The following is a 142502-nucleotide window of genomic DNA, read 5'->3' on the forward strand; positions in this document are numbered from 1 at the left end:
ACTTGTGTTTACCTGTTTCCCTACCTGTGCTGTTCAGGACCATTTCACAGACGCAAAAAATTACTTTGGGCATCTGAATTACTGAGGAGCTTACTGGGAGGAATTTCTAATTTTTTGTAAGTGCATAAAGAGTGTTTTTTCTTTTCTGTTTGAGTGAATAATGTTTGCCATACACTTATACTGTAAAACAGTGTTTAAGTGCTGACATTTTAAAAATAAAATTGTACCATCATGTGCCTTGACTCTCACAGCACAAAAAATGTTTGTGTCCAACTGCTCACTTAAACCTGAAAATCAGATTAAAAAATTTTATTGTGCTATACAAGATTCTTAAAATTCGACTGTGGCAAAGAAGCAAGTTACAACCAAGGTAAAAGTGAATTTCTGTGCAAATGTTGGTGAAAATATTCAAATAGGAAACAACCAATAATCCCCCAGTAAAATGGTAGAGATAAAACTGGGAGTATTCAGCAATATTAAGGGATGAAATATGTTCCAAGGATGCTGTAATTTTTTTGAATCAACATTATAAGTCCGGAAAATAGAGTTAAGGTTTTACTGAAAGAAAATTCTAAACAAACTGACTTCTGTAAATATTTGAACACCCAAACACCTGAGCACAATGTCACTGTGAAATAAAGAATTATGATTAATTCACAGATTACTTATAGTCCTACCTGAGGTGACATTTGGCTTTACACATGTATGCAGTGTTTTCCATTTTTTACCCCTTATGGTAGGCTAATTTCAATATGTTGTTCCAGATCTTACTTTTATGTGAGACAGTAAAGTGCAAACCCTCTAAGTTTAGGATTCTTTATTCTGAAGAAACTGCAGATGACCCAGGTGAACAGTAGGTTTATTTAAAATAAAGGAATAGCATCTCAGTCTAAAGTAAAACGAGGGTCAATTTTATGGCTCTAATACCACTAATTAGACCCAACAGAAGTGTAATGGGGTGTTATTATCTCTATGCATTTAAAACCCTACATTATAAACCATTAAACTTCAAGGGCCAGATTCACTTATATATTTAAAGTCAGTGGAAAATATGATCCTTAACGCACTTACTCCCACTGAACTAGCCAGGAACAGCCATGGGAATGACACATCAGGCAGCTGCCCATGAAGTCCACCAAAGCCCCACAGAAGTCCTGCAATGAATTTAAATAAGATTCATTTTAATAAAGAGCATCTCTTTTATGAGGAGAACCTGTGGGAGCAGGGCCTGTTTAGTCTAGAGAAGGCTGAGATCTCATCCATACATATAAATATCTCCCAGGAGGATGCCAAGAGGATGGTGCCAGACTCCTCAGTGGTGTCCAGCAGCAGGACAAGGAGCAACAGGTGTAAACTAAAACACGAGAAGTTTCACCCCTACACAAGGAAGAACTTATTTCCATGGAGGCTGGCAGAGCTCTGGAACAGCGGCCCAGGGAGGGTGTGCAGTCTCCCTGTCTGGAGACATTCCAGACCCATCTGAACACGTTCGTTCCTGTGTCACCTGCTCTGGGTGACCTTGCCTGGGCAGGAGGATGGACTGAGCGATCTCAGGAGGTCACTGAGCGATCTCCGGAGGTCACTGAGCGATCTCCAGCGGTCACTCCAACCCCGACCCTTCCGTCACTCCCGCCGGCTGTCACCGCTCAGGGCGGCCCGGGGGGGCTCTGCCTCTCAGGCGCCTCGGGCCCTCCCTCAGGGGCAGGAGGATGGACTGAGCGATCTCCGGAGGTCACTGACCGATCTCCGGAGGCCACTCCAACCCCGACCATTCCGTGCCTCCCGCCGGCTGTCACCGCTCAGGGGCTCTGCCCCTCAGGCCGTCCCTCAGGGGCAGCCCCGCCCCTGCTCCCCGCGGCTGCCGGGGGCCGCAGGCCGGGACCCCCCTCCCCGTCCCCGGGCCGCGCTTGCCCTCCATTCCCCGCCGCATTCCCCCTTTTCCGGGTTCCCCGGCGGCGGCGCTCCCCGGAAGCGGTAATGCCTGCCCGGTGATCCAGGAAGCGGATGAGCCTCTCCCGCCCGCCTTCCCCTCCGGAGCGGCGCTGCGGGGACGCGGGGAAGGGGTTGGGGGGAGGCGGGGGGGGCAGCGGCGGCACCACCCCCGCTCCGGCCCGGCCTGTCCGTCCCGTGCCAGCCCCCCGGCGGTGTTTCCATGGCGCCGGGCGGGCGGCGGAGCCGGGGCTGACGACCCCGCCCGCTCATGGACCCCGCCGAGGAGGAGGAGGGCAGGGAGAAGCCCCCCGTGATCTACACCATGGAGAACAAGCCCATCGTGACCTGTGAGTGTCCCCGCCGCCGCTGCTGGCGGGGCTGGGGGTCCGGCCGGTGCCCCCGGCGGGCCCGGGGGGAGGCAGGAGCCGGTGCCTGGTTCTGGGGGGCTCCCGCAGCTTCGGGTGGGGACAGGGCGCCTGCAAAAGGGATCTGATGGCGGGGTTTGGCTCCTCGCTTCTCCCCCCCCTTTCTGATGGCAGTGGGCAAACTTGGGGTTGTTTCTGTAGTAAATAACAAGGCGAATGCTGTGCTCAGAGGTGTTTAGGGGAAGAGGGTGAAATGTGAGAATAAATGGTGAACCCCAAACTTCCGGGCAGCGAGCTTTGTGTGGCTTTGCTGGTGCTAAGAGAAGTTGCGAGGAGGCATCCTCTGCGGCGATCCCACTGATGCCTGCCCACTGACATTACACTTTAATCTTAAACTGCTTTGGTTCCATCCCTCAGAGGGCTTAGTTAACCAAAACGGGATCTCCTGCTTCCAGCTCTGAATTAGTTCTTTCAGGTGTCAGAGACAGGCAGGTGGTCCTGATGTAAAACGTGATCCCTCCTGCTCTTACAGGTATAGAGGGGTGCACTCAGAGTTCGCTTAAAACAAGCGCGTGGGCTAGGCTGGGCCTGAGGAAGCATTTCTTTAACATGAGAGGGGTCAAGCACTGGAAGAGGCTCCTTAGAGAAGTGTCTCAGTCTGTCCCAAGTCTGTCAGTGTCTAGGAGATATTTGGACAGTGCCCTTAACATGCTGTGACTTTTGGTCGCCCTGAAGTGGTCATGTAGTTGGACCAGATGATCCTGGTAGGTTCCTATCAACTAGAATAGTCTCTTTTATTCTAACTATATCCATAATGTTGTTAATAAAAAGGTAAAGGGGATGAGATCAGCATAGAGAATTCTGCTTTTTCTTTTTTAACAAAAGGTAGCCAGTGGCTGGTCTTAGTCAGAAGTATCTCTACTGATGATGTAACAAAATACATATTTGCACTTTATCACTAGAATGCTGGGAATGCTTTATTTGCCTGTGAAATAGAAACTTATTTCACAGTTCTGTGTTGTCTTATTATGGAGTAAGCATTTATTGGTGATTAAGGTCTTAGACCTTACTTAGAAAAAGTATCCAACTCTAACCTTGTAGCTGTATAATTGTGGAACTCTGTGTGTATATATTTTGTCCAGACTATTTTATAAATGTGCTTTTTTTTCCTGTCTTAAACTTTTTTTCCTTTTTTTGAATGCAGTTCATAAGCTGAAGTGAACAGGATCTGTACTGAATCTTCTCTACTCACCTATTTCAAGAATTTTCAAATTCACTTTAGATTTAAAGTCAGAAAAAATGTGCATATCAGAAACATCTGGAGGTTATAGTTTGCTGGTGTTAATGCTACTGTTCAGGCTGTGGGGGCTTGCCTTTTAGATTTTCTGGCTTTATTTGTATTCAGCATTGGAGAGTCTCCACGTGTGTGGCAGGGGGACTGGGTGGTGCAGGTCAGTCTTCACTGTTCCTGTATGATTTAAGTAACATTTTAGTCTGTTGAAGTACACAAAGTTTTGCCCCATGGTAAAACCTTGGGTTTTTTGTTAGTGGGTGCTGAAAAGAATTCTGGTCTCTTTGTACAACGGAATTTTCAAACTTCCAAACATGAAATTTAACCAGATTTCAATCAAGCCCAGTTGCCTGATATTGAAAACCATATTAATTTTGGGTGGTGAGTGAGCATACATTATGGTTGTAAAATGTTTTGTTCTTATCCCCATCCAGTATGGTAGCAGCAGACTTAAAAATAAGTGAGCATTATGTGTCACTTGTATGCCTCACTCCTGGACTGAGGAAATAATTTCTATTGCCCTGGACAAGCACAACAGTAATATCTTTACTGGTATGGACTGGAGGGGCTTGGTCTGAGACAGCTTAATTCAGGAGTTAATTCAGCAAAAGTGCTCAGAAATCACCTCTCTGGTGAATGTAGTAAGGGTGACTTGCTACATTTTAAACCAAAACGTTTGATTTCAATGGGGAATGCATTTTACTGTAACTGATTTAGTTTGTCTTCTTCTCTCTTCAGAGGAGTGGAGTGCTTAGAGACTCTAATATTTCAAATAAGTGCATTCACTAATAATGACTATCTTGAAGGGAAGCTCCTCTAAGGATTTTATTGCTAAAGATTTACAGAGAGGTGAGGCTTGGCCTTCCAGGGAAAGGATTGACTAGGTGTGGGTTTGTTAAAAAACACATTGAAAGGCATGGTATTAGATACTGCTCAACAAACACAGTTTATCTTTGTCTGTGGTTCCTCTTTCAGGCAGTTGGAGTTGTCTGGGATAAGTGTCCCACCCGGTGTGTTTTTATTGTGTCCCACCCAGGAGGGGCACGTGGGGTCAAAACAGACCTGTGAGAGGATGGCTGGGTTCTGATTATGTGGAGTAAGAGTGAAGGTTAAATGAGGGTGCTTTTCAGAACACAAGTATTTCCTTTTGCTACAACATTCAGATTGATCTCTGTCAGGTAAACTTTTGCATCGTGAAATAACTCCTCTTAACTCTTAGGGTTTCTTCTTAATAAGAGAGAACTGAAGAGGGAGTTTTGTTCCTAGTGAAACTTCTTTGCAACACTCTGCATACCAGAGTTGTTTTGTAAACTAATGTTTTTACCTGCTTGAAATAAATTTGACAGTGCTCTGAAAGGAATGCTTCTTTGGTCAAGTATGCTTTCAAATCTCTGAGTTAGTCTGTATTGTAACAGTAGTTATTTGCAATATTGGCACAACCCTGAATGCAGCACTCTGTGTACAGACTTTGGTCTATGGAAAAAAATGGCAGGCTCCACGTGTCTTGGACATCCGCTGCAAATGCAGTTTTTGTCAGCACTTCTTTCATGTTAGTGCTGTAATTTGATTATTTTGCCCTCAGAAGCTGTCTTTAAGTGAATTAGCCTTGTTTTTATTGTGCTTGCATCACTGGAAACACCTGTAGTTTTAACAGAGAGTTTTTAGATTCACAGAATTTGGCAAGGCATGACGAACTTCTGGAGAGCCTTTCTCTAGGCATACAGACAACCATATTTTCCAAGCGTGGGAAAAGTAGTGTATTCACAGAAAGCTGCTGTTCCTTTATGTGTTTCCCTTTTCTCAGTATGGCAGCACCCCTGAGTGTTAAATCACTCTTGTCAGGTAGGACTGAGTGCCATGATGACTCAATTCCAAATTAATTTGAGCCATATTTTTTACACTGTCAGTCTTAGTAGATTGCAAAGCCGCTGGGGAGTTTCTCTGTCCCGCTGTGGTTCTGCTCTCTCTGGCAGGTTACTTTGTAAACTCTCAACTCATTTGTACCAGTTTATCTGCATTGCTGCCAGACCTGGTAAGCTAACAAAGTGTTTTGAGTCATCTTACAGCTTTCTCACTGCTGTAGAAGAATTATTTTTAGCTTCATTAATTTTTTTTTGGTTTTTTTTTTGCAGAGGCAAGTTGAGTGTTTGCATCAAACATCTTGAACTTGAGTAGTTTCTGTAAAATGTTGACTTTACAAAATCTCTAAGCCGGTGCAGCTTGCTTTCCTAGGAAACCCAAACAATGTTGTTTCCTTCTCAGGAATCCTATTTGAAAGTTTGAGAAAGTCTTTGGAGCTTCAATATAATGTTGTTGCACATATATATCAGCCAAAGAACTCATCCTTAGGTAGCTGATTTGCACTTAAATTATTAGCTCTATCCATATGAAGAGGAGGCTGGCGACTTAAGGCAGATCTGCAAAATGAAGTAATTATTAGGTTTTTCAGAGCTTTCCTAGCGAGCTGCTCTTCTGTAATTATCTTCATACAGTTGTGGAATATTCCATTATCAGCTAGTCTGTTTATATTGTCTTCTGTGTGTTGATATTGTGTGTTTGCATGTTTGCTTTCACTGTCAATAATCTGTTTTAGCGCAATGGACTTTATATATGTAGTCTTTGGAGAGAATCCTGTGCATCATTTTTATCTGGTCCATGTTCAGAATGTGCTGTGATACAGCATCAGAAAAACCATCAGCAAATGCTTTTGTAGGCCCAAGAAGAGAAAATATTTGCAATTATCTACAGCAGGAACAGAAAGATTAATAAAAGTAAGGGGTGGGGAGGGAAAGGGAAGAATTTTGCATCTTTTTGGGGTGAAAATAAACACTTGCAGTTAAGAATATTGTTCTGGGACTAGAGGAGCTTGATTCAAAAGTTCTTCTGTTACTAGTGGATATATGTAATAAAAAATGTGGCAGCAAGAAGCGAGATGTAGCCCAAGTGATTAGAGTGATTTGCTGCTAGTGAGACCATTTAACAGCTATATCCTATAAATTCATTTTCCCTGTTCTCAACCAGAACTCCTGCGTGCATTGTAAGTCATCACTGTTGTGTAGCTGATACATTATTCTGTGCTTAAATATTTGATTACATTTGTCATGAGAAGAAGTGGCATATACTTGTTAGTTCTAACCTGTTTTACAGATTCAGAAGTACAGAAGTGGAGTTTTGCTAAAAGGATTTTCTTCTAGTGAGTCAGCTATGGTTTTTATATAGCAATTTAGCTGTGTTCTGTTTTGGTTTTTAGACCTCTTTTGAATATGAATTTGAGTTAGGAGAGAGGAGGACCTTTAAAAGATGTAAATATAAAAACCTCACCAAAACTTCAGGTAGATCCACTTATTACAGGCTAGTGATTTAAGAAAAAAGATTCACAGTAGAACTTTTTACTAGTGGAAAAGTAAGTAGGGTCAGAAAGATTAGCTGTGAGTGATGCTTAGAGATAAAACCCAAACAAAACTACACCAAAGTGTAGTCTTGGCTCTGCTTTCTTTTAAAGGTATTCAGAGCCTTTTATCTCAGTTGACTGGGCTTGTCATTGGTATCAAAGGAAAATATTTGTCTTCTTTAGTCATCTGACCTCAGGAGTTTTTGTTTTAAACTGCCTGTGTAGTTAGTGGGTTAGGATGATTTCCTCTAGAGGAAAAAAAAAATTACAGTGGTATATTTAGATACTATAGTGACAGAACCTCTAAACATCTAAGAAGTTTGGAAGCTGTTAGGAAAAAATATATGATTAGGGATTTTGGTGGTTTTAAGCAGGCATGAACCTAAAAAATGTCAATATTTTATGGTTCTTTGGTATTAGACAGCTGTTACAAAGAGTGTGTGTCCCCCTTGATTAGGTGGTCATTCTGGTTTTCACTGTTCCTGCACAAATTTAGAGTAGGACGAGTGTCCTAGATAGGGAAAGAGGGAAGGGAGGAAGGCTGCACTGATTTGATCTACCAAAATGTCAGGAAGAAAGACAAGGAGGAAAGAATCACAGAATTGTTTGGATTGGAAAAGACTTTAAAGATTGTCCTGTTCCAAACCCCTGCCATGAGCAGGGACATCTTCCACTCTCCCAGGCTGCTCCAAGCCCCATCCAGCCTGACCTTGAGCACTCCCAGGGATGGGGCAGGACAGCTTCTCAGGGCACCCTGTGCCAGGGCCTGCCCACCCTCACATGGAAGAATTTTCTCCTGATGTCTAAATCTACCCTCTTTCAGCTTAAAGCCGCTGCCCCTTGTTCTGTCGCTCCAGGCCCTTGTACAAAGTCCCTCACCAGCTCTCTTGGAGGCCCTTTAGGCGCTGGAAGGGGCTCTAAGGTCTCTTCTCCAGGCTGAACAAGACCCTCTCTCCAGCCCCTCTCCATTGCAGAGGTGCCCCAGCCCTCTGAGCATCTTTGTGTCCCTCTTCTGGTCCCACTCCAACTGGTTTATGTCGCTCTCATGTTGGGGACCCCAGGGCTGGAGGCAGCTCTGCAGGTGGGGTCTCACCTGAGTGGGGCAGAGGGGCAGAATCCCCCCCTCCCCTGCTGCCCACGGTGCTTTGGATGCAGCCCAGGACAGTTTGGGCTTTCTGGGCTGTCAGTGCACATGGCCTGGCCATGTTGAGCTCCTCCTCAGCCAAAACCCCCAATTCCTTCTCCTCAGGGCTGCTCTCAATCCATTCTCCACCCACAGCAGTGAAGTGTTTAGATAAGCACCAAAGGCCCTGCCCTTTGAACTTTGTCATGTAGAAAGAAAGGAAACATGTGCTTTGTTCTTCTCTTTCTCGTGGGGTATTTCTTTTTAACGTGTATCTCTTTAACATTACTGCTTTCAATTGTTGTGTGTCACCACTTCATGTGCAGAAGTGGTATCTGTACTTGGAGTGGTATCACTGAAAGAGTCTCTGTGTTCTTTCTGTATTTGTGGGGTGTCTGTTGACATCCAGGTGGGGAATAGATTCAGACATACATGGTTTAAAAGCTCTAATGTTACTCCCTAGTTATCATCTCTGTGGGATATTTGGTCTTATTTGCCTGTAGGTTCTGAAAGATGAAAACCCTTCTCTAGAAGGCTTCTTGATTTTAATTATGATAGGATTCCAGAATTACTTTTCCTTCCCATATATGCATATCCTTCCTTGTCCCTTTGAGTTGTGTCTGATAATCATTTACACTCTGGCCCCATTACTGACAGCCATAGAATGGTTTGGCTTGGGTCTTAGTGTTGAGACCAGTCCACTGAAATGAATTTGCTGTGATATGATTGAGTCATTAACTTTTAAATTTTTTTTTCTTTTTCCAAAACACCTCAAACAAAACAGCCTTCTTACCAACTCACAAAAAAATTAAAAAAAAAGACAAAAAGTCCTACAACAAAATCTTTGAAGCAATTCTCAGATTTCTGTGCAGACTTTTTGGGTTTGCTCTAAGTTTGAATTCCAGGCTTACTTGGGGTTTTTGGAATGTTTCATTCTAAATTCATAGAATTCGGTCAGATACAATCAAAAACTCCTGTAGTGGTTTTGTTTGTATTTTCTTCTTTATTTCTTCTTTAATTTCCATATTTTTTAAAAATATTTTGGCAAATAGATCATAGATACACCAACTACTGAGGCATCAGATGAATATATATGTAGAGAAGAGAATGAGACTTCTGCCATGCTTGAAGTCTCTTGAGCTGTAGGAATCCTGCTCAACAGCACTCCAGAAACAATGATCTTTTGGGACTTTCTGTTCTGTTATTTGTGCAGGGTATGCTCTTGTCTCCCTCCCTGCAGCCCAGTAGCACCCAGTTCACAATTTATTGTGCATCTGACAGCCCTTACAATTCCTTGCTAAACTTACTGGTATCAGTGCTGGTCCTGTGTCAGTGCTGTGCTGGTGTTGCCTGCTGATAACTTCATTTTAGTGTTCTTGGCTTGATCAGCTCGAACATGCTGATTGCAGTAGATACAGGGTCCAGTTGAGCAGAACATGAAATGTTGCAGCCCTTTGGGTGTTGGAAATACGTGGTAGCAGCTTTGGTCTGTGTTCAAAGACAGCCAATGTATTTCACATTGAAGGTCTGTTCTCACTTTTCTTCTAATCCTAGAGGGCTGTGTTGCCTTGATCATAAAACACATTCTTCTGTGTATTTGATATACCCTCAAAACCAATGCAGGAGGAAAAGCTGACTGGTTTTAAAATGAATATACCTGTTTTAAGTTGATAATGTGATGTGTCTGTCTGAATAGCAGGGTGCTTACACATTATCCTTTAGTTCCTCTGTATTCAGTAGCAGTCCTTTTTACTTAAGATGTTGAATTCTAGAATATTTTTGTGGCATACATTGAATTTTTAGGTGCAGTGTAGAAAAATTACTTTGCTATACTCCAGAGATAAAATATGTGGCTTGTTCTTTCCAGCAGATTTGGAGCTCACAGACTCTCATTTTGATGTGGTCATTGTGCTGCTGCTAAGTCACTAAGCCATGTTTCACTCTCTGTGGGCAGTAATGAGTTGCAAATCAATAGACTGTTCTCAGCTTGGCTCACAGACGTGTAGCTTGGTATAAAACAGCATTAACACTGTGACTAACACTTGCTTCAGCATTCATTCAGGGCATTTGTTTGTGGTCTTAAATAGCATGTGGTATGGTACACAATTCAGATGGCATGAAGGTGAAGGATCAAGCATAAAGTACTTTTCTGGAGAAACAGGGCTAAAGTACTAATTGTTTTTGTTCTGTTTTTTTAGCTATTTTAGGAAATTGCATTGTTGTATAATAGCTAATGTGGTCAGGCATCAGAAGAGCTGGTTTTGCTTGTTCTTAAACTTTAATTTTTTAATATACTTTATTGTGTGGTGATAGAATTCTGCTAGCGCTAGTAATCAAAATACTATATGGGAGAATAATTATATATATAAATAAATAAGAAAATTAAGGAGAGTGTACTGGAAAAGTATTTCTAAGATGAGCTAAAGAATGCTAAAGGAAGGTGGAGGCAATGCCTGGCTTTGTGCCTGGATGTGGGACTGGGGGAATTGAAGGGAGACAAAAGGATGTCAGGTACTTCTGCAGCTTCCAGTTCCACAGGAAGGTGAGAAGATCTTCCTGTTCTGGTGTGCAGAATGATTGTGAAAAGGAAAACCACCAGGAAATAGCAGAATTGCCTATAAGGCTGTTAAAATCTTCATTAATGTCTTGTCCTTGTCATATCCTCCCTGAACCTAAGAGAATTTAAGAATTATTGTTGAAAGGTTACTGGTAATATGTTTTTTTTCATGTGGTAAACAGTGCATTGTGTTCTGACTTGTATCTAAGTAGCTCCTGCAGTGGTGTTGTATTTAATGTGGCTGTTTGGGACCTGAACTATGTTAACAGAGACCTCATGTTTCTGTAGAACAGCTTGGTAGTCAGGGAGGTGTTTTGTAGTAACAACAGTCCCAGAAAATGAGGAGAGAGCAATCATATCCAGTAAAACACAGAACATGTGCTAAACCAAATTTTCTCAGCATAGGCCCAGCTACAGAATGATGGGAACCAGTCTCTACCCAGTCTTCTGGTTTGGGAAGCTTAAATTCTGGAATATTTTTAAATATACTCTTTTTTTTTAACTGATGACTCCAGCTAAGGAGCTGTTTGTTTTATTTTTGGAGTTGGACCAGCTTTATGACTCTTTCTTTGGTATATGGATTATGTAGCTCTGTGGAAAATGACAATAGGAAGTTTGTAACAGTGTCTGCTTAAAAGTGTTGTATTAGGTCTTGAGAGTGATTTAAAAAACTGTAGTTCAGTGCTGGACTCCAGTTTCCATGTAGCAGACAAAATTAAATGTTCTTGATAGCAGCAGACCATAAGTAGAATAACATATTAATATACATTCTATAATTTGCACATGCTAATATATTAATGCCTTTCATTTTCAGGTGCTGGAGATCAGAATTTATTTACTTCCTTGTATCCTACACTTTCTCAGCAGCTTCCTAGAGAACCCATGGAATGGAGGAGGTAAACTTATATTTTATTCTGTGATTCTGTTTCCATGTCTGGTTTTCACCTGGGTAAATGTGTATTTGCTGTGTTCTGAGGAGCTCTTACCATAAATTGAGTTGAACAGAGCAACTGACTTGAAGAAATTGGAGAAATTAGATAATCAAAGTGAATGTTGTGCACTTCAGGATGATCTTTTCAACCCTTCAACATTGCCTAAAGAAAAATGGTAGTAATGCTGTGTTTCTCTTCCTGATTTTGTGGTTTGTGGGTTTGTCTTGGTGTGCTTTGATGTACTTGGGCTGCTGTGTTCTTTGTGTGGTATGCTTTCTTCTCAGTGAGTATATAGGTAGAACTCACATGGAATTAGATGTGTTTCCCTTCAGAAATACATTTAATATATTTGAATGTTTTGTGATAGGAAAAAATTTTGGGGGAATTCTCTTATTTAGTATTTTCTACTTGTCCTAGAGATACAGAAAATCTTTTACTCAAAGAAAGCTGAAGGGCTTCTAGCTGCTGTTCTTCAAAAAGGAGAACAGCATTTTATCTCATTTCAAGCAATACCAACTGCAGTGAGTGTAGTTTGTGGGTTTCCAGTGCCAGAGTATTTCAGTTTATTTCTCTTCCCCACAACACATGTTCATTTTTCTATTCTGTCCACTAATTTCAGTTTTTAAACTCTGTAGGTCTTACGGCCGTGCTCCGAAGATGATTCACCTGGAATCCAACTTTGTTCAGTTTAAAGAGGAGCTACTACCCAAAGAGGGGAATAAAGCCCTTTTGACTTTTCCCTTCCTTCATATTTATTGGACAGAATGTTGTGTAAGTACTCGGAAAAACTCAAATTTAAAAATGAAATTGTTCACATAAGCATGAAAAACAAATGAAAATAACAGACAGCACAAGCAGAAAGTCAAAACAATGAAGTCTGGGTTACATGAGCATGCATACCTGATATATTGCTGGAAACAAAACTTAGCTTGAGCACTTCTTGCCAGAAGCAGTATCTGTTTGTAATGTTACTTGACACTAAGAGGACAGGCATTTGAATAAGCTGTTTTCAGTACTTTGTGACAAAACCCCCAGGATCTTACAGTGACACTGCAGTGGCACAGTGCACTTTGTAACACAGAAATGTGGCCAGGGTAGTTCAGTTATGATCTGTTGGTGCACTGAAATCTAAAGATACACTTTTTTTTCTTTAGTTTCATCTTCTGTGTCTGTGAGGTACTAGTGGATGTCAGCAATTTAACTGGGTTAAATTTGGAATGTCTTAATCCTGTTTATCTCCAGTTCACTGCCTTTTGGTTTGCCTTTGTTGTGAATTAATTATCCACTTAAAGGACACAGGTGACATCTGATCTGTGACCAGTCAAAAAGAATCCAGAACAGTGTTAAGAATTATCTGTATTTATCTGTGTAATACCAACCCAGAACCAAAATAAGCTTTTAAACAGGTCTGAGATTTGAGCAGTGCAGAAGGTGGAAATATCACACTTCTGTTACTATGTGAGAATAAAACAGTTCAGCTTTGTAATTTCAAGCATGTTTTTATTGTAAAGCTCCAGAAGGTGTAAAATAAAGAGCTTAAATGATGTTTAAAAATCTTAATTTCAGTCATCTAAAGAATGATAATCTACCAAATACTATATTTGCTATTAACTAAAATATTGGTAATGAATTAAGTTAAAATACTAGAATTTTACTATGCTTTATCTAATTTGATTTTTTTCAGTAAGTGAACTTACTGTCACTAATTCCATTTGATATGTCTTTCTGTTTGCCTTCTTTTGGAACAAAACTTGCCTTTTGAAATTGTTCAGAATGTCTGTTTGATTTGATGATTCACCACTTCTCATCCCAGGACACGGAAGTGTACAAAACCACAGTCAAGGATGACATCACCAAGTGGCAGAACGTTCTCAAAGCTCACAGCTCAGTGGACTGGCTGATTGTGGTGGTTGAGAGTGATGCCAAGAAAAAGAACAAAACCAACATCCTTCCCCGAACCTCTATAGTAGATAAAATAAGGAATGACTTCTGTAACAAGCAAAGTGACAGGTGAGCATTCTTGGGCTTGTAAAGATTTTCATCTTTTGACCAGTGTGCTGATTTATAAACTCAGTTCCATATACAAAACATTCCTTGCTCATTTAAAGACTTCCCTTGATGTCCAGCATTCACACTGGTGCCTCTGTAAGATTTGTGCTTTGAAGGAGGCTGGCACAAAGAATAAAGGGAGAAATTTTATTTTCAGTTTTCCTGGGTTTGTGTCAGCTTTGAAATGTGTGTCAAAGAGATTTCAAGTATCTCCTCCTGGCTTAGAGAGGTTTAAGGGGAACAGTGTGATGTTAATCAGCTTTTAGACCTTCAGGGTTTCTTGTTTGCTTAGGTGCTTGCAAAAGTCTTACCAGAGTGGCAGGTAGTGGGAGTGAGGTGAGTAGGGAATATGATAGGGCTGATTTTTTGCCATTGTACTTTCTGCTGTTCACTTAATCACCTTTCCACTCTGAGATAATTGACATAAGGCCAATTTCTTCAGATGTTTTTATTCTAAGGAAATAGTAATGAATGTATGAAACTGTTCTTGCTTTCATTAAAGCCAACAAAATAGGATTTTCTAATCAGAAATAGTGTTTTATTTGGATGAGGGATTTTCTTATCTTTTGGATGTTAATGAATTGTGATAGAAAAACTGAGGAAGGAAGATGCTCTGAAAAAGTTGATTTATTTGTAAATTAATAGGATCTGTTTATTTTCTGAGAAAAGCAGAGGAAGTTTTAGCACATAGGATTGAGATATTTCAAGAATCTATTATGGATTATTATTTCAAGTGAGTTAGGAAAGGCTGACTTTATGTGAACTGATAGATCCTCATTTGTATTTTGTAGAATCTTTACCAGAAGTAGCTATATTTGCTGTTCTGCTGATTTGTATTGCTAGGCAGACTTTTCTTTTCTAGGTTAGCTACAGCATTACTTATATTTAAGTAGCTAGAATAATGTGTCCATTATTTGCTCAAAAAAAAAAAGAAAGCTTTAGAGTACTCAATCTGGGTAAAACACTTAACTCTTCTCATAAACTATATCACATGACAAAGTTTTTTAAAAGCTACCAAGCCTCAACCAAAAAAAAAACCCCAAACAAACCCAAAACCCCAACATAGCTGCCTCCAAACAAACATAACCTTTATCTTCTTTTTTTTTTCCTTTGATTAATATGGAATGAAAAACTAACTATTCTTCATTCTGAATTTGTCAGGAATGCAGAGTACTCAGCTGGGCATTTATATGTGAATGGTGTGTTTTCCTCCTCAAATAGAATTTTGTCAATCTCTTTACAGATGTGTGGTACTTTCTGACCCTTTGAAAGACTCTTCCCGTTCTCAGGAATCTTGGAATGCCTTCCTGACCAAACTCAGGACATTGCTTCTCATGTCCTTTACCAAAAACTTAGGCAAGTTTGAAGATGACATGAGAACTCTGAGAGAGAAAAGGACTGAGCCAGGGTGGAGCTTCTGCGAGTATTTCATGGTCCAGGTAAAGGTCTCTTGATACTGAAGAAAATACTTGACTCCTAGTTTTAAAAATGGTGCTTTCTTGCTGTGGTTGGATTTCTTGTCCTTTTAATGTTCTGATCATTCTTTGAGGGCTGTGGCAGGAATTATGGAGACTGGTTTAAAAGTAGCATTTTTGGATCCTGTTTGCAGCAGATTTGAGTTACCTTTTAATACAGTTAATGCAGTAATACAGTTTCCTGCTGTTAAAAAAGCAAAATCTCTTTGGGCTTGTTGAAATTTTCTGAACCTCAATTGAAGCAAACAAATTGCATCTAGAAAGTGTTTTAGTAGTTGATCTTGAATTTGAGGTAAATGTCCCATTACTGTGCATACACACTCAAACTCACAATTGGTATTTAATATGAATGCTGCTGCTTTCTTTGTTCAGATTGTTATCAGTATTTATGGAGGTGATGTTTAGAAAAAGTGTCTGTTTTGAAGTAATCCATATAGACAGTGCCATGAATTCTCTTTTTTATGTAGTTATAAATACAATTTTGTTTTAACTGGTTTAGAGAAAAGCAAGAACCTCTTGTTTGATAAAATTAAAGGTCTTGATTCCTTTAGAGTTCTCTGGTCCCTGTACAATGCTGATCTTTACTCCACTGCATCCTCTTGTCTCCTTTGACTGCATGTGCTATCTTTTGCATAGGATATATCTTATTTTGAGGCCTTTTCTATTTAGCAGTTTGGCTTTGTGTACAAAAAACCCTTTTATGATGCACTGCAGTTGATGCCTTCATGGTGTAAACTGAGAGGAAATCATCAGTACTATTATGGGAGATGAGTCTTCAGCATTTATTCATTTATTTATTTAAATTCAAACTTTTTATAGATCTATGAGCAATATCTTGTAGAGAATCAGGGTCTGGATACACATCAGAATTTACTGGCAGAGCTGTATGATTTATACTTCTTTTTGTAGACTTCCCTGTATTGGGAAGAAATCTGCTCCAATGGCAGGTTTTTCTTATATGTGTGAAATAAAAATTAAAAAAAGTAGTTCTTGGAGCTCTGTGGATGAATGAGGACAGGCTGTAATACCAGACATGAATAATGTCAATAACATGTTCCCTGTATTGCTTGTGTGCCAAAAGGAAGAGCTGGCCTTTGTCTTTGAGATGCTGCAGCAGTTTGAGGATGCCCTGGTGCAGTATGATGAGCTGGATGCCTTGTTCTCTCAGTACGTTGTCAACTTTGGGGCTGGTGGTAAGTGTCTGAAAATGTGAAATAAATGTTGAGTGCATGAATTCCTTCACTGTGCTGACCAGCCCTGTGCTTTGGGCAGTCCCAGGGAGGCTGCACCAGGCAGTTTGTGCTCTTGTTTTATGCTGTGTGCAAACACAAATCTCCATCAGTTACAGTCTTAACAAAATTTTGTTTCTTGTCTTGTGAGGCTTAGAAGCAATTTTTAATGAAAACCTGTGTTTTGCTCTAATAGGATGATTGTTACAACCAGAGCCCTGAACTATGAAATGACACAAGTATTGATCTGGCTGAGATACAGCTGCTGTTTTTACAGCTCACTGCTAGGTTTTTCAGTAAAGAGCTTCCTGGAAAAGTGCATTCAGTGTTGCCTCAAATTACACAAGATGTTTGGTAATCACTGCAAAACTTAATAGAAATAAGTGCTTAATCTGCACTACAGAAGATTTAGCTTCATTTTGGAGAAAATATACTGTGCAAGAAGTATCATATAGCTTTAAACTGTTTTAATGAGCTAAAGCACATGCTGTTATATAACAGCTTTAATCAGATATGTTTTATGAATCTGGTGAAAATATAGTGCAGGAGTAATTGCAGTGTAATAGATTTGTGCTGACTGAATCCAATGCAATACCTAGAAGTGGGGGCACATCCATCCATGATGGTTGAGTAAGAAATACTTTAGCAAATAAAGCTTGTTTGTTTTGAACTTCAGGTAGGCTTAATTGCTAGTAAATAAATTAGAAATTGGTTGCCACTATACTGATAACAAACATCCAATGAAGACAAAATGCCTATGGGAAATGAATGTGAAATTCAGTTATTTTACCTTGCTGTGGAAGTTCTGGTGGTTTTTTGGATTGCTTTTTAAAGCTAAGACAATAAGTCATTTATCCACGTGATAAATTTGGGAAGGACTAAGGCAGCTCACAGCCTCTGGAGGGAGGATGAAGAGGTTTTCCTAGAAAGCAGTGCTTGATTCTTGGATATTAACTTTGTCTACTTAGATGGTGCAAACTGGCTGACGTTTTTTTGCCAGCCAGTGAGGAGCTGGAATGGTTTAATTCTGAGGAAGCCAATAGACATGGAGAAGAGAGAGCTGATCCAGAACCAGGAGGCCACGCTGCTGGACCTGCGCAGTTACCTGTTCTCCCGGCAGTGCACCTTGTTAATCTTCCTGCAGAGGCCATGGGAGGTGTCCCAGAGGGCACTGGAGCTTCTTCACAACTGTGTGCAGGAGCTCAAGCTGTTGGAAGTGAGTCAGTGTTATCTGTTCCATTATGTGAATTATTTCATCCAGTGATGATCTGTGGCATTCACATTCTCTGAAAAAATCCCTTCACCCGGGATTTTTCTCCTGGGAAGCTGAGAAGCCTCAGAGAAAAGGAAAACAATTCTTATCTCATTTGCTTCTCCTGTGTTGTGCTCATGTGGAATGTGTTTGGAGATTGTTTACCCACAGGTGATTGTTTCATTGGATTCTGGTGTGAGTTGTTTTGACTCTTTGGCCAATCAGGGCCAAGCTGTGTTGGGACTCTGGAAAGAGGCACGAGTTTTCATTATTATCTTTTTAGCATTCAGTGAGTATCCTTTCTGTATTCCTTAGTATAGTATAGTATTCTTTAATATAATACAGTATCATAAATAATAAATTAGCCTTCTGAGAACATAGAGTCAGATTCATCATTCCTGCCTTTGTTGGGGCAATTCCCAGCAAATACAATCATGATCTAATGAGATCTCTCAAGTTTAGCTGTTTAGCATTCAGTAAGGGCTGGCTGGGAGTTATCAAAATGATGCTGTGAGAGCAATTGTGCTGCAGCTGATTGTGTCATCATGAGGATGTTTTTGGGAAGAAATTTGGAGACATCACATCTGGGAGCCAAATCTGTTTAGTTGAAGTGTTTTAGTCTTCACCTGGAAAGTTATTCTCTAAACTGGTAGTCATTTGCCTGCTTCTTTCATGGATTTGTTACCAATCTGTTGAACTGTAGCTCCCATAATTTAAATCTATAGCAGTGTTGTATTGAAGGAAATAAGGCAGAGTGGTTATTATGCTGTTATGCAGGCTAATCCTCTGTAACAAAAAGAAGAGATTATTTCTGAATATGACTTTGTGGCTTACCCATGTCCTCATCCCATGGGTGCCCTGTTAGTTTTATCTGTGCCATTATAACAGCAGCTGCTAACTTTTGCCTGTCTGACATCGTGGTAGTAAGTTCCATCTGTTCATCTGCATTTAAAAACTGCAAATCTGCTTCAGATGCTTTGCTGGCACCTTCATGTGTTCTCAAACTAATGTGTAATTCCCTCAGATAGTATTATTTGTGTGTGCATTTTGTGTTTTTTTTCTTTTTATTTCCAAAGTGTAGCCTTCTAGATCTCTGAAGGCACTTCCTACAATTCCCCTTTTGCTGCACCCCAGGTCTGTCCTGTGCCCCCATTGTTTGGAGTTTTCCTCTGCACTGTCTCTCATTTTTGCTGTTCCAGTCTTGCTATGGTGATCCAAGCTGAATGCAGTGTTCTGACTGTGAGACAGTGACACTTAATTGTGCACAGCTTGTACTTATCCCTCTTGTGATCCGTTTTCTTAATGCAGGCAAACCTCTTAACATGGCTTGACACCACTGAACACACAGCAGAAATCTAAACTACTCTCTTCTTAGGATCTCTGTATTCCTGAAAATTCCTTCAGAATTCAGATCTTTATTATTTCTTCAAATTCATTGTGCTCATTCTTTGGACTTTCCTGTCCTATTAGTCACTTAGTTTATTATGGGTTTTAGGACTTTTATAGTCTTTCTAAAAGGAACATTTTTGCATTATTATGAACAGGATTTTGAAACACCATTATTGTGTTTATGTTCCATGTCTTTAGTTATGCTCATCTTTCTCTTAATTCTTGAAAATATTTTAGTATCAGACTCTCGTCTTTCTCTGTCTTCTTCTGTGTTCCTTTGTTTGTTTTCATCTCCATTTTTTAATTTATTGTCCATGATAGATGTCTTATCCTTCAATGAATAAGCTTATTTTTGTGAAGGAATCTTAGAGACTAATTTGTTTTCTCCAGGTTTTTAACACTTCTTTATACTTTTCATTTCAGTCTCAGTTAGAACTGATGTCTCCTTAGGAAAGTAGTAGTCTATTTCCAGAAATTTTTCCTAACTCTGTTTTCCTTAAGCTGGGTTTTCAGACTCTTGGAATTTTTCCAAGACCTATTAGTCTTCCTTTCCTTCTCTTTCATCTTGATGAATGTATCAGAACTAGTTAATATGTTTCATGAACTAATACATATAAATTATTCAGGAGGCAGCAAGAGTTGGGCCGTGCTTTGTGTATTCTAAGAGTAAACTCTTCTAAGAGGTTTTGCTGTGTTGTATCAAGAAAAGTACTTTTGCTGAAGTATTTTCTCATCTGATGATGGTTTATTTCCCAGTTAATTTTATCTGTTCATCTCCAGGTCTCAGTTCCTCCTGGAGCTTTGGATTGCTGGGTATTTTTGAGTTGCTTGGAAGTCTTACAAAGAATAGAAGGCTGCTGTGATAGGGCTCAAATAGATGCAAATGTTTCCCACACAGTTGGCCTGTGGAGCTATGCCACAGAGAAGGTGAGTGAATGATGTGTTGGGGTAGTGGTATTACAATGTTGAAATACAATATTTGTTTCCCTGGAAGAGATTTTGTCCTTTTGATTGTGGAATTTAATACTGGGCTCTGTACATTGTCTTGAGTCTAGTCTAGATGAGATATCCATGTTTCAAATTCCACTTACTCTGTTCCTATGAAAGAGGTGATGTTTGAGATTGCTACTGCTTTCCACTGCTGAAAAACATTTTAGAAAGAAGGTAAACTCCAGAAACTATTGAAATAGTCTGCTGTGGTATCTGTGGATGTTTTTGAAGACCAACATCTTTTGAAGACTCACCCTTTTGTTTGCATAGCCTGTAGAATATTTGCTCTTTATTTTAATTATAGTTTGCTCATGTTTCAGTAGACTTAATAATCCTCTAATTGAGCCCTTGAGGTCCTTGTTTTATTACAAAAGCAAGGAAATGAAATTTCACCTTGAAGAGTTATTGCTAAAAAAATGAGTGGGGTGGAGATCAGAATAAAGGAAGTAAAGAATTGTTTAAAATGGCAATTGGTGCATCAGATTCTTCCCATACTCCTTACATGATTCTAGGGAAAGTAAGCTCCAACATGAGCTAGAAATGTTCTTCCCTTCCATCATTTTTCTAACAAAAAGGGTAAAGGGAAGAATTTTAGGACAATGAGTTAGCAGTAAGGTGGAACTGACTGAATGAACAAATTTAGCCACTAGTGACAAAATTAAGTGGAGTTTAAAATAAAAAAAAAAGGTTAATGTCCGCCCCCATTTTTTATGTGACAAGCTGAGACCTTTATTCCTTTGCAGGCTTACCTCTGTAGTTGATTGAGTTTTCTAAGTAAATTAACCAAATGGCCAATAGATAAGAGCTTCTTTAAGACAATATTCTGGGTGCTGAGCCACCAGCTGCTGTCTAGAAGGGGTTTTATGGTAGTTAACACAGTTAACTGTGCTAATCTCTTTTTCGGGAAGGTTTTCACCTGAATACAGTACTTCAGGTGAATTTGCAAGCTGCCTAATCTCTGTACTGCAGACTTGCCTGCTTTTCTTGATTATGCAGTTCTCAAAAATACAGACACAGCTATTAGAAATAATCTTTGGTCATAACTTCTGAACATCTCGAGCTTTGTTTGTATTCGTGTTGAAACCCAAAAGGATTTATTCAGATTAGGTGTTGTGAATGTAGGGATCTGTGTGTGTAAGCACATGTTCCAATATTTGAGTCAGTAACTTATATGCAATTTAATTCCTTAATAAGTTACTTTATACTTTGAGAATAACAGTTAATTTTGAGATCCTACAAGCAGCATAATATGAAAGCAATGAAAATGGAACAATGTAATAGAACAAGAGGAGTTTGATATTGATTTTACAGCCTATTGAAAGCAAGCATCTGCCTTCTCTTACAGTTAAAATCTCTGGGTTACCTGTGTGGACTTGTGTCAGAGAAGGGACCCAATTCAGAAGACCTTAACAGGACTGTGGATCTGTTAGCAGGGCTGGGAGCAGAACGCCCTGAAACAGGTACTGCCAGGAGTGCTGGAATTCCTTCAGTAGCTGACCTTGTCTGAAATGCATAGCATAGAAATACATCAGTAATACAAATTTTTAAGTATCCCTACATATACACACACATGGATAGAACTTCATCTCTTGCAAGTTCTTTTAATGCCTATTTAGTATTTCAAACCACCAGTGCATCTCCTTAATGTTGCAAGTATAAGTTTTTCCATCGATGCTCCACTTATCAGCATTTAGGTGATTGGTCTTGAACAGCACTGGATTTGAATTAAGGTCTTAATGCTTTCAGAAAAGTATTTAAAATAAAATTATTGGAAAAACAAATGGAGCATCCTTGTTTGTGTGTGCAGATAGATAGCCTGCACCTGGAGCTGCAAGGTGATACTAGTTTTTAATTTTCACTCCACTTTCTACTGGAGAAAAAGCAGGGAAGGGATGTGGAGGATGCTGTTCTCAGAAAGTGTTTGCAAGTAACACCTCTTGTCGTGCTTTTTTCCAAAGCCAATGCATCACAGAGCCCTTACAAGAAACTCAAAGAGGCCTTATCATCTGTAGAAGCTTTTGAAAAACACTACTTAGTAAGTATGAGTCTCAGTTATTTATATTAGTTTTGTATGTGTTTGCACTGTAGATTAAATTGGGCCATAGTTTTCAAACCTGAGAAGATACATTGAGAACATAAATTTGTATTTCCATGTTTTGGTATCAAAGGTTATTTCTTGCACACTGAACACAACAAGGCTGATTTGTTTAACAGCTGGAACCCTGTAGGGCCCCCAAGTTTCAAATATTTGCAGTAACTTTAATATTTACAGTTATGAGCTGGAGGTTATTATCTGTGGGTATGTATACTTAGATATTAAAAAAGCCAGTGTCATGGCTGTCATGTTCTGCTATCCCAAACTCAGAATTAACTGACTCTTTCCCAGAAGAATATTGATGTGTGAATTCAGCTTCCGTTTAAATGGTCTGGGCTTGCATTTTGCAATGAGTATTACATGATTAAAGTTATACTGTTGACTTTTTAAAAAATATATATATATAAACTGTGGGACATCAGTGGATAATAGGGTTGTACCTGGCATAGATTGATGCACAATGAGGATTTTAATATTGTGCATCTTTGTTTTCTGACAGCTCCCCAACTGAGGAGCCATTGTAATGATTTCAGTTTTTTTTGTTTTACTTGGTTTTTTTTTCCTTAAATAATTTTCCTTTAAAATATCTCATATTTGCATATGGCCAATAACGTTTTCTGGAGAAAACTTGAAGGAAAATGGAATACTTTTTCTGAAACATGAAAACTATGTGATACTCAATTTTACAAGGTTTTATCAAAAGAAAAAATCTCAAAACATTTTGTCTGAAGATACTAGGCTTCACTTTTATTCATCATTTATTTATAGGACTAGTTGTGTGGCTGGATCGGAATTAAAATCTTGAGAGTTGCCAGCTTCTCTTACCTATTCAGTTCCAACTTGCACCTGAATATCTCTGCTAAGCTCCGCAGTAACTTCGTAAATTCAAGAAACTAAGTGGGATCTGAGTGTTTGCCAGAGGAATTGCCATTTCTCTTTGTATTAATGGCTGCACTTTAATGCCATGGAAATTCAGCTATCAGATAGACTCTAAAAGATGGTTTTCTGTGTAGTTGTCATGTAAATATATACATTTTATGTATACCCATATTTAATCTTGTCCTGTATTCAGTGGACAAGAATTAGTTAAAACTTACTGACACACCTAAGATAATTTATTTGCATTTAAAAAAAAATCTTCTCAGTTTGAAGCAATTTCCCTTTATCCTGTCAAATGTGATGTATTTTTTATATTTTTACATATCTGGCCCGAGTTTATTATGGACTTCTGAAAGAATTTGGATGGTTGAACACTGTGTGTGTTGTAACTGCTAATTTTGTGAGAAAGGTTTGCTGCTGTTATTAAAGCTTTGGGCAAGGGGAGGAAGGTGACACCTGGACACTGTGGCTGCATTGGAGATTAAAGCCTAAAGATGAGGGATAAACTTCAATTTGGGAAGGCAAACAAAATTCCTTTAAGGCATTCCTCTTGTGAAAATAATTATTCTGACTGTAAGTTAGCATTCACAGATGTGGCATATGACCAGCTGCAGGAGCAGTGAAGGTAACCTGTTACAAACTTCTTTGTATTTTGTGCTCAGGGCAAATGTGACTCATTCTGGGCATTTTGTTGCAGTAACTTAGTCTCTGGCTATGAGTTTGTGTGAAATAACCATACAGCTGCCAAAAATACATAAAGCTCATAATGGTTTATTTTCTTTTATACAGGATCTGTCCCATGCCACCATTGAAATGTACACAAATATTGGAAGAATTCGCTCAGCTAAACTTGTGGGAAAGGATTTGGCAGAGTTTTATATGTAAATGACTCTTTAAAATGTCCTAAATGCATTGCCTTTGAAAAGGTTGAGAATTATCCCTGAGGAAGATATGCTATAATTAAACAGGAATTTTAAAAGTATTTTTTAAATGTAAACAAACCCTATTTCATGCTGTATTTCAGGGGGGAAAAAAAGAAAACTAGCAATCTCTTTTATCAAACCTTAATTCTCACCTCATGATTTTGTACTCTTACCTATATCTGTTCTGTAGCTTGATCCTTTCTTCTTCTGGGGAGAAAAGCTGGGAAAGATAACTGTAAACTTTGAAACAAGTTAGAGACCTCCTTAGGAAGCAGGCTATAGTAAATGCAGTTGTTACCTTAACTACATATATGAGCTGCATCTATCTAAAAAAAGCCGGGAAACATGTCTTTGGAGAGTAATCCATTTCATGTTTGAGGTTATCATTGCAAAGTGATTGTTTCCCCTCCTGTGAAAGAGTGATTTGATTCCTGATTTCCACTTTCTGTTTGTTTGTTTGTTTGTTTTTATCCCTGCTGTTCAAATCCACCGAGAAAACCTCCTGCATTTTTCAATGTCTTTTTTTTTTTCTTATTTAGAAGAATTTGGGAGTCATAAGTGGGTTTTTTTGGACAATATGTTGGGGCATTCTTCCCACCAATATTCACTTAAGCAGTCTGATCTCCACATTGCAGCAGATTCTCCCAAATTAACTTAAATTTTCACCAGAGGGCGTATTGTTAGGTTTAAAGACTGCCATGGAACTGCTGTGTGGTAATAAAATTTTCATTGTAGTATTCTTCTGCTTTAAAATTTTTGAGAAAGTAAATTTTTAGTTAACTGTCAGAAGCTTTGGGTGGCTTTTGTTTCATTTGTGGGAGGTTCCTTCACCTCATTTGCTCTGACTTGGGATAGATATGCATATGGAATAAATGACATTAATTGCAGTTCTACTTGCTGAAGTGAATGGCAATAAGGAAGGTCCATATGTTGATCTGTTACCAGAAAATTCAAGATCATAACGGTACACTGCAGTTTGTCCTGCATTTACTTGCAGTGTTCCTCCCCCATCAGCACTTTGAGAAAGGATGCAGAGAGTTTTCCTGGCTGCAAAGGTTCTTACATTGCTCTGTGCTCATTTTTTCATTTTCCAAGGAGGAAGAAGGGTCCCCAGAAGGCAGAGGTGTATCTTCAAGGAGCACTGAAAACCTACCTTGCTGAGGGCTGGGCTCTGCTGGTCACACACACGAGGAAGCAGCTGGCTGAGTGTCAGAAGCAGCTTGGGCAGATAGAAAAGTATCCTCTAAGGCAGAGCCAGAACAATGAAGACAGGAAAAATGATGCTTGGGATTATTTTTCTGACATATCTCTAACTTTTATTTAACAGTAAAGACTGCCAGACATTCTGAGTCTGAGCTGAGTCACCTGAGTTATTTGATACCATAGAGTGTATTTTGGGGGTTGTTGCTGATTTTTTGTTGGTGCGTGTGCTTTTAGAACAAGACACTTTATACATGTCAGCCTCCTTTGCAAATTTATTATTAAATAAAACAATGAAAGCTTTTCTAGATTTGAGCTGCAGTATTTACAAAATATTCTCACATCACTTTTAAACACTTAAATTTTTCTGCTTCATTGCAAGTGCTGATAAAAAATCTGAGCCAGTAATATTGCATTCTTAGCTAAACATTCAAGTGATCATTTATATTTCCAGCACTTAAAATTTTAAAGAATGTCTTGTGACTTAGTTATGGTAAGTGGTGCTGTAACAGCTGGCAGGTTCTCAGACAGATAAATTGGAATAAAATAGAATACTCGAGATAATTCTAAATGTTGGCCAGTGTGATGCAAGACACTGTGTCTTTAACTTGCACACTGCATGGATTATTGTCTAATAATGAATTTTCTATGCTCATGAATCTTTTTAGATGAGGCAAGATTGCGCTGGTTAATTATGGATTGTATTTTTAGTAGGCCTGCTACAGAAATATTGAGATTCTACAATACTCCCAGATGATGGTAAATCTTCCATTTTTTCATTTCTAATGGAAAAGTGCAGAGATGATAACAGCAGGTCTTGTCTTTAAAGCTCAGAAAAGCAGTACTTGAATGTCTTGTTTTCAGTCAAATTTGTAATTGTTGTGGGTTTCTATCTCCTGTTTCCTTAACTTCATCAGTTATCTCCAAACAAGCAGCCTTTTAGCTGGTGATAATCACTTAACAGAAGAGGAACGCAAAAGATTTTGCCAAGAAATACTTGATTTTACCAATCAGCAAGCAGAGAACCAAGGTGAGTCTGGCTCTTGAAAACTTCAGCTACTCCAATCTGGTTGTTCCCTCAAGGTAGATGGGGAGGCTTTTTCTGATTGGCTTAATTATTTTGTGTATCATTTCTGAACTTGTGTTTCTTAACTTGTAATTTTTGAACTTGTGATTTATAAATGTTTAAAGCATTTATAAATTTACACTAAATAAGAATAGTGAAAGATGGAAAGGGTAATTAACATTTTCATTCTGAATACTGCAAAGTCTTTGTTTTCCTTCAGTTATGTTTCTCTGCTTTAACAGCCCATAATTTATTGTGTGTTGAGTTTTTTCAATTCCTAACCTATCTTTGTCTCTCAGTGCTGGCATGCAAGTGGCAGTTCTGTGATGTTACATCCTGAATTTTGATGTTAGATCTGTGCCCATCCACTTGCAGTTTATTATTTTGTCCATCCTGTTTCCTCTCTCTTCTTCATGCTACTTCAGTAATATCTTCTTATCAGATCTTAATCATAATTCAAATTCATATGGAATACTTCCTATAGATCTGAACACTGCTTATTTTATATGCAGAATTATTTTATATGAAGAAATATGCAGAATTTTTTTTCTTAATGATTTGATGTACCATAAGTAATACGTTACTTTAGACTTGATTCTTAATTAATTTTAGGTACTGCTGTAGGGTTGTTTTTGGAATGTAGAAAGGAGAATGAAAAGCCCTTGCACAGCAGAGCTGCTGGCTCAAGGCACCAGCCTGATTATTAGTTTCTTAAACGTGTGCAAGCTCTGGTCACTTAATGCTACTGTGTTCTGTAGTAGTGAAATGTTCAACTTCTGCTTGGACAATCTCTCTTAATTCAGTTGTTTTTAATAGCCTGGAAATGGAAATTGTAGTCTAAGTAAAACAAATCTCAGCTTCTTTTCACTCTCTTGCAAGATAAAAAATTGGAAGGCAGTGATTTGTTGAGAAATAATTCATTGTTGAAAAGTTGTTGATCCATTTAATTCTAGGGACTAAATTTTTAAGAGAAAAATTTTGCTCATCTCCAGCAGCACTGGAGAATAATAAAATCCCTGATTTTATCTTTGCAGGTCAAAAGGTTATATTGCCTATGCACTCCTTTGCCCAGCTGAAAACTCTGCATTTTGACCCTCCAAATGCTGTTGTCCACGTGGGTGGAAAGTTGTCCATCGAGTTGACTTTGCTGAGCCAAATGCCCATCCCTGTCCAGGTGGACCAGGTCGCCATCCACGTTCACTTCAGCATCGAGAAGAACAGCTACAGGAAAACAGCCGAGTGGCTCACCAAGCACAAAACTTCCAACGGTGTCATCAGCTTCCCAAGTGAAATTACAGGCTTGCCTTTGTCCAGTAACAGCCTGCCAGCCCTGGAGCTGGCTGAAATGTATGAGAGGAGCCCCTCGGACAACTCCTTGAACACAGCAGGAATCATCTGCAAGAACGCGCACATGCTGCTGCGGCGCCAGGAGAGCAGCAGCTCCCTGGATGTGCCCTCAGGGCTCACTTTGGAGGATGGGGCTCATGTTCTGAAGTGCAACAACTTGACTCTGGAACCAGGGGACAATAAAATAACCTTCAATATTCAGGTATGTTTTTGTAGCTGGGTGATTGTAGCACTCATGATAGACAAACTAGAAGTGCTGGCTGAGGAAGAGTGTTGTGCTGGGGAGTGGTGCCTGTTATTGTATATACAAGTATTGCTTCCTGTTACACTTGGATCATCCATTCCCCTTTCAGCTTTTTGTTGCTCTCCACCATCATTTCGCTTGAAAGGATGCTGTTGTGTTTATGCTAAAACATACAGATGACTCTTCTACTTGAAATCATTTGAGTCAGCCTTCCTAAACCTATTTTAAACATCTTGACTATTGCTGCCAAAAATTGAACTGATAAATTCATATACAATATTATGTACTGCTCATGAAGTCTGCCTGTGCTGTTGAGGTTATTCAGAATAACATCTAAAAGCTTTGATGTGAATTCTTTTTCCAGACATTCAGTAAGTGATTGTGTGGTTAAATTTGGTTGACAGCCTTTTCTCCTCTGCAGAGGGTGGTAGAATAATTTTTCTCTTGGGGGATGTGGTAAACCTATCTGCAAGAAGTTGAGATCAGCTACAAGTATTTGAATTTAGAAGATGTTAGAATTAAAATTGTCCTCATTAGTCATCATCTAAGTTAACTAACTTATTAGTTACTAGTTATCATCTGTGGAATGGCAATGCTGTCTTTTGAACTGCCTACTGAACTAATTTCTGAGGTTTCTTAGCCTTTCAAAGGATTGGGACAGGTTAATGGGATTTGGACCAGAGGCCTTGGTGGAAATGCCATATTCTGTTAAATGAGTTCACATGTATGTAAAAGTGGATTTCAGATGAAGAGAGCTGTTAGGGACTGCACTGAGCTGGCATTTGGGGTTAGTGGGATCAGGATGCAATTGGGAACACCAGGAGAAGAGATGGATGAAAAGCTAGATAGAGCTCTGCTTTGGATTTGTCTGGTTCTGCTGTCAATCTGGTGGCCACTGGAGGATGGACAGCCTTACTTTTATAACTTTGCTATTTTCCCAACCTTCCTTTCAAGAAAAGAACTTTGCTTGGGAAGACTGCTCAGTGTGAATACCACAATATAGTTGTTTAAGGCATGATTTACCTGTCCTTAAAGGGAAAATCTGAGCATGTTATAATTTTAACAGTGTATTATTAGATAAAACAATGAAAGCTTCTCTAGATTTGAGATGCAGTATTTACAAAATATTTACTAAAAATCCATTATCATTGTAGTAATGCACTGTGTCACTTCTGCTGGATTACACAGCTGGCCAGGGGATAGAAACTGCTGCCAACTTGTTTTCTGAATTTTCTTAAAGTAATGCTTAATTGCACCACTTCTGCAGGAAGAGGAATGACTGTGCTTCTATGATCCAGAGGGAGTTTGATCGTTTCTGTAGACCTTACACTGATGATTAACATTATTTATGCTGACAGCAATCTTCCAATTTTTTCCAAGCCTTAAAAGAGATGAGAAAGCATTGTCTAAATTCTTTATACCAATATTCCCCTCCCATGCTAAGATTTAAACTATGTGTATATTTTGTATTATTTTACTCATGCTTTTCTGGTTTTTTAGGGCTAAAATGTAGTGACTTTAATGTCAGAATGCATAATACTGAATTTCAGTCTGGATTTGCCATGTAAATAACTGCATGAGGTTTCACTGTTGAGTTGGTACAGCTTTTCTCCATAACTTGTAGACTTATTTAATTCTACCCAGCATTGTTATTTATGTATTACACTTGGAAAGTGGCACATGAAAAACAGAAAACATTTCCCATTCCCTAGCAGTCCCTAAGAGAAAATAGAATTAAGAATAAATATACTAGAAGGTGATACAGATTTGCTTTTGTTTTTAATCTTATCAAGAAACATCCAGAATCCCATTACTCAGGGTATGGGAAGAGTTGGAAATTAAATATGTATGTGTTACTTTCTTGTAAACATTGACTCAGGGTGTATGGTGGGGAGTGTGTGAAATCAATAGCTGGAGCTGAAAGCTGTGCCTTAGATAAATGCTGTGGGATTTTATAATTGTTTTTATGAATTAGCCAAATAAGCACAGGTGTTGTTTAGGTACTTAATAGTGTTTTTTCATGTATGTTGCACTTTGGGGGGGAACCAACCAACAAACAAGGCAAAACACACCCCAAAGTAACAAATTGACAGCATAGCTACTATATTAGTTATCCTGATTATTAGTACTGGTTAATTATGATGTTTTCTCTTGAATCAGACAGCATTCTGGAGCTTCTGTCTTAGTAGGGCAAAAGGTGCTCCTTTGTGTAAAGCTTGTCATTTACTCAGAAAACTGAGTTTTCTGAAATCTGCAATTTTAACTTACAAACCCAAAGTACATGATAAAAATGAGATGGAAACTTGCTGTTCTTTAGCAGAGGGCTTGTTCTAGAAGTATTTTCTTATACTTAAAAAAAAAATTCAAATGTTTTTCTTTCAAGGCCAAAGAACCTGGGACATACACGCTCAGGCAGCTGTGCACTTCAGTGGGAAAGGTGCAGTTTGTCCTTCTTCACATCTACCCCATCGTGCAGTACGATGTGTACTCCCAGGAGCCCCAGCTCAAAGTGGAGCCCATGACTGGTAGGTGCAGTGGCTGTGCTGAAGCTGCTTTGATGATTCCTGTTGTGCTCCTGTGGGACTAAAGAAAGTGTTTCATGGCTTCAGTATTACTCAGTTTGCCTTACTCTGCCTTGTGAGTTTAAAATCCAACCTTGCTTTTTAAATTATCCATCATCATGTTCTGCCAGTGATGGCTGGTTTAGAACAACTGATTCCAGTGCTTGGCTCTGGACACATAGTGTCACTTTTGAACCTTGATTTGAACATGCATTGGCACTGAAATATCAGGTGGGATTTGAGCTGCTGCACTGACTAGAAGTGAATATTTACATTTGTAATTTACCAAGCTCCTTTCTGGTTGTGATCACAGGATCAGTTGGGCTGGAAAAGACCTCTGGGATGAGTCCAGCCTATGGCCAAACACCACCTTGTCACCCAGACCATGGCACTGAGTGCCACATCCAGTCTTCCCTTTAAACACCTCCTGGGACAGTGACCACCTCCCTGGGCAGCCCATTCCAATGTGTATTCTCCCTTTCTGTGAAGAAATTCCTCCAAACTTAATGCTAGAGTCCCTTTGATATTTACAAGAAATAAGTAAGAAATGGGATTCTCTACTAGAGAGGATATAAACTTATTAAAAATGAATACTGAGTGCATCCATTGGTTTCAGGAACAGTGGAACACTAGTTGTTGTAGTGTTTATTAGAGTGTATAAATGGAAGATAATAGTGATTTGTTTTCAGTCTATTGAGTGTGGCAGCTGAGGAATTAATATGAATTTTGTGCTGGCTTTCCAGGTTGCAATGTGTGCTAAGGAAAGACAGGCATATTGGGCATATATCAAATTAGGGAAACTGATAGCTGTGATTCTGTGTGCACACTGACATTCCTGTTGTGCTGATCATGTAAATACAGCACGTGGGTGTGACTGGAATCACAGGTGTGAAAATACAGAACTGTCTGCAACCTGGAGAACTTTAAAAGCTTAGCAAATTCGTTTGGGTTATTGTATTTCACTGAAATCTGTGCTAGAGAGACAGCTCATCTAACCTATTCAAGTGGGTTTGGGCTCTCAGGTTGAAATGTGGTTTCCCCACAAGTTGTATCTGAGCTGGGTTTAATGTGTCCCATAACACCAAAACCCCACACTTGTAAGTTACCCAACTGTGTGACCAACTGTCTGCTAACAAGGCTTAGTGCATTGTCACCACGTGCTGGAATCTGTTAACAATTCCTGCTCTGTCCTCCAGAGAGCCTTTTGGCTGGCATTCCCCAGAAGGTGAAGTTCACAGTGACCACTGGTCACTACAGCATGAAGAGCGGGGACACTCTGCAGCTGAGCAACGCCGATGCCATGCCCATCCTGTACCACCCCGAGAGCAAGGCTGTCATCTACTCCAACACCAGGGGTAAGCCAGGAACTGGAAAGAATCATCTTTAAAAGGCTCACAAGTCCAGTCATCCTGAAGCTTAATACTTACAGCATTAAGAACACTGATACTGCTTGTCAATAGTCATTATTAAGAACAATTTTAGGGATTTACAACTGAGTACTTCAGTCTCAAATTTTCCCCCTCAGAGTAGTAGTATGAACTTTGACAAACACAACTGGACAATTTTACTTCCATTGATGAAATCCAGAAGGCATGTGAAACTGCTGCATATGTGTCCAAGGTTGCTTGAAGTGAGATTATGAGGCTTAACAAGGTGCTTTCAGTTTGTAAAAACTTGACTAAGTGTTATATGATGGGCTAAAGTTGCTCTTTAGCTGGTTTGAAGTTTGTTGTTAAATTGCCCTCTCAGTTCTTTCCTGAACATTATGAGTCTTTTATTACCTGGAATGTGGTGGTTAACTTCCTGCAGTTAAAGAAGGATAGAGCATTACTCCTGGGAAGTTAAATATTTAACATGTGCCAGATTATAGCTGATTTGAAGAGGTTACTGTGGAGTTTTTTAACATGGTTTCTCATTGCTGTTTTTGCAAACATTTCTGAGAAGTGGTTATGGCACCACCATATTTTTCTATTATTTTCTTTTTGTCCCATTTTGCACATCTATAGAAAAGATCTCAGAGTCATCATTAAGGATTCAGTCTTCTGAGAAGATCACAAGCATCAGCTTGCCAGTGGCCCCTGCTTACCATGTGATTGAATTTGAACTAGAAGTCATGTATTTGCCATCAGCCACAGAATCTGCAGTGGAGAAGGAAAATACTACAAATAAAGAAAATCACAGAAAAAACAAAGAGAAGCAGAAACAGGACAACTGCATGGCTACTGTTGATCAAAAAGTAAGATGCAGTTTAACTTTTTTATTATGAAATGTATTTGATTGCAGGGGTAAACACTTCACAAAATAGAATGGTGGTGAGGGGAACTTGCTTGTTTGGAACTTATTTTCCTTCAAAAAGCATATATGCAAAAATCATACTGAATATTAAAATGTTAAGAAATTGTAAATATAAGCAGAAATATACACTGTTATTAATAAATTATCAACTGTTCCCTTGGCTAGTAATCTAACTTCTAGTGTTTTAACACAATTTATGAAGTTTTATAAAGTTTTAACACAGTTTATAAAGACATAAACTGTGTCTTTGTAAAAGGTAGCATGGAGGTCTTTTAATTCCAGCTTCTGATTCATGGGATAGATGAAGTCAAGTGTGCTGCTTCAGATTAAAACAAATATACATTAAATGCATTTTTTAAAATATTATGAGCTTGTATTTAATATATTGAATTATTATAAAGACATTAAAATAATAGATCTTACAGCAGTTTATTTGATACTGACCTTTACCAGGGATAAACGTATCAGAGATGCCATTGGTGTCCTTTTTTTTTTTTTATTCCCCTTCCTTTTTTTATAGTTTTAGAACTGGGTATGTCTGTTCCTAGAGGAAAAGCTGCTTTGGGATTTCATATCCCACTCACAGGCAAACAAAAACCTGTTCTTTTTTCAGATTAGATTTTACATACTGATTTTTAAAAAATGTTCATTTCTTCCCCTCCTGTATGCATTAGATATAGACACTTAATGAGAAAAGTTTAACTCAAAAAGGAAAAGAAAAGCAAAATCATTGTGCCAAAGACCATTGCAAATAAGAACTGTGTTCCATTTTTTCCTGTAGGTGACCATTGATTGTCCTTGGTCGATTTACTCCACTATTATTGCATTAACATTCTGCATACCCTTCAATGCCAAGCATTCCTTGTTGTCAGCTGGCAAACGGTAATGTACTCATTATTTATTTATTGTTTCTTTCTTATTACAAAGTATGGAGCTGTATGAGGTTTCATAAGTCTTATTTATAGCAGTTTTTTTTTTTTTAATATATATAAGTTGGGCTTTTACTGTCTTCCCCCTGGAAGCTTGTGCATTTCCTTTCACGTTCTTTCATGACAATAAAACAAATTTGTGGTTTTGGAAATAAAACCACAGGATGAACCCAGTTATCCTGTTTGTGTGTGGTTCTTTGGTTTTGTTTACTATGAAAGAGGATGTTTTACAGCCTTGTTTTATGGACATGGACTCTTCCAATGTAACTCCTCAGTTTTTATTGAAAAAACTCTGTGTTGCATTTTTCAGGAAATATGTGCAAGTCTGTGTACAGAATTTGTCAGAACTCTGTTTCCAGCTTTCAGACTACAGCCTAAAAAATTCTGCTGAGTGTACAGATTTGCAGCTGGTACCTCTCAACCCTGCATCTCAACAGGTAAGATTCACTTGCAGGTTTATTCAATTTATTCATCTTATGGTTGCAGTTTGTCATCGGGTTTTAGGAAAAAAAATCAGGCTGAGACAGTTTTCCAACTAAATACAGCTGTAAACCAGTTCAGTTGCAGAGCAGTTTCTTACCACAGAATTATGGAATGGTTTCGGTTGGAAGGGGATTTGAAGATGAGCAAGTTTCAATCCCCTGCCCTGGGCAGGGACACCTTCCACTAGAACAGGATGCTCAGAGCCCCATCCAACCTGGCCTTGAACACTTTCAGGGATTGGGTATCCACAAATTCCCTGGGCAACCTTGAAGTTTTTTTCAGCCTTGTCTGAACATATTAAATTATTAATTCTTAGTGCCTAGAAAAAGTATGTAAGAACATATTAATAATTTTATTAAATTTGACTCTTGATTAAAATATTTTAAAATATGAAATTGAACTTCACTGAATTTGAAGTGTTTCCTCCTGAAACATTTGATTCTGACAGTGAAATGGATCCTTTCACTTAAAAAGATGTGCATTGTGAAAAAGATTCACTGTTAGTAATTTTGTTCCGTATTTCCCTAATGATTTATTGAGTTTCTTTCTGTAAACTGCACCAATGTCAGAACAGACAAACATATTCATGTGTGCATTTCCTCTGCTTTCTCAGAGGAAGGAAGCAGCTAACACTCTAAACATTCTCTTTCAGGTCATGTACAGTAAGCAATCAATATTCTTTGTATGGGAATTGAAGTGGACAAAAGAGCTTCCTCTCTCCTTGCAGTGCCTGTTTTCAGTCAGCTTTTGTCCAGCTACCTCTGAAGAACAGTCTCTTATCTTGAAGCCGTTCACTTACGAATTCCAAGTGGAAAATTTTTTTGTAAGTACTCCCCTAAGTTATAGGGTAGCATATCTTAACTGAGTATGGTTTCCTAAGAAGTGAAAATGAAAACTCAAGAAATATATTAGAAAAATTCTGTTTATATCATTGATAACCTACTTAGAATCATTGGAAAGTCAGTTTGTGAGTGACAGAGCTGCAGCCTGATGTGATGTAGTGGAATCATATCCTTGCCACAGAAATGTGGTCAGAGCTGTAACACTTGTGCTTAATTGTGTTCTATTTTTTACTGTTTTCACCTTCCTGGGTTGGTGCCATGGAGATTGTCTGCAGCTTACTGAGCTTTTTCCCTGCTGGCTTAAGATTGTGCTCTCCAAAGCAAATTGTAATTTCCAAAATATCTTTGCTACTGAAAGCATCTGAGTAGTTTTTTGCAGTGCTTGAGATTAGCTCCTCTAATGAAATATTTAGGGTTTTCTAGGCCATTATCTGAAATATTCTTCTTCCTCTTTATGGACAAACTTTTTATTCCTTTGATCAGCTAGGAAGCTCATAGGCTAGGTAGAATTCCTTTAATAGGAAGTTTTATCAACATTATTTAATCTCATCTCTAAACTCAGTGTTCCCCTTTGTGATGCTTGGGTAAAAAGCAGCATCATGAGAAGACTCTCATTGTTTAAATCCTTTTGTCTGTTTTCAGTGTTTTCTACCTGCTTGTTGCAAACTGGCATTGAACAACATTTCAGGTGTTTGTTTGCCTACTGCCACGTAACAAGCATTTTTGGCACCTCTATCAGCATCTTTCTGGAGTTTTTAAGACATCTACCTGTGTGAAACAGTGGGGTTTTCTGGTAGAAATTTGATTTTGTAGGAATTAAAAATCAGTTCTTTGATGTGGGCGCTGTTATTCCAGGGACTATGACAGGAAGAGGGATTAAGTAGTTCTGTATTACTCAGAATCTGAGTGATGTGTCTGTAAAGGGAGGGGCTAAGAAACTGATAAAAATTGTTTTAATAGTAAGATTGGTGTCCGTTTAAGAGCATTGAAAGGCTGTGTTAAAGTACAGAAGTGAAGGAAAAAAATATATTTTCACTGCTGCTATCAAAAATAGATTGAATCAAATTTGATTTGTTCTAGTGGGAGGTGTCCTTGCCCATGGCAGGTGGGTTGGAACCAGACGATCTTTAAGGTCCCTACTGTTGCACAGCATTCCAGGATTCCATGTTCTATGATTTTATCAAACTGAGCAAGACAATGAAGTGGACATTACTTATAAGTGATTCTTGCATTCAGATTTAACAGGATGTGTCTGTTCTGTGTAAAGTTGGTGCTGTACCCATTGTCCAGTTCAATTTAAACACAAATAAAACACCTCTTTCTCCTTGATAACAGCACTGTTTTCTTCCTGACAGACATTGTACCATGTGAAAACTGAAATCTTCCCACCCTTGGATGCAGAGTACTGTAAAACAGGCTCACTCTGCTCCTTAGAGGTGTCCATCACCCGGCTTGTTGAGCTCTCTGAGGTTGACAGAGATGAAGCATTAACAGAATCAGATGGATATTGCACAACAAAACTTATGTATGAAGGTAAGACTATTTTTCTTAAGCTTTTTAATAAATTTCCCCCTAATTTTTTCTTGACAATAACATTTGCCAGACTTGCTGTGGCATAAATTCCTTTATTGTGGGTACTGCTGCTTAGTAAATCAGTTTTCATTTTGCAAGACTGGGAATATTTTATTTTCCCCTCATTAATCTGCCTTCCAGTGGAGTAGAAATGTTCTTCAGACTGGATGGATACATGCTTGAGGCCCAACTGTGATCCCTTCTGTGTAAGGCTGTTTTCTTACCTTGCACAGCTCTTCACACATAAAAGCTGGTGGGCTTTTAGATGTTGCTAAAATGCAAATTTTCAAAGTGCTCTAAAACTGTCCTGAGGGTTCTCCATTTTTCACAGAAGAACTTCATAGTGTTTTCTCTTTATTCTTGCAGTTGTTGACAACAGTAGTAACTGGGCAGTCTGTGGAAAAAGCTCTGGAGTGATTTCTATGCCTGTAGCACCTCGAGCAACTCACAAAGTGCACATGGAAGTGATGCCACTGTTTGCTGGGCATCTGCCTTTCCCTGATGTCAGATTGTTTAAATACCTCCCTCACCATTCTGCTCACTCCATGCAGCTTGATGCTGGTAAGGCCATTTTGACCGCATGGCTACTTACAGAGCACTTACTCTGCTTTTCCTGTGTTCTTGTGTAAAGAGAAAGGCAAAGCAAGAAATAGACTGACAATGTATGGACCAGGTTCTCACAGGTGTCTTTGTTACCTTCACTCACAGTCCTAAATTGAAACTTGCTCTAATGGGAACTTTGAATTTGGGTTGCCACCTAAATCTCTGAGGAGGAATAATAAATGCATTGTTCTCTTATGTTTCCTTTAAAGATTAGTATGCAAATCAGTTGTCACTGGATTTATAATCAAGTGAAAACTGTTTGATAACCCTCTAATCCTGCAGTTCCATTTTCTCTAAATTGTGTGTGTCTTCATTAGCTTTGGGATTCTTTCCCCAGTTTTCAAGGGACTGAATGTGAAATAAAAAAACTGCTGAAAATGTGGGCCATTCAGTTAGATGCAGAGTTTAAAATACCACAGCCATATAGAGTATTTCTCTGTACTGAGTAGTCCCAGAGCTACAGTGAAAATTCACTCATAGAAGCAACACAGCTTTAGTTGGTGGAGCAGCCAGTGTGCATCCTTCTAGCTTGTGACAGGTGTGAGGTCGTGCTATTGAAATTTTCCTTCTAAACCAGTATAATTCACTCTGTTACATCTGGAGCTGGCCAAAAGTGTGCACAGACTGTTACCTCAGCAGAGATGATCAGTAACTCTGAACATGTGTTGAGCTGACTGTCAGAGCTCTGAAATGACCTTTTAGACTTAATTGGTAGAATAAAACTCTATTTTTTCATTTTGTTTTCAAACAGATAGCTGGATTGAAAACGATAACCTGTCTGTGGACAAGAATGTGGATGAGCACGCTGACAGCAGCAGCATCAGGAGCAGGGGGAGCCTGCATTCCACAGCCAGCGGGGAGCACAAGGGTCTGCCCATGCCCCGGCTCCAGCCCTTCTCCCCGGGCCAGGTCTTCAACAGCAGCACAGGGATGCAAATCCTGGTCATTCCCAGCAAGGACGACCACGTTCTGGAGGTCAACGTCACGTGACAGCTCGGAGTGGACACCAGGAACCCCTTAGGAACTGGATTTGAAAGCACTTTATGGGATAATGACCTGCTCAGTCCTCGTTGCAACATTAACTCCAAGGAGACCCGTGGCACCCGGCGTGTACTGGCCATGGAAGCAGCAGACAATTGTATCAATTTCAATGTACAGTGAGGCTTGTGTCAGCTAGTTTATATTGCCACTTTAGTATGTTTTGTGTCAGCTATTGGGTTTTCTTCCTGCAGTCACATCCCTGCATCACAACAACCAACACAGGGCAACAAAAAGCAAAAAATCCAAATCTTTGGACCACTTCTTTATTTTTGTTGGGCAGCTGAGAGTTTTGTTTCATGCTTCCTACATATTTTAGAATGTAGAGTTGGATGATGTAATTATCCAAATCTTGAATTTTTATGTAATAATTTACAGGCTTTTCCACACATGTGCCAGAAACATAACAGAGCATACAACAACACATTCACTGGTGTAACAGTTGCTTTTCTGGTTTGCTTTTATTTTCTTTGTTTGATCATTGTTAATTCCTGCCATTGCAATTTTATATTAAACTTCCATCATTTGCATACTTAGATGCATGGAAGAGCTACTGCTATAAACAATCTTAACTGAACAAAATTCCTTAATTTTCTGAGGCTTTCTCCTTCACAGAGTAGACACTGTGATGTCACATATTATATGATTTTTTTTTGGGGGTGGGCTTTGGGTTATCCTCTTGCATATTTCTTACCAAAGAAAGATATTGATAGAATTTAATAATAAATTATTTGGCTTATTGAGTTCCCAGATTAATTTCTTTTATTACCATTTCCAAGTGGCTTGGTTTGCTGCCCCAATTGTTAAGTTGGGGCAAAAATTTCAGTATGATGTGATACTTGAACAGTCAACCTTTCATCATAAAGGCTTAGTGTAATTATTACTGATTAGAGGCCAGACTTGTGCATTCATGATGAAAGAAGGAGGTTGGTTTGATACAGGAAAGCTTGCAGATGTAGAATAATCGTGAAGCAAAGTTAAAACATGTAACTTAAAGAATTTCATTATTTATATCTGAAATGTAAATACAAAAAATGTAAAAAAAAAAAGTGTAATTTTTGTGAATGTTGCAAATTCACCTGTGACTGGAAAAATTACAACTTCTTCTGATGTCCTGCTTCTGATATTGAAACTTGTGCATTTAATGTGAGAATGACCTTTTCTACTTGCAGATCTATAATGGTGCGTTGTCAACAGACTCCACAGAGGAAACAGTCCCATGTCAAACACTTGTCAGCAAAACTGAAGTGAGGAGCTGCTCATTAGACAAACTCATTATTTTCTTTTCTTCTGCTAAATTACAAAGGGGAAATAAAAAACAAACCCTCTTTCCAAAAAGAATCACAAATAAGTTGAATAGGCACCCTGCACTGGTCTAAACATTTTACTTTAATTTTATTTTTTATTTAAAAATTCTAATTAGATGTATAAAGTAGACCTGCTAGCTGAAAATGTTCTTATTATGCATCTTCTTTCTGTGAAGGAATGCCCTTTCTCTGTGGAAATCATACCATTTTATTCTGGATAAAACCCAAAGCATCATTTAGTGCGAATGACTGCTGGGATTCTCTGACTGGAAAAGGTAACAAGTTAGTGACTTTGACACTGCAGGTATTATTAATTCCATTTTCATGGTTTGCTATTAAATCATTTTTCACATTGTTCTGTAATATACTGTTAGATTAAACACATTGTACTAAGATTGTTTAATGAAATTGTAAGCGTTACAGTTCTAAATATACATGTTTTAAAAAGAAATCAACTTCTCTGCTGCTGTGAGTTCTGTTTGGTCTGGAGGAGTGATTGCTTCATCTGTTTTAACCAAAGTTGCTTTTGTCTGCAAAAATCAGATTTGTTACCTGGTGTGCAATTACACACTTGAGGGAGACATTGATTATTTATTTATTTCAGAGTTGCAGCCTCTGGAGCCTCCACAGTATTCCACAAACCCAGCACACCCCTCCAGACTTTTCCTGCTGTTATTTATACACAGAAATTCAGTGTTGGCAACCTCCCAGGTACAGCCTCTCTATTATGAATGGTTAATAATTTCCACACAAATTGTGTAACCCCAGCTGATTTCTTTGCATCCTCCGGGGAGGAGTCTTCACTTGGGCAGGGTCTTTTTGCCCTGTAGGTCTGACTTTTAGTATTATAATAATGAGTTGTTTGTAATAATTATAATAATAATATTATTATTATAAATAATAATATAATCAGTTATGGGATACCTGGACCTCAGTCTTTTGCCAAGCTAGCAACATATACATAAGACATATATTAATATCTTGATTTACTGCATCCTTAATGCTCATTAGTTCCAGGATATCCATAACTAAGGGACACTGCTCCCTGTACCACCAATTAATTCTCCTTCCTTGCTGATTAGGCTTGGAAGTATACAAAGATCAACCATCAAAGAACATCCTGACTTAAGTTAATTTTGACATATTCCACATTTTGCAACACTAACACCTGTGAGTGATTATCCAAGGACCCAGCTGAAGGAGCATAGACAGTAAGGATTTAATGGATTACTAAGCCTCAAACACCAAAAACCATTCAAATGGGAAATATGAAGGTAGAGCAGCATCTTTCTGGTGCCAGTTTTGCTGTCAGGTCCATGATGGCCACACAAGCCCCAATGTGGGTGCAGAAGTGGAGTCATGGAGCAGGCAAGACCAAGAGAGGGGGATTGAGACCACCAAGGATCCCAAAGCAGCCTGTGACACCTTCTGGAACTCTCCCTCAGCTGGTGCTGCGTGCCCCAATCTTGTGTCAGAAATGAAGAATTCCCTTCCTGGGGAGGGATCTGGGTGTTGCAATGCTAATCTGACTGTACATAACCCAAGGAACTTTGTTTTGTGGGCCCCCATCCCCAAAGGATCAAGACTGTGACCATCTCTCTGACCAAGGGACATCGAAATGCCAACACTCAAATCTAGAGTGTCAAGTGAACAATACTCAAGTAGAGTGTTCATCACTTGATCCACAAGTGCTGTTATGTTTCCACTATCTACTCTTACCCATTCCTTCCCTTTCTTTCTTTTCCATATGTATTTTCTTCGTGATAGTTTTACACTTTTATTGAAAAGAATCAAACTGAATGCCAACATCCCTTCCACTGCAATAAAACTTTAAAATAAACCTCTCACACCTATATACACCGGGCATTCAGTGTTGTTGCACTCTAATTTCAGAATCTCAGAACAGTCAGGGTTGGAGTGACCTCTGGAGATCACCCAGTCCAACTCCTGCCAAGGCAGGGTCACCCAGAGCACTGACACAGAGCACATCCAGGTGGGCCTGGAATGTCTCCAGAAAGGGAGACTCCACACCCTCCCTGGGCAGCTGTCCCAGAGCTCTGCCACCCTCAACATAAAGAAATTCTTCCCCATGTTGAGTTGAAACTGCTTGTGTTTTATTTTACAGCCACTGCTCCTCATTCTGATGCTGGCCACCACTGAAAAGAGCCTGGCACCATCCTCTGACACCCACCTTGGGTACACTGATACGGATTGATGAGCTCTCTCCGCCCTCTCTTCTCCAGAATAAACAGGCCCAGCTTTCACAGTCACTCCAAGGCATTTATATTAAAATGTATAAATACCGTAATATATTTACTAAAAAGAGCTCCCCTGGTTCGTGGCGGGGGCTGGGGACGGCCCAGAGCGACTGAGGGCAGCGGGCCCATGGCAGGGGAAGGGCACACAGGGCGGTGCCACAGGCCGTGGCAGCCCGTCCCTTTCCCTTTCTCTTTCTCCTCCCTCTCTCCTCCCTTTCTCCTCCCAGTCCCTCCCTCTCTCCTCCCTTCCTTTCCTTTCCCTGGTTCCCGCCCCTAGGTGCCGCAGTTCCGCGGCCGCCCTCCGCACGTGTGGCCGCCATGCGCTTCGCGTACCGGGTGAGCGCGGGCCGGGGGGCAGCCCCCGACTCCCAGCACCATCTCCCCATCATCTCCCCGCGATCCCCATCTCCGCAGCCCCTCTAACCCTGCCCTTTCCTGCCCCCGCAGTTCTCCGGCCTGCTGGGCACCGTGTACCGCCGCGGCAACCTCAGCTTCACCCGCGATGGCAACTCCCTGCTCAGCCCCGTCGGCAACAGGATCTCCCTGTTCGACCTCAAGAAGTGAGAGCGGCGAGGGGCGGGGAGGGCCTGGCACTGCCAGTGCGGGGGTTTCGGCGGGAATAAAGCTCTGAGGGCGTTTTGGAGCCCGATCCATGGGGCTGTCCAGGATGCTCGGCCTGCTAAAATATCCTGGAAAGCGTCTGCTTTAGCATTAAGAGGTAGAAGGCTGCCTAGTGGAATATCTGTCACGGTGTTGTGCGGGTAGACCCGTGTGGAGAATAGCAGAGGAATTACGTTAAGGTGTATTTTAGAGAAAAAATTAAAGGGAAGAAATAGATTTGTGTTTGATTTAGTTGTATGGTCTCTTTGTGTGCTTCTGTCTTGTATATAACAAAAATTAGAGCATCAGCAGCCTTTCCTGTGTGTCAGAGTTGCGATCGATGCTCCCTGTGCCTGCGTTCCAGTCAGGAGCCTGGAATTACAATTCTGTTATGCAGAATTACAGACCATCCTGGAGCCTGGAATTACAATTCTGTTATGCAGAATTACAGACCATCCTGGAGCCTGGAATTACAATTCTGTTATGCAGAATTACAGACCATCCTGGAGCCTGGAATTATAATTCTGTTATGCAGAATTACAGACCATTCTGGAGCCTGGAATTATAATTCTGTTATGCAGAATTACAGACCATCCTGGAGCCTGGAAGGATGGTCGAGTCCAGCTCCTGGCCCTGCACAGAACAACCCACCTACTTGGTGCTCATGGGATTGTGACAGCTGAACAAAGTTGTCGGGATTTTACATTAAATTTTGACTGTGGCCTTAAGAAAGGTATCAAACCACATTTCACTGACACTGATGTTCTTCCTGCATTCCTGTCCTCATTTTACTGTTCGGTGTTTTTGTTGCAGTAACAAGTGTGAGACGTTGCCCTTGGCTACACGGCTCAATATTGTGTGCGTGGGGCTCTCTCCAGATGGAAGCCTTGCCATTCTAATTGATGAAGGTACTTGCACAGACACTTGTTTTGTAAAAGAATTCAGTAAAAATACGGCCTTTTGGGGAGGAAATCTGTATTAGGTGTTAGGTGTTCAACCTTAACACAAAATTGGAAGTGGTATGCTTTAGAAATGGCATTATAATTTTTCTGTTTACAAATAACTTGTTAACAGAATTTGGATACTGTCTCATAATTTGGACTGTATTTTCTGTATTTTCTTAATTTTAATAATATTAAGCACACTTGAAAAGCTTTCCCCCCTCCTCTTTAAGAAAAGAAGGTTTGCTAGGATTATGATTTCTTTGGGAACTCAGTTATTCTCATGATCCTTTTTTCTGCCCTTACAGAGGGAGCTGCCTTGCTTGTGAGTTTGATTGGGAAATGTGTGATACATCAGTTTTATTTCCACAAGCCAGTTCACAGTGTCAGCTTTTCCCCTGATGGCAAGTAAGTAAAGAGTGCATGCTTCAGAACAAAACAGCAGGAATTGCCCCATAAACTAGTTGTGATTATGAAGACATGCTAACCAATCTGGGAATGTTTCCTGTTCCTGAGTGAGGGGAGATTTTGAGCTGATCAGGGTCACTTTGTAAAATTGAGAGGGGGATGAAAAGAAGGAAAGCAAAGCCTTGGAAATAGAATATCCTGGTTTGAGTGTTTGAACTTTTCCTTCTGTTTTGGGGCTTTGAGAATAAGAATTTCATTATTCAATTGCAGTGATTTTTTACTGAAGGTTTTCTCTTTTATAATGCTTAAGTTGGGGGATAATATCAATCTGCAGCTACTTTGTTTTTCCTTCAAAAGCAATCCATTTTTATTGTTTCAGTAGTGCAGGAGCCTCTTATTGTATTGGTTCATTGTATTGCAGTCTGTACTGAACAGTTGTTTGCTTTATCAGCTTTGTGTGCAATTACGTCTTTTCCCCCCCCTTACACCAGGAAATTTGTGGTTACAAAAGACAATCTTGCTTACCTGTACCATGCTCCTGGGAAGAAGAGAGAATTTAATGCATTTGTTCTGGACAAAACCTACTATGGCCCATATGATGAAACAACTTGTATTGACTGGACTGATGATTCCAAGTGAGTTGTTAAACTGAAGCACTGTTTACCTGCACATGTTGATATTTCAATGCACGTTGCATTTCCTCTGAAGTATTGTACTAGCTTTAAAAATTTTGTCTTTAATTTAAAAATACAATTAGGCAGACCAGAAAGTATAAAAAATGGGAATCAAGAGTGGATTCTTACTTGAAAATGCATAATAATTCATAAAAGGAACATATCTTAGGAATGTGAGCAGGGTTGACCTTTTGAATGTGTTTTAGCCCCTTCTACCTCTGCTACAGTCACCAAGCACAGTTTACAACACTTGTTTGTAAAATTAAAGTGGTAATTGGTGGATTTGAGCTCAGAACATTCTCCACCCAAGGAAGAGTTTTGCAGTCCAGTGTTCTAATTTTCTTTTCTATTTTTCTTTTGCAGGTGCTTTGCAGTGGGGAGCAAGGATATGTCTACGTGGGTGTTTGGAGCAGAACGATGGGCAAACCTGATCTACTACTCTCTTGGAGGCCATAAGGATGTCATAGTTGCCTGCTTTTTTGAAGAGAACAGCCTAGATGTATGTAAAATCACACAACACACCTGAATTGTAATATTAAAATAGTGGAAACAGAACCTTCTCTGTAGGGGACTAGTTTGACAATATCTCAGAATTTAGAAAATACAGAAGTGTCTCTTGATTGCTCTGCCATAATTATGTGTTTGAATTTGCTCACCCAAAACATTATAGCTTTAAATGTGAAAAAATTGTTTAGTTTACCTGTAATGCTGACTGGTTATCAAGTTGCCTTTGGCCTTTGGAAAATTCTTCTGAGGGCAGGCAAATAATTCACCAGTTCTCAGGACAAGTAAAACTCCCAATTCAAAGCACCTTGGATTCTATCCTAAGAATAGAATGCACGCTTGCTGTCCCTTCTGCAGGTCCATATTCATATTTTTGCAGAGCACAGAGCATGGATATTGGACAGTAATAATTTGTGTTTGTATTCTAGCTGTACACAATTAGCCAGGATGCAGCTCTGTGTGTGTGGCAGTGTGACACTGAGCTGGATGGTTTGAAGCCCATGCCCCCTAAAGATGCAGCAAAGGAAAAGAAGGCAGCAGAAGATGATGAAGAGCTGCTTGAAGAGCGCAAGGGTGAAGAAATTCATGGGAAAGCTGATCCAAGTGAAGAAGAGACTAGAAATAAAGTTAAATATTCACGTGTTGCAAAGTAAGTGGTTTTCAGTTATCAAAAATCAAAGTAGCGATGGGGATTTATTGTACTGGGCTTTTTTTTCATCTGTTATAACTTACTCAAAGCAGTATAAAACTGTCTAGGATTTAGAAATTTACTGCACATCCCATTTTAAATAGTTCTGGTAGAACTCCTGTCTGTCTTACCCTGATTATATGATGGGCACTACCTTTCACCTTCAGAATAACAAGTGTAATTTTAACAATATAAGAAATACTGGCTCGTGGTGTGCTGTTGTTTGGAACTCAGAAATTGTAAATGGGATCTTTACTACAGTACCCTCTCTAGGTCTTGAGGCTTTGGTTTCTTGCCTGAAAGGGTTGGTTGACTTCAGGAAATGACATAAAGGTGGCTCATCAGCCTCTTTGGTGAGTTGCTTGGAGATGCAGCTCTTACAACATCTGTTCTTCAGCATTCACCTTTTTTCTTGTTTCTTGGGTGCCAGGTATTTTTTCAATAAAGAGGGAGATTTTAATAACCTGACAGCTGCAGCCTATCACAAGAAAACACATCTTTTAGTCACTGGTTTTGCCTCTGGAGTCTTTCACCTCCACGAGCTTCCAGATTTCAATCTGATCCACTCCTTGAGGTGAGCCATGGGGTTGTCACTATATTTGGTTTGATTTTTGTGGGGGAAGGGAACAGGTTTTTTTGCTAGGGTTTCATGTTTGTTTGACTGAGAACACATCATGTTAAGCAGTGAAGGATGAATAAAAAAGAGCACAAAAATCTTAAAACATGATTGTAGTTTCTGGAAAGGCAGAATCATAAATTTATGTAATAAATACCATATAATTCCACTCCTTATTCTGGAAAAATGAGGTCTGAATAAGGAAACTTCTCAGGAGTTCCTGGTTGTTTGCTAGACTTCATTAACTCTGTCCATTTTAATATTTTCACTTTCTTTGTAGAAAATATTAGCTGGAAAGTTCTGCATATGTAAAATTATCTGTAAATTGTGTCTAAGTTGAGAAATCAAATCAGATTCTTTTCCATAACTGTAAACAATTTCCATGTACAAAAAGGCCCCTATTTTATTTTCTTAAACTTGGGGAGTTTTACTCTGTTGGCAAGTACATTTTTGGGTTGCAGGTACTCTGCCTTCATTCTGAATAAGGAATGTTTGATGGTTTGGAGTGGAACAAAGGAATGAACTTTGTGGTTTTTGATGTTACAGTGGCACAGAAGTTCAGTAAAACAATCAAACAACTTGCTTGAACAGTTCTAATAAATATTAGACTTGAAGTTTTATCACACAAGTTTGTTTATTGGTTAATTCTCTTACCTCAGTATTTCAGACCAAAGGATAGCTTCTATTTCTATCAACTGCACTGGTGACTGGATTGCCTTTGGATGTTCAGGTTTGTCAGATTTTTGTGGTCTGTATTAATGGGAAAAATAAGGAATGTGGTGGACATGAGGCCCAAATTCCTCTTGCTAGTTTGGACTCCAAATGTTAAATAATTGATAGTCTCATATCTGTGGAGTCTAGGTATAGTAAAGGAAATATCACAAATTAATCTCTCACAGAATTCTGATGATTCAGGAAAATATTTTACTGATACAGGAAAAAACACTTCTTATGTTTTATATATTTCCTATATTTTATATAGGAAGGCTTTTAACAGAGTTAGGGAGAGCCCAGGTCCCTTGTAGTTAATTTCTGCTTTTGCCACATGTTGCCCACAGCATTTTACTAACCTGCCTGGATGTTCCAGGATTCCCACCCTGTCCATAGTGGTTTGCACAAACCCCAAAATTTTCCTCTTATATGCAGCCCTGCTTTTCTTTCCAGCTCATTTATCAACTGGTTGATAGCATTGCTGTTGTACTATTGAAAACATTATTCCAACAGCTTGTGGAGGAAATTTTTGGGGAAATTGCCTTGAAGTTATAAAAGGAAAAAGCTCTTATTAGGACTGAAAGATGCAGAATTCAACCTATCTGCATTAACCTTTGGGGTTTTTTTGGGGTTTTTTTTGACATTGCTTGCCCCTGTGTGTTTTGTGGCTTGCATTTGCAGGGTCATTGTGTTGGTGGCTGTGGTTAATCCTGCTGTGCTTACAGGTCTGGGTCAGCTCCTGGTGTGGGAGTGGCAGAGCGAGTCCTACGTGCTGAAGCAGCAGGGCCATTTCAACAGCATGGTTTCCTTGGCATATTCTCCAGATGGACAGTACATAGTAACTGGAGGGGAGGATGGCAAAGTAAGTGAGGCAATATTGCTGGAATGTGAACTTTTAATAATGTACTAAGCAGCTTGACTTTCCATTTTATGTAGAAAGCTCTGTTACTGTAATTGGTACATATTTTTCTTACTATAAAGTCATAAATATTTTCTTCTCTCTTTCCTTTAATGTTTTGATTTTTCTCTCTAGAGTATATATATTTTGCTTTGTTACTACCTGTGGCTACAAATTGCATCACTTATGCTTTCTAGCAGGTGATTTTTAAATTATTACAGGTCCAGTCACCATAAATGCAAAAGTAACAAATTCATCAATGTTAATTTATTTATGGTCCCATAATATCTTGGGATGAATGAACTTCAGCCACCCAACTTCTTACCCTTTAAATAATTGTTTTTTGATATGAAGTTAATTTCAAATTATTTATGCAAGTGCAATTTTTTTGTTTAAATGTGCTATTCCAGAAGTTTGTTATTTAAAAGAAAAATTAACTTCTCATGGATGACTTGCATTGAAATGCTAGGCTGTGTGTACAGGTGCTTTTATTTTAAAAGGTGTTTTGCCACAATGTCTTGGCGTGTAAATGGGACAACAGTAGTAGCTGATGTCCTGTCAAATCTTTTAAATGGCAGAAAAAGATCTGCCACTTCATGGTTTCTGCCATTGCGGATGAAAATTGGCCAAAGTTGAGAAGTCTCAAACTGCAGAAGGCTAAATGCATAAATTTTTTGTTCAGGGAAAAAAACCCCCAAAACAATTGAAATATCATCTCAGTTGTAACTTCTGTAATGACTTTAGAGTTGGTTGTGAATTTGACACCTGTCTTATTTGACAGTATAAGCTTGGAAGCTCAAGATACTCACCAAGTGTTACTTTCCTTTTTTAACTTTGTTTCAACTTTGTTTGTGTCTGTCTCCACTTAGATTTTTATGTTGCAAATGTGTCTTAAGAGGTTTAATGATAATCTCTGGCCTCTTGAGTGCTATTACTGATAGTCTTTCATGCTGTTGCAGAGTTCTGTAATTAGGGTTTCTTTACTCTGCTGCTGTCTTACCCTTATTTTCTCTCTTTACTGATGATGGTGATTCTAAGAAGTCTTTTCTTGTCTGTCCTGCAGGTGAAAGTGTGGAACACTTCAAGCAGCTTTTGTTTTGTCACCTTTACAGAACATAACAGTGGTGTAACTGCTGTAACTTTCACTTCCACTGGTTATGTTGTCCTGAGCGCTTCCCTGGATGGAACAGTGCGTGCCTTTGATCTGCACAGGTGACTCTTTGCATGAAAGCTTTTGTGTCTCATTTAGTCCTCAGCTTTCACACTCACCCCAAAATACAGCAAATTGCTGATTGCTTGTTTGAAGTCTCATAAAGGTGAGCAGCACTGCCTTACTGGTTTTTGGTTCAGCCTTTGATTTAAATTTAGATAGTTATTAGGAATGCTCTTACTCCGTCCAATATCTGTGAAGAAAATTCTGGAAGAAGTTTCCTCAGAGAAGCTGGAAATCCAGGAAAATCATTGTCTGGCTTTACTCAAATGGGGAGATGGCACTTTCCATAGTATAATACAGCTGTGCACAGAACTGGGTGTGTAAACAAGCCCATGTTTCTAAAAAATGGACACATGCTATTTAATAGAAGAAAGCTCCTCAGAGTATTTTTGTCTCCTATTTCTGCAGAGTTTTTCATACTTCTTTTGGATCTTGCAATCATGCTGAGGCAACATATTTAATTTTATAAAAACAATATTTTTTCTGTACATAGCTTAGAAGTCTTTACAAAACAAATGAACTCCTTTTGTAAATAAACTTGTTAAACACACATTTAAATCTACATAAAATGTTCTCATAATTTCTTTTCACCTCCTCAACAGGTACCGGAATTTCCGTACCTTTACCTCTCCACGACCAAGTCAGTTCTCCTGTTTAGCTGTGGACTCCAGTGGTGAGATTGTGGCAGCTGGTTCCCAGGATTCCTTTGAAATATTCATCTGGTCAATGCAGAGTGGGAGGCTGCTGGATGTAAGGACCCAGAGTGTTGGGAGGGCTTGAATTTAACTTTGTGTGGAGTATGGTGATATTCAGCAACTTTGAGATTTATGTTCAAAAACTGGAGCTCCACTATGTTGCTCTCAGCATTTTTTAAGTTTTATTTATTGCATGGAGCTCACCCTGAATTTGTGTGGGAAATAGTTGTTAAAATTTTTGAGTAATGAGCTCTTTCTAGTGATGACCTAACACCAGTGTTGCTGAGCTAACACATGGGCAGGAGAATCTTTCCCTCCTTATTCAGAGATGTTCTTTTCCACATATTTTCTGCAGGTAATGAAGAAATTGTAGTTTTTGTATTAAGACTGATACAGATTTCATGAAGGGTTTTGCTGGAGCAGGGGAGGGGCATGATTTTTCAATTATTGTTTCAATTCTTAAGCATTCCTGTACATCTTGTACAAGTAGAAGAGCTCAGTGCTTCACATATTTAATTTGGCACAGCCATGGAATACAGATCACTTCAGTAACTCAGGATATACTTGACTGGATCTCCAGAGTTTTGAGTTTAGTTTCTTTCCTTGATATTTTTTTTGGAGAAGCAGAAACTCCCTGAAATGAAAATCTCTGTTACTCTTATTCTCAGTTTTTAATTTTTGTTTTTATTCTGAAGTTCTGTCAGCTGCAGGAGATACTAAATTTTCAGAGCAATGACTTGTTTTTCACAATTGGTCTGATTGTTTTGAAAGGAGGGAGGAAATTGGCACACTGCATCCCTAAAGTGTGTGCATAGGAGTGGTAGTAGATGCCTATATAGTGGTAGCACTTCAGGGAATTTTTTTAAAACTTGTGCAAATAAAAAGTTGAGAATCACTGGTGTGTATTGCGCCCTGTGTCCAAAAGTGATCTCAAATGTGTGTGGACAAGTCAGGCATGGTTTATTGGCTGTATCTGGAGTTTACTGAATGCAGACTACACAGATTTCAGTTTCTTACACCTAATTCCAGGTTATTTTTTTCTTCTCTTTTTAGGTCTTAGCAGGTCATGAGGGTCCCATCAGCAGCTTGTCCTTTAATCCAATGAAGTGTGTTCTAGCCAGTGCCTCTTGGGATAAGACTGTAAAATTATGGGATATGTTGGACAGCTGGAGAACTAAGGAGACATTCATAATAAACTCAGATGGTAATTTTTGTTTCATTTCTCATCTTTTATCAAATATAAAAATAATGTGTAAAATATGTTAATAACAACAGAACATGTCAAATACAGGGAGACTCATTCATGGAAATGGAGATCAAAAGTTCAGATACTTTACTCTTGTGCTTGGTTAACAGTGCAATAAATACTTTAATTCTAGCTTAGCGTTATAATTAGCGTTATAATTAACAACATATAATTGTATGTCGTCCACAGGAAAAAGTACAGTCATACTTTTTACTCTTAAACTTTTACTCTTTTTACTCTTAATTTTTTTCTAATAGCTGAGGTAAGATCCTAGAAAAATTCGGGTATTTTTTTCGAAAAGCATCTGAGTACATTTTTAACTATTATGAAATTCTTTGCAGTTCTTGTTGTTGCCTTCCGTCCCGATGGCAAGGAGCTGGCAGTTGCTGCTTTGAACGGCCAGATAACATTTTGGGATCATGACAATGCAGTGCAGACTGGCTCCATTGAGGGCAGGCATGATCTCCAGATGGGGAGGAAGGAGCTGGATAAAATAACTGCCAAGCAGGCAGCCAAGGGCAAGTACGTCCAGGGGGCTGCAGTGACAAGAGGGTGCCATGCTGTGTTGTTTTTCCATTTGTTTTCTACATGAAGATTGCAGAGTGCATCTGCTGTTCAGATATTCCTGATTCTGATGCTGGATTTTAAAAGCCTGCCTGACATGTAGATGCCTCCCTTTTGTAGCTGGCTGTGTTCTCTCCCTGGTCAGCATCATTCTGAGCACATGTTTTTTCTCATCTTTATTATGTTGGGTTGCCAACATAATATTGAGCTTCTCAGGCTAAGGTGTTAATTTGCTGTGGGTTAGGTTCTTAGTAGATACCTTTCTACAGAAATACTGGTGTACAACCATTAGTATGTAGAAACTATTACATTTTTTAAAGAAGGTAATTAAAGTATGGGGTTTATTACCTGTTGTTATGCATTTGAAGTAATGTTTAAAAGCGAATTGAATTTGTGTGCTGTCAAAAAGTATCTTAGAGAAATGTTTTATTCTTCTCTTTTCCCCCTTTTTGTTCCATATTGCTTCCACTCAAAATAAATAAAAAAATAAAACAAAACAAAAACTTTTTGGAAAAAAGTTTTAGAAAAAAGCACTATTTTTTGCTGGTGAGCTCTCAACCATGTTTTTCAAACATGCCATGGCATTGGTTTTTCTCTAGCTCTTCTGGCTGTTTTTAGTGTCATGCATGATGTAGTTGAGAGCTCATTGACTGAGCTGTGACTCAGATTCAGAAGTATGGAAGTATTTCATAAAGCTGTTGGAGTTCTAAATTGTCCGTGATTCATAGTAAAGCACCAAATGCTTTGTAGTAAATGTGTGTGTGAAGTACATACTTTGTGAATGAAGATGTGCACTTTTTCCATGGAGTGGTTATTTGCTGAGTCTTCACATTGTACTCGTGTCTTTTAGCTCAGATGTGAAAGTAAAATTAAACTGCTTTCTCTTTTTCTTTACCAGATCTTTTACAACTCTGTGCTACTCAGCAGATGGTCAATCTATTCTGGCAGGTGGATTGTCAAAATTTGTCTGTATATATAATGTCAAGGAACAGATTCTTATGAAAAAATTCGAAATTTCATGCAACCATTCTTTAGATGCAATGGAGGTATGTGAGCACAGGAGTCTTTTTTGAATTTCCTCACCCCCACAAGACTTTGGTTTTGATATAATATCTCATTAAGAGTGATTCATTAATGTTTTTTTTAAAGAATGGGTTTATTTTGGTGCAGGAGAGGGGGAAGGAAATATCCTCTTGGAACAGAATGAATTCCTGAAACTCTTTCCAGCTTTGTAGTGTGCTTGTGTTGAATGGGCAGAACTCTCAAGCATACTAAGTTAGTTGGCACTAGACTTAAAGTGGAAGTGAAAATTTAAATTACCAACATTTTGTACTAAGCTAACTTCTGGGTGTCAGTTTGTGTTAGCAGAGAAATTAAGGACTTTTTTTGTGGACACAGAACAGCATCACTGTCCTTTATAAACTCTGTTTCTGAATATTGCCAAATGCCAAATTGAATTCCTTCAAAAGTGAAGTGAATGATGAAAAACGTGAGAAGGAAAAAAATTCCAGTAATCCTTTTCACCATCCCCTTACCAGGAAGAATGATTATTGTTCATGTCAGGCTGTATCTTACTGGGGTTCCAAGTATCCTTCTTTGTCAGCAGTGGTCTATGAGCTGGTGTAGCTCAACATCTGCCTTGAAAGAAAGTGAACAAGCAGAAACAGAATCCTGGAGGGGATGGATATTTAGAAAGGGGGACCAGAGAGGTCCCTAAAATCTCGCTTCCATTGTGAAGTCCCTAAAATCTCTTTTGCAGTGTTCTGGCCACACAGCCCTTGCATTAGCACAGAGGAGCAAACCTGCAGGGCAGAAAGAGTAGGGCTGCAGCTGAGGAAGCAAACTGCATCTCTGGAGTAGAACAAAGTTATAATAATGTGAAAGGACAGTCTAAACTGAGCTCTGCAGTTTGAGAAGAGATTCAGTGCAGTGAATGGAACTTGCATGTTTTTCAGGAGTACTTAGATCGGAGAAAAATGACTGAATTTGGCAGCATGGCTCTGATTGATGAAGGCGGTGGAGGTGATGAAGGTGTTGCCATCCCTCTTCCTGGAGTAAAAAGAGGTATGGCTTTGGATTTTCTCTCTTTGTTTCTGCTTTTATGTGCATCAGAACTTTTGACACAGGTAAGAAGGGTTTGACTTGTTTAGCTCAGTTTTAAGATCAGGACTACAAAATTTGGGCCCACCACTTAAGCTGTGATCTCTTGGACATGACCTGTGCCTTCCTTACCCAGTCTTTAATTCTGCCAGCTTTTACCATGCTGCACATTATTTAATGGTAACATCATAGTCAGAGTTGGTAACTAGACTGTGAACTTGTGATGAATCTGTTAAATCACTTCTAAATTTCTCTTCTAGGTGACATGAGCTACCGACACTTTAAACCAGAAATAAGGGTGACTTGTGTGCGATTTTGTCCTACAGGTTAGTACCAACAGTTAATTTAGGATTTTTTTTTTAATTCCATGTAAAACATGTGAAAGAATAGAGTACTGGAGGATTATCATTACTCTTCTGTTTCCATTCTGGAACACCCCTCTTTGTTGTTTATTATTATTATTTCTCTTCTAGGACGAAGCTGGGCAGCCACCACCACAGAGGGCCTCCTGCTCTATTCACTGGACTCTGGGCTAATTTTTGATCCTTTTGAGCTGGATATTGATGTCACACCCAGCAATATCCGAAAAACACTGAGTCAGAAGGAATACACTATGGCTATTGTCATGGCCTTCAAGCTGAATGAAAAGAAATTAATTCAGGAGGTGATAGAGGCTGTCCCTAGCAGTGAAGGTGAGTGGAACTGGCATGAAAGTGGGCTGAGCTGGCTGTAAACAGACATGTGTGAGCCATGAGTTGAGGTGTAAAGGCAGACTTTTTAGTGTTAATTTATGTTTTAATTTTACCCATCTACTTCATGCTCATTTAGTGACTTCTCAGCATGGAATTTGATCAGGCCTAGAGGTGCAGGCAGAGTTTTTGGATGTCATTTCTCGGAAGCAGCTGGTGTTGGAGGGGCACATCAAGTTTAACCTTGTTAGCACTGTGCCTGTGTGATGAAGACCATTAACCAGTAGCAAGGTTGTAATCAGCAGTTTGAGGAAAGTGATGAATCTTGTCTGTTGAGCACTTGTGGCACCACATCAGGAGTACTGTGCCTGGTTCTGGGACTGACAGCACAAGAAAAGACATTGATACTCCAGAACATCTGGTGGAGAGCTTGGAAAATGATTGGAAGGCCAGAGTACAACTGAGGAGAGGCTGTTGTAATTCACTGCTAACAGGATGATTGTGTGCCTATTTCTTAATCAAAAGCTGTTTTTGAGAGTGGGTTAAATATAATGAGGTCATTTAGTTATAGATGAGATTATTTTGGATGCTTCTAAATAGTGTTTCTTTGTGCTGTGCTGTTGCTAACAGCATTCAGACACTTCCTGTGGGGCAGGTGACTTTGCTGTCTTTTCAAGTATCAGTGCCTCTGATTGTTGTGCATAACTGGTTCCACTGAATACAGAAATTTGGGTGAGGTCAGAAGCAGCAACAATATAAGTCTGTTCCTTTAGAAAAGAGGAGAAAAGGGTGAAGTAAAAATTCTGAAGGAGAGCTGCTGGGGAGAGTACTCTGCTAGGAGGAAGAACTTGGAGAGGGAGGAGTTAATTTCTTGCTTTTAAATACAGTAGTGTTTGGAAGGTTCATTTGTCCCCTGAGAGGTTGTGGTACTGTACCCTGAAATACAGCACTAAATACCCACCACTTGCCAAAATGCTGCTTTTTTCTTCCCCCAATGCTTTCCTGTGGTCTCCTTCGTGTTATTCCAAATTGTAACCCAACTCTGTTGAATGTTTATGGGGTTTTATTTTCCTTTTTGCACAGTTGATGTTGTCTGCTCATCACTGCCAGACCTGTATGTGGAGAAGTTACTGGAGTTCCTGGCCTCTGCTTTTGAGACCTCTTGTCACTTGGAGTTCTATCTTATTTGGGCTCATAAGTTGCTTATGCTGCATGGACAGAAGCTGAAAACAAGGTGAGATCCCGTGAAAGTCAAAATGCTGACAAGGATATTAAAATTAAAAACCTGTCAGTTTAAGGCTTTTACTTAACATTACTGATATTCTAGATAATGCATGCACTACAATTAGAACACTTCAGTTTTACAAGCTCTGTATGGTAAAAGTTACAGTTTGGACTTGATCTTAAAGGTCTAAAAAGATTCTAAAAAGTGTGTGTGACAGAAGTGGAATATGTTACTGGATTTGTGAAGATACATTGCAGAAACATTTTTCAAATAAAACAGGTAAAACTGCTTGAATTGCTTAGACAATAACTGCACAATGATTTCAAGAGTGATAACAAGATTTGGCAGTTGTGTTTTTAAACATTTATGCATCTTAAATGTAACTGAAAGGTGATGTGCAGGTATTGATTGCAGTTTTACAGATCTAGCTTGTGACTGTAGCTGGTAGTACTCTGCCTTGCTACAGAGTACTTCAGAACTACACAGGCCTGGTCTGTGAATTATATTCAGCCCCCCCCTAAATATGGAACTTTAGACTTCTAGGAATGAAACCAGGCAAATTTGCAAATTTAAAATGGGCTGAGAGGAAATCTGAGAAGGAGTCCTGCAATTTAAAAAACAGTGCATTGTGTAACTCTTCCCTTGCTTCAACATGGATATTAATGTTTTAGTTACTGAAATGACTGGAACAAAATCTCTCCTTTTGTTCCTGCTAAAGTAGAAGAGGACAATTTAAAACAAACTCCCCATTGTTTAGAAAATCTTGTAGTATCTGAAAGGTACTGTCATTGCTGCAGCAAGCAGAATTTGCTCTTCAAGATGCAGCTGGACATTGGAAAAAATATTTCTCACAATATATTACTTGTATTGAGTGTAATCATTGTGGGCAGAGTCAAAAGCAGAGAGTTTTTGTTTCTTTAGGATTATCTTAAAAAGTTGGCATTGAAGTTGTATGCTTGTTAGAATCTTGAGAGTATAGAAAAGTTCTATTTCCATATGTACACATGAACTGCACTGCAAATTGCATGTTTTCTCCATCCAAGGTCAGTGAAGCTGCTCCCTGTGATTCAGTTCCTCCAGAAGAGCATCCAGCGTCACTTTGAAGATGTTTCAAAACTGTATGTATTGTTACACTTGAAAGTCCAAATCAAAAACCTGGAGTGATTGGGGGGATGACAGTGTGCTGGTAAAGCTTTTGAGACAGCCTTCTTTTAGAGTTGTTTTTATTTTAGAAGGGAAAAAAACGTTTTCCTATTTATTTTTACAGCTGTGAATGGAACATTTACAACATCAAATACGCCTTGGCCATTTCCCAGCAGCGGGGCATGAAACGTGCAGCAGAGGAAACACCAGGAGATGAAGAGGAATTGGATTCTGACAGTGATTATCTTATGCAAGAAGCTCATAAGGATAATTTGAGTTCCTAATTACTCCTTGTGAGAGGGAGAAAACCTCAGACAGTATTTTATGCAGTGGTATTCACTGAGAATGAGTGGCCCTCATAGTGGCATCAGTTCCTAACAGTGTGATGGAGTTCCCTGGGAAGTAGTGATGGAAATGTAGGATATGCCATGGATGGCACTTGGCCTATTTCCTGTACCATTTGGCTGTAAACTTGACAGCACTGATTTCTTGATTAACTGATTTATTTTTATTTTTTTTAATAATTCTGATTTCAAGTAAGAAAACAAAAAACTGTTCTTAGGGAAATTAGAAGTATGACTGGAAGAAGTTTATTCTTTATTAAAAATGCCTTGCACATTAAGTATTGTGAATTTTATAGTGCAGGCTTATCCTAGACTGAGTCTGAATTTTAAAAAGGGTAGAAAAAAATTCTTAATTGGAAATGGTACTGGTCTCAACTTGTTTTAAATGTTGTTTTATTTGGATTTAATATGTACATATTTGTGGAACACTCTTTTCTTAGTTCTGTAACCTCCAAACCTGATGAGATTTCAATAATGAGGAGAAATGAGGACCCATAGCAGCAGCTATTGGAGAAAATTTATGGGGCTTTAGAGCTTGTGTCAAGGTTTGCTTGACAGCCTTGAGATACTGTAGTGAAAATTTGTTTGGACATTACCAACTCACTAATGTAACTTAAACTGTAAGAGAATGTGTTACAAATGTCATGGCTTGTTGGATTTTTTTGAGATTTTTTTTGACATTTTTTATTTTTTTGATGAAAGCCCTTTTGTGTCTTTTTTTTTTAATGTTGTTTATTAACACATTAAAACCTGAAACTTTTGATTCCCTCTGTTTTTGTGAATTGATGGGAGAACTGACTAGGCACAGTGGGGACCTGAATACAAGGAATTGGGTTTATCCTTGTAATACTTTCAAGCCACATGCTGTAAAGGGCTTTTAATGAAGATACTACAAATATTACCAATGATCCAGAATTTATTTTCTCAGTGTATTCTGCTCTTCTGGATTTGTTTTATGGGGCTTTAAATATTAAAGGTAACTGCAATGAGGTCTTCCCTCAGTCCAGGCTGAACAGACCAAGTGCTCTCCACACAGCTTCTCCTTAAGGCCTTCACCATCTTCACTGCCCTACTCTGGACACTCTCTGATAGTTTAATACCTTTCTTTTCAACCTTTCATTCCCCATTCTGTCCGTATATCCAGGATTGTCCCATCCCAGGAGCAGAATCTAGCACTTTTCCAATGTTCATACAGATGGTGATTGCCCATCTCTCTGATTTAGCAAGGTCTCTCTGCAGGCCCTCCGAGCCCTCAAGGGACCCAACAACTCCTCCCAGCTTTGTACCGTCTGCCAACTTGTTCATTTTTCCCCTGTAACATCCTCACCGTTATCTTTTCACCCTCAGTTCCCTTCCCACCGCTGCCATTCCCGATAAATGAGGGTCGGGACGGGAAGAAGGGCCCGCGGCTCCCGGCCCTGAGGCGGCCCCTCCCCGCCGCCAGGGGGCGCCGCCGCCGGCGCCGCCAAGGGCGCAGAGGCCTCCGGGCGCGTACATCCCGGTTCCCGTGGGCCTCGCCAGCTCCTTTCCCGGCTCCTCCGCTCCCGATTCCCGGCTCCTCCGCTGCCGCTGCCCCCGCCCTCAGCCATGCTGACCTCCCGAGGCCCGGCCCTGTGCACGGCGCTGCGGCGAGCAGCGCCCGGCGGCCTCGCTTCCTTCCACTCCTCCGCTCGGCGCTGCCGCGGCGCCCGCGTCGCTGTGGTGAGTAATGGAGGAGCGCGGGGGCCGGGGCAGCGCTGAAGAGACGCGTTTGTCTGTCTGTCTGTCTGTTTGTTTGTTGTTTGTTTGTTTTTCCACTGTCTGGCTCTCCACAGCCACCCTCGGCCCTGCAGCCGGGGTCGCTCCGGCAGTAGGGCCGGTGCAGGGGAGGGCTCGGCGGGGCGGCGGCCTGGGAAAGCCTCGCCTGGTGGCTGCGACCGCTGAAAACCCTGGAGAGACGCTGAATTTGAGAAGAAAAAGCTGCTTGCAGCTCAGAAACTTGGAGGAAGCCAGACCAGGAGAGGGAAACATGTAAAAATTGGCGTTTGTATAGTTGTTGTTGGCCTGGAATTGATTTGGGAACCACAGAATGCCAAGCTGGATCAGGCGTGAAGGGAGCACGGTGGTCACCAGGTGCAGCAGGGCCAGCCCAGAGCACTGGTGCACGGTTGTATCCAGACGGTTCTGTAATATCTTCAGTGAGGGGCACTCCATAGCCTCCTTGTTGTGAAAAACGCCAATCACTTGTTTTTAAAATTTTAAAAGTTTAATCGTAATAAAATGGTTATAGAAATAGTAATATAGTTAGAGTAATAACAATTTAAATAGTTGAGATTAGGACAATACGAGACAATAAAACCAAAGAGTTGCGGACAGTCTGGGTACCTTTTTCTGGGCAAAATAAGCCAGAAGAAGGACACACATTAACAGAGGATTAAGACTTAAAAGCAATAACCTGTTACATGTTTATACACCTCATACATGATGCATAAATTCCATTCAAACACAGGATTCTGTCTGGTCAGGGTCAGCTTCCTCCTCTGAATCCTAACGGCATCTCAGGGCTGGGTGAGGCAGGAAGAATTTCGTTTCTTCTGATAATGGGGCAATAAATTCTTTTTCTCTAAACGATTTAGGTGTCCTGTGGCTGCTATCTCACTGCAAGTCCCTTTTTTAAAAAAGTATCTTACATAGCATGTTTTCTATTTTAACATTATGTTATAACCTAAAACTATGTTTAACACACTAATTAAGAAAGTTAATACAGCATAACTTTCTAACATAACACACATAATATTCATTTTCATATTTGTGAAAAGCCAATCATAAAATACACATTTTTCACGCTTGTCAATCTGTCCCAGTGCTCAGTCACTGCACAGGAAAGAAATTCTTCCTCGTGTTCAGGTGGAACTTCCTTTGCATTAGTTTATGCCCATTCCTCTTGTCCCATTGCTGGGCACCTCCAAGCAGAGCCTGGCCCATCCTCTGACACCCCCCATTTAGATATTTGTACACATTAATGAAGTCTCAGTCATCTCCTCTTGAAGCTGAACAGCTTCCTCAGCCTTTCCTTGTAAGAGAGATTCCTTACTCATCCTCACTGCCCTCCACTGAACCCACTCCAGGAGCTCCGTGAATCCTTTGTACTGAGGAACCCAGGAGGATTTGACTTGAAATAGTTTTTAGTGTTGCTGGGTGAGGTACTGGCAGTGAACATATTTAAACTGGGTTATGCTTTTTGGCAGGAAGGGGGTAAAACACGTTAAAAACACAGAAGAAAGCAAGGAGGTGGAGGTGGCTACAGATTGCCAGAGGAAAATCTAGGCTGTAGATGTTGTCCCAAAAGGGATAAACAGTTTTGGAACTCAGTGGACAGTCCCTGAAGCTTGAGTTTTGCATAGTCTAGACAGCATTAAACATAAAAGAATAAGAAGGCACTACCTGCATAAAGAAATCTGTTTGGGGCAGAATTGGTTTGCGAAAGGGCAGGATTCTGGTCCAAATGGCTAAAAAGTAACCCAACAACAATGCTGTCATTTTAGCAAGTCACAGCTTTTTAAATAGACCTGGGAAAACAAATGTGATTTTTGACATTAGTGATGTAAATTTTTGACTGTGGTAAAAGACAGATCTATTATCAAGCAGGTACTGAAATAACATAAGAGTTTATATTTAGAAGACTTTACAATAAAAATGTTACAGTATTTTGGTTTCACTGAGTTTCAAAAAAATTTTAGAAGTGCTGCTCACAGAGCATAAGCCTAGCACAGTTGCTTGTCTCTTTATTCAGTCTAAATTAAATGAAAGAAAAGACAAAAAGTTACAAAGCAAAAGGCAGCTCTTAAATATCAGAACAGGATTAACATGGAGAGAAGAACATTCATGTATCTTGCTTGTTTTGTGAAGTGATGGTGATATTTGGTGAAGTTCTGCCCACAATAGCAGACATGTGGGTATTGTGACCAGAAAGTCCCTTCAAGTCTAACATTACTAGATAAGATTTTTTCAGTTGTGTTTCCTTTCAGTTGTGAGTTTCTGTTCATGTGTCTGTGTTTAAAAACTCTCAAGCTTCAAAAAATAAAAAAAACCCCAAAAAACAACAACTGAGGGAAACCAGGAAGGAAGAGATTAAAGTAAAACAAAAAGTTAATAAAAAGAGAAACGGGAATTGACTTCCTAACAGGATTTTTTTCCTTTCAGAACAAAGAACCAAACAAAAAGCCCCAAAAGAGTTCATCTATATACTTCTAGGATCTAGATAAACCTTTGGATTATTTTGGTTTTGTTTCATTCTTAAAATGGCTTTTTTTTTAAAAAAAGTTTTTTATCCTTCTACTTTGTCAGACTCTCCACCCACACAAGGGTAGCTGACTGCTTTGTGCTTTTTGTTCCTGGTGTGTATAAACAAATTAAAAGTATTATTTCCACATAGTTAAAGAGAAGTATGGCTAATATGGCATAACTGTATTACTGCATTAAAAGTGATTTAGCTGTTGATCTCTGATGCAGATGCTCATTTAAAATACAGCAGGTAAAATAGTTTATTTTAGGTGTCACCTGAGAGTGCATTTCTGTCCCTCTTCCAGTGGATGTGCACCTGGATGAGGAAATGTTTCACATGGATGTGGACACTACCTAAGAAAGATGATTGACACTCAGAACAACCCACTGTGTGCACAATAAAAACATTCCTAAGGGTAACATATCAGTTTATTGACTGTGGTATAAATGTATCAGCCAGGAAATAAATAGTGGTTATTTCTGAACCCTGTGATGGGTTGCTATAAATAGGAAATGCCATTTCTGCAGGGTGTCAGGTGGTGACACCAGTACTAACAGCATGCTGTTCATTGGCATTGTAAGAGCTTGCTTTTAAATTGTTGTTTGTTAACTGTTTTTTAAAATCTTACCTTGTGAAAGATCCTGTGGGGAGTTTTGTGTCACCTGTTAATTTCTCACTAAATTCTCTGTTGTTTCTCACAATACTCTGTTAATTTCTCACTAAATACTCTGTTATTTCTCACTGCAGGTCCTGTCTGGCTGTGGCGTCTATGATGGCACAGAAATCCACGAGGCATCAGCGTAAGTTGCATTTTGGGACTGCGGGCGCCTCCACAAAAGTCTCCATTACATTGCAGCAATTTGTTGAATCTAGTTTTGCTGTCTCTGGCTGTCAGAATTGCCCTGAGAGATGACTGATGAAGCTTTCTCACATTTTCCTCACAGCCTAATTGTGAGCTCAGGCTGCATTCTTGTAGAACTCAGTGATTGTCCAAAGATGCAGCTCTGTGCATGTGATGCCAGGACAGTGAGTCTGAGAGAGACTCTCTTCAGAAACAGGAATTCAGAGCTCCAGACTCAATCTCAAGAGGGTCGAACACAGACTAGATTTCAGAACTACTTGATTTTCTGTTCCTGGGGCTAAATCTAACAGCTGAATTGTTAATGCTTAAGTGGAATTAACTCTTACTGTGAATTAATAAGAGATGTGTCACCTAGACCTGGATTAAATGTTAATGACTATGTTAATTGTGGGGTTCTTCCATAACACCTGGGGACTTGGAGGAAGGAAGTTTTTGTTGTTCCTGGTTGCCTGCTTTGGTAGGATGTGTGTTTTTCCTCATCTTTCAAAGTCAGTTGGTGGAATATTTGTGGCAGGTTTAGGGGTCAGATAAAGCCTCTCCCTTAAAGTTTTCTGCATGTTGTATCTCCATGTTTGCAGAGTCCTGGTTCACCTGAGCCGTGGGGGAGCTGAGGTTCAGATGTATGCTCCAGATGTCCCTCAGATGCATGTCATTGACCACAGTAAAGGACAGCCAGCTGAAGCTGAGTCAAGGTAAGTCTGTGATGTGTTGGGCTCTCTTCAGATGTAGCAGCCTGTAATGGCTCTTGTAGCATTTGGCTGAATGCCTTCAGTAGCTTTATGCCAGCTGTGGTGGTTTTCTTGGAGAGAAGATACTACAAGAGTGTTCTGGACCTGATTACATACAGTCTGTCAGTGCCTGTGTTTCCCAGCAGTAGCATTTCAGAACCTTCAATAGCTTCACTTACTACATACCAGTGTTCTTGCATCCTCCCTTCCTCACCCTCCTCTTCCTCTGCAAAACTTTATTTACTCTGTTCTGTGTGCAAATGCTTAATTGATCACATTGTTTTATTTCTGGTTCTTCAAGGAATGTTTTAGTGGAATCTGCCCGAATTGCTCGTGGTAAAATCACAAGCCTGGCTAAGCTCACTACAGCAGACCACGATGCTGTGATATTCCCTGGTGGATTCGGAGCTGCCAAAAACTTGTGAGTGCCAACTAAACATCAGATTTACTAAATATTCATAATTAACTATGCATAATCAGCCTGGCAAAGAGAAGGCTTTGGGGTGGTGTAATTGCAGCCTTTCAGTACCTGAAGGAAACGTGCAGAAAAGATGACTTTGTACAAGGGTCTGGTGTGATGGTCCAAGGGGGAATGGCTTCAAACTGAAAGAGAGTGGGTTTAGATGAGATACTAAGCAGCAGCTGCTTGCTGTGAGGATGGTGAGGCACTGGAACTGTTTGTCCAGAGAAGCTGTGGATGCCCCGTGCCTGGCAGTGTTCAAAGCCAGGTTGGATGGAGCTCAGAGCAACCTGGCCTAGAGAGAGTTGTCCCTGCTTATGGCAGAGGGGTTGGAATGATATGATCTTTAAGGTCCCTTCCAGCACAAACCATTCTGTGAATCAAGATTCACACAATAAAATCCATAAATAGCCTTATTTACTACAAATGTATCTCCTAATTAATAAGGATAACTCCTTTCAAAGTCTTGTTTTAAATTCTCTGAACAATGTTGATGAGAACTCAAGAGTTTAGAGGATGCATAGGAAGTCCTTTTTCCTCCCCCTAATGGTGTTTCTTTTTGGGTCTGAGGGAAGTGAAGGTAAAACTTTAATGGTTTCAGGTGCTTGTAGTGTTATTATTCTGTTTCTTCCTCTCTGCCTACCAAAAAATCCCTTTTTGCTTTATAATTATAAAACAACAGCTGACTCAGAAATAAAGGAAACAAAAAGTGTTAGCCATGTGGAATACTGGTTATCTTGCTATTGAGATCCTTTTTTGTTTGCTTGGAGAAACATGAATCCTACTTCCCTTTTCTTCTTACGTATTTTTCTTCTTTGATAAGATTGCTGTTCAACTCAGTAATCCTAGAAAGCTGATTTGATGATTCTCATTTTAAGATGTTTTTATTAAGTAAGGGACTTTCTGGCAGACCAAAGCCTTACAAAAGAGATATTGTGGTTAAAGCATTGGTGGTCATCTACAGAGTTTTTAACCAATTTTTCAGTAGCTGTTAAGTTTGGTATGACCCTTTGGAGCCAGTTTCACAGCAGGTAGGCAAATACCTCTGTTTGTAGGTTTATACTGAGCTTTGTGTAAGTTTCTTGTTGTGACAGATCTACCTTTGCTGTTGATGGGAAGGACTGCAAGGTGAACAGAGAAGTTGAGCGAGTCCTGAAAGACTTTCACAAAGCAGGCAAACCTATTGGGTACGTATGTGAGTTGGATGGCATTTGTTTGGAAGTGTGAGCATGGAGACAACCTGTGTCTTGTTGAAATGTGCAGCTGTTGTTGTTAGAACTGGGAAAAGGATCTTCTGTTTTGTATCATTTGCAGCCTATTTTTTATATTTGTTTTTCAAGATTTGTGTATGTTGGTGTTTGTCAAAGGAGAAGCTGGGGAAATGCTGAGAGGAAGTTGCTTTGTGCTGTATCTCAGATTTTCAAGGCTGTGTTCATTTGAATCTTTTCAGTTGTGAGCAAGTTCTGAATAGTGGTGTTGTAGAATTGCTCTTACAGTTCCTTCTGTTGCAGCCTGTGCTGCATTTCCCCAGTGCTGGCAGCAAAGGTGCTCTCTGGTGCTGAGGTAACTGTGGGCCACGAGGAAGAGGAAGGGGGCAAGTGGCCTTATGCTGGGACTGCAGGAGCCATCAAAGAGCTGGGAGCAAAACACTGTGTGAAAGAAGTAACCATATCCTTTCCTGGTAATTTCCATGTTGGGAGACAGTTTAGAAATGTGGCATTAAAGGAATGAACACATGTAAAATTTATGCTTTTCCACATAGATTTGCTTGGGAATGTGCAATGGGTAGCAGATAGCAGTGGTGCAGTGCAGGATTAGAAGCTCTTCTGTACACAGCTGTGTAAGTACTGCTGTGTAACTACACACTGGGAGTTAGAAGTTGTTCTCAGTCAGCTCCCTTGGGCATCCAGTAATACACCAAGTGCTGAATGAATTTGCACATAAAACTGGTGTGGGTTACATCTGGTCAGTTCTCTTTGAGATTTTTATTTTATTGAAGTTTAGTGCTGCAGACTGTACTTAGAGTAATTTTACTACCATCAGTAAATTTTGTAGGCTTTCTGGTGTTCTTCGGTGTTTCTACAGGTTTCTCATGCAGCATTTGTATTTCTGGCAAAAATACCTTGTCATAGCTTGGATTATAAGTTGCAGCTGTCTTTACTGCTGGATGGTATAGCATATTTGGAGGAAGTTTTATTAGGATAGTGAAGCTGTGAAGTTTTCATTTTGCAGGCAGCATCTGCAAGTGCTGTGTTTTCCTTAACTCCTTTTTACGAAGCTCATGTGGATACAAAAAATAAGGTGGTGACCACCCCAGCATTTATGTGTGAAACAGCATTACACCATATCTTTGATGGCATTGGGGCAATGGTAAAGAATGTGCTAAAATTAACTGGCAAATAAAAGCAGAAATGTTTAAATTTAGGTTGTGGTATCAAACATATCATGGACCAATGGAGATCTTTGCACCTGCTTGTCCTGCTCACACTCTAGTGAATGCTGATACAAAGCTGACTGATTCCCAGCTGCAGGATTTTCCATGCCTTTTTGAGAGAGGGGCGTTGCAGAGGACAAGGAGCCTGGGCTGAGACACAAGGATTTTCTTGAGCTTTTCCATCTGGAGAGAGCTGACTGGATGTGTTCTGAAACAAGGCTTTCCCAGCACACCAACGTCAAACCAGTTTTAAGGGGGGAAAAAGAGACTCAAGGCCCTTTCAGAAGCTGAGGGCAGATGTGTTGTAGGGATTTGGCACATGGCAGCATATCTAGTGGATGAAGAATGGCAATAGAGGAATGAATGCATGGTTCAAGGTGTCCAAGCTCAGGCCTGTGTCTGGGAACTAACAGCCAGGGTCATCTGTTGAGGGAAAAGACATCTTCCACATCTTAATTTAACTCGGTATTAATGAAAAGATTTTGTTTAAATTTCGAAGAATCCCACTTTCACAAAGTCATTCTGAACACCAATAGCAGCAGGACACAACTGCCACAACAGCAGCACTTTGAAAAACTCATCCATTGGCCCATTGTAGTTTTAAAAGGTCTTGAAATAAAGAAGAAAATAATATCCGCTGATGTGACGCACAACTCCTAAGGACAGCACCCCTGTTAAAGCAGTTGTATGACAAGTAGTGAATAATTGAAAGAACAATTGAAAAAACAATCCTCAAAATATACTAACTTCCTCTGCTTTAGGGCAATAAAGCTTTCTCCAAAGAAGTATTATCGAATGTCTGGAATAATGATGTATAAATAAATTAATTTCTGCCTTTATCTTATCCTGGTCCTTTCACTTTTGTTTGGGAGCTGCCTTTGATAACTTACACTGGTTGGGACATTTGAGCAGTTCTTCTGCTTTTCAGTCCACCAATTTTGTATATTTTTTCCATATAGAATCCAGCAGAATCTTCTCCACCTCTTCCAAATTTGTTGTCACCTTTCTATTGAGCAGGACACAGCATTTCTCAAATTCAAACAAACAAAAAAGCAAAATGACACCCGTTAGCTTGGATTACAGTTTCTCTTCCATGAGAGAGACTTGCTGAAGTGAACCCATATTTTCAAGGGAGAATTGTATGTTTCATAAATGAATCTACAAGCCTTAGACTGAGTTGGTGTATGGCAAATGCCATTTGTGTCTGAACACTTGCCAGGGGTGTGGAGTGGCATTTTTTTATTGGGGAAAGTGAAACGAAGCTTGAGAGTGAGTGTTGGGCATGTTCAGCTTCCTCAGTCAGGGTTCAGAAAATAAGCATTTTTGCTTCTGGGGCCTCCTAATGATCAATTTTTTGTCACTAAAAGAAAAAAAATCACATCTGGATTTAGGGGATTTGGATTTGTACTTCAGTGCTGGCACTGTTTTCTTGGGGGATTTCAGAGATTGCCTGAGCAGATCACCAACTCCAGTAAGGTTAGAAAGGAATCATACACAGACACCAAGTCCTTGTGGAAGTAGGAATGGTTCATAGAGTGAATTTTGGACATTTCTCTGAAACCTTTTTTGCTTATGCATCAGATTATTCATGAAATTTTCAGTATCAAGTTGGTAAGAAATAGAATTTAAAACACTGCCCCTATATAATTCAGTGCCAAAACACCCCTTCGTGAGCTCTGCTTGTACAAAGTGGATATTTTTAGGATCAATTTTAGTGGATATTTTAGGATCAATATGGAGAAGCTTAGCAGAGGACAGGAGGTCATTGTTCATATAAAATGCAATAACATTTTAAAGTGCATGTGTCTCCCACATGTGCAGGAGGTTTAAAAGAAACTCGGTAACAGAAAATCACACAACAGAAATGGTATTGAAGTCCCCAGGGTGGAAGAACAGCTGTTGTGCCTGTGTTAACAGCACCTCCCTCTTCTGCAAAAACTCAACTCTGGGTTAAACCTTCCCATGAGCTCCCCCCCCCACAGCAGGGCTGAGGGCTGCTGGAATTTAAGGTTTCTCATATCTACAGTTCCTAGTAAGTGACGCTGTGGTGGCACAAAGCTTCCTTAGATGCTGAATCTTCAGACTCAGGTGCCCTAAGAAAAAAGATGATCTTTCGAAGAAATTGCTGTAGCTAGCAGTGAGCAGCTGTGGGAAGTTGGTGGTTGGATCACCCAGATGGTGCCTCTTTACAGTTCTCAGCTCTCTTTACCCTTCTTTTTAAATTTCTCTGAATTTAGAGACAATGGGGTTTTCTAAGGGAGAAAGAATCATGCACCAGAATTGCCTTTCATTTTTTAAATTCTCTCTGATTTCCCAGTAATGTGCTGACCAGAAACCTCCAATACACACAGTTTTCAAGGATTTGGTGGTGTGGGTTTTTTTGGTTGTGTTTGTTTGTTAAGTGTTTTTTGTTTTGGTTTTCATTTTTGTTATCAGAAGAAAGTTGTTTAACTTTGGTGGAAGATGTAGGATTGTCATCTTGGCCTTCAGCCTGTGTAAATTTGGAGGGAAATTCCATGTGCATGTAGAGATTATTATTACAGATTTGTCTGCAAAACTGGGATTTTCCTTTCCTTCAGTGGGGCGGATTGGAGCTGGTGAGGGGTTTGCTGCTTTCAGCCAAGTAGACAGGAGTTTATGATTAATATGTTTTGCTGAATGCTACCAGAAATAAGTGAAAGAGGCTTCTTGAAGCCTATACCAGGAGTCATGCAATACCTGGCTTATGGATTCCTGATGTTTCCTATCTTTGGGAAGCATTTAAGAACTTTGTGCTGCTGAAAAGGAGTTGTAATAATTGTGTTCCAGCTCGAGTAGCTTTTCTAGTGCTTGCAGGATTAACTTGCAGGGGTGGGAGGAGCTGCTGCCTCTCAGCTGTGATTCTGTTTGTCCCCTTTTGCCTCATTGAAGGTTACACACAAACCCCATTTTGTGAAAGGTTTCTCTGCTGGTGGTTCACAGATTTGGCAGCAGTGCTTTTCTCTTCTAAAAGCAGAAATGAGAGTCGGGGTTTGAGAAGCCCGTTTTGTTTTTTACCCTTTGGTTTGTGGCTGCAAGAGACACTTTTTTAGGGGAATAAAAATCCAGCAGAGGGCACTTGGTGAACAACGTTCTGTGCAGGGTTCCACTTAGCCAGGGACGATATTCCAGCTGTGTGACAGCTGGAACGTGGGACAGTTCTGTAGGGCAGGTTTTTTGGACATTTTGGATCCATATGGAGAATAAAACAAATATTTCTTCCTCCTAACTTCACAATAATAGATAGAACATCCAATTCCATTGCAATGAATGCATTTGTCCTGTGTTGTTAAGATTAATTTCTTCAGCACAGTTATTTATCCCCCTGAAAATATAGTAGCAAATAAAAATCAGTTAAGCTCTAGCCTCTTCCTGTGATATAGATATCTTGGGAAAAAAATGAAGAGAAGTGTAGTATAAAGTCATAAAGGTACACAGTGAGGTTTGGAGATTTTTTATAGGGATGGGTTTTTTTGTTTTCTTTTGTTTTCTTGTTCAGGTTTTATTTAAACGCTAGTGGTGTTATGGCCAACGTGACTGAAAATGAAGGTTTATCAGGAAGGACTTTTTATCAGGCCTAGAGATATCCCTGGAAGGAAACACACTGTTTCTTGAAGTGTCTGTGGCTTTGCAAGCCAGCAGTACTTTTTATATGTGAATATGCACTTATAATTTTTTTTTCAGAGTGGGAACTTAGATAATCCTCCACCTGCAAATAATTAAGAGTTGAGTCTTTTGTTTGACCTGATTTTGAGTCTTTTGAGTCTTTTGTTTGACCTGATTTTCTTCCTGTGGCTTGAGGGGAAGCTTCCTTATTGACTGGGTGAGCCTTGGCCCTCAGGAGAATTAGGGAGCTGATATTTTCTCCAGAGTGATTCCAGTGGTGGCCAACATCTCTGCAGAAAGAGAGAGAGAGGGGAAGGGGCTAAACTGGGACTATTCCAAAAGCTGAAACAGAAGTTGCAGTGAGGATTGCAGCACCAATAGCCACGCGATTTCCTGCTGCATATTTAAAAATAATCACCCTCCTTGCTTGTTTTCAGTATTTTTCAGTACTCTGCTCAACTTCTGGGTGTCATGCTATGGAATGAATGCCCTCAGGCTTAGCTGAATTAATGGTGAAAATTCCAGTCTAGTGGAAGGTGTCCCTGACTATGGCAGGGGGTTGGAAATGGATGATTTTTAAGGCCCCTTCCAACGCAAAACATTATAAGACTTTATGATTCTGCATCAAATGTGTCCCCATTAATTTCTTGCTGATGTTCTCTATGGGCCATTTCTCCCACATCACATGAAACTAAAGGGAGCTGACAGAGGAAAGCATTAACCAGTTAATCTGGCCTTGCTATAAACTTAGAAAAACATGATAAAACTAACTCCTGGTTGTCTCTTACCAGTGTCACTGCCAAATATTGAAAAAAAGATTAATTGGCTTTTACAGCCATTCTTTGGCAATAATAATGTCCAAAGACCTCTTAAAATTTTCTTTAATGTAACATATTGTCAGCCATATGCTCCTGCCATATGGAATATGTAGGTGTGGGCCACCAAGGTGTAGTGCCAAGTGAGAGAAGTGGAGATTGCCCCTTAAATGTGTGAATTGTTTTTGTGCTCCTTAATTTTCAAAGCGATCCGTCTCATTCCCAATGAAGCTCTGGAAGACACAAGAACAGTGTGCTCCTCACATTCTGCACAGTGAGGGAACTTGCAGGACAGACACCTCCTGTGCCATCACCCACAAAGAAAGGACAACTCAAGGTCAGCTGGTCACTCAAACCTTCACTTGCAGGAAATTGGAATGGTGGTTGTAGATAAGCACTGGGAATGGCATGAAGTACAGCTCTGGGAAAATATAATAAACAGGGACGATTAAACATCCCAAGTGCTGCTGCAAATCTTGAGTCATAAGAAAGGAGAGTTGTAAACAACATTTAGAGGTCACCCAGGATCTTCTGTAGTCACACAGCTCGCACTTGTCAGTGGAGGTGCTCACACAGCACAGAGCAGCACACAGCAATAATTAAATTTAAAAACAGATGGAGGATACAACAAAGAAATAAATGTCATTTTCTCAACAATAGCACAGTATGTGGACTCAATTATAAAAAGTTTGTGCCACGTGAAGCATTTAAAAAAACATGGAAGCATCAGAATCTTACTCATATCATGACTTTACAAATCAGTTTTAATGGGCTTGATTTACAGATGATAATCTATTAACACCAATTATTTTCAGTAACTTTTCAGAGCAGCCATAAAAATTGAGTTCTACAATATTTTTGGGTAAAGTTGGTAGAAATTAAATAGTATATAATCCAGCTCATATATTTATACTGGGCCTATTACTAACACCTCTTAGTTCCATATGCATTACAATGGATGTGTCTGTGTTCTTGTGCAGTTCTTACAAGGGTTTTATTTTCAAAATATACTCTGAGAATGAATACACTAGTCCATTTACATGATTGGACTTCTAATATTTTTTCAGTTTATGACCAAGAAATTATGATGCTGATAGAATAAATGCCCAATACTGTGTAAAGCAGTAGCTAGGAAGTTTCTCCTGCTTTTGGCACAAAACAAAACCAAAACAAAGTGAGGAATCTTGACTCGGGTTTCTGATCTGTCAACAATGGCAGCTGGAAAAAATTGCACTGCTTCAGCTTTCTCCCCCTAAACCAGGGTTGACTCTTTTCCATCACTGCACAGGTGTTGGGGAGCTCCCTGAATTTATAGAAATACTTTGAGCTGCCTGCATCAAAAAGGCTTTTTCTGGCTGGTCACTGGGAAAATGAGATTTCTGCATTAGTGTCTTCTGTGCTTTAAGCAATTGGGAACTTTGCCTCCCTTCTGCGCCATAAAGGGATTCCTGTAAAAGACTCTGGTTTGGGGCTGAAACTGCAGGGTTGCTTTAGCCATGCAGGTGTTACTGAAATGGATTTTCTTGTGTTTTAGTTTTCTTCTCCTTTGTTGGAGGGTACTGTGAAAAAAAGGCAGCACAAGTCCTCGTTTTATTCCAGCAATAAAGGTGCATCTGGGCTGGAGCACAAGAAGGACCCTATGCTACCACTCTGGATTCCTTAAATGCAATTTTAAGACTATTTGCATATTTGCTTTTGCAATTTACAGAACCTATTTACATAACAGTTTACATTACAAAACCTATTAATATTACATCTTCAGTGACCTATCAGTACCTGATAGGTCCTTGCAGCTCAGTTCTTGCTGCTGCCCTTGCACCACTCCTGCCCTGGCTTGGTCTCTCTTTCTCATCTCTGGCCAAGAAGCCCACAATTTTAGCAGGCAATTTTGGCAGGCAAAAAAGATTGCCTTCAGTAAGTGTAATAATTTGGAAAATGCCATGGACCTCCTTCTCCTCTCCCCCCTCATCTTCATTTGTTTGCTCCAGATCCTCATTCTTAAAATTCTTGCTATTAAGGAAACAGGAACTGCTTGGCCTGTGTTCTTATGCCATACCCTGAGAGTATCTTGTGTGGTGATACATTTCTGATAGTCCTTTCTTCTCAAAGGGTGAGATAGAAAAAGAATTTAGAAAAAAAGAAGAGAAAAAGTGATTAAAAACTAAGTGTAGGAATATTTTTGTTCTTGTTGGGGTTTTTTATTTTGTTTGTTTTTTGCCGTTTCAACTTTCTTTTGTGACTTTTGTCAAATACTCAAAAAGTATGGAAACACCTTTTTAATTCCATGTAAAAGTGGAGAAAAATGCTGTTCTTAGTATAGGCTAAACCAGCATTCACACAGTGCCTGTTGATCTAGAGGGGATGAAAGGCAGAGCTGTGTGACTGATGTGGGGAGGGGAAAGGGAGGAATTGGGGGAGAGGAAGAGGTTTTAGATGTCTTATGTACAGTGTAACTGGAAGGCACCTGGGATGAGATATAAACCCAAAATCTCGCCATAGTTTAGAAGAGAAAGGCTAAGAGAAGAGGTTTGAGGAAAATGCTAAAGGGAAAGGAGAACAGAAGGGAAAGGAGGGAAGGATATTGTTAAAGGAAGAAGACGCCCAAGTTCCAAAAAAAATTCATCTGCATTGGCTCAAAAAAAAATTAATCTCAAAAAAAAAAAATCCATCTGCATTGGCTAAAAGATGTGACCTTGTCTTTTTGGATGTGGCCATCAGTGCTATGATTAAGGAATTTTATAATTCCAGTCTGGATTGTTGCTACATACAGCACTATGTGGGAATGCAATTAGCAGAGCTTGAGCAAATTATTCCAGGATGTGCTGTTTCGACATCCCTTTGCCTTGTGACACCCTTTGCAAAGAGGAAAGTTTGCTTCTAAAATGCACTGGCTCCTGGTTTGTTTTCAAGTGTGACACAAAACATGGAGTTTAGTTTATAAATTACATATGGTTTGAAGTCCTTGCTCCTAACAGAGTGTTTTTTTCTTCTGGCAGCCCTCTTGACAGAGGCACTGCTGGAAAGGGAATTTGTCTCTAGTCCTTCTCTGTCTGGACACGTGTCCTCACACACAGCTGGCACCAAAATGTTGAGATTGTCTAACTGAACTGCCACCCCTGGGTAGATCTAAAAGATATGTAGATGTGGCTCTGAGGGATCTGGTTTAATGGTGGACTTGGCAGTGCTGAGTTAATTGTTGGACTCAATGATCTTATCCAGCCTCAGCTATTCTGGGATTCTACAATTCCTGAGAAATGCTGGGCTGCTTAAGTGGCTATCAGATTTTTAGAGGACATGGAGTCCTTGAGATGAGGCAAGCAGTCCAGACTTTTAGGGACAACAAAACCACACAGATGTTACCTTTTAAACCTTCTAATTGGAGAGGAGCCTCATTGCTCTCATCAGGGTTTTTGATTTTAGTTCAGGTTTTTATTTGTAATCAAATTATGTCTTGAAAAATACACAAACTCTGAGACAAACGTGTGGAGGATGGGACACAAAAAGACAGTCACGGTATGTACAATTATTACAATCAAATCTCTCTGTGCGGTTGGACCCCAGCTGTTCCCCTGAGCTGCTCTGTACTCAGGGCAGCCAAATATCAGCTGAGCTTCACTGCAGCACCAGCACGGGCCATGTTGTGGGGTTTTGTTCCTCTTCCCCACCACGGGGAAAGAGCCTTTAGTTAAGAAATTCAAAGGTAACTCCACGTCCATTTTCAGCTCTGATTTATTCTGCCCCTTCCTTGCAAAAACAATCTTGTCTCTCCATCAGAAAAAAGTAGGTGCAACTGTTCCAAGCCAGAGTGACTTTTTGTGCATCCTTGTGAATCATTCCCCGTGCCCGAGGGCTCAGCGTGTTCAGTCTCTGCTGGTTCAGTCTCAGCTCTGTTCTCTGGATGCTTTTTGGTTGTGAAACAGGGTAGTTGCAGTTCTGACCTGAAAAAAACTTCTGCCCTTCCTTGACATTGTATGCAGGATCCTTTGGACCCAAGTTTTACATAGGACACCTCTGCTACCTGAATTGATTGTTTCTAGAGATAAACCCATTTAGTTGGCACAGGTATCGGTTACAAGTATTCTGATGAGTTTTAAAATATTTTTTCCCCTCCAAAGGTACTGTTTTTAAAGAAGTAACATTGTCACAGTAATGATTTCTCATTGCACAGTTCCAGCTTAAGAATCCAGCTTTGCCATATTTCATGACAGAAAAAGATAATACTGAATTCAGCCTTCTGAATTTTTTGGCACATTTAGCTGTGGATAGTAATACATCACTTCCTTCCTCTATATGGATATTTTATGAACTTCTACCTCCTATCTCGGTCTGCTTCACCCTTCTGCTGAAGAAATTCTACATTTCTTGCGGAAAAAAAAGGGTTCTTACTCATAGCCCATGACGCTTAGGAGTGAAAACAGAAGCTGAAGTTCCACATAATCAAGTTTCACAAGTTTTCCATCCTCACATTTCAGACAATGGGAGTGTTTTCCTACTTCCAGTTTTTGTCTGACACAGAGAGTAGTTACTCCCACTCCTCCTTTCAGTTGTCTTGAAGGACAGCAGATGAAAGGCAAAACATCTCACTGGGATCAACTAAAATCTGATCCTGGAGTTTTGTGAGCCTTTTCTCCTGTCATTAAAGCACACCCACACAATCCAAAATAAATTGTATACCCTGGCAGCACTAAAACTGGACTCCAAGAAACAAATGCAAAAGCAGACTTGCCACTTCAGAGCTTTGCTGCCCTTGGTTTTGTGGAACACCAGAATGTGGGACGTAAACACCTAATAATGCTTGGTCTGTTCTCAGCTCTTGGAGCAGGTGTCACACTGACCCCACAGACCTGTCCTGCCCAGAAAGGTCCTCTGGTGAGGAGAACTTCCTAAAGACAAGGGGATTCCCCTGTTACAAGTGCCAAAGCCCCAGGGGGACCAGGAGGAGGAAAGAGAGGGGAAGCACAGCCAGACTCGGCACAGCCACGGGGCTTCCGGACGGAATCTGATTCTGCTCTGAAAATTGGAAAAGAGAAAGTCAGCATAAGTGATGGCTTGACAAAAAAAATATATTATAAGTTGGCATGACACATTTTACATGAATGGATGGATGGAGGATTGTTTTTAAAACAATGCTTTTTGCCTCATTTTCATAATTTTTTTTGTCTCTGTACGGAGTCCAGACAAAAAGGTCTCAAGGTACTGGGACAAATAAATTTTTCTTTTTCACAGAAAAGGTCCAGAAACTCGGGAACAATGATTGCAGCTTTTCTGGATGACTGAGAATCTTTGTTTAAAATCCTGACAGAAAAGCAACAACCAGCCAGGTGTTTACTGGGAGCTGTCCCTGCCCATGGCAGGGGGGTGGGAACTGTGGGATCTCTGAGATGCCTGCCAGCCCAAGCCACTCTGTGATTTTAGGATGAAAATACACTTTCATTCTTCCTACTCAGGGCCTGAGGGAGATGTTTTGATTAAGAGTCCATAAATAATGGTAATAAATATTAAAAAATCTAGGTCACACACACTTTAGGTGGTAGCAGCACTGTGGGCCACTCTTGGTACAAAACCCACAACGTGGACAAAAGGCACAAATTACCCTTGGCACAGGTGGTACCTTCAACCTGTGCTGGATGTAGTACACAATTAAAAAGAGATTTTCAACCCCTGACTTAAAAATAAGAGAATTTTTTCCTGTAAGTGTTCCAAGTCCTTCTCTGTGAAGAACAGGCTGTATATTGGTTTTTATATACTGAGGGCTGTTCCTATTGCTGTGGGATCAGCTGTCAGTATCTCACTGGAGTTAATTTATCTCTAGCCAGGGTGCTTCCCCCCTGTTCCTGGAAGGAGTTTGGGATATTAATGTGCAGAAAGCAATTAAACATCAGGTAATCCTCAGTAATGCTTTGAAATAAATGTAAGGTTATAACAAGCCTCCTGGCCTTTTGTGTCTTCTCCCAGCCCAGGCCCTTTCATTTTCCCAGAAAAAGTGTTAAACTAGTAGTTGGGAAAAATAACCCATGCAGCAAACAAACAGATATGTAGCCATAGTGAAACAGATGAAAATTGTTTCTGCTTGACGTAAAAATAGTATTTGTTGATCTGGTTGACTGTGAAATGTGAGAACTGTTTCTGTATATAATGCCTTTGTTCCCAGAAAGTCGTTTTTTAATTTTCCTAAGTCTCTTCTGAAATAACAGCTAATATAAAACAGATTGCCTTTCTCTCTTGCTTAAGAAATTGCTGAAAAGATATAAAAAATGGGGGAGCTGTGGCTGATGATTTTCTTTAAAAGAAGTTGACAACAGGAAATATATTTTCCCTTTTTGCAAAAAATTACACTTAAAAAGTTAGGCTTTTGTTCTTTCCTCATCCCCAAGTCCCTCAAAATCCTGCAGTACAAGAACCACCAGGTGTCAAAGGTGTGTGTTTCAGTTTGTACTCCAAAAGCGAAACACTCCCCTTTTGTTTCAATGATTTGTTTTCTTCCTCAATGAAAATGCCTTTTAATTACTAGAAATAGTTTATATTCAGGGGTAGTTGTCAGGAAGGTTTTGGCTGAGCCAAACAACTATCTCATTTAAATACAACCCACTTACACTTGGTTTTGAGAATCTTCCACTGCTTCTGCATTAAGAAGTTTGACCCTCAATAATTTCAGATTTCTTGTGGAAGGTAACAGCTGGAGATATTCTAATTCCTGTTCTATTTGCTTTTATAAGGTAATGGGAAAGCACATTATACCATCTTGAATTTAACTTCATGTTTTTTAAAGACCTTCAGGCCAGCTAGACTACCTAGCTTATGTCTAAAAATGAATATTTCCTGTATTTTTTCAAGTTGTTTTTTGCTTGTCAGGCACAAGAACTGTTTGGGTTGGGTTTTTTTTCTTCTGTGTGATCATGAGATAAAACACTGGAACATTTCTCTTTCTTAGTTTCTATTTGAGTTTATGGCAGCCTTATCTGTCTATAATGTCATAGTGTGCCTGAACTTATCACATTAAATGTAATATAATAATTACTATGTAAAGGATCATATCTTCCAGCCCCACTGAGTCAAATAAAAACTGCTGCTGCTGATTTTATAGGACAAAGTGTTATAGGTTTAATGCCAATTTAAGATTTTGTAGCGCTAATAAGAATCATTCGACTTGCAAGGAAGAGTTTTAGGGAAGAAGTCACTGACAATGGTATCTAGAACACTCCAGAAGTGTTTACAAATGACCTTTGTGGAGTTACTTCTCTGTAGTGAATAAAGCTAGATAATAACATCTGCACTATATTGCAATATTGCCTTTGGATGAAATCTACCTTAATTTCCCCGAAGAGCTTATGTGGAGTCATGTGTCATGTGTTTGTTTTTAATATTTATTACCAAAAGGTAATAAATATTTTTTTTTGTTTTTAATATTTATTACCAAAAGGACCCCCCAGATCTCTTGACCTGGTACCTGGTAGTGTAACTTTAGAACTACCTGAGAGGAAGCGGTAGGTAGGTGAGGTTGGTCTCTTCTGCCATATCTCAAATGAAAGGATGAGAGGAAACGGCTTTAAATTGTGTCAGGGGACATTCAGATGAGATATTAGAAAAAAAAATTCACAGAGAGAGTGGTTAGAGGCATTGGAATACGTTGCCCAGGGAGGGGGTGCAATCCCTGTCTCTGGAACTGCTCAAGAGGCCCCTGGATGTGGCACCTGGTTTGGGGTGGATGATGGTGGGGCTGGATGACCTTGCAGGTGTCTCATAGCCTGGATGACCCTGTGGTTTATTCACAGCAAGGTAATTTACAAAGGCCTTAACTCCCAGAATGGAGTGGCTTCTGTGTCCCTTGCTTTTTAGTGGTTTTTGTGATGCCCATATGGGTGAGTGTCTTTATGGACTCGAGACTCCTTCTCCCTGAAGCCCAGGTCTGTCTCAGTGCTGGAGATGTTTTTCCCTGTCTGGGACAGCTTAGGGAGGGAGAGCAAGCACCCCAAGTTTATTGGACTTTCTCTATGCAGCACATTTCACCAATCTTGCCAATACAAAATAAAGCACAGGATAATCACCCAGACACTTGCAAGTTAAGGAGTGTTGCCTTACCAGAAGGGGAAGGTGGCTCCTCAATCCTAGGTGCAGCTGGGAAAAAACCCCACAATAATCAAGATTAATTGTTTGAACCTAGAACTTTTTTTCTGATAATTGATCTAAGGGTTAATGTTATTTTTCCCCACATTTGTCAAACAAACTGGAAGTTTAAGAATGATCACAGAATAATATCAAAGACACCTTACTGCTCCCAAAATTTAGATGACTGAAACATTTTGATTCTGCATTTTCAAAACATCTTTTTTTTTTTCATTTTGAAAACTGTAAAACATTTCACTTCAAAAGTTTTTGAACAGATGTTATTTCACTTTACATTTTGAAAACATTTTTCTCTCGAGAATTATGTGCATTAAAAGAAAGATATTAAAAGGTTTATATTATTTGAAAACATTTTTTTTTCTATTTTAAGAATAAGTAAATCTATATGGTTGAACATAATGAAAGTTTCCAGCTGATTTATTCAAGCAAGACACCTTAAAAATGTATGATTTGTTTTGATGTGTATTCCTTATTTTTTTTAATTTTCTTTTTCAGTTGATCGGCTGGTCAAACTCAATGCCTCATCCTTCTGGTCACTATGCTTGTAGGTAGCTCAAACAGATTTGGCATTATTCAAACATGTGTTATGGTCTCACTCATTTTCCTAAGGAGGAAGAATAACAATTCTTGTTGCATCTGTCCAGCCATGCCACCAGACCCACATCTTCCAGCTGCAAGGGAAAAGGAAAGCAGCAACTGGCTGTCATTCCTCTGAAAGGGTCTGTGACCTGCACCTTGGATCCAATTGCCAGGGTTAAACTTCTGCTTCACAGACCCATGTGCAAACAGTGAAATTAACTCTGCTGCTCCTCAGGGCCAAAGTGGATCAAGGATAGTACAAACCCATAAATAACCAGATGCTTAAATTTGGGAACATTATTACTTAATGTCTCCTCAAAGGGAGGATGAAGAGGCAAGTGCCTTGCCTTTAGGAGTCCTGAAGTGCTGAAGCTTAACAAAGAGGATTTATCTTTTCTTTCTCACGTATTCTTCCAACAAAAGCAAGGAACAGAATGAAACTGAGTGAAAAATAGCTTTAAAAATTGAAGTAATCCCTCTCAATGGCTGCATATGGCTTATCAACAAGAAATGGTGCCCTCAACTCACTCCTCTGTACTAAAAAAAATGTATCTTACCTGATACATTGAGTTTAATTGTAGATTTCTTTGTTTGGTGGCTCTCAGTCTGTCTGTAGATGCAGGAATATTCAGCATCATCCCCTAATTGGACATTGGAGATCTTTAAGGAAAAGTTGCCATGCTTCATCTGGTCCAGAAAAAGACTGGTTCTGTCATGGAACTTTTCATCCTGGCCCTCCAGTGAATCCTGCCCATTCTGAAAGAAGTGCACCAGCTGCTTGGTGCCAATCTGCCAGTAGAGCATTGACTTGGAAAGGGCCAGCTCTCCAGGAGGGGTGGTGGTGCAAGGCAGAACCACAGTTTCTCCAACAAATGCATGGCACGTGGTGTCCAGCTGACCTGGAACAAAGCCCAGACAGTTGCATCAGCATGCAGCAGAGACAGGGGCACCACGTTTCCTATAACTTGGTTTCACCACATCATTATTGCCACTCTCCCTCCCAGATTCTCCTGTTTCCAGCCAGGAGGGCCATGTGTGCTCAGAGCCCAGCCAGCTGTGCAGCAGTGTGGAAACCCAGGGCACCAGGAATATTTCTGTGTCTGCTCTGGGGTGCCCTGACCCCCAGGGCAGCACTGACTTTGACCCTCATTCATGGAGAAAGTTTCCCAGACTTCAAGATAGACTGGAATCCACAAAAGTGTGAAATAGATGATAGAGAGCAGTGTAGATGTATCACTGGGTGAGAAATTGAGGTTTTGGGGTTTTTAGTGTGTTGTGGATGGAAGCAAGATGGAGAGCACAGGGTGTTGTCCTGGGTTTCTTCTTCATGCTTCTTCTCCCTTCTTCCCCGTGGGTTTGGGTGGCATTTTGTAATTGGGCAGAAAAGTCCCCATTGCAGCTCTTTGGGATCAGTTATTGGGTTAAAGGGGAAAATAATCCAGGTGTCACTTCTTAATTGGATAGTTTAGTCTTAAAAGACCTTGTACCTTGTACCTTGTTGGCCACTTTGTGCCTTCTAATGAAAAGCTGCAGAATTCACAGCAGTGAGACTGTTTTACTGATAAGAAATAATAAACACCTGAGTCTGAACATGAAACACCATCTCAAGTGCCTTCAATGCAGACCCAGAGAAACCCACAACTGGAACCCTCACACAGCAGGACAGATGTTGATATGTGCAAGTTGCCTCCACTTTGGAAGTGTGGCTTTTGCTTGAGCTTGTTTCCCCTTAGCTGGTGATTTTTCTCCCAGCTTTTGGCAATCTCAGTCTTTGGGGTTAGGTGTCTGATTTGACTTTAATTGATAGGTCAGGTCACAAGAGGAAAAGGGGATGCAGGGATGTGGGGGAGGGCAGATGTGATGAAACAAGGTCTAGTTTTGTAGGAAGTCTGGCTGAAAAAAAGGAGAAGTGTGAAAACAGTGCTAGACCAGGAGAAAAATCCTGGATGAGTTTGGTCTCCCACAACTCCCATTATTTGGCTACCAGATCACAATTCCCAACTTCTAAGCCATGTGCTGGGGCCTCCCATTCCCCCTTCCCCTGCAAAATCTTGCAGAGGGTCTGACAGAAAAGAGCTTTTTTCTGCAGGTCTGGCTTGGTGCACTCTTGCTGATCCCTGTCTGGTGGTCTCACACTCTTTGGTGTTAATTTCCAGCAGCCAGAAAGAAGAGTCTGTCATTCCCACTTCAGATAAATGGTTTTTCCAAGACCTTGGGGAGACTTGGTGGATGTCCCTGACATCAGGCAGACGTGTTACCAACCTTCCCAACCAATTCTAGCACATGCAAGAGCCAGGATGAAGGTATCCTGCAGGTGGGCAAACAGGGGCACAGGCAGGGCAGGCAGACAGCTGCACCCCACTGACACACACTGTTCATTTAATAACTTTGGTGCCACTTATTTCTATAAATCCTTCCAAGTGAGCTGAAAGCATACTAAAACTTGCAAAAATTGGTGAGTCTGCCACTTTCAGGTAGGACAATTCCTATCAGATTGTAGTGCCACATTTTCTAGGGTAGACTGGGTAAAAAAGAAGGTTTTTATGTATTTATAAAGCATGAACAATTGGTATTTCCAGCACAGAATGTGGGCTGAAATTTGCACTCTGACCAAACTTGTTGCATAACATAATATTAAAAATTAAATGCAGATTAATTAATTTTGATGAAAAGTTTATTCCCAGCATGGAGCAGAACAAAAGCAGTGTGTCTGTGACTGCACCAAAAAGAAAAGCTAAAATTCACTGTGAAACAACTCAATCTGCTTCCATGGCCAAAGTTTTGTGAAGCATAAGGGGCAAGTAATTGGACTCAATATTGAAATAAATATTCTTGGTTGCAGTGGGGTCACCCCTGTGTTCCTGGCTTGCATCAGCTCTCTGCATATGTCAGGCTAAAGACCAAAGAGAGTCCCAGTTTCCCCTTGAAGGCAGTGACATCGGCCATGGCTCAGCTTGTCACCTGCTCGGGCCTCTGTTTCCATATCAATCAGCCTTTTTTGGTGTCACACTGTGTTTATCCGGGCATGAAAGCAGAAGGAAAAGCACAATCCAGACAGCTGAAACTGGGAGCCAAGTAAATGTCTTCAGTAATAACTCTATCACCACACATCTGCTTTTCTTTGGTATGCAGAGTTTACAGCTGAAAATCCCAGCCCAGTTTGCCCAACAATGTCAGCTTTTAGCTGACAAAAACACACATCCCAAGACTTTTTTCTGGTTAGTGGTGGAAGGAGAATCCCCTTGTTGTGCAGAGAGCTGAGCCATCTGGTCGTTATGCTTTGGCCATGACAAAAAATTCTTCACAGGGTGATTAGACCTGAGAACAGGCTGCCCAGGGAGGTGCTGGAATCACCACCCCTGGAGGTATTTAAGGAAAGAATGGACGTGGCACTCAGTGCCATGATCGGGTTGACAAGGTGGTGTTTGGTCACAGGTTGGGCTTGATGATCTCAGAGGTCTTTTCCAACCTAACTGATTCTGTGATTCTGCAATTTTCAGAATGCATCAGTTGCTGGCCAGGATTTGCTTCTCAAAGGGCACTTGAACTACAACAGAGCTCAGCCTCCCCTGTCCTGTGCCCTTCCTGCCCCAGCATGTGTCACCCTGCAATCAGTGACACACCCAGGCTGGGCCATCAGCTGTCCCCAGCACATCCCAAGGGGCCACTGCTGGATGAAGGAGGGGATGGAGCAGCCTGAACCCCCTCCCTGAGCTGTTGGGGCCTGGGAAAATGTTGGTGGATGCTGTGAATTTAAAACTTTCTGTGCTGAAAGGCACAGACCCTCAAGAGAACACTGCATTTGACCTGAGGCCATGGAAATAATAATTCCAAAATGGAATTATAATACTGGGATAATGGGTGTGGAGTTTGAATAGAAGTGTGCAATATCACAGAGTGGAAAACTTAAGAGTTTAAGGGTTTAGAATATAGTAATATATCTTGTGGTGTTTACTGGGGTCCCCAGGACAAGGTGAGAGATGAGAAATCTGACTCCATGTTCTCAGAAGGCTGATATATTATATTATATTATATTATATTATATTATATTATATTATATTATATTATATTATATTATATTATATTTATTATATTATATTATATTATATTATATTATATTGAAAGGATACATCAGAAGACTTAACAAGAATGAATAATATTCATAACTGACTCTGCAGAGTCCGACACAGCTGATGGTGATTGCTCATTAAGTTAAAACAATTCACAGGAAACCAATCAAACATTCACCTGTTGGTAAACAATGTCCAGGCCACACTCCAAAGCAGCAAACACAGGAGAAGCAATCAGATAATTATTATTTACATTTTTCTCTGAGGCTTCTCAGCTTTGCAGGAGAAGAAGTCCTGGCAAAGGGATTTTTCAGAAAATATGACAGTGACAGTATAGAAAGCTAAGTTGGAGGTTTTAGGGCAGAGGCTGGTCCTTCTTCTTCACCTTCTGCACGGGTTTGGGTGGTATTTTGTAATTGGACGGAAAAGTCTGCATTGTGGGACATGAGTGATTAGTTATGGGGTTAAAAGGAAAAATAATTTAGGTGTAATTTCTTAATGGGACAGTTTTTCCTTAAAAGACCTTGTAGAGAGATAGATATGGGGCCATTTAGTAGCTTGTTAGTAGGATGCCGTAGAACTTGTAAGATTGTAATATAGATAAGAAATAATAAACATTTGAGCCAGAGCACGAAATACTATCTCTAGCACTGTCATCCTGATCCTGACAGGGAAAGGCCGTGCTCAGCAGTGTCCCCAGGGCAGGGCCATGTGTGAAAGCAGATTGTGGTTCTGGCTGCCCCTGCCCATGGCCAGGAAACCACAGGGGGAAAGGAGAGTGCCTGAGGCTGCTGCAGGGGGTTGAAGGCAGGGGAAGAAAGGGAAGAAAGGAGCCTCCAGAGGAGGAGGGAGAGAGACTTTCCTGGTGGGAAAGGTCCTTCTGCAGGGTGCTGTGAGGAAGGAGAGTGCTTGCAATGCGTGGTGTTGCACTTGGATGAAGGGAAGATGATGAACAGAGCTTGTAGCTCCATTCAGAAAAATGAACAATAAGGATTTTCCTAATGAGGAAAGGAGGGAGGAAGTGTGTGGGTCGCACCTTCTGGCTGTGGACAGCTGTACGTTTGATACTGGTTTTGGAAGTGCGCCTGTTTCCTCTTGATTCTTTTTCTGAAGGCGGAGGACAGCAGTATTTAAACGTATCTGAGCTGAGCCATACCCATTCCCTCTCCTCCATGACATGCTGTAACACTCGTGAGGACCCTAAAAACACCCACAGGGTTCAGCCCACCCTTCCTCCCTGCTTCCAGCTGCTAAAATCAGGGCAGAAGGAGGCAGACAAGGAGGCACTGCTGAAGCTGGCTGGGATGAGAGCAGGTGACTGAAATCTGCTGTAAGGAGTTATTTAATCAGCCCACAGCTGCAAGAGGTCTTTTGTAGATGGGGAGAACAGACTTTTTGGGGGCAAGTCAAGTATAAGTCCTTATAGAAGCCAGTCTTGAGAAGAAGAGTAAAGTCCTGCTGAAGGCTGGTAGTGCTGGTAAAGCTTCCCACTGAGGCTGTTGCTACAGCAAGAAATGTAGAAGCAGGGAGCTTCCTGGCCAGAAAACTGAAGTAGTTGTGGTGGCAGCTGCTGCTGAGGTGTGTAAATCAGGATTAAGAGTGCTCATTTTACCTACCAAGTAAGCTTTGCATATGGAAGGGACAGTTCTCCATCTTGGAGAAGATGAATGTTGCCACACAGCTTTCACTTGCAGTTGTGAGGCTTGAATGGAAAGTGGGATGAGTTTATTTTGTGGGTATTTTATTTTTAATCATGTGTTTAAATATTGCTGAAATGTTTTAAGCCTGTTAAGATGAAGTTGAATGTGACAATTTAGCCAACCTGTAAGATTCCTGTAATGAGAAAACATTCCTGCTTCAGCAATCAAAGTGTGGTGCAGGGAAGCTCATGACAATTGGGTTTTTTTTTGTTCCCCCCTTGTTTTCCAGGTGAAGTGTAGCATCCTTAACCACCACAGTGTCTGGCAAATGTGAGGCTTTTCTGGGCAAACAGAGGAGTCCTGACCACACACAGAGGTCTTACTACTGCTGTCTTTGAACATCAATAAGGAAACTGCACCTTGTATAAAGTTCTCTCAACAACATGTACTGGTTTATCCTTTTCATAGAGAAGATGGTATCTAATTTATGTAATGTCAGAAAGTCAACTCTGCTAGAGCTGAGCAGATGCAAGATGGTTTGGGGTTGTAAAGGATGAGATTCCAAGTAATGTTTAATATTATTAAAATGGTGGGGTACTTCTAAGGATGTGGCAGGATAAACTTTATAGGTAAAGGTTTATGGGTCTGAAACACCTTAAATTTGAAAACCACTTCTTTTGGATACAGAAGCTTATCTGAGGGTTATGACCTGTACTCTCAAACCTTGGATTGTGATGAAATATATGCAAAGCAATGCATTCGTTTGTTCTGTTTTGCTCCAAGGTTCTGCTTGCAGCTTGTGTGTTTGCATGTAAATGCCTCTGCAAATCCCTGGGTGTGCACTATGGAATATTTACCTCTGGGCAGAGAAGCAAGCAGTAAGCAGGCAACCATCCAGAGAGCAGTCTCCCTAATGAGAAGGAGAGAGAAGAGAGAAAGGTCAAATGCCTTGTTAGAATGCTAGAGCAGAGATCAAAGACCTTTCCTCTGGCGTAATTTATGCCATCTTTCCCAGCTCCCTCCTCTGTGAAGGTAATTTGGATATGAAGCTGGATGGGTTAGAAACCCTGGCTTGTTTTGCCATCCAGTCTTGGCGTGGGTTTTATCTGCTGCCTGTAGAACTGAGGCTTCTCAGTGTTCATGATGGACAAGGCTTCATTTGCCAGCACCAGACCTGTACTTCCCTCTTGCCCTCACATACAGACAATGTTATTGCATCTATATAGTCACAGTTTGATCTTGAGATTATTTTCTGTTGGTAATTAAATGAAATTCCTTCTGCTCCCAAACTTCAGCTCCTTCACAGCCCAAGGAAAAGCATAACTTACCATTTCATTTTTGTGCCTCCCAGCCCTTGGGAATCTGTCAGGAGCTTCACCGGACACTTCAGCTGCCACTTGTGTTTCTGCAAAAGAGTGAAAGGCTCTTAATTTTTGTTAGAAGTGTTCCTTGTCAAAGAGAATAGGTTATTTACTGATGCCTCATTTGCTGTTTTCTTTCACTTTGTGTATGTAAATCACAGGGTGTTATATAATTTCTGGGTATATATAATTTACAGTCTGTGTATGCGGATTCACTGTGTGGTTTTCAGTTTTTGGTTTTTTTTTGCACACACTCTTGCAATACCAAGAATGTATTTTCCTGTGTGGGACGGATGTGAGTCACAGTCCCTGCACTGACTAGCCCTCAGCTCTCAGCCCAGTGAAGAGATTTTTGTTCTGCAGCCAGCTGAGAGTAGAAAGTGGAGAAATCTGATGGGTGTTGTATTTATCAGGAGGGGTAGGTACCATCCTACAAACTGCTAAATACCACCAAAGCTGCACATCTCCCAACAAAACAATGAGCCTGTAAGGAAAATGAAGAGAAAGGAGTTTCTTTGAGGAGGCTTTAAAATCAGGTACTTTCTCAGGAAAAAATCCAAAATGGAGCAGGAGTGGAGATGGGAACGAATGTGGAGTTTGGGCTTCCTTTTGCCATCCTCATAGGATCTCATGGATTAAGGAGTACAAATATAAGAGTGATTGTTCCTCTCTGTATGCTCAGACATGATGCTGATGGTGGAAGCAATGGTTTATCCAGGATTCTCTTCCCACTGAGGAAGCTCTGTGTGGGGAAGGTGCTGCTGCTGTTCTTCTGGCTGTTGCTCCTGCCACAGTGTGGCTTTCTCGGGAGAGCAAGACCTGGATTTGTGTTCTTCCCTCTCTCCTCATGGCCAAGCCCTGCTCATGAATTGTTCAGCGGCCCCTTCTTGGGGCAAACCATCTGCCATCCTTGGCTTCTTTGCCATTAACTGTGTGTCCTGCCTGTCTCTGCTGGACCCCTCTGGTTGCCTCCCTCCCCACTGAGGAGGTTAATGTTTTGGGCAAGGGTATACATTTATGGGAGCTTATTCCATATTTGTTTCCTTCCTGCCTACCTGTTGTCAGTGAAACTGAGGCACTGATGGCTGCTCCTATCACAGAATCACTGAGGCTGGAAAAGGCCTCTGAGATAGAATAACCTTTGTCAGCCAGAACAGAGTGCCCAGTCCAGTTCTTGAACACCTGCAGGGCTGCTGACTCCACCACCTCCCTGTGCAGCCCACTCCAATGCTTAACCACCCTTCCTGTGAGAAATTCTTCCTGATGTCCAGCCTCAACCTCCCCAGGTGCGGTTTGGGGCTGTATCTTCTCATCATGGTTGCCTGTGACAAGAGTTGGGTTTATCTGCCCTCTCAGCTTTGTGCAGAATGTTCCATTCCACATAAAGCTGCCAAAATACCAGGAGCAAACTTGTTCTGCTGGAGCAGGGTTCCCCAGCAGCCTCTCCTGTCAGGGAGCAGTGAGGTCTGGCCATGCTGAGGGTGTCTGGCCAAGCAGCTCCTGCTCTGTGGTACTGTGGCCATGTCCCCTCTTTCTGTACATACAGGTGGTCCCTTATGATAATCTCCTTATTCAAAAACAGCTAAACATTTTGGCATATGTGGCCAGCTAACAGGCCTTTTAAAAGGTACAGTGGTAGCAGACAGGAATGACCCGCAAGGCAGAGCTCCTGAAAGTTGTATTATTCTTCTGGAAGGTCAGTAACTTTCTGTCAGTTTTGATTCTGACTCCAGGAAAACCAGGGTGGCTCCTGGAAGTTGTATTATTCTTCTGGAAGTTCAGTAACTTTCTGTCAGTTTTGATTCTGACTCCAGGAAAACCAGGGTGGCTCCTGGAAGTTGTATTATTCTTCTGGAGCATCAGTCGTTTTCTGTCAGTTTTGATTCTGACCCCGGGAAGAGCAGGGTGGTTGTTCCAGCAGAGCTGGTTTGTTTGCGTCCCTGTCTTTGGATGGCTTCCTCCCACCGAGTCCCTGTGGAGTTTCTGCTTCTCAGAAATGCCTCTTTGGAAGTTTTGGATTGAGGAGTGACTGAGATCTGAATCAAGACACCAAATTTTGTCTGAATTGTGTATGCTGAGCTCTCTTGCCATCCACGTGCTGGAGTCACTTCCCTACTGGAGTTAAGCTTGTGCATAAAGAGAGCAATGCGGGTCTTTTTTAAGGAAGCAGAATCAAACCACAGGAATGCTTCAGATGGTCTAGCTGGGGCACCTGACCCTTCATTTAGCTTAATTCAGTGCTGTTTAGTTGAAATAACATTTCTTTCTGGTTTGAGATGACTTAACTTGATGCTCCTACTACCCCAAAGGAGAGATCTGTTCCTGTCTGTTCAGCTGAGCTGGTGTAAGATGTTTCATGCACCATGTGGATAAGCACTTAAAACAGCTTCTATTTCATATTTCATTTTTCTTATTTTCCATTTCTGGTTTAAATGAAAGGGAAGTTTGGAAACGAACAGTTTTTTCCGTTGTAATTTTTTCAAATTTAAAATTTGACCCATTTATTGATCATTTAAATCAGCTGGAGGAATTACTTAGGACTTTTTCCAGAGGTTAAAATAATTAACAGAGTAAGGCTTTGCAATGAATAGTCACTTCATGAAGAATTCAAATGCTAAGTAGTAACTCTTTAATATGCTAAGCTACCTGAAATAACATTAGGCATTGGGTGCAATTAAGATATATTATTAAATTGTAAAATGTATGATTAACTTGTAAAGCATATGTTTAAATTGTAAAATTATGATCTTCTTGACAATCTTTGTCACCCAGCTTTTGTGTCATTTGTGCAAGGCCATGTATTGAGCACGCTAGCTCAGCCTGCATTAAAATTAAATTAATCAAGAAGTGAAGTAACCAAATGTTCCCAGTAGAACAGCAAGGCTTTGTGTCCCAAAACAAATGGATTCCAATTGTCCCTTTCCAGTGCAGGAGGGATGGGGTGAAAAAGGATCTAAATGCTGCTGCTGGAGGCTTAATGCTGTTGGAGCACTGAAACTCTTCCTGTGTGGTGACCTCAGAGTGTGCCACTGATATCAAAGTGGTTGTGAACTAAGTGGGCAGGACAAACTGAAGGAACTGCTTTGCTTTTTCAGCTCTTCCACCTCACCTGGCACCATCCAGCCCTGGGCACTGGATGAATGGTTGTGCAAGGTGGAGCAGACACCAGCTGGAGAAGGCAGCAGCAGTTCTGAAAGGATTAGCCAAAATCACCCAGCAGATGAATGAAGGCTGCTGCCAAGGTGGAAACTTCTCGTTGTGCACCTGGCAAGGCTTGGTAGCTTGGTAGCTTAGTCATTGGTAATTTTTTCTAGCATGTTTTTTATTCCCCTCCCTCCCTTGCATACCTTTGGCTTTTGAGAACACATTTATGCAAAGTGACTCTTGTTACTGGTGCTTGTAGGAGGGTTGGGGAGGCACCTTTCTCCATGGCTTTGTGAAATCCTGAGTGTACCCTGAGCTGAAAAATGCCACCTTGCTGATCCTTACCCACATCAAGGCAATTTTCCGTCGCTTCTTTAAATGCTCTCCTCTCATGTAACCACAGTAACAGTCCTATTACATTTAGGTAAAAGCCATTAGTTAATAGAAAGCTAATGAGTGAGTTTGCAAGTGGAAATTACGGTCTGGTTTCTTAGAGAAAGTTTTATGATGCAACAGCCTGTACCGAAACTGGGTAATTACTTCTGGTCTCATCTGAAAGCAACCTATAAACAACATGAGGCATCATTTACAGGCCTGCCCTGTCCTTGAACTAATTACAGGAATTTAAGACATCTTGGGGAGGGATACATGCTGATACATAGTCAAAAGCAACAGTGGCTTCCTCTTCAAGGATTCTAGGTTCTGAAGTTGCCCTAATTTGAAAGCAATCTTCTGGAAGTTTGGGTGGTGGCAGCGAGTGTTTTGTAGCCATGCTTGTGGCTCAAGGCAGTGGGAAGGAAGGAGTGTCCTGTGCTTCCTTGGGGTACTGCCTGGGGCTTCAGGCCGCAAAATGTGCTGTGGTGGCAGCTGGGTCTTTGATTGGGATCCTTATCTTCAGGTGCCCTGCTGTGGGTGCCTGGGCTGGTTTTCATGTTTGTTTGTTTTAGCAGATGTAATTCTCCGAATTTCCCTCATCTGCTGTGCACTGGGGTTTTGTGCACTCTGTGCTGCAGTCACACCAGCCCAGCTGTGGAGGTGGTGGGTGGGGTGCTGCCTTTGGGCTTTCCTGTGTTTCCCCATGCTGCTGGAATTTCCCACTGCCTGTTTAAGGCTTGTTGTGGGCCACAAACAGGCTCTGGGGACTGAAAGGTTAGCAAAGGCATTTCTGACCTGAAAAGATTTTCCTTCTGGGAACAATGAATGAATGAGTGATGGTGCATGGTTTGCTCCTGGTGGAAAGCTGTAGAATCAAAGAATCATTAAAGTTGGAAAAGCCCTTTAAGATCATCAAGTCCAACTGTCAACCCAGCACCACTGCTGTGTTCACCACTAAACCATGCCCTCGAGTGCCACCTCTACACATTTTCTGACCACTTCCACAGACAGTGACTCCATCATTTCCCTGGGCAGTGTGTTCCAGTGCTTTACAACCCCAAAATTTTTTTCCTGATATCTAATCTAAACCTCCTCTGGTGCAACTTGAGGCCACTTTTGGTCCTGTCACTTGTTGTCTGGGAGAAGAGGCTGACTCCCACCTGGCTACAGCCTGCTTCAAATAATTGTAGAGAGTGATAAGGGCTTTCCCTTCTGTTCTTCAGGCTGAACATCCTCAGCTGCTCCTCACCAGACTTGTGCTCCAGACCCTTTCCCACCCCTGCTGCCCCTTGTTTGCTCCACTGTACCACATACAGGTCCTGCAGCAGGAACTTGGAGCCTCCCTGACTTTTAAATAAACAGCTTTGGTAAAGAGGAATTTATCTCTGCGTATGGAAATAAAATGCATAGGGAAAATAGGGATTTCAGTTTATAATGGATCAGTTTCCAGAATTCAAACATAAATAAACATCTTCCCAAGGGTCTGAAGGAAAACAGCAAAACTCTAGAGGTGTCTGGCAAAAAACAGACTGTATATGACCTCTCACACTTAGCAGGCTGGAAGCCTTGGGAAACTAGACTGTGTTCTTGATTTCAGAACAGCCATTCTAAATAGCTCTCAGACTAAGCTGAAGTAGTCTGTGGCTTTGTAAAATGGGAAGAGTTTGGTGGCTCAGGGGACTGATGCTAAAAGTGGCACGTTTCGTTTCAAGTTTCAGGGGGAAGGAAGCACGCTCTTGGTATGGAAGTGAACAGAATTCAACCCTGAGCAAATGAAGGTCTACAGTCTTGTGGCTGTTTGGTGGTTTCATGTTAAGTCTGGTCTGACTGAATTCTCAGACAGTCAAGATCCATGGCATCCCTATTTCCAGCTGTTATTTCTGAGAAATGTTGTGTCTGCCATCTGCTCGATCGCCTTGTGTGAAGGCAAATCCAAGAATGAGGAGGATTTTTGTGCTCATTCCAGAGGGATGTTGTATCTCTGCTGCCTTTGGGTGTGGGAACCCAGAACATCCCTCTGTCTGTTCAGGATGGCCAGGACCCCTGCCAGGGGACTCAGAAGCCCTGGCACAGAGCCCAAAACACCTGTGGGTTTGATTATGACCCGTGGAGCAAATTACCAACCTTATATGAAGACCAGCAAGTCACAACAGTTTAGGTAGAATAATAGTGAAGTTATCACGGGGTGGAAAAGTAGATTTTGGGGTTTTTGGTATGGGGGTTCAGGGGGCAAGATGGAGGGAACTGGGTGTGTCCAGCCTTTCTCCTTCTTCTTCTTGGCCTCCACCTTCTGCTGTGATATTGGCGCTTTTAGATTGGTTTAGAGTAGAAGCTCACTGTCTAACACAGGTGACAGGTATTGGAAAGTAATTGTAAACATTGTACACGTAGTTTTTAGTATAAAGACATAACACCGCCCTGGGGGCAGGCACAGTGCCTGGACTGTCCTGCTGGATGGACCTCGGCTGGACAGGAGAAAATTTTTTATAGATAAAGAACAATAAACAACCTTGAGACTGAGAAACTAAGAGCTCTGACTCCTTCTTCAAGTTCCGGGCTGGGAAAAGAGACTTTCTAACGTATCTTGGGGTCACTCTGACCAGCTAAAGATCCTGACATTTGGGGTCAGTGTTAGGCAGCTTGGCATGACATCTGTCTGTAATCTGCAGTAGAGGGCCCTCATCCCATTCTCTTAAGACATGCTTTATTCTCTGTGTGAGATAACTTCTGAGCATTTAGCTTTTCAGGAGAATGCTGCTGCTGCATGGCAGGGCAGTGCCTTCCATTTGCTTTCTTCCTGTTGCAAAGACTCTCAGCATAGGGAGGCATTTCTTCCCTCTAAATCCCTAGCAAGTGTTCCCAGCCCCACCTATCCCTGTCTTGTGTGACCTAAGCCCTCCTGGGACTGAGTTCTGCAGATCTGACACTGTGACATCTCAGGAAGCACAGCCTAAGCAGTATGAATGTGTGTGTATATATATATATATATGTATATATATGTATGTGTATATATATCCCCTCCTTGACCCTTGTGCTCATGGGTAAGATTTATTCCTTGTGACTGGTGGTCTGTGGTGGTATCATGGCCTTTGATGAAGCTTCTGGAATGAGACAAAAAAAGCCATGGTTCCTGTTTGTAAAGTCCTTCTGACAGCTCCCACAAAAGTTCTTCTTTTTCTCAATTCCTTTTTGCCTTTCTGAGAGTTTCCACTGCTCTTTATGTCCCAGTTCCAACAAAATATATTTTTTTCCTCTTTTGGTGAATAAATTATTCCTCTCAAGAATAAAGATCCCTTCTTTCAAGAGACTACAGTTATGTGAAAAAGGCATAGGTGTGTGAGGCTTTACCTTTTAGGAAATTGTAGCCTTAAAGAAATAGTCCTCAAGTGACAATGCAGAAAGAGACAAGGATTCATTCAGCTGAATCTATGTTATGTATTTTTTTCTTATTTTGGAGGCAGTTCCTGCCTGAACATCTGCTTCTAGTACTCTCTGTATAATGGTTTGTTTTAGTGTTAACCTACAGAGGTATTGAAGGCTAGAATGTTGACATGGAAATAAAGATTTAATTTCTTTTTCTTTCATTGGGGTCTTTTTTTCCTCTAGCACCTGCTCGAACTAACCCTTAAATCAGTGATATTGCCTGACTCTGGAGTACTCAACAACCAAGCAGCTAAGCTGATCCTTAGATTAAATTATGTAAAGAGTCTTGGAAGCATTTTTAATTTAACTGATATCAGTGAAAATGTTTGGATTAATACAATACTGACCAACACTAATACTTCTAAAGTGGCTGATCTGGAGATGTAAAAATAAGACCTGGTTTTGAAGAGTGATGATCCACTCTGGGTTACTAACATCACTTTGGAGCAGAGCACTCAACTTCTGTGCAAGTGTGCCATAATCTCTGAAATGATTACTGAGCCTTACTGACTGGATGTGTGTGAGGTTCTTGCTAGATACAAACTGGGGAGAAACTTATTGGAATAAGAGAGAAGATGGGTGAAATAGAAATACCTCACTACTCTTCCTCAATCCTTCCACACATGAATTATGTATTAATTATGTCACATGGTAGGAATTCCTGAATACGCCTCCTCATAAGACTGATACAGGCAAGAAAGACCAAAATGGATTGAAATATGTGGGAAGTTCTTGCATAGTATGGGTGTTGTTGGCTGGTATTTTGCCTTGCTTTTTCTCATGGCCTTTCCCTCCCATTGTAGTTACTACTTGCCTGAAAGGGCTTTGTGCCACCTGGATTAGAGATTCCCTAAGTGAAATAATTCTGTCTCATTAAAAATGAGGATGGAAGCCTAATCCTGATGTTAGTCTGTTACTTGCAGAAACCTCCCTACACTGAAATGTCTCCACTTAGTTTAAATTTCTGCAAATAGTTTACAGCTCCAATATTCAATTCAATGGGCTGAGCTCCTCTGCTTGCATGGAAATCACACAATTATTTGAGCTCTTCCTTTGTTACTAAGCTCCTACAGAAGGACAAGGTACATGCCCAGATGAGTACAAGGCTGGTTCAGGCTTCTTGGAAAAACAGAGTCAAGAGGATATTGCCGCCTGAAATGATGGAAAGGGCAAGAAAAACTCAGAGAGGATGTAACTGGACAATAATTGAGTTACTGAACACTAAGTAAGAGCCCAAGGTCAGGATGGATGAGGCTCTGAGCAACCCAATCCTAGTGGAAGATGTTCCTGCCCATGGAGAGGGGATGGAATGAGATGATCTTAAAGATCCCTTTAAAACCCAGACCATCCTGTGAACAGTATTGAGCTGTTAGGATTGTAAAGCTCCAAAATGATCCATTTTAAAAGTGTGGGTTTTTTTCCCTGTCCAGTCTGCAGCTATCTTTCACACAGAGCCAGGATTATAAAGCCCCTTTGGTAAATGTTATCAGCCCAAGGAAGGAAAGAGGAAAACTCCCTCCCTTGGAAGTTTTGTATCCAGCTAGTGGATATAGCCTAATCAAAAGGGAGAGGGAGAAAGGGAAATTCTGGGGGAATTTCTTAGGAAGCAGAAGAGAAACTATTTCAGGCTCAAGAGACTGCTTTGAGCTGACAGAATAGTCAATAAAATGCCTTTATTACTTTTGTTTGATGCCTTATATAGGAGGAAGTGTAACACACAAATGCCAGAGAATTTCTATTCTCCAAAATGACTTTCCAGCCCAATACTGTGAGAGCAGGGAAAATCCTGACATACAGATGTTTGTTTTTGCTAGCAAGAAGCTCTCCAGGATTGCCAGTTTCTTTTCCTTATTGTGATTCTTCTCTTCCCTTAGCTATTTTTATTTTATAATATCTCAAAAAGAGGTTCTTTCTGCAAGATGTGGTTGTTAGTGATACATATAACAATCCCACCAAGCCTCAGTAGTCAATTTATTTTTTACCTCTATCAGACCTGTTAGGACAATATATCTCATCCCTGACTTGTAATGCCAAAATAATTGTAATTATATTTCCTATCAGACAAGAAGAGGAAGAAACTTGGACCAAGTTCAGAAAATGTTTTTGTTCTACAGGAGGGAGTTAAGTATTCATCACCAAATTGATGAGCCTGACAGGTAAATGAGGCTAATTAGCAGCCTATGCACTGGATGTGGAAATGCTGTGTATGGTGGGTCTGAAAATGGAAGTTCAGGGTGCCAGGGTGAGAGGAGAGAAAGAAACTGAAATTAATCAAGGCAGGTGTAACTTTTGTTGGCTCTTCCCTGGAGGATAACGTTCACTTTATGGGGACTGAGGCGACAGAGTCCCTTGCTGAAAGTTTGTACACCTGGAAGATAAACCCTGAGAACAGCTCCTCTGAGCAACTGAAACCACCTGAGTCACAGCCAGTGTTTTTCAGCTACTTAATGCAGTTGTTTGAACATGTTTATGAGCAACTGTTCATCACAAAGTTTTTATAGACCTGGAACAAATCCTGGGCCAATCAATGATAATAATTAGCTCACTGATGTCAGAGCTAAGGAACCAAAAGCAGCTGGTCTCTGCCTGAGCTGGTCTCTCGAAGAGCATTGCTCTCTTAAAGTAAAAATGAAGGTGTCTGGGTTTTATTTGAGTTCTTGTAAACAGACCTGCAACTGCAGTTTGTGAGAATTTTTCAAGGAGAGAGGAGCTGTTTATAAAGAACTTTTCCCAAGTGGTTCATAGCATGTACCCAGTACCTCTGGCGTGCTGCTGAATTATCTCTGATACTTCTGCAGGTTCCAATGTCACCTTTTTTATGCAAGAAAAAAACCAGATGTCTTTAAATAATTAAGAAATGGAAAAGCTTTTCCCTTCTCCAGGAGCCCAACTTGGCTTTTTCCATAGATGCCCATTGTTAAGCACAAAGTATTAATGGAATATTTTGTACTAGTAAAAAGATGGACTCCTAGTGGTTCAAGGGCTCTTGAACCAATGACAAAAATAAGACTGAGAGTTGCCAAATATTGCAGGCTTAAACCTGACCCCATCTTCCCCATGGAATTGCTTTCCCAACCCCTGCTTTTTGAAAATATTTATGAAGCTGAAGGCTACACAATCTTTTAAACCTAGCTGATCTGGTGTTGGAGCAGAAAGCTTCCAGTTGTGTGGCTGTGTTACAACCATGGTAATATTAATGTCCAATTAACTTCTGTTTGTCAGAGATTTGAGCAGGATCCTAAGCACAGGCCCTTAAAAATGCTTGTAAGCACTTCATGCTTCTTTTGCTAATCTGCAAATAATTGTTCCAAGTGCAGAACAGTCATACAGAGATATTTTGCCCAGGTGCTGAAGAACTCTAGACTTTTGGCTTCACAGTTGAAGTGGATGTATTTTTTTGTCTGAAGAAAATGTCTGTAACAGTCAATTTGTATAAATAGTAGAAGGGAAAGTGGGGCTCATAAGCACTTTCCTGCAGGCCCCATGCTCTGGAATGTTTCCTCAATATTCTTAAAGCTTTCAGATCTTTTTAATGCCTGGTTCAGATTTAGTTCAGCCAAATGATTTTCTATCTGGAGCACCCATCTCTCAAGCATTGTGTAAGCATGATCAGATCTTGTCTCATTCTTGTCCCACCAGCAAAAGAGCAATTTCTCTTATTAGTGCAATAGCATTAATAGCATTTTTTTACCCCTGACTGTAATCACAGCCACACTGGGAGGTGCTGGCTGCTTTTCAAAGTAAAAGGCTTGGGATTTGGAAGCAAAGCAAGGAACTCCTCCTTTCCTTTGAACCTCTCTGAAAGACCACTTGTGTTTGCTTCCTACTGATGCCTTTCTGCTCAGAACCATGGCATGAGAATGAGGTGGCATCTCCCCTCCTACCCTCTTCTGACAACAGTGCCCTGTTCTTCCCATGGCTGTGTGCATGTAAATTAATTTTCATATTACCTGCTCTCTCCTTTAGGACCAGCTGAAAATTGTTTCATTATTGTAATCTGTGCATGTGTCTTGGTGGGGAAGGGCTAAAAGTGCTACTTTTGCTTTTTCTGCAGTGGTTCAGTGCCTTGGTTTTCCTGTTGGAGACTGTAGGACTTCAGCAGGATTTTTTTTGTGAATGATCTTTTAAATTAAAGCCATACTTAGTTGAAGTGTTTCTCTTCTAGAATTGGAAGATGACCAACAGCTCTGGTTTTAAAAATCCAAACCAGCTCCTCCCATTCCAGCTCTCCCCTTTCCCCCAGTGGACAGTAAAAGGTCTCTTCCCCCAGGAGAAAGCAAAGGAACAGTGTAAGATGGAAGCCACAATGTCTTATGCTGTCACCTTTCTTATTGCAATTTCTTTCTGTGTCTTCCCTTTCCTATTGCAAATCAGCTCTTGCAAGCCTTTATCTGGGAGAACTAGGAGAGAGAATAGAAAATCCAGCTACAGCAGCATTACAGATGGTTTTACAAAGGATGAATTTAGAACTGGGAGATAGCAGCAGCTGACATAGAAATGTTTTGCATTGGGTGTTGCATTCCCTGATAGGCTGTGTTGAGGGAAGGCAAACTGTTCTTCCATAACTGCTGTGAGAAAAGTGCATAGAAAGGGCAGATGAATTCTGGTATGGGTTCTCTGATGTCTCCTGATGTTAATGCTTTTGCCCTCTAACACAAATTCCCTGGACTCAAGAGCTGACTTTACAGAACTGTCTTAGTTTTGTCTTTTCTCTTGCCTTGAGAAGATAATCTCTGGAGTTTTTAATTTTTTTTTGCAGGATTTGTTAAAGGGCTGTAAGGGATATTGGGGGAAAGAGGGAGGAATTGAGCAGGTGTTTTGCTTGATCCCAGAAACCTTACACTTCTTAAGAAACCAGGTTGTGGACTGTTAATTACATCTTTGTGCAATTGGCTGGTGCTGATCTTTGAGGTGGGATAGAGTGGGAAAAGTTAAGCCAGTCCTTGAACTTAACAACTGAAGATCACAACCCAATATGTAAATTTATTATAGCTTCCAAGAACTAGGGGATGATATAATCCTAAAAGTTACTGACTTTTTAAAAAGCTTTTAGTTTGCTCTTCTAGGGTAAAGTGGTTCAGTGAGAAGGGAGCTCTGGTAATGAACTGTCTTATTGCTTCAGAGGATGCTTATTTTTGTTGTAGCCACATAACCCTCTCACCAGTGAGTATGTTTAATGCCAGAGAGTCCTGAAAGTAGGGCACAGCTGAAAGCAGGCTGGAGAATGAATATCTGAAATCAGCCAGATGGTATCAGGCTAATAAATTCTGCCCAGATGTTTTGTGTTGCAATAGCATCTGGTGGTCACTTGGAAGTGGGTAGTAGGGTCATCCTGGTGGGCCACAGGGTCATTCTGTGGGTTGTGCTGGAGGTCCCTTTAGATATGGCCCTGGGCCCAAACAAATTACCTTACAGTGAGTCACTGGATCAGCTGTGTGAGATTGTTTTCTAAAGGAAACTTGCTGGCTATGCAGCTGCATCTACAGCAGGGGAGCAGCACATGGGTTGCTGCTGTCTTGTCTTTTTTGCAGTCTAGAGTGCACCAAATGAAATCTTTCTCAGCATCAGAGATGTCAAACAACATCTCTTTTAGATGCTTGTGCTGTTTGGAGCATGTTGGTAAGCAATGACTTGAAAAGAAAGAGCAGCAGTTTGTGCAGAGCCACCAGGTTTCATGCTGTGAAAGATCAGCCTGACCTCTTTGTGGTTCTACACTTTCAATGTAGGAAATCCCCCTGTGAAAGTTTTAGGTGAACTTTGTTTTGCAGTCTATTTTCAACTAGCCCTGAAGTGGAAGTTGAGGGTGTGAAATGCACGACCCACCTAAGGCTTGAAAATTCAGCAGAGCATTGCACTGCGCCACAGCTGGGTCTTTAGGACTTGCCTTCCCCCAAATGACTGAGTTCTTTCCTTTCCAAAACAGCAACATTTACCTTCAGAGGTCTTGACAGTGCTCTGCCTGAGGCACTGCTTGTGTGACATCTCCTGCTCCCAACACTCATCCTTACTTCCCTTGAACTTGTGCTCTTTCCTTTCCACTGATCAACCCCTTGTGAAATATCTTCTGATGCTATCTCACACCAGATGTTCTTTCCCCCTAGGATGATCCAGTACCTGCTTCTGCATTGGCAGGAACAGGCTGTAGCTCCACAGTTGTGATCTGGTATCTCTGGGTAGCTGCAGGAGCTGTTTCAGTGCCACAGACACAAATCTCCTCTGCCACAGTAGCCTGTGGCACATCTGCTTTGGTACCCCCTGACCTCTTGGCTGGAGTTTTGCACAAGTCATAAGGTTTTGCATCACCTAGATAACAACTGTTCTTTGGAAATCCAGGAAAAAGTGGGTTGGAGCACTACAGTGATGGTGTCTGTGCCGTGATTTTGGAAACACTGCTAAATACTTGTATTATACAGCAGCTAATTTCTGGTTGGATGCATGGTGTGCTTTGGAGCATAAAGGGCAGAAAGATGCACTGGTTGTTCTAGCCATGCCAAAAATCCAGAGGGTGTGTGAGTGGAAATCTCTAATATCACCTAAGAACCCTGAATCCTTGGATATCTTCTCCTGGAATACCAGAGAAGCAGTGTCATTCATGAGGCCATCCATAACTGAGTAGGAGGTTATGGCTGTGTAATGTCAGGGCCAGCCTTCTCAAATGTTTGTCTGCTCACATTTCCTGGAGTCATGACAAAAACATTGAGTGTCCAAGCTGTGATAACTTTTAAACTCTTTACTTTTAAGCTCCTCTGATATTCTCTGCTTTAGTGATCTCCTAAGGTGCAAGTGGACCTAAATCAGAGACAGGATCTCAGCTTTCTCTCCTATCATTCTCATTGAGAACTGTAAACACCAGTGGATAGCCCTGTTCTCTGAGAAAGCAAGATGTGCAAAGTATCAGCTGAAGGAATTCTGTTCCTTCACATTCACTTCACATTCTGCACTTTTTTTGTACACAGAATGAGATATATGTGAGATCATTGTTTATATCTGGGTTTCTCTAGTTAAGAATGCCTGCTGCACTTTCCTTAGCAAGAACTACCTTCCTTTATTCTGTTCTTGCACAAAATGTTTAAAATCTTAGGCCAAATACTTAATTATTTATCCACATGCAGAATAGAGGCAGGACAATGTCTGGCTGGGCTCTTTTGGCATCTCGTAGTATGCTGTGGATATTTTGTTTGGATGGAAGGGATGTCCTTATTTGCATGTCTTAAATTACTTTTCAGTGTTTTTCCAATACGCTGAAAGTGTATGAGAGTCAAACTCTCATAAAACACAATATTATTCCATGCACAGCTGTTGCTACCAAAGTAAACAATTGCTTTTTCTGCTTTGCCATCAGATTCTGGGGAAGTAGGCACTTCTGGGAGATGTCTAACAAAGCTGTAGCCTGGAGGATTTTTGTCATTGCAATGCGCTAGGCAGATGTAGCAACTGAGTGGGTCTTCCTATGGGTGGGAAGAGATGTTTTCCCTGATGTTTTCCACAGCTGGAGTGTCTGAATTAGCATCGCCTCTTGCTATCAGCTTTTCATGAAAACCCATTTTTTCGATGAGCCCAAAGCTTGAGTTCTGAGTATTTGTGGTAAGAGATGGCCAGACTTGGGCCTTTAGAAATGACTAAACTTGAGGTGAAAACTGCACAGGAACTTTAGATTTGGAAAGGCAGGACTCCAAATTGTCTTTGCTTATTGGTAAAAAGAGCTGATGCATTCAATGGGAACTTGAGTTGATTGATCCTTGACAGGAATGTGACAATTCCCTACTTCTTACCCAAACTGCATCTCATAACTTCAGCTGGGGCAGTGGGGAGGAGTATTGGGTGGGACTTCTGCGCAACCTACTGCAACCCTAACTCTGGAGGGAAAAGGATGTGATGTCCTCAGATGGGAAAGTACCAAGTGCTAATTGATTAGCTATGGCATTGTGCATATTTTACAGGCTGCTGCCAAACATCTGGAGGCCTCATTATAATGCAGGCAAAAAAAGAATTGTGTTTGGATCTTTAGAGCACTATGCAATGGCATTAAACACTACAGCTGCCCTTTCTGCAGACACAAATGTCCATTTGTGAGAATATATAATGGAACAAGTTGGTTTTTTCTTTTTTCCTCCCTTTGCTGACACATTTGTGGAAAGTTAACTAGTAGTTGTTTGGTGTGATTTATCCTGTGCTTTAACTGCCGTTAAAGCAATAGCTTCTGGGTTCAACCCAAGGGAGAAATGATTTGTAGGAAGCACTCCAGGTATATAAAGTTTACATGACCTTGTTTTGAAGCACTTCCTCAGAGCACTCACAGAATCTCTAGATGTTAACATGCTGATCCCATATTTGTGGTTCAGAGCCCTCACATTCCTGTCTTGCTACCAGATGGGATTTGAAGAGCCTTGTGAAGTTTGTCTCTTTCAATTCCCCCAGATTGTGAGGAAATCAAAGCTGACCTCGGTGCTTCTAGGACTGTTTATTTAGAGGACTGAACCAAGAGTGTTACATGTTGGCCTTTTTATAATCACTCAAGCTGTAAACCATCATTTGAGAGACTGAATTGGCAGCTGAAGGACAGTGAACGCTTCAGGGCAGCTCTGAAACATAACACAGGGTTCAGAAATTGAAGCTAATCCTATTTCTGTGCAGTTTTTCAGGGATGGCAAAATGTCTGGGCCTTGCAGCCCCTGTTCAGGAGCCACCCAAGATGAAATACCTGCCCTGGCCTAAGCAGAGCAAGACATGGGGTATCTCTGATCCAAGATGAAATACCTGCCCTGGCCTAAGCAGAGCAAGACATGGGATGTCTCTGATCCACACCTTGCTGGTAGGGAGTCAGTGGTGGCCTTGCCATGATTTGTGCTACCTCCCTGAGCTCTGTCTCTTACAGCTGCTTCATCCCCAAATCCCTGCATTTTATGGCCTGCAAATGCAAGGCACACTGGAGCTAAAGTTTCCATTTACCCTTGGAGATAGCCCTTGGCATGAGGGCTATTTCTGAGTGAGAACTTGTTAATGCATCTCTCAACGCAGAAGAGTAGGAGAAAATAGGAGCCAAGCAAATAAAACTGTATTTTAACAAAGGCTATCCTAAGTTTGATCCTTCTCTCCCTACTGAGGTGTGGGGCACATGTGTGGCTGGGCTTTGCCAACCATGACAAGCCAGCAAATCTGCACTGACTGGGATCAGCTCCTGCAGGTCACTCTGCATCTGAATTGAGTTATTCAGCTTCACTGAAAGCAGTGTTTGGAAAACACCTGTAATAAAATGGTTTCTTTCTGTGACCACAATGAAAATTGTAGCCACAGTGAGGTTCTCAAAAGGTGAAATGAACTGTGTGGAGGATAATCTTTGAGGACAGAAGTTTCCCATGAGGAAATTCAAAGATCCCCTAGGCAGGCTTACCATAGAACCCTGCTAGCTCTTTAACTAGGTGTTTTGCTTTTTGGTTTGAGACTCTGAAGGTTTCATCCAGGTACTCATGCAGCTTTTTCCTGGTGTAATAAAAGGAGTTTGTCCTCTGCAAGGCACTGCTGCTTTCCTTGGCTTTAACAGATCCCAAGTGTGGGCCCAAGCAATGTTTATGGAATTAGGCTTCCCCAGGGTACACTTACTGGATGGATGACAACACTCTAGTACAAATCAACACACTTTTTTCTGCTTCATTCCTCTGTGCTGAGTGAAGAAATGGGGGAGGAGGTAGTAAAATGTGTTACAGCACAGGGACTTACATGGGTCCTAGGGATGAAATTAAATTAAATTCTGACCCCTGACTCTCTGGCTTGGCATAGCTGTCCTGTAGAGGGGACCTTTCCAGGAAAACCTTTTAGCCCTAAAGCTTTTAATTCCATGTCCCTGCTCCCTTTCCCAGCAGAGGATTTAAAAAGTACAAGGGATGCAACACAGCATGGGGACCCCAGGGAGCTTTCACTCCCATCCTCACGTGTCTTTGCAGAATTTCTTGTTGAGAAAAAAATCCTTCCTCATCTTAAACAAACAAATCATTCTGTATAAGAATATTGATTTTGTTATAGAAGACAGTTGAAGCTCTGATAGATTCTATTCTATAGATCCTATCACAATGGGCCTTTAGATTCATACAGGGTCATGCTTTGCTTTCAAAAATCTCTGTGAAGTGTAAGTGTAGTGCTACCTATAGTGCTGCCAGGAAATTTAACTTGCAGCCTGAGTCTTCAGAGCATCACTGTGGGTGACTGAGTGAGGAATGTATGGGAGTGAATTAACCATGGCATGGCCCTTGCTGGATCTGTGACAGAGCTGGAAAAGTGGTGACACTCCTGTCTCCATTTCTTCTCACCTTGTGGGTTTCTCAAATGCTTCTGGGTATCTCCTTTTCTCCCTTCATCATTGCTACTGCTGTTTAAAGAAAATGTCATCCTCTGGATCATACATTACATTTGAGTAAGAAGAACAACCAAATTTAAGCTGGTCTGCCTCAAAGAGGTAGTATATGGAGTTGTGTATGCTCTTCCCTTTCCTGATGTCAAAATGAATCAGTCCTCTTTGGAGATAAAATGGGAAGGATTTGCTTGGCTCTAGCTCTGATCTTTCTCTGTGGTGGCATCAATCATTGGCCTGGCAAGACTATTGATAAAGAAGCTGAAAGCAATTTTGCTTTTAAAAAAAAATCTGGTTCAGAGCTTAAGCACATGCCAATGTAGAACATAGGGTGCTCAAATGTTAGAAGAGAAGCCAGAGTTGGAGATTACATTTAAATGCACTTAGTTGAGAAACGCGTTTGGACTGTACAACTAATTAACTATATTCATAAACTGATGGGAGGCAAAAAAAAAATCAAGCAAACAGCAGTCTCCTTAGTCTCATTTAGTGTGCTCTTTTCAGCAGCCTTGCAAGGAAATTGTAAGTGGAATAAAATAATATGGAAAATGGCATTGTAACATATGCATGAAATGGTGTGAGAGGAAAATACATGCAAAACTAAATTGTGGAAATAATTTTGAAAATTAGAACCCTATAGATTATAACCTATAATAGTTATCTAGATCAACAATTCACCTTTTTTCTCCATCCTTCCCATTCTTTAATGAAGTTGCATTCTTCAACTACACCAAGCAAAAGTCGGATTACACCACTCACCAGTGTTCCTTTTGTATAGAACAGAACTAAATTTGGAGTGAAACTTTGAGTGTTGGAGTGATGCAATTAACAACTGCCCTTCAGCACGTGGAGTTCATGTCCATGCAATGCTGCAGCACTTCTCCAGTTCCTGTTAGCACAGACACCTCTGCACCACACCTTGCTCTGGGGTGAGGATTTGCCTCAAGGTATTGAGGCGCTGTTTTAAAAACATGTGAGCAGATGTGACCTGAAATCAATGAATGGAACTCTCTGAGGCTCAGGCAGCTTTGAAAAATATGACAGCAGGTACACTCACAATGTATACACATCCCCAAATGCCCCTGAAAATTATCAGTGCTCAACGAGACACACTCACTGAGGCATGTTCAAGTGTGTGTGTGTATTTAATGTAATGCAGCAGAAAAGTATCTCATTGCTCAGAGGACAGTTTAATGCATTTTCCTCTCCTCACCTTATTTCTCTCACCTGTTGTTGAACCACAGCTCAGTCAAGGACATGTCCCAGCACCTGGACTGTCCCCTTTGGTGGCTGTTCAGGGATGCTCAGCTTCCATTGGAGGCTTTGTCCTGACAGGGAGGGAAGGCTGTAACACAGTTCAGAAAAGCAAAGTGAGAAGGGTGTGAAAGACAAACCTCTTTCTAAGGATTCTAAGTACTCATCATAGAATGATTTGGAAGTGACCCTGGAAGACCATCTTGTTCCAACCACCCCTGCCATGGGCAAGGACATCTTCTACTACACCAGAGACACATCCAATCTGACCTGGATGCTTCCAAGGATGGGGCATCCACAACTTCTCTGGGAAACCCATTTTAGTGCCTCACCACTCTGACAGTAAAGAATTTTTTCCTTATGTGCAACCTGCATCTACCCTTTTTCAGTTTAAAATCATTGTCTTTTGTCCTGTCATTTCAGACCTTGGTAAAAAGCCTCTTTTTTTACCAGCCCTTGAAAGGCCCCTCTGAGGTCTCCACAGAGCCCTCTCCAGGCTGAACAACCTCAACTCTCTCTGTCTGTGCTCAGAGGAGAGGTGTTCCAGCACTGACTGGCTTTGTGGACTTCTTCTGGATCTGCTCCAGCAGGTCTCTGTTTTATGTTAGTAGATAAGTGATAAGGTGGGAAAATCCAAGAAACCCCCTAAAGAATTGACTGCACCTGTGTATTGGCTTTTTTTTTTCCCTTAAAGAATATATATGTTTTTTCTTTTGCAGAGTGAAATGTTCTTCTCCCACCCATTCCTCACCTCCTACCAACCACTGAGTGGCTTTTCTGGAGATAAAATGTGCAGAACTGGTGACTTTTCTACCAAAAGATCAGTCTCCTGAGTGTAGTATACACCCATGCAATCTTTTTTTAGGGCTTTCCCAACTGGGGAAAGCTTAACAGAAATTTTTTTGTAATACTCATTTTGCCAAATATTCCAATAACCTGGTCTGTGATACGAGAAGAGCCCTAGGAGCTAAAAATTTCCTGTCATCTCCTTTCCCTTTCCAGAAATAGATAAATAATTTCTCTGGAATGAAAAAATCCATGCTGATTTCCACCTTTGCACTATTTACACTCGTGTTACCAAGATAAACTCCAAAAAAATGGCAAGTGTTTTGATTTAATGAGAACTGAAATCTATAGCTCTGTCATTTCACTTCTTCCTCAGCGTTCACTTTTAGTCAACTGGTGAAACATTTCTATTTAGCTTTCAAAAAGGCAAGATTATCTAGCATGAGCTGGCTCTTGAGGGGTTCACATGGAGGAGGTGTGAGAAATTGATCTTTGTGGCATCTCTTGCTCTGTACTTCTCCCAGGTGTCTTTCTCCTACCTTCCTCTGTCCCTGCATTCATTTGGTGGGTACAGTCCCCTCTAAAGCCCACAATGAGCTACCAAGAATAAAATTAGATTTTAACATAGGAAAGTTGTTTTAAATGCCTAGTTATAGGGATTGGCTTGCACAACTATTGCTGTGTAGGTTTTGTGGTTTGTTTTTTAATTAATCTAATATAAATCTGTCAAAACCAAGGCACCAGGTTTCTCTGGAGCTTATTTGTGCAACAGAATTTGGTTATTTTTATTTTATTTTATTTTCCAAACTCCACCGCCACTTGTAATAGAAACCTCGGTGACTCAGTTTGGGAAAAGCCTCCTGTGCAGCTGTTTGCCCTCTTTCTAGTCTTGTCACTCTCACACTTGACTTCTTCACTACCTGCAGGCTGCACCCTGGGACCTCTTGCCTTCCTTTTTAGCTGCTGTTACTCTCTGCCAGTTTGAGAACAGAGACCATTCAGAACCTGAGGAGTCACCCAGAGTTCCCTGTCTGCCTGGATGTGGAATATCTTGAGCCTTTGCTCTTGCTCAGGTGACATTTTGAGGCAGCAAGTGTGATTTGATTGTTTCCAGCCTAGTGTTTGTCCTCTGAATTTCACTAAACTCCCTGTTCAGTCACTTCTGTCAGTGTGCCACTTTCATGGCTAAGGAAAAGCAAAAAGATAAGAGCAGAAATAAAGGCAAAGTGGTGCTCAGTGAGAAAATTACTTGGAAATGACTTTTGTTTTAGTGTCTGAGCACACCCCAGCTGGGAGCCAGCACAGGGAAGAGCAGTTACACAAATGGGAACCCCCTCAATCTGGAGCTTTTCCTCTCTGGAAAACTGTTGCTTATGACAAAGAAAAAAAACAAACCCCCAAGCCTAATCCACACGGTTTCTTTTTCGTTTTTACCCATGGCAACGTCATCTGAAGCAAGTGTAAAAGATCTTAGGCAAACCCCATAGCCCAAATACTGCAATTTTAGCACTTTCTCATCCAATATAGAAAATATTGATCTCTTGCTTACCTCTGTGGAATCTCCCTGTGTCCCCTCTGCACGTGCTGAGATCCAGACGTGCTGCTGCAAGGAGCCTCTGCTCTGAATGAGGAAGTGCTGGAGCAGGGCAGGATGTGAGCAGTGACTCAGAGAATCAGGGGCTGTTTCGCCAGCCAAGCTGAGGAATAAATGGAAATATTGTCAGCTCTCACCATAGCCCGCGCAGCTGACACAGGCTCTTGCAAACTACCAATAGAAAAAGCTCAGGAGTTGCCACTTCACCAATAGAAAAAGCTCAGGATCCACCTTTGATCTTTTCCCAGAATTTAGCTGTTTATGATAATGCAGCCTTCAGGTATTGCAGCTCCTTCTAGGAGGACTGCCTACCTTTTGTCTCATAGTTAAGCATTTCTTTGCATGAATGTGCTGCTTGAAAATGTTCAGAACAAGGATTTTGCCAGTGTTTCTGGAACAACTCTTGTCTCTCAGCTTAAGCAGGCACTTGAGACTTTGCTTAGTTCTTTCTACTGAGGAAAAAAAAATTAAAAAACTTTTATCTTACATTAACAGCAGTCAAAACTAATTGTATTTGGTTTCCTTTACAGCTGAGCACTGACGCTACCCCTTGCAGTTACTAAGCATGCCTTTCCAAACTCTACAGTGCCAAAAAAAGCTGTTTCTTTTATTTGCTCTGCAATCAAGCACTGCTTTTTCCCTGCCTCTCTGCTTCTGATGTGCAGGTTCTGAGCAATATTTACTCCTTATGTTCTCAGCCAGCCATGGCAGAAGCCTTTCTTTTTCTCCTTGAGAGCTCTTGCATCTCTCTGAGCTGTGGGTCTGGCATGGTCTGCTGTTGCATTTCATAAAGAAATTTATGTTTTCCTTTCAATGGGCATTTGCTGCCAAGGGCATTTCTTCACTAGGGTGGTTTGGTTTTGGTTTTTTTTGCACATAGTTGCATAATTGCACAATTCAGCAATTGTGGAAAAATATGTTTGGTGTATTCTGTTCAACACTTAATCAAACTGCTGGTTTTTGGGTAGTCTCTCTTGCATTGAATTGAATCATTCTGACATCTCCCTTTGTTTACAGATACATACACTTCTTAATTCACTATTAGTGTTGAACTTTACATTGTATAAACATGCCATAAAAGGCATACCCATTGATTTGAATTATTATTAAAAGTTTTAAATACTATTTGCTCTTAAAAATAAATAATAGTAATACAACCACTGTTCTCATTTTTCTCAGCTCCTTCTCTGCTTGGATTAAGTAGAGAGCTTGCTATTTAATCATGCTGGAAGAATTTAAATATTAACATGTAACACACACAAAAAATTACTTAAACCTTAGAATAAGCCTGTTTGTTTTTTGCTACTGTTTTTATTTTTTGGGGTTGTTTTTTTTTGTTTTTTTTTTTTTTTTTTTTTTTTTTTGTTTTTTTTTTTGTTTTTGTTTTGTTTTTGGGTTTTTTGTATTAAGCTAGAAGTTAAGTAATTGAAAAAAGTCTAGAAAATCATCTTTCATTATACTAGAAAACAAAGCCACCCACACTCTATTTAACTGTTTTAAAAGTAAGACTTAGCAAATCAGTCAGCTTCATGGTAGTATTTCAGCAATATGTAATTTCTCACTCAAATAGGGCTGTAATGGAGTTGCTCATTCTCCCCTGTGGCAGTGATAATCCAGAGTATTTCCTGAGGCACTTCATTTTTGGAAAGCTTTGAATGTCTGATGCAACTCATATTTAGATGGATGGAAGACAGAGCAGAGGAATAAACTTGTGAGCTTGTAGAAGTTATTTTCTCTCTAGCACTGAAACACAGAAGTGGAAGGCTTCCAATAGTAGAATTCATGATTAAGTACCAAAACCATCCATGGCTGCACTAATGTCAAGAGAAAGTTGTATTTGTGGTTTTTTCCCCCCTCATGCTCTTCTGAGAGCTACTCTTCTGGAAGATCCTAATCCTACTCTGAGAGATCCCCTCACAACAGCAGAAGTATTGTCCAAGTTAAATCAGTTGCTGGAATCTGACTCAGAGGTGCCATGCCCTGCTCCAGATAAAAGAAAATCACTCCATAACCAAGATTAAGGATGTGACCTTAATGCTTCATAGGCTAATTCTTTCTTTATGTGCTTTGAACAAGCCTAAATTAAACTATCAGCTGAAGTAATTCCCCTGCGTATCCAGTGATTCCAACAGCCTTTTCCACTACATGCCTTTAAAGTCCTATGTCTTTAAACACAAGTTTTTCTTGTGTTTTGTCTTCCAAGTGCCCTGCCTGGTGATTAAGTACCACCTAGCAAAAAAACTCATGAGGATGGAAAGGCCACTGTGTTCCAGCTTTGTGCTTTGATACCCTCTGTGCCTTCCATTCTTTTCTCACATTATTGCTGTCCTCCCATCTTGCAGGAGGAGGTAGCAGGTATGGATCACTAATCCATTCTTTCAAAACCTTTCAGCTGTGGTGGTACCAGTTGTGGGTTTCTCTGGATCTGGATTGAAGGCACTTGAGATGGTGTTTCATGTTCAGACTCAGGTGTTTGTTATTTCTTATCAGTAAAACAGTCTCACTGCTGTGAGTTCAGCAGCTTTTCATTAGAAGGCACAAAATGGCCAACAATCTCTTGTTCCAAGGTCTTTTAAGACTAAACTATCCAATGAAGAACTGACACCTGGATTATTTTCCCTTTTAACCCAATAACTGATCCCACAGAGCTGCAATGGGGACTTTTCTGCCCAATTACAAAATGCCCCCAAACCCATGGAGAAGAAGGAAGGAGAAGCATGAAGAAGAAACCCAGGACAACACCCTGTGCCCTCCATCTTGCTTCCATCCACAACACACTAAAAATCCCAAAAACCTAAATTTCTTACCCAGTGGTACACCTACACTGCTCTCTATAATCTATTTCACACTTTTGTGGATTCCAGTCTATCTTGAAGTCTGGGAAACTTTCTCCATGAATGAGGGTCAGAGTCAGTGCTGCCCTGGGGGTCAGGGCACCCCAGAGCAGACACAGAAATATTCCTCGTGCCCTGGATTTCCACACTCAGCGTACAAAAATACAAGAGCCACAGACACTTGTGGTCATTCAGTGGTCTGGATGAAGGCTGTGGGTCTGGTGGGCATGGTCATACAGATTTTACTCAATTTGATTTTCAGTGATAAATACAAAGGAGTTATACTGATCTGTGGTGACTGCTCACCAGGATAAAGCTTTCCAGTGTGTGGTTGAGCTTTGCTTTGGAGTTGGTTTTTGTTGGGGATGATTTTTTTTTTCCAGGATCATCAATGGTTCATGTGACAGAAGAGGTGCTGTGATTGCTCAGTGTTCCACTGAGCATAGTCAAACTTGGAAGAAAATTAAGACTGGCAGCAGTGCAATACTGGCTTGTAATTGTTTATCTTGACAGAAAGAAAAGACTGAAAGAAATAGTTTTCTCTTCCTAGCCTTCCTGTTCTTCCAACATTGTCCTATTACACTTAGCATGGGTTGAGTGACCTGAAGGAGAGCGCGGTTATGGCTGTAAGCTTTCAAAACCCAGTCATAATTTTTCCACAGAGTGGTTGAGCTTGGAAGGGACCTCTGGAAGTGATCTGTTTCTGCTCCCCTGCTCAAGCCAGGCCACCTACTTGATCTTCAGACAGAGCCTCCTGTGTGTGCCCATTTCCTCTGAAGGGAGCCTGGCTCTGTCCTCTTTGCACCCTCCCTGCAGGTGTTTCCATACACTGATGGAATCCCACCTGAGCCTCCTCTGCCCCAGGCAGGACAGCCCCAGCTCTCTCAGCCTTTCCTCACAGTCTTTTCATCATCTTTGTGGCCCTTCACTCTCTCCCCCTTAGATTGATATATTTATTGTATGGGGGAGGCCAGAACTCCAGAAGTTCCCCTCATTAGTGCTGAGGAGAGGGAAGGGATCACCTCCCTCAATCTGCAGGCAATATTTTGCCTAGTGCAGCTCAGGATGCCTTTAACCTTCTTTGCCACAAGGATACAATGCTCACTCGTGTCCAACATGGATCCTTTTTTTTTCCCTCTTCTTGAAGACAGGGATCATGTTTGTTCTCCTCTACCTCTCTGGCACGGCTCACAATTGCCATCATCCATCAAGAATTATCCAGAGTGGCCTTGCAATGATATCTGCCAGCTCCCTCAGCACTCATTGGTGCATCCCATCAAAACCTTGAATGGATCAAATTCCAGGCAGATTTTTTAACTGTTTTTCTGCATGCTCAGACAGTGTCTCTGTTCTTTCCATGTCATCCACCCCTGCTCCACCCTCTGCACACTTTCCTTTGTGCCTGAGTTTTGTCAGGATCTCCTTGTTCATCCTTTCAGGCTTCTTGGTATGTTTTTGCTTGGCTTTTTTGTTTTTTTTTTTTTTTGTCTTCCTACACATTGCAATGAAACAAGCACAGAACAAAACCTGGTTGACACAAGCTACCAAGCCAACACAAATCTTTAAGCTGGCTCACTTACTACAAGCCATTGTCTAATGTCTTGTTGGTTTTCAGTCCCTGGGGCTCCTCACTTCAGTGTTTGGAGGTGTTCACATGATCAGTACCTTTGTCATGCTGCTTTTAGGGTGTATAAATGTGCTTTCTCCCCTCTATTGGCTATGTCCTGCATATTTGCTAAAAGGTTTCCAACTAAAGCAAAATACAGGCTGCTTTTCCACGGAACACATCTCCCTTTTTTTTTTACCAAACACAGTTGCCCACACATCTGCTAATTCAAACCCTGAGAATGAGATCCTTTCCAAAATCAGAGCCAGATTGTTTTCATCACGTATAAGTGAATAGATGGAAGAATGAACAGCTTATATATTTTAATTTCCTGTATCTAGAATTTAAACTTGCATTCAGCTAAGTGCTGGTGTAGAATGGTCAAAGGACTTGTGTATTTTCATTTGGTGCTATTATAGCACGTTGTAGCCTTGCAATATTCCTTTTTCTAATTGTTTATTTCCTCTTTGCTTGTGTTTGTTATCCAAATAGCTTTTAAGCCTGCTGGCAGAGTTCTCCAAAAAGTATTTTTTTGGCTGTTCATCTCGTATTGGTGATTGTAGCTGGTATAACTGATAAATGTGAGTCCTTCTTTTTGCCCTGCTCCCCATTTTGTTATCAGATTAACCAAATAATACAGATCAAATTAAACAAATAATACAATCTTAACCAAGCTCTCCTCAGGAGGAAAATGCAAACTCCATTTGTCATTCTGAGCAGGAGACAGCAAAGTTGTTTGGGTAAGGCAGTACAGACCAGCTGTATCTTGTCATGCTCACCTTCTCTACTTCCTGTTGATAAACCTTAATCCTTCTCCAGTTCCGATGGAAACCAAAAGATTGTTCAAATGAGGCTAGTGAGCACCTGCATCTGTGTGCTTCATTTGCCATTTTGGATTTGGCTGTGGAGTGGGGCTTTCCAGCCCTGGTTGTGTCTGGTTTCCCTTTTCCCCACATATTTAGCTAATACCTTATGTGGTTAGGACTCTTATGCCAGGCTGAGGGCAGATGCAGACATATGAAAAATTGATGAGTTTTCATGCTGGCTTTTGAACCACTTGAGCAACAGTGGGAGACCTTTCCTGGTGCAGCCACAGTAGCAAAAATTGAAGCAGTGTGTTCAGTTGCAAAGGAAAAGCTGACAGCCAGCAGCATTGCTGTCCAGGAGATGTGTAAGTCCTGGCAATGGGAGATACTTGGCAAGAAATGTGCATCTGTTACCGAGGCCTAATGACCTGAACATGCCAGCAGGGATGGGAACAACAATTCAGCTTGACTGTGAGAAAGGAACGAATGTGAAGCTGATTTTTGCTACTACTTTTGTCAGTCTGATAAAGCTTTTGGGCCAATCAATGAGCTGTTTGTTTCTCTCTGAATTCAGTTCCCCCCATTTTTCAAGGTACCCTGCAGTGGGGTGCTGCCCAAGGGCTCAGGATCTCAGACACTCAAGGGAGGATTTGTACTTTTTCTGTAAATGCTTGTATTTGCCACAAGGCTTCTGGATTTTCCTAGGGAATAGCAGCAAGCACTGGGAGGTGTTGGAAATGTAATTTGCTCCATGTATGGTTGCTTTTCTCCTAGCATAAGGAAGACATAAAATAGACTATTTCAGGTGAGCAGGACCTGCTTTAATCAGATGGGGGGAAGGCTCTGCTCAGCCTAGAAATGTGCAGGGAGCACACCCACCTTTTGAAAGGTATTTAACATTCCAACCAGCTCATTTGCAACTATAATAGTATTTGGGGGTGTAACTGGGTTCCTCTCTGGGCTTGTGAATTGTGTAAGTCAGGAATTGAGCAGAGGTACCTGGGGGAGGCTCAGCACAGTCCCAGTGTGAAAAATGTGTATTTTATGATTGGCTTTTCTCAAATATTAAAGTGAATATTATATGTGTTATGTTAGAAAATAATGCTGTATTAATTCTCTTAAGTATTGTGTTAAATATAGTTTTAGGTTATAAAAAATGTTAAAATAGAAACTGTGCTATGTAGGATACTTTTTTTAAAGAAAGGATTCACGCCAGACAGCAGCCACAGGACACCTCAATCTTTCAGAGAAAAAGAATTTATTGCTCTCTTATCAGAAGAAATGAACTTCTTCCCACCTCGCCTCGAAGGCACTGTCAGGATTCAGAGGAAGAAGTTGACAATGCCCAGACAGAATCCTGTGTTTGAATGGAATTTATGCGTCATGGATGAGGTGTGGCTCGTGCTCCCCAGAAAGAGGTACCCAGACATCTGTAATTCTTTGTCTCTATTGTCTCATATTGTCCTAATTCAATTTGTCCAAATTATTATTATTACTCCAGTTGTATTACTATTTTTATAATCATTTTATTACAATTAAACTTTTAAAATTTTAAAAACAAGTGATTGGCATTTTTCACACCCATCAATGCCAGCTGCAGTCCTCCAGGGATGCAACTGCTTAGTAAGGCTAATTATAGGAGAGGTTCTTCCATTTCATGGCAGGGATACTATGAGATCCAAGAGCAAAAAAATCCTACAGCTTGGTTTATGCTGTCAGAGCTATGGTCTGTGCGATCCTGTGTGAGCTTTGTCAAGCCTGATGTGTTCATTTCTGAGCATGACTGCAGATCCAGCCACTCTTGATAAATTTTGTAGAGGGTTTTTTATCTCTGAAGGGTTATGTGTTAATGTAAATGTTAGCAAGCAATGAAAGTGCCCATTCTGCAGTTGTTATCTGCAGTCCTTTACACCTGGCCTATCAGAAGTTGGTTTAATAGTGGGGAAATTGTTTAGTTCAGCAACACCTGCTGTGCTATGAGTGTCCAAAGGCCGTTAAGGCAACACCTTCCCTGTGGCTGTGATCCCCAGGGACAGCAAGGTGAGCAGGGACTTTGTGATGGGAGGGGTATATAGCAGCAACTCTTCAGATCTTGGAACTCATCTTAGCTAAAAATCAATATTTATTTCTAAAGTTTGTGAGAGAAAGCCCAATTTTTCCTAGTGTGAAAGTTCAGGCAGGCCCTAATAGCTGTCTGTAATTAACTTGCTGGTATTCTGCTAACCTGTGGGAAGCAGCACCTCAAGAAGGCAAAAAATAGTCTGTGCTGTCTTGGCAGTGAACAGGGACATGAGCTTTGACATGTTGGTGTGCAAGGGAGACAGGAATATCAATCTTGCTCCCTGTGGGGGTGCCAGTTGTGGGTTTCTCTGGGTCTGCATTGAAGGCACTTGAGATAGTGTTTCATGTTCAGACTCAGGTGTTTATTATTTCTTATCAGTAAAACAGTCTCACTACTGTGAGTTCTGCAGCTTTTCATTAGAAGGCACAAAATGGCCAACAATCTCTTGTTACAAGGTCTTTTAAGACTAAACTATCCAATGAAGAACTGACACCTGGATTATTTTCCCTTTTAACCCAATAACTGATCCCAAAGAGCTGCAATGGGGACTTTTCTGCCCAATTACAAAATGCCACCCAAACCCATGGAGAAGAAGGAAGAAGAAGCATGAAGAAGAAACCCAGGACAACACCCTGTGCCCTCCATCTTGCTTCCACCCACAGCATACTAAAAATCCCAAAACTTAAATTTCTCACCAAGTGATACACCTACACTGCTCTCTATAATCTGTTTCACACTTTTGTGGATTCCAGTCTATCTTGAAGTCAGGGAAACTTTCTCCATGGATGATGGTCAAAGTCAGTGCTACCCTGGGGGTCAGGGCACCACAGAGCAGGCAGACAAATATTCCCAGTGCCCTGGGTTTCCACACCTCCCCTAAAAACAAACAGTCTGACTGAAAGCAGTGACATTCCAGTTGTGTTTGCATCCAGCCTGTGACAGTTCTGCCGCTCAGACAATGATGTTTTGGGAGCCATGTGCTTTCTTGCTTATCTCCTTGCAAAATTTGACCAGCATTAAGCACGCTGCTGAATTTTACTTTATCTTTGTTGAAGTACACTTCTGCATGTGGCTGCTTTGTGCTCCCCTGTCAATTGTGCTGGCTGCTTGCATGGAGCTTCCAGCTGAGATAGGATATATCAGAGATATGATATACCAGTGTTTATTGCCAGGCTGGGTGCTCTGTCCCATCACCTGGGAGTGCAGAGATTAAGATTATAGCTTGCTTTGTAAAAGGTGTAGTGAGAGATCAGTAAAATTGCTGGGCTGTAAAGCCAGGCCTGTGTAGGAGGGGTTTAGGGTCCATTGCCAGCTTCTCACCTGATTTCTGCCTAGGTGCAAAAGGTCAGTGGGTCCCTCCTTGCTGTTTGCTGCAGCATTGCCTGGAGACTAAACCAAACAATTCCTTTCCTGTCCTGCCCTTCAACCACACCCCAAATCTTCTGAAAAATGTTCAGGGAGGGGCACACCTCTTGTGCCTGGGATCCCTCATGGCTGTAGGGTGCCTGAGCCTGAGCACCTGTGACCTGGGAACACTAAAACCAGTTTTAATGCAGAAGTTGATAAAGTATAAAATGGAGGAGGTGTTTGACACATGGATTATCTACTACTGTTTCCCAAGACTTGAAGGTCTATTGATGCAATAAATGCAGCCACAGATTCTGGTGGATTCCTTCGGCCAAGTTTTTTGTTTCTGAGGAACCATTTTATGACTTTGTTTATAAATAATTTTTTACCCAGATTATGTTGTGATTCAGTAGGAATTGCTCAAAAATGAAGCTGAGACACATTATATGAATCTGGTCTGCAGTTGCCACATTGCCAAAAATGCTGATGAAAGGCACTGGCTCACTCTGTGCATGCCTGATAGTTTTTTGGTTAATCATTCCAGCTGGCCAGAGTGTATGTTTGGTAGCTCTTCTTTACGGGCTATTTTAAATAAAAATAAATTAAAAACCAATCAATTTCCCCCACAAGCCTTCATCTCCTGAAGACTGGCAAACTGTCACTAAAAATAAATTAAATACAAATCAATTTCCCCCACAAGCTTTCATCTCCTGAGGACTGGAAAATTGTCACTGGGCTGGAGCAGATTAAAATATTTTATTTTTTTTTCCCCTCTTGCTTTCTTGTTCCTCCTCTCAGCTGAATCAAACTGTCCCATACCAAACAGCATGGGCAGGCAGCTGTCTGTCTCATGGTAGTCCTGAAAAATGCAACTTCAAAAAATAAACAGATAATCTGAAGTTAAACAGAACAGTTGCACGAAGTTTGGGGGTTATTTATTTATTTATGTGTTTAATTATGCATTCTTTTAATTTTTCCTGCTCCAAGGCACTTACCCCTCAGCACTGGGGTATGCCCAGGACTCCCAATGGGATCCCAACCTGCTGAGAAGAGACCTGGCACCAAGGCTCACCCTGTCAGGGTCCCCTGGAGACTTCCCTGTCTCCAAAGCCACTTCCTCAGCTTCTCCAGTCCTTCAGTTTCTGGGCATGCTTTTTGTGCCAGCTGGTGCCAGGAGTGCAGGAGACCTTCCCGGGGTGGTGTCCCTCTGCCCCACCCTGTGTAGAATCAGTCAATGAAATCTCCTGGAAAGCGTGGGCATTTTCTGGCCAGCTCTCCTGCCTTGTTCAGTAGGTCAGGAACCAGCACAGAGCTGGATTTTTCTCATGGTTTTGATAAGAGAATTCAATAACATATCTTGAATAAGATAGCAGCCCTCTGTGCTGCAGATACAGCCAGATGGAAATATGGGCATACCCAGACTTAGCTCATGAGGGCAGGGAAAACCAAACCAAAGGCTTTGAAAGACCAGGTTTGTGACAGGACTTGTAGTCCTTTGCTGACACAGAGTTTATTCACACTGATCTGAGCTGGTTAATAAAACTTCCAACAAGGTGATAAAGATATTTCATGTTTGCCTATTGTTATAAAATTAGCTACAGTTCAGGCATTTTGCACCTTTATTCCATGACCTATTTTTAGTTACAGGAACTGTGATAACTGCAGTGGTGATGCATTTTAGAAGCTAGGTAGCACAATAATGGTAAGTCTGATTGTCAGAGAGATGAATTAAGAGGTGTAGAGTTGCTTCTAGTCCAGCATGATGCTGTGGAAAATTCGTTTTTGCAGGCAAATCTGATCTTGTTTTGAAACTGCAGTCTCAGCCCTGTAAGAGGGATGACATGTGACAGCACAGATCTGGCAGAAGAAATTAAGAAAACATTTTCAGTCACTCCCTGTCCACATTATGGCTGTGTAACTATTGCTTCTTACTGACAGATTCTTTAAAGATTTCCAGTTTGAATGAGTGATATCTTTTTATTCCTTCTAAATTCTTTTAGGGGTGATTTTTTTTTTTTTGTGCAGTGTAATCCCATTCAAAATTAGCAAACAGCTTCTGTTGACTTATGATGTCTGCTGGGGTGGATGCTGCAAAAAAGTAGACTTTCCAGTCCAGCAACTGGGAAAAGGTCTCTGCAAGCTGGAGATAGGAGAGTAAGCACCAAGTCAGCTACAGGCAGCCTTGTGTGACTCTGAGCATGACTCTGTGCCCAATTGTCCTCAGCAGCATTTCTTGGAATTACAGAAAAACAAATAAGTAATTTATTAGTAAATTGTTGGGACCTATTTTGGGCAAGTTCAAAGGTCAGCCTAAGCATCCTTGATATATGAGCATCTATCCCTACACAGCAGTTTTCTGTGCCAGACTGAAATGAGAGACAGGCTCTTTCCTAACAATATGCAAACAAAGAGTTTGTGATTAACAGCAATGTCACAAGTAGCTGCCAGGGGCTTGCATTTGACATCAAGGGAGCATGGTTCAGATGCAGTAATTATGCTAAGTGGTGCTGATAACACAGGAAATGTTGGAAGCATTTTTCCTGTGTTGGAAGGTAATTGTACAATGACCTGTTGTCACCTAAGTGCATCCTGAGAGATGAATGACATAGAAATCACTGCTCTGTAATTCCCTGGCGTGCCAGATGCAGAGATCACCTCAAAGGACATGTGGGGTGCCTTTTATAAACACAGAATGGGTAAGTTGGGAAGGAACCACAGTTGGTCATCCAGTCCAACCTCTCTGCTCATGCAGAGTGCCGCAGAACGTGTTACTCAGGGTTGTGCCCAGACAGCTTTTGAGCAGCTCCAGGGGAGATCTCCACAGTCTCTCTGGGCCTCCTGTTCCAGTGCTCAGCCACCCTCAACAAAAAGTTCTTCCTCATTTTCAGATGGAACTTTCTGTCTACCAGTTTCTGCCCATTCCTCTTGTCCCATGTCTCAGCTTCTCCCTGCTCTGACCCCTCCCTGCAGACAATGACAGACAGGGCTCAAGTCCCCTCTCAGTTGTCTCTTCTTGGGGCTGAACAGACCCACCTCCCTCAGCGTTTCCTCATCACTGAGGTGCTCCCGTCCCCCCATCACCTTTGTACCCTTGTTCCAGACTTGCTCCAGGAGCTCCACAATAATCCTCAAGGGGGGATCAGATTACAATGATTCCATCTCATGTCATGGAGGAGGTGAAAGCCCTAATGCCCACCACATATGGAGAGGAAAAGTCCCAAGAACCTAACAGCTATGGGGGTGTTTTCTCCCTGTGCAGTTAGGCTGTACTCAATTGTTCTTTACAGCACTTTCTGCTCCTCTGGAAATGAGAGAGGTTAGAGAAATTACACTTAGGGGTAATATTACCTTTTGTGTATGTTTGCTACAAATATAATAAAGATTCACTTTGCAAGTTGGGAAAGCAACAAATAAGTTTTCTTTGACATAGCCCAACAGCTATTGAGAACAGATGTTAGAGTCAGGGGAGCTGGAAAAAGGGAATGCTTTTTAAGCAAAAGAGACACTTCAGCTCTCACAGGTAAAAATATTTAAATAGTGAATCTGACAACAGGACAGATGGATCCAGATCACTAAGTAGCAACACATGTTTTCTCTTGGGGCTTTCCACTTGTGGTTTACCAGCCATGCCACAACAAAAAGTCTTTCACTTTTCTGTGAAAGTGAGTCCATTTATTAGTCTTCCTCCAAAGCTGCATCAACTGTTGCTTTCCTGTGCATGTGTTTAAGTGAGCTGCTGTCTTTAACGAAGGTGCTCCTGTGCAAGACTGGTCTGGGGGAGTGCAATGAGCTGGTTTCAGTTCTGGAAGCAGGAGTGTGTGCTGTGCCTTTGCTCTGCTTGGGGTTGTGAAGTTGGGTGAGAAAGGGATGAATCAGCCCAGGCTTAGTGCTGCCCTCAGGCTACTGCCTGACTTTCCTGGAGTTCGTTGTGTTGTTCGAGGGATTTTGTTGTGTGAGCCAAAATAAAGCAAAGGTGGTCAGCTCTGTGTTGTGTTTGTCTCCCCTAATCTGAGGCCTTTGAAAAGGAGCACTGAGTGGCTAAAAGTAAAACTCACTTTGGGTGGAGGCAATGGCTTGGATTGACTTGGCTCTGTGTGTGTTGATAGATTTAGTCAAACATCCAGAAGAATGAATAGACTTTATTTAAAATATAAACATGGCAAGTGAAGACAAAAACTGTTATTACTAAATTCCCAAGTCCTTTTGAATGGTAGCAACCAACTGTCATCTAGGATTTACTGACCTCTAAGAATAGCTGAAACCCTAAGCTAAATGAAAGCAGAGATTTTGCAAGAAAAAGCTTTTGCATTTAGGTGTATCCATGAAGTAGCCCAGAAGTAAGAAAATCCAACCAGTCTAAATTTGTTTTAATGCCATATTGCAGAGTGACTGCTAGGTCACTTCTTACACCTCTGAACCATTACAGGTGCAGAATATAAAAGTGGAAAACTACTTGTAGGAAAGGCTTCTGTCAGGTACAGCAGCACCACAGGTTGCACAAAACAACTTCATGTGACAGATAAGAATGAAAAGTCTGCAGGACTTCTTACTGAACCACTAGGAAATGGTTGCCCTGCACATCTGCACAGATGTTGTTCACATTTTTGAGGTGTCTGCAAGCTTTCTTCAAGCAAGTTCCCTTTAGGGTACACTGAATACTAGATTTGGACTCAGAAAATATCTGATATCTGGATTCATGGACATGAGAGAAGCACAGCTACTCAGCTGGGAGCCCCCCTGGGGGTATTGCTTTGACAGAAGATAACTGCTGCACTATTGCCAAATGGCCCTGCTTCCAGTGATGTGAGTTAAACAGAATTTTCACTCAGCTGGGAATTGAATGCTGATCTTGATATGAAAAATCAGTGTCTGAGCTCAGAGTTGATACTGGAGTGCCTCTTACACACAAAGCAGAAACAAACAAGACTTATTCACAAAAATCATACAAAATTAGTCTAGCAACTGGTGCAGGAGAGGTCAAGTGTTTCCAGAGCTCAGTTTAAAATAACAATCTCCATCCCTCTATGACAAGATGGGGAAACTGTCCCATCTGGGAAAGAGAGCTAGTAAAAATTCCTCCTCCTTCAGAATTTCACATCATCAGCAAAATTTACTCTTTTGCTATTTTCAGGCAGTCAGTTTGGCTGACTTGGGGCTGAAACAGCAAGGCACATGCACTGGCACAAGGAAATGCAGTTCTTGGCTTTCTGGATATTCATGGACAACACACTGATAGAATTTGGGTTTTGTTCTTTTTTGTTTTGTTGGGTGCGTGCAAGGATGAGACACAAGCACAAGTTTAGTTTAAAACCTTCAGTTTAAAATCCTCCCTGGAAGCCACAGGAAGGTGCTTAAATAAAGATTCAGCTGAATCAGGCAGAGCTCAACCACAGTTTTTGTTCCATCCTGAGAAGGGTAAGTCCAGGTAACATGACATTCACATAGCACAGAGCACTATTTTTAATTTCTGATTGCCACAGCCTGTTTTTTTCTCACAGCTGGCTCCTGTTGAAAGTGGAAGTCCCCTTTTTGGTGGAATATTTGGTAAAAACCAAAATATTGCTATCAAGGCTTAAAGAAGGCACCTTTCCTTGTAATGACAAATTCAGTATTTGACCCTATTAAAGCAACTCCTGTTTTTGGAGGACTGGGTCAAAGTGCTCTGCCTGGTTCTGTACAGAGTAGCAGCTGGTGAAAAGAGACAATGAAAGGATTGTATTTTAGAGAGATAGAAACATGAAGAGGTCACAAATTTCACTCTGCAGAGCCCTTCAGTTTTCTTTCTTTGTTTTAGCTGCCTTTCTTCACATGCAGTAGCCATCCTCAGGGTAAGGTGACAGCAAGAACATCCCATGCTCCTGAAGGTGGCTGCTTCTGCTCCTGAGAGTCCTCAAGGATCCTGATGAGAGACTGGACAGTCACCAGCTTCCAGTGGTCTGGCACAAAGCAGCTGAGTCCAGGCTTTCTGCTTTCCCCAGTACAGGTGCCCAAATCACTGACAATCACAGGGGACTGTCCAAAGTGCTGAGCTGGAGTGGCGACACGACTGTTCTGTGGACACAGCCAGTGGCTGGAAGGAAAATTCTGCAGATTTTCCTCTCTATTGTGTTCTAGAAGCTTTTTTTTTTCTTTGCCATCTCTCTTGGCAGAAGTCTGACACTTGTATTACAAACAATGCTGCCACTGAGGGAGTAATGCTTCTCTTGACACTTCTCCAGCTGCCCAAATTGTTGGCAGACCTTCCATTTAGGCAGGTGCTGTAAGAACAAAATAACTTATTTTTATTCAAAAATAGACAAAAAAACTTCCCCAGAAATAATAATTCCTATGTAACCAGTGGAACAAGCTGCAAAGCTATGGAAAAGGCATATTCATGCTGCTGAGAGAGAACTGACTGGGGAGAAGTCCTGCCTGGATACGCAGGACACTGGGGGCTTTCTGTCCTCGTGCCACAGCCTGGAAGTGCCTCTCTGTGCAAATGGAAGAAGTGGCCTCCCTTGTGAAGGGATATCAGTGTCACCTTGGGCTCATTTAAAACTATTTCAGAGAATGACATGCACAAATTCTCTCTGTGGCCAAGAGAAAACAGCTTCCTCTGGGTCCTCTCAGGAAATGAAGGAATTCCTTCATGTAAGAGTTCAGAATTGCTCCAGCTCTGAATTTCTCCTCACCAGAGCTTCCTCCCCCGCTGACTGGAGAGGGTGGCTGGAGAGACTAATCCCACCAGGATGGAGTTACTCTTCCTTGCAATCTGCCTTCCTCCCAGTTTCCAAACTCTTTTTTGCCTTTGTATCAGCAAAGTTAGTTTCAGTAATCTCATTTTGGTTTGCTGTATTCAGGATTCTCACTGCCATGAAACAACCTGGCCTTCTTCATAAGGTGCCAGAAGCAGAAGTGCATTTACAACAGTATTGAAAACAAAATGCTGTGGCAGAGCATCCCCCTGGATGCACCTCCCCAGGGCCTTACTCCCCATCTACCACACACAACAGGATTAAAAATACCAAGTAATGATTGAATTAGGCTAGAATTTCTCCTAGAGCTCATCTTTTGTACTAAGGCAGTACCAGCTTTATTTCTAAATATTTCCTGACAGATACTGGTTTTCTCTTTTCTTAAGAAATCACAAAGAAGCAAACCTGGACCGATGGATGCTTGATAGTCTGGACAAACTCTGCCTCAACCACCATCACCCTTAGACAATTTCTTCTAACATCTGGCTTAAATCTCCTTTGTTTAAGTCTGCTGTGCCTTAATTGCAGTGTCAGCTGGGTTAGCACAATAAATAACTTGTCCCATCCTCTCAAAAGACACTCTGAAGAGGGTTGTTATTGTGTCCTTAATCAGCCTGGCCTTCTCCAGCCTAAACAGACACAATCCATCTCTCACCAGAGATCACATTCCCTGGACCATTTTCATTTCTCTGGTATTGATCCAAGTTGCCCTTAAATTGGAGTGCCCAAAACAGGGTCCTCAGAGGTGGGACAGCTTCTGTCATCAGTGAGCCACCAAAGCTGCTGTCCCACCTCCTCTTCCACAAGTGGAGTGGAGAAATGACAATGAAAACACAGCATCTGGAAGGTGCCCTTGTTTTGTCCTTAATGAACAAGTCATGCTACAGCAGCCTTCAATACAAACAAGATAAATATTTACTCTTATTTATGCCACAGAGGTTTTTTTACTAATGGGCTAAGGCCAGGGATCAAACCAAGAAGGGCCTGCTGTAAGTCAGTCTGGAGAAGAAAAAGTTGACCTTAAATGAGCTGCTTGTGTTACGTCAATGCAGTTCCTAGGAACAAAGAGAGAAAATGTCCCTTTATTTTAAGGGAAAATCCACCCTCCTCCATAGATTATACTCTGCAGGAGGGAGTACAATGGCTGTTGATGTTTAGCAACCACAAATGTTGGGGATCAGGCTGTGGTCTGAAAAATAACTGACCATTAACCCAGTTCCTATGGCTGTCAATGAAATTCCAGAAAAAGTAAAAGCTTTTTTTATGGGTTTGTTTATTTAAGGGTTATTTTGGTTCTGCTTGATAGTATGCATTGTGTACATCCACAGCATCTGCTGCAGCAAATGCAGCAAACTATGCTTTAACTAGTTCAGTTTTAGTGGAATCACAGTATTTTCTGCCTGTTCTGCAGACACACAGGCAACAGTCATTAGATTCAATAGAAACTACCCAATGAGATATCAGATAGGCAGATATTTCACCCTGTACTCTTGCAAGTCCTCTGTCCAATTTTGTTTTTCCAAATTTGTCTTCATTTTCTTCACTCAATTTTCATTTTTTCCCTACTATAAATAACAAATGAATTTGTAAACCAGCTGGCCTGTAATATTGTGTGGCAATAAAAATAAAAATATGAACATGGTGAAGGCCTGAAGAGCATGTTTCTTCTAGAAAAGGAGGGGTTTTTTTTAAAAACTGGGTGTATATAGGCTCAGGTTCACAGACATGATGCAAATGATGTCCCTGTATCCCAGTTAAAGATCACCTAGGGTGCAGTGCACAAAAAAATGCTTCAGTTTGTATCATCCAGCAAGTCTAATCTAAAGGCTTGTGCTGAACTTGAGTACTGAAGCTGTGAAGTTAAGTCACTCAAGACAAACAAAATAATATATTTTTAATACTTACAGCTGAGTCCTCCTTGGTCTTCTCTTTGTTGGACATCTGTTGAAACAAATGCATGGGTTTCAGCATGTAGGATAGATAACCACAAACTTCAGAAAAATGAGATTCATATTAAGCAACATCCACCAAAGCTGAGGGTTCAACGTGCTAAATATTCTGTAAAATGCAATCCAATATTCTATTTGCTTACAACCCAGGCAACTATTTCAGAAAGGAGAGGTTTTGAGATTGAAGTGATGGCCCTGCTCCCCATCTTGGGACAGAGTCCTGCCTCACTCTTGGGTTGTTTCTGTAGGAAGGACATGACTTCTACAAGAGCTGCTGCAGCTCCTGGACAAGATCACAACCCTGCTTTCCCCTGACCTTTTCTGAGGCACCCAGGGCTGCTAACATTGAGACTGAAAACATGGATTGTCCTTGTCCATGAAAAGTGTGGTTGTTCCTGCTCTGTCCTTTAGATGTTGGCTCCTGGATAGGGGCTTACATTGGCAGACTCAGTCTGGCCCACAAGATGTCTTTTAGAGCTTTTTTAGAGTCACACACATGGGCAAATCCAGCTACACAAGGGTACCCATGTGACCAGCAACATTTCTGCTTGATCCCAGCAGGAACCTCACCCTTAATCATCCAGCCAGTGACTCTAAAGCTCTCAGGATTGAATTATGCTCTGATTTCTGCTTCAAACTGTGCTGAGCTGAGCAAGGTACTGACCCCAGTCCTGTTTCATGCCATCTGTCCAGAAGGAGCCTGCAGGGATCACAGCTGACAAATCATAGGCCAAACAGACACAAAGCTGAGTTACTTTCACATCCAGAAATTACTTCCTGTGAGGCTCAGAATTCACAGAATCACTGGGTTGGAAGAGACCTTAAAGATCATCGAGTCCAACCCAGCCCCAACAGCTCAACTAAACTCTGGCACCCAGTGCCACATCCAGGCTTTGTTAAACACACCCAGGGATGGGGACTCCACCACCTCCCAGGGAAGCCATTCCAGAACTTTATCACTCTTTCCATAAAAAACTTTTTCCTAATATCCAACCTATATTTCCCTTGATGCAGCTCAAGATTGTGTCCTCTGGTTCTGTCAGTGCTGCCTGGAGAAAGAGCCCAACCCCACCTGACTACAAACACCTTTCAGGAAGTTGTAGAGAGTGATGAGGTCACCCCCGAGTCTCCTTTTCTCCAGGCTAAACACCCCCAGCTTGGAGAAAGACACAGACACAGGAAGAAAGGCTCAGACACAGGAAGAGAAAATCATAAAGAATAACATATCCTGGGGCACTACATTTCCTACCCAGGGCATCCCAAGTTTTTGTTAATGGCAGGATTTCCTACTGCTCGTCATACTTCATCTCTTCCTGTTGGATAACATTAAGTATTTTGGCAAGTGAAAAAAGGTTCTTATAATTTGGTCATGCAAATGAAGTGTCTCATTACCTTTATAGGACACTAGATTAGAGGACCTCCTTCTCCACAGCCAGCAGATTAAACCAGTTAGAAGACCTATCACAAAGACAATGCCAATGATGCCAGCTGCTTGAGCACCTCGTCCTTTTTTTTCTGTTTTTTTGTCACTTTCTGTGCCAGGACCACTGATTTTCTTCTGCTGTGTGTCTAGAATAAAATAGAAAAGGATGTCATCAGGTGTAAATTTTCACATTTCATACCAGGCAAATATTTCACCATGTTTTAGGTGCATAAAAATTCTGAAGGAATCAAGATTTGTGCTATTCATATGACTGTGATTTTGGTGATTCCTTCTGAGTGAGACACATCTCCAACTAATTATGTCTAAATACCAGTTTACTCTTCCCTGTCATCATAATGCATCCATTCTTCTTTTTTCCTTTTTCTTCTTTCCCTCCAGCTTTGAGAGACTGTATGTTTGGGCTTGTATCTAGACTCAGCTGAAAATAAATCTATATAGAATCTATAATGTAAATCTGATAGTATTCAGAAACATGGGTGAAAACCTGTTTCCCCGAAGTTAGTGAAGAATCTTCACTCATTGCTGCAAACTGAAGGTTTCAAATCACATCTCTGACTCCTTCAAGTGTGACTGAGAGACTTAAATAAACCCCACAAAAATAGTAATATGAAGGTCTTTTCCCTCAGAAGACAACATCACAATGCCATTAGGAAACTAATGATGAGGTTACTTAGTTTTCATTTAATTTGGGATGACAGCACGGTGTATTATCACCTAAACACTCTATTGTGCAACTTCTGCTCATGTGGTCAATTTTTGCTCTGGGAAATAGTTTATATTGTTTGCCTACATTCATGGGATCAATGTTTGGGTTGTTCTTCTTAATACCTTTTTTTTTTTAATAGCTTTCTGGTTTTGTGAAGAGTTGAGTGACTAAATACTTGCTTTTACTATTAATCATCACATCAGCAATAATTAGCACATAACACTTGTGCTGTAAGGTACATTGTTCTATTGAGCTCATATTGCTCATTTGCTGCAGACCTGGTTTAAGTTGTGCACTGTATTAAACTGAGTTTTGGAGAAACTGGAAATTGAACTTTGGAACTCGGCAGAGTAAAAAGCAAATGTTAGTGTTGCAAGGCCACTGTGTAGGGGGTCAGAAATCATGGATCTGCTGGATGGTGGCCCCTGAAAAACAACCTGACTCCCCAAACCATCATGTTCCTGAGGAACTAGAAGGTTAAGCTCAGCAACTGCCTCAGATGCAAGAGCTTCTCAGTGCTGTTGTCACAACACACTTGGTGGGTTGTTCACTTCAGTGTGGAAGAATTAAACATAAGGTCCATGGCTAAGCATAAGTGGAGCTTGAAACAAAGCCCGACATCTTCTCAGAACATTTTGGAACCACTGAATTAATGCATAGCCCTTGTTAGTGTGCATCTACAGACAGAGACACGCTGGTTGACATTCCTGCTACCTACAAAACAGAGGTAGCATGAGGGAACTTACAGTTGGCTGACAGATTTTCCTGCAGCATCTCATTTTCTATGGAGCACTCTATTTGCATGTTAGAAGTGGCTGTCACCTTCAGTGTGCTGAAGACGCTGAAGGTGCCGTCGTCGTGGGATATGATCTCTGTTTCTGAGGGATGCAGGCGACTGTTGTTCACTTTATTGATCCAGTAAACGTTGGGCTTTGGGTATCCATTGCCAGACCTGCAGTAAAAGGTCACCTCCTCTCCAGTGCTGTCACTGTTCCTTATTGGCCCACTGAGTACTGGTTGGCTGTAACTCGCTGGAGAGCAAGGAGAAAAAGAAATAGTTGTCGACATTTTGAAACGTACTGGAAAGGCAAAATTTTGGGATGGATTCTGAACAAACTGCTGGATTTCACATCACCCTCATGTCTTGAAAGAGAAGCGCCTGCAGGTTTGGTATGTAAACTGGAGAGCTGAGAGAATCACTGGGAGGGCAGAAAGCTAAAGCCAAACCCAAAGAAGAAAGGACCAACTTCAGCTGCTGTCACCCAGTCACATGCAAGAGCTCTCATACCCATGAAAAGCAAGAAGAAAAGAAACAGACACTGGGTAAACAGTTTTTTACATGCATTCTCCAAGGTTTATGTTCCCTGTCTTAAATTAAGCAGAGAAGACTTCATTTCAGCAAAGAGCAGAAGTCTGTTTCAAAATTAAAGTTGTGATTAAATATAGTATAGAAATAGCACAAATTTGAAAAGTGGAAATGAGAATTTGGGTAAAGTGACACAAGTTCTTACCTGCTAAGCTGAGAACCACTTCTGCCTGGTGAATCACTTTGGGAAGTTCAGTTTTCTCCTGCACTATGCATTTGTATGTATGTTCATCACCCTGGCTGACATTTAGCAATAGCAGAGAAAAATCACCATTTTCCAACCTATCCCAGAATAACTGAGTCCTGTCTTTAAAGCGAATACACTGATTACTGTTATCATCTTGGCCAGAGATCAGTGCATGTACAACTGAACACTTTTCTTGATAGGAATCATCAGCTATTTGCCAATACACCCGTAGATTTTTTAATTGCAAGGGTTTATTTTCATTATAAATGCAAGTTAGTGTGACGTTGTCTCCAAGTTTACTGATGATGTTCTTCTTCTCTAGTGCAGTAACTACAAGATTAAAAGAGAGAGAAAAAAAAAAGGGAGGTTATGTGGGGGAAAAAGTAATTATTTTCAAGTACATTATATCACATATAGACTCTGGTATTAGTTTTATAGCAGGTAGGTGAGTATGCTCTCTTCATAGTCATTCCTGTCCCCCAAACTTCCAGTGGCTTATTCTCTCTATGTCCATTTGTCTGTATATTTTCCAAAGGGATCTTTTCTCTGAAAGCAGTGTTAATCATTCCTAGCCCCATGGATACCCACATTTTACTTTGCACTGACTGCAGACACATATTCGGGTCCTAATGCTTCAATAATCACTTCTTTTTTTTTTTTAATTAAGAAAAATGCCAAATGACTCCATGTAGATCACATAAAGTGGAAACATTGATAAGAAAGAGTGCTGCCATTATTTTGAGACGCAAAAATTTAAGAAGGGGAGTAAAAGAAGTACTTCTCAAAGTCGGCATGACAAAGCAACCACATTTTACTGCTACTGTCAGTGACACCCTCTGAACAAATACACTCAGCTGGCAAACCAGCACACCCAGATCCCTCCAGTGGCACACTCATTCAACATTTACATCTTGAGGGTCACTTGAGGTAAAGTCAGGACCGTATCTGGCTTTCAGAGCACTATTCCTGCCTTTTGGACATGAGAAAGGCATCCTCTGCTCCATGTGAGCAAGGCAAAGGCACGAGGTGAGGACAGCTGATGCAGAAAGCTCAGCTCAGTGAGTCCCACAGGGCTGGGCAGCTCTGCCCACGGCCTCCCTGCTGGATCCATCCCCCCAGACCAGCAGCCAAAACTTCACTGGTGCAACTGGTTGGTGGCACCAGAGCAGTGTTTGTGTTGTGGGTGCCAGGCAAGAGGGGTCAGACGTGGGGCTGGATGGGAGAGATTACAGCTGGGGGAAGGGATTACGTGGGTGGATGGCTGAGGGGAAGGAAGATGACAGGAGTGGAGGTTAGGAAATGGAGAAACAGTGTGTGGTGAGGTGGGAGGGAGGTGTCAACGTTCAAGGGGAACCTGTCTTTGTAAGGGTGCATTGAACTCAGAAACAGCTCATCTACAGGTCTGAGTTGGGCACCCTGGTCTAAAACTACCACTGAGGCAGATACAGTGCTTGCAGGGAGAAAGGTAGGATGTTTACCAGGTACTAGGACTGAAAGAACAGGCTTGAAATACAACACAATTGCTTGGCTCAGATTTTGGGAAACCCATTGGAATAGCAGGAAAAGTAATGCCCTGGCAATGATGGGTGCAACTCCATGACTGGCCAGAAACAGGCCAGCCAGCATCTATTGGGACTGAATCTGGGACAGTTTGTCCGGATGTTGGGGCCAGGGAGTTTCCTTGGTGACTTTGTTGAGGTCCTTCTCAGTGATTAAGCAAGAACAGAGGAGAGAACTCTAAAAACACTTTAATACCACCAGGTGGTATGATTTAATTCTACCTTTGTTTTGCAAGGGACGTTTTAGAGCTGTAGTAAAAATATTACTCATAGTAGGAGTAAATTCACTACTAATAAGCAGTAGTAAAATTACTAGTAGTGGCTACTTGATACCGTGACATATAATTCTACTCTTGAGTATACAGGCATGTTAGATCTGCTTATCAGTAGCTCTTATTACTCCACTTCTAAGGCCTTTTGTTGACAGAGAGAAGTACACAGGGAAGTCTCTGGAACAAGCAAAGCAATCTGAGCAAGAGCATCTGTAAGTCCCTAGCTGCTCTCTGCAATGAAACTGTTAGAAATTCATTGTGTCTTCTTTCCCTGATGCATGTCAGAGAAACATTTCACTCGGAGGAATTCTTCAGTGTCTTGCAGAAAACACAGAGATGTTCATATTGTACATTTTACATCTACTTTGTGCATTTGGCCAAACACATTAAAGGGAGGGCAGTTTAATTTTTACTGAGTTTTTCTGAACTTACCAGCCTTCAGGATAAGAAGGAGCAGTAACAGAAACTCGTACCTAAAACAAAAAACAAACGAGTGTTACAACTGACTTTGCATCTCTGTTGTTTAAATAAGCAATAACCCCAATCTTGATTGTTGTAATATAGTGGCAGAAGTAGGTAAATTAGGTACTGCTCCCATGCAATGCCCCATTAAGTATTTGCATTTTTGACAGCTGCAAAACTTCTGTTCATACAACTCAGCAGTGGTTTGGTGGCTGAGGCCACGAATAGCAGCAAAATGCCCTAATATTGGAATCAGGGCAGAGGGCATGAAGCTGGTGTTGGGCCTGTCTTCTCTTCTGAAAGAATTGATTGGCTTGCTGGACAAACAGGCTCTGGAGGCTGTCTGGGTCACTGGGAGGGACAGTGACTGCACAGGTCACTGGGTTTTCCAATCTTTTGCTGAAACTCCAGGAGTCATTTTGTCTGGTTAAAGGAAAACAGCAGCTGACTATGCTGCCCACCAGGTTGAACACTGAGTAAAAATGTGTAAACAGGAAACCTGCTGATAGTGGAGAGCTGTGCAAAGGTTTTTGCTGGGAGGCATTTGGTGTATTTGATTACTCGGGAGGGGCAAATCTGTGCAGGAGTTTCTCCGAAGGAAAGGAGGCCATAGGAAACCCACTTCAACCCATCCATAAAGTCCAAGCGATTTAACTCTCATCCCACAGGGGTTTAAGATAAATGGACACCACTTTCCTGCGAGTTACTTTAAAATAGCCTTTCACCACCACACCTGGTTACACATTGTGCTCTCCTTCTTCCAGATTGCTGTAGGAAGGGAAAGAAAGATGCTGGAAAGGTTTTGGAATGAGAACTGTGTGGCTGAGCTGGCCACCTTGATATTGGTCAGGTGCAATAAAGTTGCAAAGCTGAGCTGTTGGGCAGAGTGACAGGAGCTCTGGACTGTCACCAGTGTACCCAGCTCTCCTTTGCAAGCAGGACTGAGAGGCCACACTACCCTGGTTCAGCTGCTCCCTTCCCCCAGAGTTCTCATGATGCTTTAAGTTTAGCTTTCATATTTTCCAGATTCTGCACTGCACTAGTATAGAACTCTGAACTTCATATAAAGTGTTAGCAAGTTCTCCTCACAGTTTAATTAAATCAAACAATCCTTTTCCAGCCTGAGAACCAAGGACACTGTTGCAGCTTCAGGCCCAAAAAGTGAAAACAACGGAGAATTGAGGAGAGCAGTCGGGGAGGATGGGACTGCATAACCTGAAGCTGTAATTGGACAATTAACCCAAATATAGAAATGGACCAAAGCTTACAGAAGTGTGAAAAGGTGTGACCCAGGAGTCTATCTTGAGTGTAGCCTCAGCCAGGCTCTTGTACTGCCCAAGGTGTATCCTTTGAAAGCCTTTTCAATAAATCCCTGCTTTATTCTTTTAACACTGTCTAGCCTCTGTTCTAGGTAATCTCTCAAGGCATCACTCAGCCCTCAGCCAGGCCCAGCACTGAGCCCTGGGCTGGGGCAAAGGGATTCCTGCTCCCAGCAGCCCATTTCTGTCCAGGATTGAGCTCCAGATTCTCCCACCCAGGCTGGTCACTGCCTTCCCTCCAAACCAACCCTGCCCTGCCTGGCCCTCCTCCCTCCAAGGCCTGACCTAAGCTCAGTCCCCAGCAGCCATTCCTCACTTTGCTGTGCTTTACAAAATCCCCTCTCTTCCAGGCTTCCTGCCCTTTCCCCACAGCTCCTTTGTCCAGCCAAGCACAGGAATTCACACATCACATGTATTTGTATTTTGTAAAATTATCATCTTCCCAAACATATTCAGCTTCCCATGCAGAAAGCAGAGAACACTCCTGACACAAAATCTACCTCTACTTGAAGCCCCATTTCCTGAGACTGAGGTGGAGAAATTTTAGGGGAGAACCAATCTGAATTGTATCATTTTTTGTATAAAGAGAACACTTTATTTTCTTTTTCTGTGTCCTTTGAAATGATTTGATACATGAGGCTTGAAAAATTTAAATGCATACCCAGTGTGGAAAATTTCTGCTCTATTACTTAAGTAAATCTGCAATCAGTCTCAAGGGAAGTCTCCCAAGGAAACACACCTAAACATTCTGTTCTGTCTCTTCTACTACTTCTCTTACATTAAGTAGTTTACTAACCAATATCAAAGATGTAAAACATACAGCTCTACAAAACAGAACAGCAATAGATTTTCTTTTACTAATGCAGAAACATAAGTGTAAAGATTTTGGCAGTGGCCTTTACACATGGATTTGTACTTTATTTCTGTTGTATTTTTTACACTGTTCAGGAGTCATCACTTTTGTGCCAGGCTTGTAGATGTTTGTCTTGACAAGCTCAGCTCATGTAGTCATCAATCTTCCTTAATCCCATGCCTGTGTTCGTTTATTATTCCCAACCCAAGTTAGAAGCTATGGATATAGCAACTCATTTGAATAGAATGAAAGCAATAACTGATTAATACTTAAGAGACTCTCTAGGGAATTTCCCATGGTAGGAATTTGCCAATGCCAACAGACATTTAGATATTCAGCCAGAACTGATTCTCATATGTATGTATACAAAGCAGATCTTGATTTCTTATTTTAATAAATGATGCCACAGTCAAGGTTAGATCCAGAGATGCCTCCTCCTCCTTCTTGAAGGAAATTGCAGCTGTGGTTTTGTGGGGGTGGTGTCCACCCACGATGTTCCCCTGGAATGGCTTTAGTTCCAAGCTTCAGTTGGAAAAAGGGAGAAACGCTCTGCCTGCAGAGAAACCTCTGCATTCCCTCAGCTCCTGTGTCCATCACTAGCAGTGAGCTCAATCAAGTGCTGGCATAGCTGCACTACCTTCTTTGGGTCTTTCTCTCCTAATTTTAAAAAAAAATATTTAAGCTTTTTTACTTTTTCTTTCCCACACCTCCCTCTTCTGCAAGTGTTTTAAAATGCCGTGTGAAACAAGAGAAAGTTGCACTTCTCCTTTCATGGGTGAGATGATTCTTCCTACCAGTACCTCAACTTCTCCATCACTAAAAGCCATGGGATGTTGCTGCCATGGCACACTCTAGCGAGGCAAAAGATATCCTGATGCTTGCAGTAACAACTTTGGGGGCTTTGCTCCACTGCTGAGACCTGTTTTGTCCCCTAACCTAGTGGGGACACGGCTTTTCTCGATCAGCAGGTGCCCTAAGCATGTCACCTGCGGCGCTTTTCTAGCACCTGCTGTAAAGCAGCGCTAGCCGGGGCAATGAACCCCAGTGAGTCACGTCCCATCGCAACCCTTCAGCTGAAAATATCCATAAAAGGCGCTAATTGCCTGGAGCCCTCCATGGCCGCTATGACAGGGGACCCCTGCCCGGGCAGACCGGGAGCTCTGGCAATCCCCGGTTCCCCCCTCCCGGCTCCGGGAGCGCTGCGGGCAGACCGGACCTGCTCCGCAGCCCGTCCCTGGGTCTCCCTGAGCGCATTTTAGCAGCCCAGCCCCCGCCAGCGCTTTCCCTGCTCGCCGCAGTAGCAAAACTCGCGTTTCCCAAGGGCGATGCGCATCCCTGGCAGCGGCAGCAGCGACCCTTCCCCGCGGCCGCCACTCACTCACCCTCGCGCCTTCATCGTGCCGGACCAGTCGTGCTGAGCTGAGCCGAGCCGTGCCGAGCAGCAGTAGCTGCCCGCCTCGGGCCGTTCCCTTTCCCCTCCCACGCCTCCTCCGCCGGGGATTTCCGCCTTCGAGCCCGGTGAGCCGATCAGTCTGGCTTGGCCGTGAGGGGGGCTCGGGGACCCGGCACACCCGCCTGCCCGTGAGGGGGGCTCGGGGACTCAGCACAACCGGCCCGGCCGTGAGGGGGGCTCGGAGACCCGGCTCGGGGACCCGGCACACTCGCCTGCCCGTGAGGGGGGCTCGGGGACTCAGCACACCCGGCCCGGCCGTGAGGGGGGCTCGGGGACCCGGCACACCCGCCTGCCCATGAGGGGGGCTCGGAGACCCGGTACACCCGGCCCGGCCGTGAGGGGGCTCGGAGACCCGGCTCGGGGACCCGGCACACTCGCCTGCCCGTGAGGGGGGCTCGGGGACTCAGCACACCCGGCCCGGCCGTGAGGGGGGCTCGGGGACCCGGCACACCCGCCTGCCCGTGAGGGGGGCTCGGGGACCCGGCACACCCGCCTGCTCGTGAGGGGGGCTCGGGGACCCGGCACACCCGCCTGCCCGTGAGGGGGGCTCGGGGACTCAGCACACCCGGCCCGGCCGTGAGGGGGGCTCGGGGACCCGGCACATACCCCTGCCCGTGAGGGGGGCTCTGAGACTCAGCACACCCGGCCCGACCGTGAGGGGGCTCGGGAACCCGCCCGTCCCCACTGAGCCCTTTCCAGAGCCTCGTCGGGACCGTTCCTGGGGGATCCCGGCTCCTGGAAATCCATGTGCCCTGCGGGGAGGAGGCCGGTCCCCGTCAGGCGGGACACCCCTCACGCTGCTCGGGAGCCGGGGCTGGGCGGCTGTGGCCATAGCGAAAAACACAACGGCGTTGTGACAAAAGCGTATTTTATGATTGGCTTCTCGCAAATATTAAAACGAATATTATATGTGTTATGTTAAAAAGTTATGCTGTATTGATTTTCTTAAGTAGCGTGTTAAATATGGTTTCAGGTTATAGCATAATGTTAAAATAGAAACTATGCTATGTGAGATACTTTAATTTAAAGAAAGGACTCGCAGCGAGATAGCAGCCACAGGACACCTAAGTCTTTCAGAGAAAAAGAATTTTTTGCTCTCTTATCAGAAGAAACTTCTTCCCGCCTCGCTCAGTCCTGAAGATGCCATTAGGATTAGGAGGAAGAAGTTGACGCTGACCAGAGAGAATCTTTTATTTGAATGAAATTTATGCATCATGTATGAGGTGTATGACTATGCAACAGGCTATTGCTTTTAAGGGTTAATCCTCTGCTAACGTGGGTTCTTTTTTGGGCTTATTTTGCTCGGAAAGTGGTACCCGGACTGTCTGTAACTGTTTTTATTGTCTTGTATTGTCCTAATCTCAGTTGTTCAAATTATTATTACTCTAATTATATTACTATTTTTATAACCATTTTATTACTATTAAACTTTTAGTTTTAAAAACAACTGATTGGCGTTTTTCACAGGCGTCCTCTTGGCTCTGCGGGGCGCTGGAGATCGGTGCCCCAGCCCCGGGGGAGGGCAGGGACTGCGCCCGGTGATCTCGGAGATCTCGAAGAATCCTGCCTGGGAAGCGGGAAAGTTGTTTTCCGAAGTACGTTAGGTGTATGTTTGCATAAATAGCGTATTTATTCTGTATTTATATTTTGTAAATAGCTAAGTGGGGTTTGATAGAGAACAGAACTGCACCTGGAGCTGTCGTAGGTGTGTTGGTGTGGGGGTGTTTTAGCACCCCCCGGGTGTTTGAAAGCTGCGGTTCTCAGTCTCTGCAGTTTCATTTTTGGCTCCGCATCAATGGCTGTGTTTGCCTTGTTTGTTGTCAGGAGCTCGAACCCAGCTGGGACCTCTTTGCCAATGCGAGCATTTGTGACACAAGGCACAAAACTTTCAGAGCAATGGTTAAAGTCTACCACGTTCATGTTTTATTTTTTCTGGGTTTTAGTCACCCTGGGAATGCGATGACGTTGTGCACAATGAATATGAAACTCTGGGGTTGTGCAAGACCCGCTGTCTCAAGGCCATTTCCGTTGCCAGCCAGCAGTAAGAAGGGGGTTTCAGTTTTGGGTCTTAGAGCTGACACTACTTCAGCCTCTCTCTGTTGCTGACACCTGCAAATCAGTTGTTGCCATGATAGTTTCTGAAAAATCCCTTTGCCAGGATTTTTCTCCTGAGAAGCTGAGAAGCCTCAGAGGAAAAGAAAACCAATAATTATCTGCTGCTGTGGAATGCAACAGGTGCATCTTTGGTTGGTCTCATGTGGTTGTTCCTAATTAATGGCCAATCACAGTCCGGCTGTCTCAGACTGTCTGGTCAGTCACAAGATTTTATTACCATTCCTTTCTATTCCTTTCCTTGTAAGCCTTCTAATGAAATCCTTTCTCCTATTCTTTTAGCATAGTTTTAGTATATAATTTTCTTTTAATATAATATATATCATAAAATAATAAATCAGCTTTCTGAAACATGGAGTGAGATTCTCATCTCTTCTCATGTCGGGACTGCCTGCAATTCCCACAATCATCATTTTAGGATGGTAGGCCTAAATTTGTGCTAAATTTAAGGGAAGATCAACATTCCTATGGAATTCTGCCTGAATCAGAAGATAATTTGCATCAGTCAATTCATGTCTTTCACTGAAACATTTTCTGATGGGATATCTTAGTTTGGGAACTGTTCTTTTGATATTTTAGGTGTTGTTTTTAAAAACAGGCATTTGGTGAATGGGGATGCACACAGAATCAGTTCTTTATGGGTAAAAACTTCCCGACTTTAAAAACTTGGGAGTTTATGTGACTTTTTACAATTCTGGATATAATTTTTTTCTTCCTAAGATACATAATTTGAAAGAACTCTTCTGCTGCTCTTTGCAATGGCTTCTATCCTGCTTTTTTCATACCTATGTACCATTTTTGGTGGAAAGGAATGTCCCAATAAGCAAGAAAGGCAAATGTGTCTCCGTAGCCAAGAATCTCTTTAGGATTTGGACAGGCCAGGTTACAAACCACTTTGCTGCCTGCATTAGAGTTTTGAATATGGATTGCCTGATTAATTTTTAATTTATATGGCAACCTATGTCTTCTATTTCCCTTCTAAATGGTGTTCATGAAGGCCCAGCCTTGTGCAGGTAAATTGCCACTATCTGCAGAATTTCTCAGAGGACGTGAAATGTAAGGATGTTCTTCTGCCACTGACTCTGTTCCTATGGCACACACTGAACAACCCTGTGGTTAATTAAAGCAGGTTCTCACTGCCAAATCATTGCCATTACTTGTGAGATATTTCTTACCACACAAGCAAAAATAGAGAAGCAGCTGCAGCTGATATGGTTCCTTGTATTTACACTGAATAGCCTGCAATGAAAATGTATTTTTATTCTTTTGAACACAGATTTTTTAATATGGCATTTGCTAACAATAAGGGTATTTGACTCAGGGTCAAAAGAGAGACCTCAGTGATATGATCTTTGCCCTACAAGTATCCCATCAAAAATAAGATGAGTAATAACAGAGATGTTTGAAAAGCCTGTGTGAAAAGTTTTCATCAAAGTTATGGCTCCTCATTCCTACTACCATACACTTACAGAAAAATTCAGACAGAGACAGCTGAGTTCCTAGAGTGATTTTAAAAACACCCTAATTGTTGACAGCTAATTTGTCCTCTCTTTGGAGTGGACACACGACTTGACACAAAGCATCTAAGGCTGTCAGGAAAAGAAAATAACTCCTACAGCTTGTGCATGGCAGTTGTTGCCTGTGGACTTTGAAACTAGAAACACTGTGAAGATTTAGGGAAAAAAAAGAGAGTAAAACAATATCCCAGTTTTTCTGGGCACTTAGAGAAGTGAGAGAGCTGTTTGCTTTCAGATGTGTGTCATGCAAAGAGAATTGCTTGATCTGCAGAACACCCATCTTATCAGTTATTGAGAAACCAGAGTGAAACAGAGATATACCTCTCTACATTTATAGAAGAAAAGATCTCAGACAGTTTGAACACCTCTGGGGATAGGAAAAAGGGGTGACATGGCTGGATGTGGTGTGTAGGACTACAACTGTATTTGGAGTCAGCCATGAAAGAAGTGCTGTGACACCAGAAATGTATCACATCCTTATGGAATGGTGTCCACAAATCTCTGGGTTTTGCACTGTGGAGGTTTCAGTGCATGGCACTCAAGCTTTACTAAAGTAAACTATGACTAACAACTGGGAAAAAACTCAAGAGAGAAATCACAGTAGCTTTGACCACTTGTGTGATTTTATATAGGGGTAAAAACAAAAGAAGATACAAGGCATGAATGATTTTGCAACACTTTTCCAACACTTTTTCTCTGCCTACAGAGAAGCTCATAGAATTAGCAGATGGAGGAGGGACGCTTAATAGAGGATGAGGGGAGCACAAACATGATTTTTTTTCCTTAACTAGTGGAGACAGTGGAGTAAGACAGCAAAGCTGGCTGCTAAGAACAGTCTGGTGATGAGGGAAAAGATGCAATTGCAATTGAAGTATCTTGTGATTCTGAGAAAACCATTTGTGAGAAGTCAATGAAAAAGAGGAAGCAATAGTCTGTCTGTTTGCTGTCCTGCTCACATTTTGTTGTCACACCAGGCACTCAGGGAATTGGCCAAATATATCACTTTAAACACCTAAATTCCAAGATTGTTCCATGCAATAGAGGAAACCCGTAGCCCTGTAAAACACGTTTTGTGCAAAATGTACTCTGTGTGTGTGGCAGCAATGACAATCCATTTATTTATACCCAGAGAAGGAAAGTACTGTGTTATATTTATGTTGTTAGAAAGGAGCACTGATATTCACAGTTCTTTATTAATTGTGCATGTTAAGATAGTTGATTTCCTGCTGTTTTAGGAATAGCAAGGAAATAACTACCTCAGGAATACTTTTCCCAGCTCACTGTGTGTGGGCATGTTAAAAAAAAAAAAAAGATCCACCATGGTATGTCATTGCTGAAAATGTCTCTTGAGCCTCTTGTATTCAGGCCACATTATCCTGTGTGGAATGATTCCAAAGAGAAGAGTGCTCTTGCTGTCTGAGTTGCTCTCTGCTCCTTTGCTCAGTCTCATTTCTGCCAGAGAGCCTTTGCTCTGATCATTTGCTCAGGACACGAGATTATGCATCAAAGACTCTGTTTGGGAATAGAATTCACAGGTTTTTGAGTTCACAGGTTTTAGAGTGTGAAATGCCTTCTGGAGAAAGGTTACTTTCTTTTGCCCAGGTTCACTCCACTGACTATAAGAATGACAAGAGAGGGAACACAGCTGAATAAACTCAGCCTCAAGCCAGATGCAGATGATTTTAGCTGAGGAGGAGAAGGACCAGGTTGTCTGAAACCATCCAGCAGAGGTTTTCCTTCTCCAACAGGAAGTTGATTTTTAGGACAACTTCTTCAGCATGGCATTTCTGATCTCACATAACACACAGAGCACTGGAAATCCTCTGAGCAATTAAAAAAAACCCCATCACAGCTAAGGCTGGATCCCAGTGACTGCAAACTCTTACAGAGAGCATGGAGAGGGAGTCCATGGTGCATACACTGGCTGCTCTCTGGTTAAAACTAAAACATAAAGGTATTTAGAACCTACCAAAACTGATTTCAAACCTCAGCCTTCCCAAACTGTGGTAAGATGAAGTCCATAAAATGCCCTACAATTAAGGTGTCTTTTTGTTTGTGATTATGGTGATCTTCTGTGAGGAGAACTAATGAAATGTTCAGAGAAAATGCTTAAGAGCCATTGTGACAATATCTGAACAGGTGAAATGTTTTTCAGATGCAAACAAAATTATGTAATGTCTCAAGACTAATACTAACTTAAGGAGATAAAATTCAGCACAGGTATTTGCTGTACAAATTAAAGATTACATCAACAATTTTTAAGAAGCAGATTAAAAGAAAGAATATTATCCATAATTTTATAGATATAATTGTAACTTGATTATCTTTATGTCAACATAACTGTTAAGATAAATGAGCTCTGATTTGAAATTATAAAGCACATTAAGCACGAATTTGAAAGCTGATATTGTGTTACAAGTCTGAATGGACCTTATAGAAAGCTATTTTAAGAACAGGTATTGTAAAAAAAAAATCTTAACGCTACTTTAGAAAGCAAATATGTATCTGTCCTGTTCTAAGCCATTGCCATGAAGTAAAGAATCTAGCAAATTTTGGAAATCAATCTCTGATATGAAAATATTCCCTCTTGAAAAAAACAGCTGTATTCCTGGATACATTAGTGCCAGAGCAAAACAGTGCCCATCACATACCAAAAAGAATGTTTTAATATTGTCTTTAGAAATAAAAAAAAATAGAAAAGTGTTTTTCTCCTCATAGCACAGTTGAATAGGAAACTATGTAATGCAACAGGATATGATATGGGTGCCAATTAGTGAGAAATGGGAACTGAAATCTGTGTGGCTTAATGTTGTTTATTGAATTATTTGATAAAATATGGTACTACTACTAGAATTTGATGAGAACTGTAGCTTCATTTTATTGTAAAAAGCTGGTTTGGCCCTTAAATAACTCAAAAAATTCCCTTTGATACCACTTGCAATACAAGTGTAAAGGGTAGATAAAGTATAGTGTGGCATTTGTGTTTTTGAAAATGTGGTTGCAGGACAGATGAGTGGTTGGGCTGAATTCCCCTAAAAGCCCTGTCTTTCAGGAGGTGTAGAGGTCAGGACATTAACCTGATTCCATAATGGGTAAGAGGCAGGTCAGGAGCTGTCAGCACAATGAGTACAGGTGGGGATCTCCCTGTGGATGCTGCCTGGATTTTTGTGTGTGCTGCCATGCCATGAAAGGCAGCCATGGATGTGCTGCCTCTTTCTTCTATGCACAGCAGGACGGGGCTCACCCCAGAAAGCAAAAAAGGAGCAACATTGCATGGCTTATCAGCTGGTGATCAGCTGTCCAACATCTTCCTCCAGCCCCTGGTGCTCAGCTTCTTGCACCATTGATTGCATATATGTAATATTTTGTAATGTTTTAATTCTGACTTTTCCAACCTCATTACTTCCTTTTTTTCCTGGCACTTATCTCCAGCTAATATTGCAATGTGGCCTCTTTGTCCTTTTCCCATCACTGATGCTGGTGTGATGTGATGCAGGCAAGATTTGGTGGAGCAGCATGCACTGCTGTACTAGTTATAGCTCAGAGAGAGAGAAGTGGCTTTTATTTCTCAGTTTTGTTTGTCAGGTTATTGATTGTGACTTTATTTTGTAGAGAGAGAAAGGGAAGGAAGGAAGGAAGGAAGGAAGGAAGGAAGGAAGGAAGGAAGGAAGGAAGGAAGGAAGGAAGGAAGGAAGGAAGGAAGGAAGGAAGGAAGGAAGGAAGGAAGGAAGGAAGGAAGGAAGGAAGGAAGGAAGGAAGGAAGGAAGGAAGGGAAAGAAAGAAAAAAAAAAAAAAAGAAAGAAAGAAAGAAAGAAAGAAAGAAAGAAAGAAAGAAAGAAAGAAAGAAAGAAAGAAAGAAAAGAAAGAAAGAAAGAAAGAAAGAAAGAAAGAAAGAAAGAAAGAAAGAAAGAAAGAAAGAAAGAGAAAGAGAAAAGAAAAAGAAGAAAGAGAGAAAGAGAGAAAGAGAAAGAGAGAAAGAGAGAAAGAAAAAGAGAGAAAGAAAGAGAGAAAAAAGAAAGAAAAAGAAAGAAAGAAAGAAAGAAAGAAAGAAAGAAAGAAAGAAAGAAAGAAAGAAAGAAAGAAAGAAAGAAAGAAAGAAAGAAAGAAAGAAAGAAAGAAAGAAAGAAAGAAAGAGAAAATCTACCTCACAGAGCTGTAGGTGCTCCTGTGAGAGGTGAAGGCAATAATGTGAATTTTGTCTAGATGCATTCTGGAGACGATACACTCTGATTTTCATTTCTGAAGGGGAAATTTCAAAGACTCTGCTCTTTTGTATGAAAAGAAGTCATGATCTGCCATTACTTGATGATATTTAAGATGAGTTTTTGCCTTAAATGATGCAGAAATCATTTTTCCTGGGGTAAAAAAGGATGTGATCTGGCAGGGTGTCAGCTGCTCGGCGAACACTGCCCACTCTGATGTTACTTCCCTGAAATGCTCCAGAGAGCAGTGAAAAGGAGATGGATGTTGCCATTCATCTACACACACATGGGGGGCCATGCTGCACAGCCAGCACTGTGGAGAGACATTGGCCCCTGCCTTTGTGACAGCTCAGGGGACCCTGCTCCAGAGAATGGAGAACACTCCTGCTCTGCCCTCTGGCTCCAGCCCTTCAGCTTCCCAGGCATCAGCACTTCTGGGACCTGCTCCTGGGGCAGTTGGCTTCAGCCACAACGCTCCCTTTGGCGCAAAGAACAAAGGAAAAAAAACCAATTTGCTTTCTGAACATGCTGTACCAGAATAATAAAAAAGCTGGCTAACCCCCAAGGTTGACAGACATCCCAGCCACCTCCACCCAGGCTCCCTTCAGACTTCATCCTTCATTCCAAAGACAGTAGCAGAGGAAAGAGCAGCTGGAGACTCTGGCCTGTTTGCTCCCACAGGCACCTCACTCATCTCTTGCCTTGTTTGGTATCTGTGTTTGTTCTGGTGACTTTGCAGAGGCTGAAGGACCATTAAACTTGCTATTTTGACTCCTCTGAGCCACCAGAACCAAGGGGCCCTGAGCTCTTCAGCAAATGCTTGGCTAGAGCATCACCTCCAGAAAGACCTCCAGGTTTAACCTACAAGCCCAAGACAAGCACATCCACATGGATCTGTTATGTCAGTCAGTAGCTCATTTCCAGAGCTCATTGTTCTTACTCTTAACAACTTCT

The 142502-nt window shown here is 41.2% G+C and overlaps 5 protein-coding genes across 5 annotated transcripts; 3 read left to right on the plus strand and 2 right to left on the minus strand.

Moving 5' to 3' along the window:
* The first annotated feature begins 2082 nt into the window (after positions 1 to 2082).
* On the plus strand, positions 2083 to 39814 carry TRAPPC10 (trafficking protein particle complex 10). Its single transcript, XM_030952168.1, has 23 exons — positions 2083 to 2279; positions 11474 to 11555; positions 12227 to 12362; positions 13405 to 13601; positions 14884 to 15079; positions 16197 to 16308; positions 17313 to 17560; positions 19766 to 19912; positions 21321 to 21435; positions 21934 to 22010; positions 23739 to 23830; positions 24968 to 25108; positions 25990 to 26102; positions 27173 to 27687; positions 30113 to 30254; positions 31487 to 31645; positions 32297 to 32526; positions 33367 to 33467; positions 33825 to 33951; positions 34650 to 34820; positions 36195 to 36372; positions 36778 to 36972; positions 37766 to 39814. Exons 1-23 carry the CDS (start codon positions 2201 to 2203, stop codon positions 38002 to 38004), a joined length of 3792 nt encoding a protein of 1263 aa, XP_030808028.1. The 5' UTR covers positions 2083 to 2200; the 3' UTR covers positions 38005 to 39814.
* A 2075-nt stretch (positions 39815 to 41889) lies between these two features.
* Positions 41890 to 57642, plus strand: PWP2 (PWP2 small subunit processome component). Its single transcript, XM_030945727.1, has 21 exons — positions 41890 to 41953; positions 42065 to 42177; positions 43031 to 43125; positions 43467 to 43566; positions 44058 to 44201; positions 44604 to 44739; positions 45173 to 45393; positions 45863 to 46006; positions 46708 to 46778; positions 47485 to 47621; positions 48721 to 48869; positions 49473 to 49620; positions 50619 to 50769; positions 51153 to 51333; positions 52274 to 52421; positions 53331 to 53439; positions 53736 to 53801; positions 53949 to 54167; positions 55248 to 55398; positions 56433 to 56507; positions 56657 to 57642. Exons 1-21 carry the CDS (start codon positions 41936 to 41938, stop codon positions 56814 to 56816), a joined length of 2736 nt encoding a protein of 911 aa, XP_030801587.1. The 5' UTR covers positions 41890 to 41935; the 3' UTR covers positions 56817 to 57642.
* Positions 57643 to 58330: 688 nt separating this feature from the next.
* Positions 58331 to 66468, plus strand: GATD3A (glutamine amidotransferase like class 1 domain containing 3A). The gene is made up of 7 exons (XM_030959360.1): positions 58331 to 58577; positions 61888 to 61940; positions 62581 to 62694; positions 63032 to 63151; positions 64285 to 64377; positions 64702 to 64858; positions 65465 to 66468. Exons 1-7 carry the CDS (start codon positions 58464 to 58466, stop codon positions 65591 to 65593), a joined length of 780 nt encoding a protein of 259 aa, XP_030815220.1. The 5' UTR covers positions 58331 to 58463; the 3' UTR covers positions 65594 to 66468.
* Positions 66469 to 74939: 8471 nt separating this feature from the next.
* On the minus strand, positions 74940 to 87360 carry LOC115908394 (V-set domain containing T-cell activation inhibitor 1-like). Its single transcript, XM_030956973.1, has 6 exons — positions 87352 to 87360; positions 85805 to 85881; positions 85334 to 85386; positions 79324 to 79665; positions 78143 to 78178; positions 74940 to 75073 (listed from the first exon to the last, which is right to left on the minus strand). Exons 1-6 carry the CDS (start codon positions 87358 to 87360, stop codon positions 74970 to 74972), a joined length of 621 nt encoding a protein of 206 aa, XP_030812833.1. The 3' UTR covers positions 74940 to 74969.
* A 32178-nt stretch (positions 87361 to 119538) lies between these two features.
* Positions 119539 to 133765, minus strand: ICOSLG (inducible T cell costimulator ligand). Its single transcript, XM_030953089.1, has 7 exons — positions 133647 to 133765; positions 130063 to 130103; positions 127758 to 128129; positions 126993 to 127277; positions 125489 to 125665; positions 124053 to 124088; positions 119539 to 121670 (listed from the first exon to the last, which is right to left on the minus strand). Exons 1-7 carry the CDS (start codon positions 133658 to 133660, stop codon positions 121660 to 121662), a joined length of 936 nt encoding a protein of 311 aa, XP_030808949.1. The 5' UTR covers positions 133661 to 133765; the 3' UTR covers positions 119539 to 121659.
* Positions 133766 to 142502: the final 8737 nt, after the last annotated feature.

The sequence above is a fragment of the Camarhynchus parvulus genome, chromosome 1 (genome assembly GCF_901933205.1).
Source record: "Camarhynchus parvulus chromosome 1, STF_HiC, whole genome shotgun sequence".
Lineage (NCBI taxonomy): Eukaryota > Metazoa > Chordata > Aves > Passeriformes > Thraupidae > Camarhynchus > Camarhynchus parvulus.

Bases quoted from the DNA above. Each gene is read 5' to 3' on its own strand.
- TRAPPC10 (XM_030952168.1), top strand. From the start codon at position 2,201: ATGGACCCCGCCGAGGAGGAGGAGGGCAGGGAGAAGCCCCCCGTGATC. The intron at 31,646-32,296 runs GTAAGCCAGGAA...GCACATCTATAG, and splicing joins CATCTACTCCAACACCAGGG to AAAAGATCTCAGAGTCATCA. The intron at 36,373-36,777 runs GTAAGACTATTT...TTATTCTTGCAG, and splicing joins AACAAAACTTATGTATGAAG to TTGTTGACAACAGTAGTAAC.
- PWP2 (XM_030945727.1), top strand. The intron at 47,622-48,720 runs GTAAGTGAGGCA...TCTGTCCTGCAG, and splicing joins CTGGAGGGGAGGATGGCAAA to GTGAAAGTGTGGAACACTTC. The intron at 55,399-56,432 runs GTGAGATCCCGT...TCTCCATCCAAG, and splicing joins GGACAGAAGCTGAAAACAAG to GTCAGTGAAGCTGCTCCCTG.
- GATD3A (XM_030959360.1), top strand. From the start codon at position 58,464: ATGCTGACCTCCCGAGGCCCGGCCCTGTGCACGGCGCTGCGGCGAGCA. The intron at 63,152-64,284 runs GTGAGTGCCAAC...TTGTTGTGACAG, and splicing joins TTCGGAGCTGCCAAAAACTT to ATCTACCTTTGCTGTTGATG. The intron at 64,859-65,464 runs ATATCCTTTCCT...ACTCCTTTTTAC, and splicing joins ACTGTGTGAAAGAAGTAACC to GAAGCTCATGTGGATACAAA.
- LOC115908394 (XM_030956973.1), bottom strand. The intron at 79,666-85,333 runs GTAAATATTCCA...GCTTTGTTCCAG, and splicing joins GCTTGCTTCTCTGCCCAGAG to GTCAGCTGGACACCACGTGC. The intron at 75,074-78,142 runs GTAAGGCAACAC...TCCAATTTTCAG, and splicing joins GGAGCCACCTTCCCCTTCTG to AGCAGAATCAGATTCCGTCC.
- ICOSLG (XM_030953089.1), bottom strand. The intron at 125,666-126,992 runs GTAAGTTCCCTC...ATTTTATTCTAG, and splicing joins GGAAAATCTGTCAGCCAACT to ACACACAGCAGAAGAAAATC. The intron at 124,089-125,488 runs GTAATGAGACAC...TTGTTTCAACAG, and splicing joins TAATCTAGTGTCCTATAAAG to ATGTCCAACAAAGAGAAGAC.